The sequence below is a fragment of the Pleurodeles waltl genome, chromosome 4_2 (assembly GCF_031143425.1).
Source record: "Pleurodeles waltl isolate 20211129_DDA chromosome 4_2, aPleWal1.hap1.20221129, whole genome shotgun sequence".
Lineage (NCBI taxonomy): Eukaryota > Metazoa > Chordata > Amphibia > Caudata > Salamandridae > Pleurodeles > Pleurodeles waltl.
The window spans coordinates 31,612,816-31,756,994 of record NC_090443.1 but is presented as its reverse complement, the minus strand read 5'-3'; the positions used below and the strand labels follow the sequence as shown (position 1 = coordinate 31,756,994).

The window sequence follows — 144,179 nt, the reverse complement described above, 5'->3', positions numbered from 1 at the left end:
TTCGTAGTGTCTCCCTTGTAGCCTCTGTAGTGCATATTCAGCCTGGGTAGTATATAGCTCATTAAGGGCCATTTGGGCGCGCTCTAAGTTTCGACGCCATGAAAGGGAGGGATGCGCCATGTATTGCCTAGTAAATTGGCGAATGTCGAGTTCCAGTGCCGCCTGTTGTTCTTTCCTATCTTTATTCGTCAGCGCTGCATCTCGCATGAGCTGTCCCAGTATCGAGGCCTTGGCTGCGGCCCACATAATTCGACTTGAATCAACAGTGCCTACGTTATCTTGGGCGAAAGTGGTTGCATGGTCCTGCAATTGTAGCTTACCTTGGGGGGACCGATAGCGATGGACTGCTAGTCTCCAGGGTTTGCGGCCCGGAGATACTAGGCCCAACTGGGTGGCTACAATGATTGGAGAATGGTCTGGAAGGCCTCCTTCCAGTATGCTGTCCTCAAGGGTATGGGCTACAAGATTGTGGGATAGGAGAAAATAATTGAGCCGGGATTGAGTACCGTGTACCGGCGAAAAAAAAGTAAATTCTCCTTCTGCCGGATGGGTCAGCCTCCAGTGGTCTACTAAGCCATTGTCCAAAAGTATGTCGGTCTGTAGGGCTCTGTCTGCATTGTTACTTATGTCCAGGGGTCCCGTTCTGTCCAGTAACGCATCTCTGGCTATGTTCCAATCACCTCCTATTGCATAGCGAGATGCCCCTATCTCGGTCAGGAGTCGGTTGAGCTGTAGGAAGAAGAGGCGTTTGGGACCTGTTGGCGCGTAGACGGAGCCCACACACAGTGTAAAGTCTCCAATCTTCAGTTTGGCATATACGTAGCGGCCCTCAGGGTCAGCCCATGATTTGATGACGTGAAAGGGAGGGTTTTGCGCAGTAAGATCACCACCCCACATTTTCTTGGGGTGTTCTCCGTACTGGATAGAGGTGGACTATAGCTAAACAGGACGGTACCAACCCAGTCGCATCGTAGTTTATCAGATTCAAGTCTGTCCAGGTGTGTCTCTTGTAATAGGGCAATGTCAGTCTGTTTGGAGTTAAGATAGGATAGGACTTTTTTTCGCTTAATGAAATGGGTGAGGCCATTTACATTCCATGATATGATCCGTAGGGGTACTGCCGGTGCCTTATTCGTGTTGGACATCCCCACTTCTTATGCAAACCCACCCGGAGGTATGGGCACGGAGGGTAGGGTAGAAGGGTGAAGGAAGGGATTAGGAAGGGGGAGAGGGTAAGCAGGGACTGGAGTCGGACTCTTAAGACGGGAAAGAAGGGTGGGGGGAAAAGACAACAGGCGTGTAGGACAGTGTGAAGAAGAAAAAAAGAAGAAACGTCTCAACAGAGAGGGGGAACCAATAAGCAAGACTGAAGGAGAGAAGAAAGATTAGGAGATAGAGAAGGAGATCGGGACTGAGGTCCCGATGTTCGCGAACTTTAACCGGCGGGTCTAAAACCTATGCCGATCGAGCATCTATGCCCAGCCACCGGGCCCCGCAACGAGGGAGGCGGCACACGTGTGGCACCCAGGCCCCCCCTGTGCAGACACCTCCGTCCGTGCGCAGATCTGGGCCGCGCGTGAGGGAGGTGAGAGGACCGAGGTGGGGGGCCACGCAGAGGGCACATACTGCTCTTACAACAACCTAATTCTAGAGATGGGATAATGCTGTGCCTTTGGAAGGGGAGGGAGGGAAGGTGGGGTTAGAAGAGTGAGCGGGGGCAGGAGAGGTGCGTAGCGTGGATCTGCAAGGCTTTTTGGGGAAGCAGGGTCAGTACCCTGATCACATCTAGAGGGGTTTGGCCGTAAGGACCACGCACCATGGGTTTATCTGAAGTGTTACAGTGTTCCTTTGTGCTGGGTAGTTGTATCTGTGATCTACTTTACTCTACTCCACCACCCACAGTGGGCACTCCCCTGCACTTGCTGGAAAACCAGGCCCCAAACCCAGGTTAGGAGAGGGAAAGGAAGGATACCCAGGAGCAGATGGTAATAGGCAAGGACAGTCAAAAACGATCAAGAACAACCAAAACAATCAAAACAATTAGAGACAGCTGAAGCCTATTGGAGGCAATGACTCTCGGCGTTGTAATGTCTTAGGGGTGCACAGAAATGGGTACTCATCTCTCCATCTGGTCTTCTCCGCCGTGGGGTCCCTTTGGCGCCTCCGCGACAGTCCATGGTTCACGATAGCGAAGGCCAGTAGGGGCGCTGTGCCTGTTTGGCCTCAGGTGGAGAGCACTGTGTGTTTCAAAGGGGATCGGGATTTATCTCTATCCGACAGCTGTGTGTACATCGCCATCGTCTATTGTACTTGGCCCCTGTCATCATAGCTTTTTGTTAGTCTCTCTAGGTCTCTTCCCTTGGTTTGGGAATCCATGGTTGTTCTTCCGTCAGGATCAAGTACAGTTTCTGGATGGCCGGCTCCCAGGGTTAGGCCCTGTGTGTCCTGGGTGTTCTGGACTGTTGTTTCCATGGATTGTGTCTGGTCATGTAGTCCCTCTAGGAATGTTCTCAGATCCTCCGGGTCGTAGAAGGTCTGTGACTCCCCGTTCTTGGTGATCCACATCCTGGCTCGAATAGGCAGAATTTCACATCTAAGGGGATTATTACAACATTGGAGGAGGTGTTAAACCGTCCCAAAAGTGACGGTAAAGTGACGGATATACCACCAGCCATATTACGAGTTCCATAGGATATAATGGACTCGTAATACGGCTGGTGGTATATCCGTCACTTTACCGTCACTTTTGGGACGGATTAACACCTCCTCCAAAGTTGTAATAACCCCCTAAGTGGCAAAGGCGGGGCAAAGGGAGAGAAAGGCTCTCCTTCGTTCAGCAGTCTCTTTGGAAAACTCAGCCGAAAGTCGGATTTCGAGGGTGCCCACCCGGAGTGGACCTTGCATTCGGGCTGTCTGTAGAAGTTGACAAGCCTGCCCACGGCGCAGCATGCAGGCTATGATTGGGCGAGGGTGGTCTTTTCCATCTTGTCTCTTGGGACCAAGTCTGTGCGCCTTTTGAAATTCCAAAGGAGGATCAAATGTTATGTCGGTTAGCTTGGGAAGCGTGTCCCGTAGGTAGGAGAGGATGTCCGCACCCTCAATGCCTTCCGGAAATCTGAGAAGGCGAATGTTGTTTCTGCGGTTTCTGTCCTCTAGGTCGGTTAGCTTACTATGGAGGTGCAGGAGTTCCTGTTCTCTATCGGTCCAGGAGGTAGCTTGGGTTTCCACTGTCGTCACTCAATGGTCCAGCCCGGAGATTTGCGAAACCCGCTATCTCTAGGCGCATAGATCTTGTCTCCACCATTAGCGCCACCATGGCGTTGTCCATACCTTCCAGACCCACCGCCGATATCTCCTTTAGTATTCGGTCCATTGACGCGCCTTCCGCGTCCTCTGCCATGTTGTTATGCAGAGGGTAGGGGGTCCCCTGCGGGGGAGTGTTTCTGTTGACGCAGGGCTTCGGAGAAGAGTAGTTGGCAGGCTGGCTTACCTGATGTTTTGCCCGTCGTCTTGCAGATTTTCCCGTGCTGGTGGAGGTCCGGAGGATACCTGTCCTTATCTCAGCAAAAGCGGAGGGTGTAGGAAGTGGTGGAAGGGGGGGTAGGGAGGGAGAGGGCACTAGTTGATCAGCAATTTCGGATGGATACTTGCTGATCTCGCAAGACGACCTCAGAGAGCAGATGTCCAGATGCTTGGACAGAGTGTAAGTCCGGGTACAGGCGCTATCTCAGACAACCTCTCGATGTTGCAGGGGCGGGGAGAGATCAGTATGGAGGTGAGGCCCCCTGCTGCTCTCCAACCCCTATGTTGGCCTGGGAGGCCGCGAAGAAGGAGAAGGAGTAGGAGTGAGGATGAGGTGCGTCTCCTAGAGTGGGCCTCCTGGCTGCTTGAAGGCACATCTGTTGTAAGTGTGTCCCGGGTCTTCTTTCCTTCTTTCTTTCTTCCCCCCTTTCTTTCTTTCTCTCCTTCCTCCTTTGCTTTATTTGTGTTAGTTCTGTATTGTTGTTATTGTCTTTTGTTTCCACCATCCTCTTCTTTGCTGCTATTTAGTTCTGGTTTATTCCTTAGTCTTCTTTGTGCGCTGTACGTTGTTGTTTTTTTTTTTTGTCTTTTTCTACCCCCGCCGTTTCGTTTTTTGTTGTTTGTTTGTTGCTTCTTTTTTTTAAGCTGTTATTTTTGATTCTTATTTTTTTTTTTTCCTTGTTTTCATTGCTTTCGCTGTTTTCCTTGTTTCCCCCCACACAGGCCTCCTTTATGGAGTAGAGTGGAGGCGAGGTGGGGATAGACGTTGCGAGGGCCACGAATGTAGGGCTCCCAGTCTCCAGCTGGGTTAGGGGAGGGTTGCTGGGGCAGGCGAGGGAGCTCTTTGATGTTCGCCGCCCCCGGGGTTCAGAAAGGAGGGAGGCACGTCTTCATTGCCGGGCCTCCTATCCGCTCTAGGCAGCGGCTTTCCCCGCTGCAGGCCTCTGTCTTGTTCTCCGCTCCCCCCAGGCCCGGGGGAGAGCAGTTACCTTTCACTCAAGTCAGCGAGGGCAGGCGAGTAGGTCCCCGGTCATTCGACATCACCGGCGGCCACGGCAATAGCAACAAAGGGAGGCATGCCTCTTACCCCAAGCCGCTTCTTGGGAGGCACGACTCTCTGCGTCGGGACACTCCTCCACTCGAGGCCGCGGCTTGTAGTCCCGCCACAGGCCTCGGACTCGTCTCTGCTCTTCTCTCGGCGCCTCATGGGAGAGCTCGCCTCTCCCACCCCAGTCGCCGGCCCCTCATTGCCTCCGATCCTCCACACGTGCACCAGCAGTGGTTGGGGGGCCTTCGGTGCTCCCCCGGCGCCGCTGCCCTCGTCCCGCGGGCCGCGGCCTCGCAGAGCTCGGCTCCTAGGCAGCCATCATGGATCGTGGCCAGACTACGCCCATGGAGAATGATTTAATAGAATGAGATGTCATGCGTACATCTGATATACAAATACATTTATGCTTAATCCAAAGGCGCCAGTAGATTTCATAGCCCTTTAGTTTGATTTCAGCATTGTCCCATATAGGAGCCTCATAATGGAGACTTGGATGAGTATTTGTAAGTTTATGTGCTTTCTGTTAGGCTAATTGTGTAAAGTAATTAATAGGATTAGTAGAGTTTGTAACTTTCACTTTTTTGGTACGGTAAATTGCTAAATCCAAATCAGATTTCAGAATAAAATGTTCTATCACAACCCATAAAAGTGTGTTCCTGTGGGTTGGCAACATAAAAATGGTATGAGCTAATCGCTGAGCTTTCCAATAAAATTCCAAATGTGGTAGGCAAAGGCCTCACTTCTCAGATTAGGAGTATAATTTAGAACTACTTAAACGAGGTCTGTCACCACCCAATACAAAACAGGAGATCATAGATGTCAATGCGCACTCAGTAAATTGCCATTCTTATCCAGGTGCTGAAATACATATACCCGGTATTGTTCTTCATGTGTATTGTTATTCTAGTCTGCTAGCTAAATGGATCTTTTGAGGTCCTTTGTTTGTCGATAGTTTGTGGAAGAAGTTTCTTTTTACAGGTTTGCATTATTAAGAAAATGAAAAGCCTATTCATTAAATTGAAAATTAACATAATGAGGAAAGCAGGTGCACATACATTTGTCTGTCATCAACTAAATGCAGTGGCCTTATTTCTACACCAACACTTAAGTAGTCCATAGTGTACGCCTTGGTGTAGAGATTTGTATGGCACCTTCAGTGCTACAGGTTGAAATCCTTTGGGAGTGGACTGTCTTTCACCCTTATGAAAGTAATAATTTATAATCATTTATTTGGGGTTATTACACTATTTTTAAAGAGCCAAGTGAAAACTCAGTATGTTTTATGCACCATTGAAACTATTGGTTGTTCTATTTTTTTAGAGAAAAGCTATTGTGTTGCATGGTGGTGGCACTGCTCTTCAACAGTGCCTATTTGAACTCTCGAACAGCATGGTTGTTAGACAGCCAGCAACTCTGATGGTGGGGTGGTGAAAGTAGTATTCTATTGGAATTAGCTTGGCAGATTTAAATTAGGATGCCAAATGGCAACATTTTAACTTTTTGTTGCAGATAGAGGAAGAGGGTAAATGGAAATGCTTTAGTTACATGCAGGACCAACTAGAATTATGTGGCAGGAAAAGCTGAAATTATGAGGCAGGGTTGACCAAATTATGTGGCAAGTGTCCAGTTATGAATTTACAATGCCAATATCTCTAACTCAAGAAAAACAAGACCTATTGCATTGCAAATGCTTGTCTTTACCTTTTAGTCATTATGCACAGCAGCCACACTGCTGCACAATATGGGTAAAAAAAAAACGTTGGCAAGGCCCATACCTTGTGTAGGCGAGCCCTATTGGCCTTGCCAATGCTTGTATCTGTTTGTTTCCCTAATATTCCCACAAACCTTGCATGGAGCAAGCACAAATGCATGCAGTCTTGCATACTTTGCAAAACACCTTATATAGCATGTCTTTACAACTTCAGACTGCCATGGTTTACAAATGTGGGCCACTTTTATGCGGATTCGCTAAAGAGGGCTATTTTTATGACTGTGCCCGGGTCTATTTTCTGTCCCAGTCTGACCCTACATACAGTGCTTTACATTGAAATATAGAAGTTTAGTTACTCCCTCTTTAGAGTATCTGTTTGCTCCTGAGAAGTGCTGGTACTCTGCCATTAAATGTATTGCAGGACTGCTGAGAAGTGCAGGTACTGTCCCTTTCAAATTAAAGAAGTGAAGGTACTCAGTATTGGACAGTACCTGCTCATTTAAAGCACTACCTACATACATACACACAAATAGCTAAACACACTTACAAAGAGAAATACACATATCTAAATACCTATTGCTATACAAGCATACACACAAAGAGATACAGAGACCACTACACACACAAACATACATACAATTGTAGACAGAGACAGACACACAGACAACACACAGTTGCCCAAATGCATGCATACACAAACACACAAATGCCTTGACACACCCACATCCACCGTGACACAATGAAAACAAACATACAAACACCTACACACTGAAGTAAGCATACACTAACACATGGCCACTCCCAACACATAGAAACTGCTGAGCATGGGACATAATGACAACTGGCTAATCCTGCTTCCCCTCTGTCTGTGGTAAGGAAAGTCCCTTTCAGCAGCCACTATCCTAGTTAGTGACAATAAACTCTACACTGATGAGTGCTCCCCAAACAGACTCACTAAGATGTAGAAAAAGGTCAGTGGCTTAAAAAAATTCTGAGATGTTAAAATAAATTAGAACAGACAGCCAGGCAGTGCCGCATTTGAGTCGTTGATTGCTGGTGGGGTCCACCAGCACTCATTTTTTGGGACTTGCACTTATTTGTCCTCATTGGACATTTCCAGAAAGCAAGAGAGTGAAAAGCATAGAAAGGGAAAAGACGGACAAAGACAGGAAAACTGTCACAAAGGGACAAAGTAGGAACCTGCTAAAGTGAGATAAAGGGGCCAGGAGTGGATTACAGAGGCATGAGTGGATTCTACACTATATAGTCTTGGTATCCGCAATGCTGATAATTAACAGCGCCAGCCACAGGCTTCTGAGGAGATCTTTGGACACCAGCACCTATTATTTTACAAATCAAGCATTGGAACCAGGTACTTAGTAGGGAGAACCAATCACAGAGCACAGTAAAACTACCAATAGTAACAGGCAGACCAAAGATGAAGAATTATGATGCAGGAATACAGGAGCAAGAACCAAGGAAGAAAAATAACAGGGACAAAAACCTCTAGGCAAGGAGGTGACGATCTTTCTGGCAAAAAGGAACCAGAAGTGTTGCCACGCTTTGACCTTCAAAAGCAACGTCTAATTTTACTGTACAAGAAACAACAAGTAGAAAGAAACAGATTGGAAGAAATCCAGCCATTTTAGATTTGGATACTCACATTCAGCAGTAAAGGAGCCCAACCATCCTAGGTTAGGCCTATGCTAAAGATACTTGTATGTGTGTGTTTCTGTACGTGTGAGAAGGTGTGTGTGTGCGAGTGAAACTGAGTGGCAAATAGTGAGTGAGAATTAGTGAAATTGAGTGTTAGTAAGTGAGCATGAATGAGTGAGAGTTGAGTGAGAGTAAATGAGAAAGAATTGGTGTGAGTGTTAGGGTGTAAGTGAGAGTAATTGTGAGTGAGAATGAGTGAGTGTGACAGTGAGTGAGTGTAACTACAAGTGGAAATGTAGAGAGTTAAAGTGAACAATAACAGATTCAGAGTAAGTGAGAATAGGTAAGACTAAGTGAGAATGATTGCCTGAGAGTAAGAGTGAGTAGAAGTGAGTGTGAGTGGGTCAAAGTGAGTGTGAATGAGCGAGTCAGAGTAAAAGGGAGTGAGTGAGAATGAATGAATAAGTGTGAGTGAGTTCGAATGAGTGTGAGCAATTGAATGTAAATGAGCAGCATGAGTGAAAATGTGCTATGCTAGCAAGTCTACTGTTGGTCCTGGCATACTGAAGGTAATTTTTGAATTATTGAGGCACCCATGGCAAAATGCTGGCACTGGCATATTGGAGGCAATTCTTAGCATGACAGGCATTTATGACAAAATACTAGTACTGGAATACTAGAGGTAATACTTAACATACAGGAAACTGCTAACTAAAGAAAATTCTTGGCATGGGTTACCAGTGACAAAATTCTGGCGCTGGCACATTATTGTGTACAATTCTTCAATTAATTGAGAATAACTGTGGCATATGGTGAGCAACTATAACAACATGTTCTTCCTCAGATACTAGAGGTAGTTTTTCACATAAGGGACACCCATGGCATGTGGGTGGAACTAATGGCATGATTCTGGCACTTGTCAGGAATCCCCAAGGTGCCTTCTGCGTTATCTGTCAGCATCCCAAGGGAATAGGGTTGAATCATATCGCTGTTCTTGGTTAAACCTTCATGTTTCTAAGTAAACATAATGTGCTGTGTTACACAATTGGTTTTATCAATGCTTGTTTTACCAATGCTTGTTTGCTAATGTGAGCAGGTGTAGACATGTGCTTCTAATTGGGTGTGGTGACTCATCCACATGTGGAAACTCAACTGCTTTCCTGATTGGCTTTAAATAGCAGAGTGAAGCATGCCTCGCTGCTTGGCTTTGTTTTGCTTCCTGATATCAGCATCTGATTTGGCAGTCCATCCCTGATGTCATCCTCATATTCAGGACTTTTGAGGCAATTCTTTCCTTCGTTCCTGTACCAGTTGACACCAGGCATTCTTCCAGCACTCCGGAAAAGACTGCAGCTAAGTGACTAGTATTCTCCAGGGAGTTTGTTCTTTGAGCGCTGCGCTTTCCTAGAACAGCTGGTGTATTTCAGACCTCGTATTTTGGCAGAGTGTTTATCTTGAAGAGACAAATGCATTTCTGAACATTCTACATCATTATTGTAGTTATTTGCCTAAATGTGCTTCGGGAAATCTGCTTGAGCTCAAGTACTACAAAAACTGACAGTGCAATTTTAAAAGAGAATGTATGTGACTTTTCTTTCTCTAATAGCATAACTCTTGGATTTTAAATTGTGTCATTCATGCCTGTGTTTCAGGTTTGAGGAATTTGCTTTTTGAAGGGTTTTTCACACACACAGTGAAACCAAACCAAAGTGTGCCACCCTAACTGTTTGAACCCAGAGTGGAGATTTGTATTTCTTGGATTGTTTTTGTTCCTTTTAGTTTAACCCTATGCATGTAGGAAAGTTATATGTGATATAATTAATGCCCTTGTTTGTCTTTCTTGTGCATGATAAGTGCAACCACAGTTCTAATTGTAGTGTGCAACAGTGAATTTCTGTGAAGCCAGCCCTAGTGTCACAGTACTTATTGTTATGGTACTCAGTTTGGGTTTTTGGTAATGCACTGTTAGTAATTGTGCCAACAGTTATTATTATCCAAGAAAAGTGCTGGAGCATCCCAGTGTTCTTCTACCGCTCCCGTGCCCGTATCAGAAAGAGAGATTCAGTTTCAAGGAAGTTGAGTGCACTAACTCTACTACCACTCTGTCAACAACTACCTGCCCCCCGAAGATACAGGGTGCCTGGTTGACCGGCAAAACGTGGCAGTGTTTTGTCTCTTTCTCTTCCACTCCCCCTTTCCTTTTGGGACACCTGCAGGGGTTTCTCTGTCCACCAGGAAGTGCCAAGAGGTGTTTTCCAGGAGGTCGGGGGCCTACCATCGCCCCTGCAGACATCCTGCTTTTCAGGTGAGTGGCCCTGTCACGACAGCACTGGCATACTGTAGGTAATTGTTGGCCTAATGGAGTACCCACAGCATACCTGGGTAACCTTGACAAAATGCTGATACTGTTTGACTTATGGGGGCACCCATACCTCATTTCGACAAAAATGGGGTCAATTCCTGTCAGGTTTGACTGGCTAGGCACACCATGGAAGGACTTGAATATTGAATCGGTACCCTTTGCAAGTCAATAGCATTTGAGCAATGTTATGTGAAAACTGTGCACTAAAATGCAGTATTTGACCCAATGTTTTTTCAAAAATATTTCTAGGAAGAATGCCTCCTGCCCCTCAGCTATCCCTGCTAGAGGTTGGGCTATTCACTTTGCTCGCTCAGTACAATACAGTGCAAGTGATTATGCCCCCCCACTTTCAACGATTACCAGTCACTACAGGGGCAGTAGCTAAACAGTGTCTTGGTGTGCACTAGTTGCTTTCTGCAGCTTCCATTGGGGAGCAAACATTCCAATTTAGGTTTTGTAATATAAATAAATACAACAGTGAAATTCACACTCATGATAAAATAAAAACATGAACTGAAAAATACATTTTAAACAAGTTATTGCCATGTTTCTTGATTGGGAAAGCATTAAAAAGTATGTGCTTGAATAAAAACATCACCTCTGTGCTGTGCACGAGTAATAGTGCCTGCAAATTATCATAAATCAAAATGGAATAAGAAAAACGACCATTTTAAGCCAGTAACATAGTTCATATTCAAGTTCAATTAAAAAATTAAAGCTCAAATAAAAAATAGTGGTTATGGTCACATTAATTCATGTGGACATAAACACTATTTTTTTATTTTTGTTCTTCTCCATGTGGTTTACTAATACATTTATTGTAGTGGAATATGCCTTGGGAAATATTACGTTATGGCAGTTTGTGATGTAAATACTGTAGGTTCTCAATACAATTGTGTATTTTGTGTCACTATATCCTCTTCATACAGGCACATAATTGTCCGTTTAATACAAAGAATAGAAGTAATGCTCCAATGGCATATCATGTCAATACCATAAAAAAGGTCAAATAGAAAATACACATTTGTCTCTATGTTTATATTAATCATGCACTTATTATGGAACTTAAGCCATGCTAATAATTGTGGTGTTATCAGTGTTAAGGTCATGTGACATTTAGATGAAGGGATGTGTGATGTCACTTCAACTAGGCCTAGCATGCTGGTGAATCGACTTCCATGATAAACAGAGAGGCACATCTCAAGCTCCAGCTTGCGTCACTGCCTAAAGAGAGCTGAGGTATGAAATAAAGTAGGGAACGACAAATATCCTTGGGTGTGGCTGTGTGTATGGCTCGGTGAACATTGTTCTGGGCCCTCACATACGAAATGCGGGAACGTGCACATATGCAGGGCCGGCTTTTGGGTGGTGCGAACGGTGCGACTGCACCGGGCGCTGACCTCAGACGGACGTTGTTTAGCAGTTACTTATGAAACTTGCGATTTAAAAGCACCTGCTGAAAAGTTCCTTGTGCGTTTAGCCTTCAAGAAACCATTAAAACATCAAGATTCCTCTTGTGATTAATGTTTCTGCTAAAGAGAGAGATCAGAGTTTTGCCTAGTGGCAGCTTTGACTCAACATAATGTAGCATAGAGGGTTAATATGCCAGCTGCAAAAAACAGAGCTATGGGGCATATTTAAGAAAAGTGGCGCTCATACAGTGCAGCATCACTTTTCTTGCACCCCTTAGCACCCCCTGACGCCACCATGTGTGCGTCGTATTTAAAATATGGTGCACCATGGTGCTAGTTAGGGGACTAGAGTCAGAATCTTTTACGCTAGTCCAGCGCTTTGCAGGATTAGCGCAAAAATGCTGACACTAATCTTGCAAAGCACTGAGGCCCATTGTAACCAATGGAAGCCTCCTTTTAATGCCTGCTCTAAGCATGCATTAAAAGTGCTAGAAAAAAATGACGCAAAGAAATCTAACAGCTTTCTTTGCGTCATTTGTTTGCCCCCCCCCTAACGGGGGATGCCCCCTTTGCATACATTATGCCTGGTACAGGCATAATATAGCGTAACGGGTTACAAAGTGGCACAATGCATGCATTGCGCCTCTTTGTAAATATGGCACAGCGTTTTTGGACTTCTAATGCCATATTAGTGTAAAACAATGACAATAATGTGGTGTTAGAATGGCACTAGGGGCTCTTAAACATGCCCCTTTGGCAGTGCTTAATTTATGCTTGTTGTTTCCGGTGCGGAGCACCAGCACTTATTTTTGGGGGCCTGCGCTTATTTTTCAGCCTCAAGCATTTACTGCAAGAAAAAGACACATATAGGAAAGATGGAAGAAGAGAAAAACGAAAAAGCGTCACAATGGGGAAAAAGCAGGAATCCGCAGAAGTGAGCTGAAGGGGCAGGGAGTGCCTGCAAGTGGAATGGAGAGGCCTGAGATGGCTTCAGGATTACGCTGCCTCTGTATTACGTGTTCACACATTTAATTGCAGCATCCGCGTCTTTAATAGGAGGGCTTTGGGCACCGGCACCTTTTTATTTCCAAATTAAGCACTGCCCTATGGGGCATATTTGAAAAAAACGGTGCTGCACACAGTGCTCCGTCACTTTTCTTGCACCCCTTAGCGCCCCCCTAATACCACCATGTGTGCGTCATATTTAAATACGGCACACCATGGCGGTAGTTAGAGGACTAGCTTCAGAATTTTATATGCTAGTCCGGCGCTTTGCAGGATTAGCATCAAAAATGTTGATGCTAATTCTGCAAAGCACCGAGAGGCCCATTGTAACCAATGGAAGCTTCCTTTAAATGCCTGCTCTGAGCAGGCATTAAAAATGCCGGAACAAAATGATGCAAAGAAATCTGTCAGATTTCTTTGCACCATTTTTTTGGCCCCCTAACAGGGGGATGCCCCCTTTGCATATATTATGCCTGGCGCAGGCATAATGTAGCACAAATGGTTACAAAGTGACACAATGCATGCATTGCGCTACTTTGTAAATATGGTGCAGCGTTTTTGGCCTCCTTGCGCCACATTACTTAAAAAAAATTACACTAATGTGGCATTAGAATGGCACTAAGGGCTCTTAAATATGCCCTTATGGGGCATATTTGAAAAAGGTGGAACTGCACACAGTGCTGCACCACTTTTCTTGCACCCCTTAGCGCTCCCCTAATGCAACCATGTGTGCGCTCTATTTAAAATACAGCGCAACATGGAAGTAGTTGGGGGACTAGTGTCAGAATTTTTGCAGCGCTTTGCAGGATTAGCGTAAAAGAAATTGATGCAAATCCTGCAAAGCACCCAGAGGCCCTTTATAACCGCCAGATGCCTCCTTTTAACACCTGCTCTGAGCAGGTGTTAAAAGTGCCAGAAAAGAATGACGCAAAGAAATCTGTCAGATTTCTTTGCAACATTTTTTTGGCACCCCTAATAGGGGAACACCACCTTTGCATACATTATGCCTGGTACAGGCACAATGTAGCGCAAAGGGATACAAAGTGGCACAATGCATGCATTGCACCACTTTGTAAATATGGCACAACGCTTTTGGCCTTATAACGTCACAGCGTAAAAAAAATGAGGCGTTAGAATGGCGCTAGGGTCTCTTATAATTTTCCTCTATATTTTATGTGGCTAGCTGAGTGGATTAGTAAAGCCAGCCTTTACAAGTGCTTTAAAACACATGAACGTATGTAAAAGGGGAGCGATGGAGAGATGAGGGGCACATTTGCTGTGGTAGTGAGTGAAACCGAGGAGGAGGTCATGGGGTTGGGAGCGCCACAATAAACTGTCGCACAGGGCGCCATCAGTCCTAAAGCCGGCCCTGCACATATGCCATGTATCTGAGTCAATAACTGTTTGTGAAAGGGTCTGTCTTTGTTTCTGCAGGTACGTGTTCATCTGTGTGTGTGTTTGATCTGTGTTTTTCAGACTGAATGCCGATGTATTTGCCATGTTCCTACGCCGTTTTGGTCGAAGCTTTATGTGTACGCGCATTGCTGTGTTATCTCTGTATGCTGGGCTGGGCGCCGTGCTTCTCTGAGTTTGTACCCTTCTATCTGTGCTTGAGCGACTGCGCCTCGGGGATGTGTTTTTATGCCCCTCGATGTATGCACCTTTGGATAAGTGCACTCCTGAATGGGGACAGTGTGTGGACCATCGACGTCATTTAGGCGCCTCCAGGGGTCGCAACTGCGACCCCTGGTGTACCCATTGCGACCCTTGGCACTGCTTTTGTGACCCCTGGCCTCACAAGAACACAGGGGCAGCTCGGCTGGTGCTCCACTCCTCCTTTTCCGGCAATTTATTTTATTACACCAATAGTGAGTAATATTACTTCATTCACTATTAGTGTAATAATAAATGAAGTATAATAAGCTGAAATATAGTCTTCCCTAGTAGCTGAGGTAAATAAAAATTGCTTTTAAAAGTATGTTGTGTGCATGCTTGCCGGTGAGAGTGTTTATGTGAGAGAAGTTGTGAGTATGTGTGTATGTATGTGTAAGCATGTGTGTGGGTGAGTGAAAGAGAAGGACACAAGGCTTGTGATGTCACTTTCTGCTACCCCTGGCATTTTGGTGAATTGACGTCCATGGTGTAATGATGCGAGCCGGTCTAGTGGCTCGGCGGGAGGCTGACCACTATGACGGCGCGGAAGGGGGAGAATGTATTTCCAGGGAATGGGCAGGATATATAATAAAGGCAGAAGGCGGGAAGGCAGTTGACCCCTGCCTTCTGATACTACCCCTGTGTCTGGTCTCTGTTTCCTAGGCATACCGGTCATAGTGATTTCCCCACATTACACTGGCGACAGGATCTCACTCCCGCGCTCACTCACCTGCTGTGCTGCGAGTGGGTGACCCCGACTGAGCCGAGATCGCGCTGAGGATAGCGCAGCTCACAAGACACGACAGAAGGGGAAGGACACACCAGGCGATGAGAAACGCGCCTGAGGGACGACGGAGCCTGCCATCTGCAGCGTGAGGTGCAGGCCTACCTCGGAGCAAAGAAGAAGAAGGAAACCAGTGCTGACATGTGAGGTCACAGCCACATAGCTCCAGGCCCCCGCAGCCCTTCCTGACACAGTTTGACGTGTTGAGGCCTACGAGAGTGAACCATTAGTCAATTTCTAGTCTTCCTGACTAATGCGGCTTGACCTTTTGTGTCTATATGAGTTATGAACTTTGGCTACTCTTGGGATGCCTTCACTTTTCGAGCAGGTTTGCAGCAATAACATCTTTAAAAGGCACTGTTCCTGTTGTCCTGAGGAGGCCAGATTTATAAAGGCCGAAACGCGTTGACTACAATTGTGGAGGAATGTCAGTTGGAATTTCTGAACAATTGGATTTAATAACTTTGGACTGTATCGGATATTTTCACCAGTGATAGACATTTGGCTGATGAACCATACCTCTTTGCACTACTCTTATTACCTCCTTCTAATACTGCTCCCCATTGTATAGCTAAGCAGATTATGGCTAATATATGACAGTGCTTAAAGGAACTATTAGCTCATTTTTAATATTGTGATGTTATGTATAGTACCTTTATATGAGTTTTTGTGATTTTTGTCTTTTGGTTTCTCAATACTTTTGATGTCTATATTGTTTGTTAGTGTTATATAGATGTAAGAGCGTGACTTGTAGACACTAAGCACCAACTAATCCTATTTAATTTGAATAAAGAAATATTCTTTCAGTGAAGAATTCAGGTTTTCACCTTGATATTTGGTTGTGCATTTATCCCTACTGGATATTTCTATTTTTACGAGAGTGAACCAAGCAACAAGAAGGTCATGGTTAAGACCCAGCCTCCCAAGTTTCAGTTGCGGTAGGTGTGAGTGCTCACCCACCCATTGACCCAACAGTTAGGGCCATGCACATGCCAGCCTGACTGCTTCTCACGTGCACTACCAACCGATGGCGCCAATTCACAGTGAGCGGTGACCAGCGCGCTGAGAGAGAAAAAAGAATTCTACACAATCTACTGGCAGTGACGAGTCATAGATGACTGGGGCAGTGCACAAGCAACACAGTGACCATGGCAGACGATGCGATTCCTGGTGCCCACCCATCACAACAGCATACCATGGTAGGTGCACTCCCGCCATTCAGTGAGCTGTCGGATCCTACCACAGCATCACCCAGATGGAAGGTATGGGTTGGGTGATTGGAGAACTATTTTGTAGCTACCCATGAGCAGGACGGGGCTGTTCAGAGCTCTCTACCTCTCCACTTTGCAGGGGATGAAATACACAAACTTTTCAGGCATTTACCAAACACAGGTGGTCACGATGACTACACAGCAGCAGTAAGGGCATTGAATGCCCACTTTGACCCTCAGCTAAACCCTGACTTTGAACGATTTAAACTGCAACAAGCAAGCCAACGTGAGGGAGAGTCAATTGACCACTTCTACGCTCAGCTCCGCGAGCTAGCAAGCACCTGCACGGAAAACGACCAACAGAAGGGGATACGTGCACAAGTGATACAAGGGTGCAGGAACAAAACACTCAGAATTAATACTGAGGCAACCCAACATTAGCCTCGACGACATCCTAATCATGGCATGCTCTCATGGCCTATCAGCAGCCAGAGCAGCTGAGATGGACCTAGCCATGTCAAGCATCCGAGAGACAACCCCAACAGTCAAGATAAAAGGGGCAGATGCAGTACAGATGCAACAAAAAAAGAGAAAGATGAGGCAACCGGTTCCCGCCAGGCAGAGGGAACGGTATGCAGTCTGTGGGAGAGAAGAACATAACCCCAGGGACTGTCCGGCTCAAGGGAGGACATGCTCAAACTGTGGAAAAATAACTTTGCAGTGGTCTGCAAAGGCAGTGCAAGAGGGAGAGGAGCGAGAGGAAGATGTGGACCCACTAGAGCAGGCACGCAGCTATCGCTGGATGGTCCGGCAGCACATGGCACCGGTCACTCAATATCCCAGTGCCGGCTGCAGGACTCTTCACCGGGAGAAGATGAGGAAGAAGAAGAGATATTTCTAATATCATTCACAAGCGACCTGAAGAAAAGCCAGTGGCCTCAGCCAACGTGCGTGATTGAGATTGCAGGATCCCGGGTCAAGGCACTCATAGACACGGGAGCGTCTGTGAATGTAATGGGCGCGCAACAATACCAACACCTTTAACATCGCCCACCACTGGCCAAGTCAGCCACCAAGATATTCACATATAGAGCTGAACACCTCTGCCCCTGAAGAAGCGCATGATGGTAACTGTTCATACGGGAAACAGGACAATCAACACCACGTTCCATGTGGTCGACAGGGAAGCAGACACCCTCCTCATCAGCTGGTCAGCCGAAGAACTAGGTTTGGTGTCCTTTGTGAGGAGTGAAAGAACGTGTCAGGTAGATGATCTAGTAGGACAATTTCCGTAGCTGTTTAAAGGGCTTGGCTGCCTCAAAGCACCACCAATCAGACTGCACATCGACAAAGCAGTGAAGCCGGTTGCACTACGACACTGACGCATCCCATTTCATCTCAGGCCACTAGTGGAGCAGGAGCTGAACAAACTAGAAGACATGGGGGTAATAGAGAAATTATTGGGCCCCACCCCCTGGGTACCACCCATGGTAATAGCTGAGAAACTGAAACAGCCTGGCAAGATTATGCTCTGTATCAACATGAGACTGACCAACAAAGCCATCAAGAGGGAGGACATATCACCCCCACGACAGATGATGACATTATTGTAGACCTCAATGGCTCCAAGTGGTTCTCTAAGCTAGACCTAAATGTAGGGTACCATCAATTAAGCCTAGCGGAGGAGAGCCGCTATATCATCACATTCTCTACACACATGGGGCTGAGGAGGTACAGACGCCTGAGTTTTGGGGTGTCATCAGTGGCCGAAGTATTCCAAGACACAATCCGCCAGGTGTTGTCAGGACTACCAGGGGTCACAAATGTCAGTGATGACATTTTAATTCATTCTACCATGGCCGCGGACCATCACGACACCTGAAGGCCACCCTCACACTGCTGTCAGAACACGGACTCACCCTCCATAAGAACAAGTGTTCCTTTTTTCAGACATCAATGGAGTTCTTTGGGTAAGTATTCAACCAGAACGGAATTCAAGTAAACCCGCGGAAGTCCACTGCCATCAGACAGGCCGCAGCGCCTCGGGCTGTGCCGGAAGTGAGGCGTTTTCTAGGAACGGTGACCTATTGTGGGAGGTTCATCCCAACGCTAGCCACATTATCCGAGCCACTACAAGCGCTCACGAAGACTGATGCACCCTGGGTATGGGAGGGACGAGAAGAATAAGCGTTCCAAGCACTAAGAGAGGCACTTCTGTGCAAGACCACAATGGCATAATTCAACCCCGAAATGAAGACAGAATTAAGGTGGACGTGAGCTTGGTGGGCCTTGGTGCTGTCCTAACCCAGGAGACTGAGCCAGGCTAGTGGGCCCCCACAGTGTATGCCAGCAAGGCATTGACCCCAACTGTACAAAGCTATTCCCAAATTGAGAGGGAGGCACTAGCCATCAAATGGTGTACAACCATTTCCACCTGTACCTACAAGGGAGACCATTCCGAGTGATCACTGATCACCAGTCTCTCGTCTCCATATTCAAGGGGACTGCGCCACACCCACCTATACAAATCAAAAGGTGGGCCATACAACTTCAACACTATGGCATGGAGGTGGTGTACCGACCTGGGGCCAAGAATCCTGCCGACTTTTTGTCGAGGCACCCATTGGAGTCAGTCCAAGTTAACCGCCAGGAAGCACAGCTGTCTGAATGCCCTAATCACCTATACAATCTCAGAAGCTATCCTTGCTGATGACGTTCTGCTGAGAGTGAAACGAGCAGTGGAAAGCGGGTCCTGGCACGAGTTTCTTTGAAACACCGACAGCTGGACTGCAGCTGCCAAAGATAGACTGACAAAATTGTGGAGGTTGCGCAACAAACTCAGTGCAACTTCTGATGGACTACTCCTAAAGGGTCACCAGCTGGTGATTCCTCTGCAACTACAACAACGGATGATCAGCTTGGCGCATGGTGGCCATCAAGGAATGATGAAAATGAAAGCGCACCTGAGGGAGAAAGTATGGTTCCCTGGCCTGGAGGAAAGAGAGGACAACTGTGTGTGACAGTGCCCACCCTGCCAACTGACTGCTACTCCAGAAGTACCTGCCCTAGTCATCACTGAGAAGCCATGCACCTCCCCATGGTCGAAGGTCAGCCTGGACTTTGGGAGTTTTCCGGATGGACGAATCACCATGGTACTTGTGGACGGATAGTCAAAGTGTCCGACTGTGGAAGTCCTCAAAACCACGGCTTTCCCCTACGTTTGCTCCAACCCTCTAGAAGATCCTCACAATGTTTCGGCCTCCTGGAGGAAATCAAAACTGACAATGGACCCCCGTTTCAAGGGGGTGAGTTTCAGGAACTAATGAAACGGTTAGGCATATGCCATGGCAGTATCACACTGGAATGGCCTCAAGCTAATGGAGAGGCAGCTCGGTTTATGCTCACGCTCAATAAAGCTCTCCGTATTTCCACTTTGCAGTCCCTCAACCCGAATATCAGTCTTCAACAGTTCTTGTGGGAGTATCGGGGAACCCTCCATTGCACAACTGGACAAACTCTTTGGTCCCTCTTGCTCGTGGGGCACAGGCGAGACACCATCCCACTCCTCCTGGGTAGCATCCAGCTCCCTACCATCTGGAGCAGGCCCGCCGGAAAGCCATGAATGACAGGGTGACCAAGAAGCAGTGCGCTGCCATGCGGGATGTGCGGGTTGGTGATTGAGTTATCCTCAAAGATCGGAAGCCAGGTTGGAAGTTCCGCACACCATACGAGCCAGAAATATGGAACGTGACTGGAGTGGCTGGCACCATGGTGACGGCGGAAAAGGGGAGAGAGAGAGTGACGCAGAACATTTCCTGGTTTCGAAAAGCTACCTTTGTGGAGAATTCAACCGAACTGCCTGACAATGATTATTCCATGGAGTGGTCAGCCAGTGGTAGTCCAGAGGGAGGAGATGAAGGTGACTTGCCTGCAACAACTGAGCTGTCTGCACGGGTGCGACCAACGCCTGGTGTCCCCATTCGGACAGAAGGTGAGACCAGATCCCAGTCCCGAAGTTATCACTTAAAACCTAACCCCCCTCCCAGTCAAAGACTGAAAGACTTTGCGTGTGTACTGACGTTATAGAAGTCTGATCCAGTTGAGGAGGGATATAATGATGCGAGCCGGTCTAGTGGCTTGGCAGGAGGCTGACCACTATGACGGCCGGGCAGGGGGAGAATGTATTTCTGGGGAACGGGCAGGATATATAATAAAGGCAGTTGACCCCCGCCTCCTGATACTGATTCTACACCTGTGTCTGGTCTCTGTTTCCTAGGCATACCGGTCGTCGTGATTTCCCGACTTTACACATGGTATGCACGCGTCGGGTGGGCCATCGGCAGAGAGCGCGCTACTGTTGGTGCTTCACCGCCCCCAGCCACACCTAACAATTATGCAGGGCTTGCAGTTCCGGGTCGGCAGGAGGGAGGTACAAGAGACCGAGGGGTGTCAAAAGGGCAACCTCTTTTGACCTGCTGTCGCGCTCGGAACAAGACTGCTTGCAACTTTGTGCCACCTTAGATGTCCCTTTACTGTTTGGTTTTATTTCACTACAGGGTAGTTAGGGTTGGTTACCTTTGAATATGTTACTGGGAGTATTATAAATTTGTGTATAATGTTATCTAGACTATGTGTTTCACTTTCTGCGCGATTTTAGCTAAATGTCACACTTTACTGGATTCCCGGGTGGTGGCCATTGTCATGGATAAGGTCCCACATTTTACCAGTGGAGTCTTTTAATACTCGTGCCAGGAATTCTAGACCATGCGTCATCCCACTTTGTGGGCTGAAAGTCGGGGGTCAGCGACACCAGCACATGTTGGTGACTTTGGCACCAACCATCAGTCTGTGAGACATGGGTTGGGGGCGCGTTTGGACTGCGGGACGTTTGAGAACCCAGGTGACGTTTCTCAATAGGTGCGGACGGTTCTTTCGTTTTGAAGAGGGTAAGTATTCAGTATTCTGTTACAATTTTGTGGAGCAAGCAATTCAGATTTTTTAGCACCAAATGGTTGTACTTTGGTGCATCCAGGTGCTAAGTGTTTACAATAATATTAAATATGTAATAGAGGCGTCTGTATGTTCCCGAACTATTGACGTTCTGCTTTTGTTGTAGGAGTTGGAGGGCGAGGGGACCGACAGGGGAACCACTGCTGGGGCTCTGGTAGTTTTCAATATGTAAGCGTGATTACTTTTAGAATCTGTCATACGCGTTTTCAGTAGTTCTCAGGGTGAAACCGTCACTGGCTATGCTTGACGGCCACGTCATGTTCTTACACGCCATTTGTCTTACTGATTAGTTCCCGCACACTTTTGCCTCGAAGAAGTAGTGTGAGACCTGAGTTAAACTTACAACAACATTTTCTTTACCAAGTTGTGCATTTCAGTTGATATTTGCTTACTTTTCCCTCTCCAGCTTTCTTTGGAAAGGTACATGTCACGTAAGTTCTATTTTGCACGCGTTTTAAGCAAGATCATGCCTGTTACACTCTTTAGTTATATTTTACACGTGATAGACTGGACACTAGACATAAGCCTGGAAAAGATACGCAAATCTACTTTATTACGCAAAATAATATTTTAAAACAAGGAGCATCACGGTTAAAAAAAATCGCAAAATACCCATTTCTACCCAAAAACATACATTTTGTCTATTACGTTCATTTTTCGTAGTTTTGGCATGAATTACTGGGTTTGCGTATAAAATAGTGCACCCACCACTCGTCTTGATGTGGCCCACTCCTGCATTGCACACTGCCTGTTCGACATTCTGCTGTTTTTTATCTCACAATTTTTTTTTTTTTTTTTTACTTTACATTTCTGTTTCTATACTTCACGTTCCTCTATATACCCACGTTTCGGTTTATATACAGTACCCCGTTTTTCTTCCACAAAACTGTTTCTCTAACTTACACCACTGTTACTTAACTATCCATATTGCCGCACCCTAAAATCTTTAAATATCTCAAATACCGCTTCTGTGCTTTTCACTTCACTCCTGTTTCCGAATCCTATAGGGGTTCGTATCTCGGTTCCGTACACCCGTCCCTGCCTCCTAGCATATGATTGTTTTGTTTTACCCACCAAATTGCTATTCCTATCTCTCCATTTACAGTTTCCACAGGAGCCTTCCCCGTGTCCCTACCACGCCTCCCCCTTTTCCTGCTTTTCCGCACCCTCCTTTCTCATCTGCCTCTCTTATTTTCTCATTTACTTCTCCTCCCTTTCCTCGCTCCTCTCCAGTCTTCACCATCGCCTCCGTGTCCCCATCCATTTTGCGCTTAGGCCCCGTTCGCCGCCACTGCTCCTGGGAGCGAGGGACCTGTTTCATGTGTAATTGATACACTGCTAGACACTGCCAATGGCTGCTCAGAGGACAAGTAATTGAAAGCTGGTTTGCGTTGAAAGGAGCCAGTTAAGGGGATTGGGGGATAATCCCCTTCGGCCTGCGTGACTGACCAGGGTAAAAACTCTGAAGAGCTGTAGAGCCGCGGATTAGAGGGGGCATAAAACAGCCTGAAAAGAGTCTCTAAAGTAGAAAAGAAACACCGCTGGTTCGCCTTCCTAATCCCGCACATTTCCTGCTGATGAGACTGCTCATTTCACACAGGATCCGAGGTTTCAGTCTCAACCCATTTATTAGAATTCGGCGGACTCTGTCACAACGTCTTGTAAAGCCAACCTCGACCCCCTGGATTTAACGCAAAATGATGCCCTTCCCTGTAAAATATGACGAGGGCCGGCCACTCAGTCTCATACATAACACAGATATTCATTTGCCAGGGGCTGCAAGCCCCTGGGCAGGTTCGAATGCACCCAGCCATTCATCCACAGACCACAGCAGCTCTCGGGCCACGTCAAGGTCTACGCTCGCACGTCCATTAGATGCATGGATCTCCAAAGCCAGCCGTTTATGTACCTTCGCACCACTGTTCAACTGCATATTTCTACCCATCCGAGACAGATCCCCTAAAGCCTGAGGGGAGTCCAGCCGATCCCGGATCCCGCAGCTATTCCTGGATCCGGGCGGGTTCCAGTGAGATATGCTGCTCGGTCCGGTGCAATAGGCTGACGCAGAGCACCCGCCTACCGGAGTGCTGGCAGTTCCTTCGTTTCACTCCAGGACAGGACTGGCCGTTGCGGGCATCGGGCGTTTTCCCGTGGACTGGAAGGTTGGGGGGCAGTTTTGAAGCAGTGGGGGCCAGGTTTGTTTGGGGGGGGGGGGGGGAACGCTTTTGCAGCAGTGCTGTAACTCGGTCCCCAGTAACAAAAAGTTCTTCCCACTTTTCTCCCGCACAGCCCCTCGCCCCCCACCCCCGGGTCGGGGGCTGGGTTGTTGACAACATTGCCAGAACTGCTTAGGGTTCTCAGTCGGGCCCTGTTTCATTCTCATCTGGGCCAAACACAAACGTCTCACTTAAAGGATCATCAGTACTTTTTTGGTTGAGCAGGATGGGGGCTGCCTTGAACCTAACATTTCGCAGCCCCTGACCACTGGCTGGGGTGGGAGAGGTATCATTGGAATGGAGAGAATCTACCCTTTCCAGTGATGTCTCTGCTCAGTGGATCCCTGCTTGGAGATTGCCACAGGAGAGCGATTCCCAAGCAGGGATCCACCCACTAGATGCCAGGGAAAGGGGGAGCGGCCCTTTGAACAACCCTTGTGCGCATGCAACAGCACATTTGACGATTACAGCTGTTCTTGCCCCACGGGAGGCAGAAAGCACACTATACAAAAGGGGACATGTAAAAAAAATATAGGGGTAGGGGCTGCCTGCCAGGGGTATGGCCATTCCCACACCCCACCAAAAACTGTGGTGGAGGTCCTTCCTCCCCCAGGGGAAGATGGGCATGATTACCTTCAATCTACCCCCCTGGGGGTAGAAAGCCCCATAGATACAGGGGATTAAAAAAATAATATCGGGTGGGGGCTGCCCATCATGACCAGGGCCATGCCCCTACACCTCCACCCCCCCAAAAAAATATGCTGGCTATCTTTCTGCCACCCCCCCCCCCTTCCAAGGAGGCAGAAGGGGGGATTACTTCAAATATACACCCTCAGGGGGCCGGGGGAGCAGAAGGCCCACTAGACACCAGGGACTTCCAAGGAGTGGGGTGCCAGGCTGACAGTTTGTGTTCTGTCTGGTAAGAAGAAGCAGATTCAGCAGAGAACGCTTCTTTGGATTCTAGTCTTGTGCAGGCACTTGATGAGGATGTGGTATGATATCATGCCAAATGATGCAGAGAGGTCCTGGAGAATAAGGGCTACTGTTTCTCCTTTGTCAAGGATCATGTGGATGATGTCTATGGTAGCAATGAGTGATGTTTCTGTACTGTGGTTGGGCCTGAATCCAGATGCGTGGTTAGTGTGTGTTATTTAAAAAAGTTGATGGATCTGTTTTGGTCATATGTTCTGGATGCTCTTGTGTTTCTTTAATGATTTTCCTTGTTTTAATTATTAGTCTTTTTAGGTTGTTTATCGCAGTAAGGTGGCCAGTTACTCCTTCAAGAAGTTGTAGAATTATATTTTTTAGTATAGTTGCCCTGGGCTGTTGTGAATTTGTGCTCACGTATCTTAGGTCTTGCAGGATGCTTCTAGCTTAAATTTCAATGACTTCTGGAGGGTGAATGTGTTCCCTTACACTTGCAGCAATATCTTTTATGGTGGTGGCTCTACCATAGCAAGCAACAGAATAATATTTACTGCATTTCCAATGTTTCCTTTGGCTAGAAGTACTTTCTTTGCAATAGGTACACCAACGATAACTTAATTATAGTTCCACCTTTTATGATGTGATGTATGTTGCAAGTTATTGACCTTATATCTGTGGACTATACAATTATCTAAACATATATTATATATATTATATAATATATAATATATATATATATTATGTGTTATTTAAAAACGATTTTTACAACCTTTTCTAATGTGTACGTACGTTTTTTTGGTGTTTCCTCTACTTATCAGCAGGTCTGTTCTGTTATTTGGAGGGCTGTTCTTTTTCTTCTTTTTGTTGTTATCCTTTTTTAATTTAAATTACTGTTAAGAAAAATAAGTGTTTTACTTATGGTTGTTTATATAAATGTGGTATTTCTAACTTTTTTACCTATAACTAAATGAAAAAAAGGTTTGTTATTTTATATTCTTAGTGGTTCATTTATAATGTTGTTTTGGTTATATTTACATTTATTTTTCCCTTTCTTATATTTTCATTTTGCAATATTTCTGCGTCTTGGATTTCTTTGTGCTTTGTAATTTTTCAATGTCCTTGCTACATCTATTTTGTAGATACAAGTTATAAATATTTGTTATACACCTGTGTGTTTATTAAAATATTTAATTCATTTTTGTATTTAAGTTTTGTTCTAATTTGCCACTTATTTTGAAGGGGTTTTATTTTTGAAGAGTATGGAAGCTTTACAGCTTGTAGTTTCAGTCAGGCAGAGTGATGTTATCCAGCAGTGGTGGCTTCTTCTTCTGCAGGTAGTTGGATGTTTTTGTTTCCTTTTCATGCTGTTTTTTAATCGGGAAAGTGTTTCTATTTGTTAACTGTTTTTAAGTTTAATTTCATTGGTTGGTTAGTTGTTTGAACTTTTTTTTAACTTGCGTGGTAAACGCTAATTATGTTTTTCCGTTATTTCTGAGAGTTGCATTTATATATAAACCCTAACTTTGGCATTGTCACACCAACCAACAGGCTAAAGAAACTAAAATGGAAAAGGATCCATGGGATGGCTTTTGAGGAGCATTGCCAACAGTTCACAGATAACTTGATCCTGAGCGACTTGAGCCTATGTACTGCCTGGGAACTGGTAGCAAAAATCTTGATCAAAGCTTTTTCCCCTAGATCGTAGCAAATGTGGGTCCTCACATGGAGCAAAAAATATTGCCATAGGCCTCAGACCCATGTAAGGGCCATTACAAAAGAAGTATGTAAATTGCTTAAATCCCTTAGAAGTAATCCAACCAAGACAGGCCTAACTGAAAAACTTGCACCCTCTAGGAAGACATATAAGAAGGAAATATGGGCACTGAGACACGCTGCTCTCAACAGTTTGTGGGCAACCCTCCTCACTGTAAGTAAATCAAGAAACTCGAAAAAAAATCTGGGAGATTGTGAACAAATACAAGCAATATTTTCCAGCAGTAAACTCTGCAAACCCCGCCTCGCACCAATGGGAAGATTTCATCACCATGGCACAAAAAGCACATGCAATAGCTTACCAAAGCCCTCAAGCAGTAGTCCAAGGTAATGAGCATAAAGCAGCAGGAACTGCCGGGTCTCATATGGTGCAGAAAACAGCCCATTACATCAGCAGGGCACAGAACCAATAGACTTTCTTGCAAACAGGCTACAGATGTCATCGCCAGGGGCAGACGAGAAGGTTCCCCAGGACCAAATGGCCTACCACAACAACTATTTGAAGACAACTTGGAATTCTGGGCCTCTCTACCAACTCTGGACTGGAATAACCAAAACAGCTATCCCCTCCGCTGCCCGGTATTTCTGAATCAGTCAATTAAGAACCGAGAGGCCACTTGCGCAATGGAAACCCCCCACTTCGTTTGCTAACTTCAAAACGAATCTTTACAAAATGGCGCATCAGATTTCATGGCTAGCCTACAAACAAAAAACGGCCTCACGCTTGCATGCCTGGGCGACTCTATGTAGCTATATCGAGCAGGGACCGTATCCGGCCACAAATAAATGCATGTCAACACATGTCAAACAACATCTCATTCAATACAGACTTGGGGCTGCCAGCCTTGGACTGCCAATCTGCATATAAAAGAAAAAGCATCAAATAAACTATGCAGGCTCTGCCTCTCCTGTAGGAAAACGCTTGTGCACATCACCTGCATTTGCTCTGCCCTGCCGAAAGAAAGACATGTTTAAAACCACAGTTTTTGGCCTTTGGCATCCGTTACTGCAGAGCTACTGTTATAGCCTGCCTTTCTTCTGACAGGAAGATTCTTGAAATACATGCAGATTTTTGAGAGAACTCAGAACAATCTAGCCCACTTGAACTAATACATCCGTCCGGTATCCCGCGGGTGCATCATTCTAAATGTAAGGTGAACAGTGTCAGTCATTTATGATCTTGTTTCTAACCCATGTGGCCCACCAAAGTGCTCGTAATCTGTAGTATGAGAGGTCAACACCGTACATTGCACCCTACAGATATGCCTCTCACATGTAAACCATCCCGGTAGGTCACTAATGCTCCTGTTTGCGTGTTCTGTAATTAATATTCTTAAACTCATATTATTTTTTTCCGCTTCATCAGGAATGCATGTTGAGAAATGTTAATGTCTTACGAGGAAGTTTTTAACTTCTGTGCCTCATAAAATATGTTTGTAAATCGTATCGTGAAAAGTAAAGGCACTATTCTACATGCATGTGCTTTTTTCATGCAAGCCCCCCTTGCAGGTCACTCACGCTCTATTTTGCACATCTGATTAATCTTTTTTCATTTGTATTTTCTAACCAGTAAGTTATTTTTATGTAAGTTAGGGACGGATGTACAAACCATTTTACCGGTCGCAAATGGCCCATCGGGCGCTATCACGAGTGGTGACACCCATGGGGTCGGGCCCGACACCTTCTCTATCACACCGCCTATTCAATGTACTCAAGCTCCTTTTCGACCTGAGGGTGGAGATGAAATGGAACTCTTCTGTGACGGAGCGCCCCCAGTTTGATAGTCTTATCAATATGGAGCTTCACTTCAACGTCTTTTAGGCAGCACAACCCCAAAAGAGTTCTGGGAAATCTTTCAAGATGTCTTCCGCGTGGTGCTGGTGAATGTGGTGTGCAAAGAACACTAGTCCCAGATCCTCAACTGTGTGGCATCCCAGTAGGGTTCCAGTGCGTCCCTCCATGACGTGAAACTTTGTTCGTGTTCTCAAGCTTCTGTGAGTTATCTCTACCTGGATGGCTCTTCTTAGGGGAATTGGCTGCGTGCCTCCGTAGGTGTACATCCTTGCTTTGGTGGTGGTTTCAGCTTCTGGAACTGTTCCACGTCAATGGCGTTCACTGAAGTACCCGTGTCAATGAGTGCTGTTATTTCGACTCTGTCCACATTTATTTGGCACACTGGAGGTGGTCTTTTCTTTTGATTGTCTCTTCCAGCGACAGATATGGTGAAGATCTCATTATATTTCTCCTCCCTCCAGTATCCTTCACCACTGTCAGCTGTCGGGTTTACCTGGTCCGTCCAACCTTCCAAGGGACAACTGCTTGACATTCCCGCTCAATTTTCCTTTGGACTTGGGGGAAAATTTGCTGGCTGTTGATCAACAGACCTTTTAAAAATGATTGTTCCTTTTACACTTCAAACACTATTTACCTTGGGCAGGGCTCCCTCGAGGGGGGTGACGTGGGAGGCCGCAGTTGCCGCACACGCCATTATTCCTTCGACTTCCTCTCCCTTCCTTATTCTGGTGGGGTTGTGCCTGCAAGACCTCAACTCGCTCCTCTTTCACCTTGACTGCCCCGGTTACTGCTGGGACGGGTGCCTGCCGGGCTAGCTCAGACTCTATTTCTTCTGCCATGCTGTCAGCTAGCTCATGTGGTGAGCTTTATTGCATGGGCAGTGTTCTACACAGCAGCTCCTCAGCCGGTCCCAGCTGCACCATCTCGTGCACCTCCTCACTACGCATGCTGTACCCGCTGGCTGGAGCACGGTCATGTACTTTCAGGACGCCTCCAGAGACCACACTTGTAGCACGCAACGGCTTCTCCTTCAAACCAGGGCCTCCTGCCCACAGTGCTGAGGCGTCGTTTGAGCGTGTTCAAAGTCGGAGAGGGAACACACAGGGTTGGTTCCACCGCCCTCGGCGCCAATGTAAACCCCGGGGCCGCTCCTTGTTTAGCAATGGCCCCGGGAAATTATAGTGATTCGAGGCCCTGCAGGCGGGCCGGGAAACGCTGCAACACAGATGACACAATCTGCTGTAGGGGGAAGGCAGGAAATAACTTCGAGGGGCTAATCCCCCTTTATTTTAACCCGTAGGCTGGGTCCAGCTCTCGGGGTGTGTGCAGCACATCATGTGAGGTAGTGACAGGTGGCTTACTACACTTGCAACCAATATAGGAATCTTAAACCATGTGAAACACACTGTATTACATCGCAGTTTGCGATTTTCTAATTGCAAATCGCAAAGGATCTCAACTAGGAAATCGCAAACTGGATTTTTTGTACATCTGGCCCCTATTCTCCTAACGTTTTTTTAGCAGGCAGAATTAGATAATTGTCTTGAAATGGTTGAAAAGTTAAGGCAAGGCAGTACTCCACATGCATGTGATTTTCTCATGAAAGCCAACCGTGCAGGTCACTCACGCTTTATTTTGCACGTCTGATATTAATCTTTTTAATTTGCATTTTCTAACCTGTAAATTATTTTTATGTAAGTTATTGTCCTAATGTTTTTAGCACGAACAAGATAGTTTTCTTGTAAAGGTTTTTATTAATAATAAATATGTGTGTGTGTCCGTATTTAATCCCAAGAATAAATATGTATTTTTAAATGATTTTTAGCAATATTCTGGTTAATATTTTTGTTTTCATGGTATTTGTCATTTTTCTGATGTTTTATTTTAATCTTGATATTTCATATTTCTATATTTTTATTTTCATTATTTAGATATTTTTGGTGTTTTTAACTGCAATATTTTTGTGATTTATTTGTTGTGTTTTTTATGTATACGATGGTCATATTTGTATTCTAATTTTTTTGACAATGTATTTGTATATCAATATTATTTATGTCAATATTATATCATGAAAGCACTCTAATAGTTGATAATAAATAACTGTATATATCTATATTTTTGTTAATTTGAGTATCTATTTACGATTCATTTAAATGTAAAAGACGTAACCATAATTAATTTAATTTAAACTGAATATAGGCATGCAGGGGTTTCAAGTAGTGGCAACAGGTGGATGTAGGACGATATGCAGCACAATAGCACTTTTAACCTTTTGATAGTAACAACTTGCTGGCAGTGATTGTGCAGGCCGAAGCCATGAGCTACTGACCTCTTTCTTTGGAAGAACAATCATTTCCTATGCTTGTAACTGTCTTGGATCCTAGGAAGATGATGCCCATAGTCACTGTACTAAACTTTTTTTCTTGTTGATGACTGGCCCCAGTGCTGATAGGAGCTGCAATTCTTTTGAACTGCTTGCTGTGCCCAAATGAAAACAGATGTATTGATTAAGACCTTGTTGTTCAAAGCCAATAGGTAACTGTGAATTTCCTTCCTTGGGGGTGTTGGAGGGGGATTCTCCTGAAACTTCAGGGTATGTTTTTTCCAAAATGCTCAGCACCTACCTCTCCGACGTTAACTTCTGCTGTATCACTACAAAAGATTTACTCTGCTTCCCACTAGCAGGGTTAAGAGGGCAATGGAGGGCAATCTGAAGGCAGCCATGTGTGGAATGAATTTGTGTCTGAGATGGCTCAATACCACTCTTCCTTTGAGCAGACCTACCTGGGACCTGCTGCTGGTGTCTCTGTGGCAGGTCATACGGTGGTAGTAATTTTATCCTTGTTTTCAAGGTTAGATCTTTATATTGGGCAGTTAGAATAGTAAATATGCATTTGAACTCCCTCTATAAATTAAAACCTGCTAATAACGTATGTTCTACACCAGAATCTAATCACTCATTTGCACAAAATAAAACATCCCCTTCTGAGTAAGTTTTAAACAGCGTTCCTAACAGTATAAACAAGGGGTCGGGCGGGAGGATGGGGTACAAAAAAAATGACGAAGAGCATGTCACTCATCACAAAATTACTCCAACATGTCCCCACCCCAGGGTATCTAGCAGTCATGTCTCGGGGCGTGCAGAAGGGGTGGGGTGGTGCGCGTGGTTGGGGGTCCAACGGGAATAAAAATTAAATTTAAAAAAATAAACAAACACCTTGCTCGCTGCTGCCTCACCGCTCCATCTGCTTCTTCTCTGCTGCAGGCCCAGGCTCCCAGCCTGCCCTGCTGCCAATCCTGATGCTGCTAAAGCAGCATCAGGATTGGCTGGGAGCGTACAGCCGGGGCGCTCCCAAGCAGACTGGGAGCCTGTGCAGGCTCTCTGCAGCCCGGCAATTGTGTTGCTGGGCTGGAGAGAGCCTATTGCACATGTGTGTTTGGCCGTCCCAATACAGCCGGCCAAACACATATGCGCTCCGAGGGGGAGTCCTGTCCACTCCTCCTCACTGCTCGTCACCCCTGTGCCCCGTCCCTTTATAAGGAAACAATAATATACACATTGTTTATTATCATTTCCTTGTAAAGGTTTTGCTGCTGGCAGGGTGGCCACGCTCCTCCGCTCTAATGGAGGAGCCGCCCTGGTATCAAGACTTTCCAGACAATTCTCAGCTGCCTTCTTCAGGTGGTCCCTGAATTCCCCTCAATTCCATCAGCTTGGGGATTTGATCTTCAGTTCTTGCTATGTGGAACAGTAGAAGAGTACATGTTCCATTTAGAGTTTGGCAGGTGAGACACTTCTGTCAAATTGTGACAGATATCCTGTCTGCAATATTACAAGTGCAATAGGATGTAATGTACTTGCAATATTGTCGGTGAGATATCCGCTATGTGTGTGATGAAGCATCTTGTCTACCAAACTTTATAAAGCGTCCTATATATTTTCCTTGCACTGCGCACATAGTTTTGATGGTTACCACAGAGATGCCTCAAAGCCTACTCCCAGAAGTTCCTTTTTCACTTAAGGGAACACCAAAATGTCATTACCTCTGTACCTTAACCCTCAGTATTTGTGGGCTGCATATGGAGCAACCTTACCCTACTGTAGTGTTCCCAACTCAAGAAGGGTCATTCCAGCATGTGAGTAATTTGCAGCAGCACCCCAAGTTAGTGGACAGTGCACCCTGTGCACTCTTTCATTAACTTATTCAACATTTAAAATAAATATATTAAATTGTTTACTATTAACATTTAACCTAATAATATTGTTTCATAAACTTATAAACATTTCCCTAAACTTTACCGTGCAGAGATCTCCGTCCCAATAGCGGAAGTTTCCACCAAGTACAGTTATAAAGTCACTATTAGTTATTTATTAATAGTTGTGATTGGCATTTGTATTGCCTCTACCTTGTTTCAGGATTAGAGACGTATGCCTACACCTTTGAGTAACTTTACAATGTTGCATAGCCCAAAGTAGTAAAGTTACTCAAATGTATAAGAGTAAACCTGGTCAGTGAACTGCTCTGCCACCTCGTAGCACCACCGGTAAGTGAAGCCCTTTTGTCCCTGAACTCTGACCTCTGTCAGGAGTTTGAAGCCCTCCTCCACTCGCATGCTTCTGCCTGCGCCTCATCGCTGGTGTCTAGTGGGAGAGCTCTGCTCTTCTGCGCGGCTGCCCTCTGCCTTTCTTCTCCTTTCCCCTCGCTGTTATTCTTTTGTGTGCTGTGTCTTTCTGTGCCTTTCGCTTCTACACTTTTTTCTATTTTCCCATGTTCTCTCCTCACTCCGCTCACTCTTTCATCTCGCTCGCTCTCCCCTCTCTCTCTCTCTCTGCCGCTGCTGCCCCCACAGCCCGCCCCCTTTTTTCATGCCATTTCCCACTCCTGCCTCCCAGCTGTCCTCTCCTCCCCCTCCCTACTTAATATCGGCCGCACCTCTGGCGCACCAAAGGCGTGTTTAAGGCAAGCCCGTCTGCGCCCATCCGCAACCCAAACGCAATAAGCGCCAGGACCCCTGGTCCTGCCACCCACTGCCTCTACACAGCAGCAACACTCATGGCACTCAACACAGGATGCAACAACTGCAAGCAAGCATCTCCAGATTCGGGACCCAGCACAACCCACCAGCAACAACTCTCCGACCCCGAAACCCCTGAAGTGCATCCTCCTCAACATCCGCTCCCTCCATAAACACCCACCGAAATCTGGGTGGGCGCTGTGGTGTTGGATACTGATGGGGGAGGCTCTGTGGTGGACGGTGAGTGGGCTGGGGTGTCCGACTGACCAGTGGTCCCTGATGAGCCAGGTAGTTCATCCAGATCCTGAAGTCCAGAGTTACTGTCATCACTGGGGGCATCTGCTGTTGGGGGACTGGTTAGACGTGGCACCTCCTCTCCGCTGAGATTGGCTGGTGCACCTGTGGGTGTGTAAGTGATGTATTATGCCTCATGTCTGTGACAAATTGTACATCCCTGGCTTTCCTTCTATCGTCGCTGTTGCCCTGCCGCCTTTGTTTGTGTATGGTGATGTATTGTGGGCTTCTTAGTTTGTGATCGGTGTCCATGCAGGGCTGGGAGGGTTGTCCATGCATTGGTATAGCACGCAGGGCTAGGCATGGGGGCTAGTCATATGTGTAGGTGCAGTGTGTGGGATGTAGTGGAATGATGGGAGTGAGGGTGGGGGTGTGTGATGGCATGCAGGTATGGGGGGTGATAAGTAGTAAATCTTGACTCACCAGTGTCCAGTCCTCCAGCAACTCCAGTGAGTCCCTCAGGATGCAGTATTGCCAAGACTTGCTCCTCCCATGCTGTGAGCTTTGGGGAAGGAGGTGGGGGTCCACCACCAGTCCTCTGTATGGTGAGCTGGTGCCTTGCTGCCACGGAATGTACCTTCCCCCGTAGGTCAGTCCTCCTCTTCCTGATGTCATCCCTTGTTCTTGGATGCTGTCCCACAGCATTCACCCTGTCCACGATTCTCCACCATTGCTCCATCTTCCTGGCAATGGATATTTGCTGTACCTGTGCTCCAAACTGCTGTGGCTCTACCCTGACTATTTCCTCCACCATGACCTGCAACTCCTCATCAGTGAAACGGGGGTGCCTTAGTAGGGATATGGGTGTTGTGTGGTGTGTGTTGGCGGTAGGGTGTTGAGTAATGTGGTGGGGTGTGGGATGTGGGGTGTGTGATGGATTTATGGGTGTTTGTGATGTGTGTGTGTGTGTGTAGGTGTCTCAGTGGTCTTGGTTTCAGTCTGGTGGCAATAATTGGTGTCCGTAAAGGGTTGCGGGTTGTAGCCATTTTAGTTATAGCTCCATGCACGTTATTTTAACACACCAGGCTGCTGTGCACTTAAGCTAGATATATTTTACTCAGCTTTACTTTATTATTATTACAATAACCATTCTTACAGTCTTGTTTATTTTCACCTATCTAACTGTTTTTGCCTAGGCCAGCACTCTGTTCTTAAACAAGACATTCTTGATCACTCTGTGCTTCATTCAAGGCTGCAGTTCGGTACATTACTGGTGAACGTGGTAGAAGTTTAGTCTCCAACATTCGTAGAAAATACACATCCTTATGTAGGGACATTTTCTCAGAACATCAGCTGTGTTATTATATAAACACTTCCTTGTCCCGTATACGTTAGAGGGCGATTCCAGCCAGGGAACCACGACTGTATGCTGATTGCTGAATGCTTCGCTACAGATGCTAACGCAGACCACAGGCCTTTGCTCAGGTGTGGGGGTTGATGTCTTCCCAGGGGAACCTTAAAGGCAGAATTAGAGCTTAACATGCTGTGCTCAAATTATACCTTAGATAGGAAATAGTCATTCGATTATAGTGACAATATGATAGCGCTGTTTTTATGCTTCACTCTTCTTGTCACAATTTTAATACTGTCATGTTGTGTTGTCCTGGTTATTGCAGCTCACGCTTTGCTATCTAAGATGCAGTCATTTTATTAAACTAATCATTGAAACATATACTGCTTCTGTTTGTCATTTACATAAGAGACTACGTTGTAAATGAGAGAGAACCGGATGTAACCTGAGTGACCACGACTTTCCTGAGAAGCCTAGTATGTCATGCGCTCGGCTGCCCAATCATCACTATCCTGAGTTAGGGATGAGGCACTGCTAGTTGGCCAGAGCAAAACCCGGATTAGAGCGACAGGTGTCACCCGCAGTGGGTTAGACTCAGTCTCTCACACCGTGGAGGATTCTGCTGCTCAAAATCCAGTAGTCTCATTAGGATAATGAGAGCCTTCGCAACATGGTGCCGCCAACGTTTGGTCAGGCTCTAATTTTCGGGTCCTCCGGAGTATCTCTGTCTCATTATGTATAATGACACCTCAATACCGTATACGGAGACGTCCGTGGTACTGAGGATTTCCACCCCAGCTGCGTAGGCTATCCTATTTGCAGCTGGAGGTTGTTCAAGCTTGAACCTTAAAAGGAAAGCCCTATTTGGTGTGCCTTCTCTGAACTTATAGTGTCACTACAATGGCGAATCCACAGCAGGTACAAATAGCGGTTAATATGAGACAACCTCTAACTACACATTTATGAGCGAATGGCCTAACCGCCCAGGGGGGTCCAGTCACATTTGTGGTGGATGCCCATGCAGCTTATAGAACAGACCTTTTTTATTCTTGGGTCACATTTTCAGCAGTTGATGGGAACACAAATACATTTCACCAGTATACACCTGCAAATGCACCTGGACAATACAGAGCATATGCATACTTAGAAATATCTATATCTTATCTAGAACATAATAATTGGCTTGATGGTGCCCTACCCCACACAATATTACCAGTAAGGTTAGTAATGACGGTCCTACCTGGCCTTTATTGGCCACTTATACACCACATCCTGCTGCTGCAAATATAGCAGTAGCTGAGGTTCGTCGTTTATATACTGAACTAACAGCAAAAAAATAGACGATTAGTACAATTTGTAATGCAAACCTTAAATACAAACCCAGCATGTGCTGCTCCAGCACATCCATATGCAGCAACGGCAGGTATAAATCCTGCAACTGTACATTCGATTATGGGTAAAGTACCCACCAAACGAGAGGAAACTTCGTTTTGGGTAGCACAAAAGATTAATGCGCTGGAGGCAGTATTTCCCCATACGGGACCTCAGGATAAACATAGAATATTAACAATGTGCTTGCCCTTTGGGATGATCCCTACCGTAGATAACTGTAATACCTGGGGCACGGTGTTTTCCATGCTCTATACAACCGCACATTGAACACCAACACTTGCCAATTTACCGGAGGTGTTGAAGCAAATTCAAGATGAATACGGGGCGGCCCCGGCCCTAGATTTAGGGATGCAATTGATGGGCAATTTTGCCACAGTATCCTCAATCATTTTAAGTAATCTTAAAGGGGAAGCTGTGGCGCTTGCAGTGCGCATGCAGCTCCGTGACGTTCCGCAACAGGATCAGGAACGAGAGCTGCCTAAAATAATCGCAGAGACCTATTCAAGTGTTCGTCAAGATAGTCTAGAGGCCAGACCATAAAAACCACAATTTCAGGGTAAATCGAGTAAAGATTCCCCTAAGCAAGCACCTGAGAGTAATAAGAAACGCTGGGATAAAAAGCAACAAACTCCTAAAAAAGAGAGGGGAGAATTCCTAAAACACACCAACAATATTTTAATCCTGTCCAGGCTGCACCAGAATAAATTAGTGAAGTGTTCAGCCTGAGTCAGTTTTAGATATTTCTTCTGTTGTTCGTCTGTGGTCCCTGTATGATAATTGTTGGTTTTGTCTTGTGTGCTTATATGTTCCCCTACCCTTACTGCTCCACTCTAAAGGGGATTTATTTTTTGGAGTGTGTTAGCAGGGCCCTATGACGAAGCATGCCACAATTTGTGGGTGAGGGCCGTTTTATCAAAATATTAGTGACTTTTGAACGAGTCGGGTCTGGAATTTGACCATATTCCTTGTCCTTTTTGTGTGATGATTCAATGAAGGTGAGACAGTCCCGATTGCATACAAATCACACTTTTATTCGGCAGCGGAACAACGCTTGGCTCCAACTGAGAAAATTCTCACTGCTGTGCAGATGGCTGTCATTAAGGAAAGACCTCTTGCCCAAGGAAAACGCATTATTGTTGTTTCTCCGATCCCAGCCCTAGAGGCTGTTACAAAAGCCAGCGTTCCAAACGCAAAAGCATTACATCCACGTTGGATACCAATGGGCAACATCTCTGACAGCCACTGATGTAGACTACATTTTTGACCCAAAGTTACAAACTCAAGATTTTTTTACAATACAAAATAGAATACCCAATTCCAGCAAATACATTGCCTATTGAACAATATCATAGAGTCATGTATACCGATGGCTCAGCACAACATGCAATTGGAACTAAACACCAATATTCTGCTGCTTGCGCAGTCGTAAGTGGCTACATGGAGGGCGATACATTTTGTCCTCTACATACTTTTACGCAAACCCTAGGGGATTGCACAGCACAATTGGCAGAACTAAAAGCTCTGCTGATGGCACTGGAACACACAGATCCTGCACAGCTTACGCTGATTGTTTGTGATTTGTATTATTGTGTCCAGTCCTTTAATAAATAACTGCATTATTAGCGCCAGAATGGGTTCAGAGATTCCAAAGGCAACACCATTAAACACAGACTTCTGTGGGGGGAAAGTAGCAGATCTGAAAGAGACGCTAACAAATGTCCACGTTGTACACACACTTGGACACCAGCGCTTTGGGATACACGTTGCTGGAAATGCATTGGCTGATGAAGCCGCAAAGTCAGCAGTGGCAGCGGCCGCTGTAGCTGCAGTGACTCGTTTGAGTTCCAAATCGGACGCAGACATTTGGGCTGCCGTGACAGCTACGGCTGATGGTAAGCCCTATCCTAAAGGATTTCCTAATAAATATTCTTACTGAATGGGAGATCGCCTGAACGCTGAAGTTAGAATACCAGGTGTAGGCGTAAGGGACATTCCCAACAAAGACATAAGACCAGGGTTATTTAAAGCAGCACATGAGGGAGTGGCATCTGCCCACGCTGACGTGGCGACTACAATTTCGATCCTGCAGGCCCGTTATTGGTGGCTAGGTCTCTACAAAGACACCAAGCAGTATGTCTTTTGTTGTGACATTTGTCAACAAATTAAAGTTTCCACTGCCAAGCACCCGACGCAGATACCCCTCCTAATCTCTAACAAACCATTACAATGTGTGTACTTGGTCCCCTAACACCTGATAGTGCATACAAATATATTTTAGTAGCTGTTGATTCATGCTCCAGATATTTCTGGGTGTGGCCACAACGCTCGGCTGATGCTCGGACTATTATTAAAGATTTGCGAGTCTTTATCAGTACATATGCGGTTGCAGCCTTCCATTCGGACCAGGGCCCTGCTTTCGCCTCAAGGGCATTCAGGGATGCCATGGCTTAGTTGGGGATCCAACTCTAGTACTCGTCTACATTTCATCCTGAGGGAAATAATGTCATGGAGCGATTAAACCGCGATTTAAAGCAATCCTTAACAGACAGAGGGGGTCATTCTGACCTCGGCGGTAAAAGGCGCTTACCGCCGGTCAGAAGACCGCCATAACACCGCCGCGGCCGCGGAAAGCCGCCACGGTCATTCTGACCCACAACGGCCAAACCTCCAAAAATCCGACCTCCACTGCAGGCCGCCACATCAGCGGGCAGCGATAAACTGGAGATGACCAAACCTCCACCGTCACGCCAACAGAAAAACGCCCATGCCATTACGACCCACGAATCAATGCGGCGGGCTTTCCAACGCGGTATTCCATTGGCGGGACACACCGCCGTGGTCAAAATACACACACAGCACCAAAACACAGGCACATTGGACAATTACAAATACACACACCTGATACACATACACAACCCACTCCCACACAATCAATCAACTATAAAACACACCCCCACATCACCCACAAACCCCTACGACCACAATTACTGAGAGAAGGAGAGAGAGACACAGCAGACAATCCATAGCAATACACACTGAGGCACACTACACCATCACACACACCACATAGTAGCACAAAGCACCACACACCAACATACTCATCATCACATACACCACCCCACACCTCACCCACACCACCCCATGGCACCCCAAAGGCACCCACGCTTTTCGGACCAAGAACTCCGGGTCATGGTGGAGGAAATCCTAAGAGTGGAACCCCAGCTCTTCGGCTCACAGGTGCAGCACACCAGTATAGCTAGGAAGGCGGAGCTATGGCAGCGGATCGTGGACAGGGTCAACGCGGTGGGACAGCATCCCAGGAATAGGGAGGACATCCGCAAACGATGGAACGACCTACGGGGGAAGGTCCGATCGATGGTCTCCAGGCACAACATCGCGGTCCAGAAGACTGGCGGCGGACCCCCACCCACCCCTCCCGAATTTACATCATGGGAGCAAGAGGTCTTCAACATCCTGCATCCTCAGGGCCTCGCAGGAGTAGCCGGAGGAATGGACTCTGGTAAGTCCAATCTCAACTACTAGATCCCCCCCACCCCACCAGCATGCCAACCCACACCCCCACCCTCACCCCCAACCCCCCAGCACACATCCTCCCTGACAATGTCTCACCAGCACAACCCACCCATCCCAACACCAACTCCTGCATGCCAACACAATCCATGGACACCCATCACCCAAGCATGACCACCGCACTTACCCCCCCCCCACTAACTACCCTCACAACACCTCCCTCAAGGGAATGCCTGCACTGGGGGACGAGGGCACCCATAACACGCACGCTATTGCACACACAGAAACAATAACCAAACTCTCTTACCCCATGCAGGACCCGAACGCCAAAACACCAGCCAGGAGGGTCCAGAAATGTCCATCCCACCCCCGGAACAGGCCCACAGTGAGGACAGCAGCTCTGTCGACACTGAACCTGATGACCAGCCCGGACCATTGGGGACCTCTGGGCAGTCGGTTCCCCTCACCCAGACACAGGCCACACCAGACCCGACCCCCTCTGCCAACACCAGCACAGCTCCCACCCAGCGGGCCCATGCCTCTGTCTCTAGGACACGTCAATCAGCGGTGTGTCTGCCACTACAGGGCACCCAGGCTAACCCAACACCCCAACAACAGGGACCTGGAGGCAGTGGGAGCGGGCACACCGTCCAGGAGACAGAGGCCGGGGGAAACCGGGCAGCTCGGAGGGCTGCTGTGCGACAGGGGGGGGGAGGAGAGGCCCAGGGAACCCACTCTCCAAGAGGCCCTCACCACCATCATGGGGGCCTACCACCACTCCCAAGAGACGATGGCGACGGTACTGGCCAGGTTCACGGAGATCCAGGCACAGCAGGAGGAACGCTACATGGGGTTCAGGGAGGAGCTGAGAATCATCGGGACCGCAATGGGGACCATCGTCCTGGCCCTCAACAGGATAGAAGACGCGTTGCGGGACCATGTGGCACCACACAGGGCCCCTGTCACTAGCCCGGACAAGGAACAGCCTACCACCTCCGCCGGCGCTAGTGGACAGGAGGTCCCAACACCACGGCAGGCCACCAGAACCCCACCTCCTGCTGAAGAACAACCACCCCGTAAGAGGAGCCTGAGATCCAAAAAAAAGACAGAGTAGAATGTCAAGACCCCCGCCAGCAGGACATACCCCCTGAACTCTTCCCACTGTCCCACATTGCCACCCTGTCCAACCATGAACTGCCTCTGCTCCATCCTTCCACAGGCAAAAGGACAATGCACCTGTGAGACTGAGAACTGGACTCTGCCATGGACATTACTCCACCCCCACCCATCACCCTTAGAATCACATGTACCAATATCTAGCCCTGTAAATAAATCACATATTGCACACAAATCAGTTTGGAGTCATGCTGTATTATTAGCAAATGTATTACATATTACTGTTCAATATCTGTTCTGTCAATTAGTGATGACAACATACCAATGTCAATACGCTGTAGTTCATGGGCAAACCAAGCAGAAGTCAGGCACTGCGTCATACAGCACTGAGAAGGGAAGGGAAAATCAAAAATTACCCAAAAATATCTGGTGGGAACTACAGAAAGTACAGATGCAGGAGGCTAGAAGCAATTGTGAAATGGCGTGGGTGATTCTTACCTGGGTGTTACTGGAAATACTGTTGTATCACTCTGTCCCTATTGTCTGTGTCGTCCTCTGAGTCTTCCTCCTCTTCACTCTCCACAGGCTCCACGGCTTCTACAACACCACCATCTGGACCATCCTCCTGCAGGAAAGGCACCTGGCGTCGCAAAGCCAGGTTGTGCAGCATACAGCACGCCACGATGATATGGCACACCTTCTTTGGTGAGTACATTAGGGATCCACCTGTCATATGCAGGCACCTAAACCTGGCCTTCAGGAGGCCAAAGGTTCGCTCAATCACCCTCCTAGTACGCCCATGGGCCTCATTGTAGCGTTCCTCTGCCCTTGTCCGGGGATTCCTCACTGGGGTCAGTAGCCACGGCAGGTTGGGGTAACCAGAGTCACCTATTAGCCACACACGTTGTCTCTGTAGCTGCTCCATCACATAGGGGATGCTGCTATTTCGCATCACATACGCGTCATGCACTGACCCTGGGAACTTGGCATTTACATGGGAGATGTACTGGTCAGCCAAACAGACCACCTGGACATTCATCGAATGATAATTTTTTCTGTTTCGGTACACCTGCTCATCGTCTTTTGGGGGTACCAAAGCCACATGGGTCCCATCAATGGCACCAATGATGTTGGGGATATGTCCAAGGGCATAGAAATCACCCTTCACTGTAGGCAAGTCACCCTCCTCTGGGAAAATGATGTAGCTCCGCATGAGTTTCATCAGGGCAGACAACACTCTGCTCAAAATCTTAGAAAACATAGGCTGAGACATTCCAGATGACATGGCCACTGTGGTCTGGAATGACCCACTGGCCAAAAAATGGAGGACTGACAAAACCTGCACCAGAGGGGGAATCCCTGTGGGTTGGCGGATGGGGGACATCAGGGCTGGCTCCAGCTGGGCACACAGTTCATGGATAGTGGCACGGTCAAGTCTGTATCGAAGTATTATATGGCGTTCTTCCATTGTCGACAGGTCCACCAGCGGTCGGTACACGCGAGGATTCCTCCTTCTCATCGCAAGTCCCAGCGGACGGTGCCTAGGAAGGACAACATGGAGCACAGAGTCAGGCAAACCACAGGTACGTACAGACAGCTTGCACAGTTAAAGAATGGCAATGGGTTGAAAGGCGTGTATGTGTGGCAATGCAAGGCCTAGACCTGTGTGTCGCAGTCAAAATTAAGCCATGTAGGCCCTTGAAATGGCGGCTGCCTGACCTGTGAAGTGGGACAATGGGATGTGAAGTCAATGCGCTGGCGGGGCACACCGTGGCGGTAGGCGGTCGAAGACCGCGGCGCAAAGCCGCATTGGTTAACATTGAAGCCTATGGGTTTCAGGAGCCAATGATGAAGTGCGCCGGCGGTCGCGGTACGCACCGCCGCGGTACGCACCGCCGCGGGCGTGACCGCCATTTTCTATCTGCTTAATCACTCGAGACCTGATCATCCACAGGAGAGGACCTATACTGCAAGTGCTGCTGTGACCTCGGTCTGGAAGATACAATGGCTGCTGCGACTGGGGAAAGGGCCCCTGCCTTCACGTCTGAAGAGTTGGAGAAGCTCGTGGATGGGGTCCTCCCCCAGTATGCGCTACTCTACGGTCCTCCAGACCAACAAGTGAGTACACCGGGTGCACATGGAATGGGCTATGCCTGTGTGGATTGGGGTGGATGTAAGTTGGTGGGGTGGGGGGCGAATGAGGAGTGCAACGCCCGACAGATGAGAGCATGTGCCATATGGCAAAGTTGGTGGGGGGGCCAATCACATCTAACATGCAGATCATTCATGATTTCCTCCTTTCCACCCTGTACATGTCAAATAGGTCAGCGCCCATCAGAAGATCGAGATTTGGCGTGCCATCGCCAAGGAAGTACGGAACTTGGGGGTCCACAACAGACGGGGCACCCACTGCCGCAAGAGGTGGGAGGACATCCGCCGCGGAACAAGGAAGACCGCAGAAACACTGCTGGGGATGGCCTCCCAACCTAGGAGGGGTGCCAGTCGCACCATGACCCCCCTGATGTCCCGGATCCTGGCGGTGGCCTACCCTGAATTGGATGGGCGCTTTAAGACATCACAGCAGACACAAGGGGGTGAGTATCGGCACATTCTCCTATCTTTCTGCGCAGTGGAGGCGTCTGGGTGGGGGAGGAGGGCTGTGGGTGACATTAGGCCAGGGCGCTTTCTGTAGTGTAGTCCTCTCCCTTAGGCATGGCCCTGTGCCCCCGGCCCCCACCTCGGTAGGGTGACAAGTACAGCCATTGATGGTCCAGCATCTCCCATGTGCGCGTTTGACGTCTCTTGGCCTGTTGTCTTAGTCAGTAGTACTGAGTAGTGTACCCCGAATGCGCGGCTTAGTGCATTAGGCACCTGTGTCTGTCCTCTCCGCCAACGGTGTTGACATTGCATGCACTCAACCTGGTCTTCTTTTTTCTCCCCCCACCCTTTCTCTTCATCTTCTTGTGCATGTGTGCATTAGCATCATCAGGCGGAGGAGATTTGGCATCGGAGCACGAGGGAGCTGCAGGACACAAGGCCCCGGTGGGCCCAGGAACAGACACCGAGGGCACCAGTGATCCGGAGGGCGAGGGGAGCACCACGACGGGGACCGCTTGTGAGAGCAGCGAAATCGACACGTCCTCGGATGGGAGCTCCCTAGGGGTGGCGGCAACATCCGTGCCCCCCGCCTCTACAGGTACAGCCGCCACCCAGCGCACCAGCCCCGCCCTCCCAGCAGCCCCTCAGTCTTCGCTCCGTGCCGGTTCGCCCAGGAAGGCGCGCGTCTCCTTCGCCCCAGGCACCTCAGCCCCTGCCCCTGTTGCCCCTGCTGCCCTCAGTGCGGAGCTCATTGACCTGGTAAGGACGCTCATTGTTGGGCAGACGACCCTTTTGAATGCCATCCAGGGTGTGCAAAGGGAGGTGCAACAGAGCAATGCGTACCTGGAGGGCATTCATTCGGGTCAGGCTGCCCATCAACGAGCGTTCACTGCTCTGGCCTCAGCACTGACGGCAGCCATTGTCCCTGTTTCCAGCCTCCCTCTTCTTACTGCCTCCAGCCTTTCTCTGTCTCCTGTTCCTCAGCCTATCCCATCCACACCATCAGACCAGCCTGCACACACCTCAACACCCAAGAGCAGCTCATCCAAACACAAGCACCACAGATCCCACAAACACTCACCCAAGCAACACCCAGATGCAGACATGCCAACAGCCACTGCCACCCCTGTGTCCCCCTCCTCCTCGTCTCCCTCCTCCCTCCCTGTGACGTCTACACTCACACCTGCATGCACCCCAACATCAGCCAGTGCTTCCATCACCACCTCACCCTCCAGGACAGTCCACACTCGTGCAGTCACCACCCCCACTGCCATTTACACGTCCCCTGTGTCCTCTCCCACTGTGTCTGTCACCCCCTCTTCCAAGACACACAAACGCAGGCAGACACCCACCCAACAGCCATCCACCTCACGACAGCCTACAGCACCAGCACCTTCACCCAATGACAGCACACCTGACTCTCCTACAACCACCTCCTCTACCTCCACTTCCATCGCCACTTCTCCTACCCTTTACCTTGGCCCTAAAAAACCTTTCCTGGCTAACCTTAACCTCTTTCCCCCCGATGAGCTCCCCCATCCATCTTCAAAGAGTCCCAAGAGCACCGCAGCCACCACCAGCCCAGCTTCGGGTGTCACTGTTGTGCCTGGGTTCTGGAGCCCACCCTTTGCCAGCAGTGACACATCGATCAGCAGCAAGGACACGTCCAGCCCCCCCCCGGCAAGAGGACCCGCAAAAACAAGGGCCGCCGTGCGAGGACCGACAGGGCTGCCCCCAAGGAGCAATGTGCGGCCACTTCACCACCCACACCATCTAGGGGAGGCAAGGGCCCGAGAGCCCCATCAAAGGAGCGGAAGGGCAGCAGGAGCGCGGAGAAGGTGGAGCCCACATGCCACATCCCAGTTGGGAAGGAGGACACTAAGGAGGCCAGGAGTCCGTCCCCGAAGGGTCCAGAAACGTCACGGTCCGAGGGCGACTGAGCAGGGAGTCCAGGCCAGGTCTGGCTCCCTTGACCTGCTGGATGAGCACCGCTGAACAGGGCCCGCAGTGCAGAAGAGCACCACTGAACAGGGCCCGCCGTGGAGTAGAGCACCGCTGAACAGGGCCCGCCGTGGAGTAGAGCACCGCTGAACAGGGCCCGCGGTGCAGAAGAGCACCGCGGAACAGGGCCCGCCGTGGAGTAGAGCACCGCTGAACAGGGCCCGCCGTGGAGTAGAGCACCGCTGAACAGGGCCCGCGGTGCAGAAGAGCACCGCTGAACAGGGCCCGCCGTGGAGTAGAGCACCGCTGAACAGGGCCCGCCGTGGAGTAGAGCACCGCTGAACAGGGCCCGCGGTGCAGAAGAGCACCGCTGAACAGGGCCCGCCGTGGAGTAGAGCACCGCTGAACAGGGCCCGCCGTGGAGTAGAGCACCGCTGAACAGGGCCCGCGGTGCAGAAGAGCACCGCTGAACAGGGCCCGCCGTGGAGATAGACACCGCTGAACAGGGCCCCGCTGTGGAGAAGAGCACCGCTGAACAGGGCCCGCGGTGCAGAAGAGCACCGCTGAACAGGGCCCGCCGTGGAGATAGGCACCGCTGAACAGGGCCCGCCGTGGAGTAAAGCACCGCTGAACAGGGCCCGCGGTGCAGAAGAGCACCGCTGAACAGGGCCCGCCGTGGAGTAGAGCACCGCTGAACAGGGCCCGCGGTGCAGAAGAGCACCGCTGAACAGGGCCCGCCGTGGAGATAGGCACCGCTGAACAGGGTCCGCGGTGCAGAAGAGCACCGCTGAACAGGGCCCGCCGTGGAGAAGAGCACCGCTGAACAGGGCCCCGCCGTGGAGAAGAGCACCGCTGAACAGGGCCCCGCCATCTCAAGCACCGCTCCGCTGGGCCCTTCCTCTCAAGCACCGCTCCGCTGGGCACCGCCGTCTCAAGCACCGCTCCGCTGGGCCCTTCCTCTCAAGCACCGCTCCGCTGGGCCCTTCCTCTCAAGCACCGCTACGCTGGGCACCGCCGTCTCAAGCACCGCTCCGCTGGGCACCGCCGTCTCAAGCACCGCTCCGCTGGGCCCTTCCTGTCAAGCACGCTCCGCTGGGCCCTTCCTCTCAAGCACCGCTCCGCTGGGCACCGCCGTCTCAAGCACCGCTACGCTGGGCACCGCCGTCTCAAGCACCGCTCTGCTGGGCCCTTCCTCTCAAGCACCGCTCCGCTGGGCCCTTCCTCTCAAGCACCGCTCCGCTGGGCACCGCCGTCTCAAGCACCGCTCCGCTGGGCACCGCCGTCTCAAGCACCGCTCCGCTGGGCCCTTCCTCTCAAGCACCGCTCCGCTGGGCCCTTCCTCTCAAGCAGCGCTCCGCTGGGCCCTTCCTCTCAAGCACCGCTCCGCTGGGCACCGCCGTCTCAAGCACCGCTCCGCTGGGCCCTTCCTCTCAAGCACCGCTCCGCTGGGCCCTTCCTCTCAAGCACCGCTCCGCTGGGCCCTTCCTCTCAAGCACCGCTACGCTGGGCACCGCCGTCTCAAGCACCGCTGGGCACCGCCGTCTCAAGCACCGCTCCGCTGGGCCCTTCCTCTCAAGCACCGCTATGCTGGGCACCGCCGTCTCAAGCACCGTTACGCTGGGCCCTTCCTCTCAAGCACCGCTCCGCTGGGCCCTTCCTCTCAAGCACCGCTCCGCTGGGCCCTTTCTCTCAAGCACCGCTCCGCTGGGCCCTTCCTCTCAAGCACCGCTCCGCTGGGCACCGCCGTCTCAAGCACCGCTCCGCTGGGCCCTTCCTCTCAAGCACCGCTCCGCTGGGCCCTTCCTCTCAAGCACCGCTCCGCTGGGCCCTTCCTCTCAAGCACCGCTACGCTGGGCACCGCCGTCTCAAGCACCGCTGGGCACCGCCGTCTCAAGCACCGCTCCGCTGGGCCCTTCCTCTCAAGCACCGCTACGCTGGGCACCGCCGTCTCAAGCACCGCTCCGCTGGGCCCTTCCTCTCAAGCACCGCTCCGCTGGGCCCTTCCTCTCAAGCACCGCTCCGCTGGGCCCTTTCTCTCAAGCACCGCTCCGCTGGGCCCTTCCTCTCAAGCACCGCTCCGCTGGGCACCGCCGTCTCAAGCACCGCTCCGCTGGGCCCTTCCTCTCAAGCACCGCTCCGCTGGGCCCTTCCTCTCAAGCACCGCTCCGCTGGGCCCTTCCTCTCAAGCACCGCTACGCTGGGCACCGCCGTCTCAAGCACCGCTGGGCACCGCCGTCTCAAGCACCGCTCCGCTGGGCCCTTCCTCTCAAGCACCGCTACGCTGGGCACCGCCGTCTCAAGCACCGCTCCGCTGGGCCCTTCCTCTCAAGCACCGCTCCGCTGGGCCCTTCCTCTCAAGCACCGCTCCGCTGGGCCCTTCCTCTCAAGCACCGCTACGCTGGGCACCGCCGTCTCAAGCACCGCTGGGCACCGCCGTCTCAAGCACCGCTCCGCTGGGCCCTTCCTCTCAAGCACCGCTACACTGGGCACCGCCGTCTCAAGCACCGCTCCGCTGGGCCCTTCCTCTCAAGCACCGCTCCGCTGGGCCCTTCCTCTCAAGCACCGCTCCGCTGGGCACCGCCGTCTCAAGCACCGCTCCGCTGGGCCCTTCCTCTCAAGCACCGCTCCGCTGGGCCCTTCCTCTCAAGCACCGCTCCGCTGGGCCCTTCCTCTCAAGCACCGCTACGCTGGGCACCGCCGTCTCAAGCACCGCTGGGCACCGCCGTCTCAAGCACCGCTCCGCTGGGCCCTTCCTCTCAAGCACCGCTACGCTGGGCACCGCCGTCTCAAGCACCGCTCCGCTGGGCCCTTCCTCTCAAGCACCGCTCCGCTGGGCCCTTCCTCTCAAGCACCGCTCCGCTGGGCCCTTTCTCTCAAGCACCGCTCCGCTGGGCCCTTCCTCTCAAGCACCGCTCCGCTGGGCACCGCCGTCTCAAGCACCGCTCCGCTGGGCACCGCCGTCTCAAGCACCGCTCCGCTGGGCCCTTCCTCTCAAGCACCGCTCCGCTGGGCCCTTCCTCTCAAGCACCGCTCCGCTGGGCCCTTCCTCTCAAGCACCGCTCCGCTGGGCACCGCCGTCTCAAGCACCGCTCCGCTGGGCACCGCCGTCTCAAGCACCGCTCCGCTGGGCCCTTCCTCTCAAGCACCGCTCCGCTGGGCCCTTCCTCTCAAGCACCGCTCCGCTGGGCCCTTCCTCTCAAGCACCGCTACGCTGGGCACCGCCGTCTCAAGCACCGCTCCGCTGGGCACCGCCGTCTCAAGCACCGCTCCGCTGGGCCCTTCCTCTCAAGCACCGCTCCGCTGGGCCCTTCCTCTCAAGCACCGCTCCGCTGGGCCCTTCCTCTCAAGCACCGCTCCGCTGGGCCCTTCCTTTCAAGCACCGCTACGCTGGGCACCGCCGTCTCAAGCACCGCTCCGCTGGGCACCGCCGTCTCAAGCACCGCTTCGCTGGGCCCTTCCTCTCAAGCACCGCTACGCTGGGCACCGCCGTCTCAAGCACCGCTACGCTGGGCCCTTCCTCTCAAGCACCGCTCCGCTGGGCCCTTCCTCTCAAGCACCGCTCCGCTGGGCCCTTCCTCTCAAGCACCGCTCCGCTGGGCCCTTCCTCTCAAGCACCGCTCCGCTGGGCACCGCCGTCTCAAGCACCGCTCCGCTGGGCCCTTCCTCTCAAGCACCGCTCCGCTGGGCCCTTCCTCTCAAGCACCGCTCCGCTGGGCACCGCCATCTCAAGCACCGCTCCGCTGGGCACCGCCGTCTCAAGCACCGTTTATGGTTCACTGTGCCCACCATGCCTCCTCCTTGACCAGTGGAGACTGTCATCCACCTGATGGACTGTGGCTTTGCACTCCCCAGGATGGTCCAGTGGGCAGCCCACCCACTGTAGAGACATTGAGAGACTGTGGCTTTGCACTCCCCAGGATGGTCCAGTGGGCAGCCCACCCACTGTAGAGACATTGAGAGACTGTGGCTTTGCACTCCCCAGGATGGTCCAGTGGGCATGGTGGCTCCTCGTGGATCTGGCGTCGTGGACTCATGTGGCTGTGGTGCCCCCCCCTTCCCTTCCCCCTGAGGTGCCTGTAGTTTTTACATCTGATGCCCCTGCAGTGTTCTCTCCAAAGGACTCAGGTCTCCTGTGTGGGCTTTGCCCTTATTTCTCAAGACTTTGGCCCACGGACATGCTGAATTCGTAGGATGTGCAGGACTTGGTACTTCAGTTATACACTGATGTGTATGTCATTAGTTTTGTTGTGAATATCTTTCATGGTTGTACGATAATTTTCTGGAGCTTTTTGGTACATAAATATTTATTCCAAATATGATTATGTCCTAGCATTTTTCAGGGGTGTTTGGGTGGTGTCACTGTGACTTGGTGCTCTGCATTGGTGAGTACATAGTTGGGGGGGGGTCGCATATGTGTGTGCCCGTAACCTTTCGTCCTCCCCCTCCCGTGTGTCGTAGGTGCAGTACTCACCGCTGTCGTCTGCGCCGGACTTCGTACTCGTGGTAGATGAGAAGGTAGACGAGAGCAGGTAGGATGTTTAATTTGGGTTCCATGCTGTCCTCCTTCCTCCTGGAGTGCGTAGTGGTGAGCGTTTTCCCGTCCGTAGTCTGTTTCCGCCGTGTTTTTATCGGCGGTGCTCCCGCCCCGGAAAAGGTGGCGTATTGGTGAGTTGGAATAGTGTGGGCGGTACATTGTCGGCCGCCTGTCTGTTGGCGGTGACCGCCGCGCTGTTTGTTTGTACCGCCGTGGCGGTCGGAGTGTTAAGGTGGCTGTCTGTGTTGGCGGTTCCCGCCAGGCTCAGAATCCCATTTTTTTTACCGCCAGCCTGTTGGCGGGTTGGCCGCCGCTTTAACACCGACCGCCAGGGTTAGAATCACCCCCAGAGTCTTAGGTACGGGTCGTAGTTGGCTTAACCACCTGTATGGAGTCCAGAGAGTACTAAATAATCTGCCTCGAAGGTCCCTGGGGGGTTGTACTTCATATGAGTGCCTGTTCAGAACTCAAATGTATGTTCCGCATCTTGATGGTCCTGGCGTGGAGGCAGCAGAAACACCTTTTGACATAAATAAACGTGTCACTGTCTTACAAGAACTGCAACAGTTCCGTGATGATAATTCTTCTAACAGTGCCACCTCCACAGGAATCAAGGATGTGCCTGTAACATCTACCGGCTGGATTCCCAAAGTTGGGGATCTTGTACATGAGGAGGTTGCTGTGAAAAAGGAATTTGGCCCTTCTTATTGAGCACCAGTCCCAGTACTAGGGATACACAATACCAGAACTGTAATTCTACCACAGTTGGCAGGTGCCAAAGAAAATTGTTTTGTCTCCATCGATAATGTAAAACTACACCATGTGGCCGATCCTGCACAGCCGACCAAGAGGAACATCCAGTAGTTCCCGAATCCCTCTCACTACTGGCGAAGAAGTTCCTCTACAAGTTGTATATACCAACACCGACACCTCTCCGAGCTTGGGGAGGGTGGAAGATGATCTTGCATTAGTTCTACTAACGTCAAATAATTTAGAAATATTTGACCAAGTTGACTGAACTCCAACACAGATGGACGGTGCTATCCATAGTGTGCCACCACAGGAAACACCAACTCCACCACTGAAAACGGCTCCGCCATTTGCATGAACTGCCTCTGGATATTTTGCCGACTTCAACGATGACTTCTCAGACTCATTCGCCTCTTCGACAGCTGACTTGTCAAGTGCATGTAAGCTAAAAAACTGGCTTAAAGAAACTTATTTTATCTTTCCATGGAACTATCTATGGTTCTCTTTGACTGTCTTAGCCTTTCTACTTTGGATTGGTTTTGTCATCACCTTTTTCTTATTAATACATGGTCACTTTCTTCCTGAAAGATCAATAGTTGAACTGGTGGAGGAGGTTTTAAAGCCACATTTTTCATCACATAAAGTCAGAAGAAACGTATCCTTTGTGAACATTTCCACAGTACCAATTCCCGATGGGATTATTTGGGACGAAGTAATGTTTGAGATATATGGTCCCATAGAAGTTATTCAAATACAGCATGTGTTCAAGCTATCAATGAATGATATAGTAATACCAGGCATTGTTTCTGATGATTGGGATGTGAAAACAGTTGATTCTATGATGACTGAATTGCAATATTATACTGTCTTTGAAAACGAAGATGTTTACCAATTTAAAGAAAATTATGGTGATATGTTTTGCTATAATTATTATGGGCACCATTTCATACATAGAGCAAGTAGCCCCAGAACTGTTTTTAATTATACGCAATGGGAACATTGCCCGACTCCGCCACAGGGGAGTTCCAAAACATACTCTGAAAAGTTTGCATATTTTTCTGGGCACAATGTGAAAAATGTTGAGTCATATTATTTTAAAGTACCACCTACTAAGGATATACATGTATTAATGACCAATACGAAATTTATATTTTCGGAATCCTTTGTTTCCCGGTTGTCGATAGAAGGTTATGGATATTGGCTGAAAACTATTGATCTGAGAATTGTGTGGGGAACAAGAAATTGGCAAATTAAGGGAAAGGAAGCTTTGTTTAGAGCATACCTTATTCCTGTACAAATGATCGTTTTAAATGAAACAGTACAACAGACAAGTTGTTTGGGCTTAGCTAAAATTAAGGAATTAAACATGCCCAGTATACCTGCCCCCGCAAAGTTTTATAAATGGCAAAAATGTACAAATGCAACTGAAAATCAGCTCGACGAATGGGTCCAGAATGGTACGTTTAATGCATCACTGACACGTCCTGGCGGGTGGTTATTGTGGCCAATAGATACCAACGGGTGTCAACCATGTTTTATTAGCTCCTCGGGGGGTTTTAGGATGAGTAGGCCAGACCCTTGCTATACATATCATCTGAACATGCGGGCATAGTTACAACATATAGGCCCTCATTCCGACATTGGCGGGCGGCGGGCGCCGCCCGCCAAGCGGAAACCGCCATTTGGCCGCTCCGTGGTCAAAAGACCACGGAGGCCATTCTGGCTTTCCCGCTGGGCCGGCGGGCGCCCGCCAAAGGAGCACCCGCCGGCCCAGCGGGAAAGGCCCTGCAACAATGAAGCCGGCTCCGAATGGAGCCGGCGGAGTTGCAGGGGTGCAACGGGTGCAGTTGCACCCGTCGCGATTTTCACTGTCTGCAATGCAGACAGTGAAAATCTTTATGGGGCCCTGTTAGGGGGCCCCTGCACTGCCCATGCCAGTGGCATGGGCAGTGCAGGGGCCTCCAGGGGCCCCACGACACCCATTCCCGCCATCCTGTTCCTGGCGGTAAAAACCGCCAGGAACAGGATGGCGGGAAGGGGGTTGGAATCTCCATGCGCCGCCATGGAGATTCAGCCCAAGCAGGGGAAATCCGGCGGGAAAACGCCGGATTCCCTTTTCTGACCGCGGCTGAATGGGCATTGAAGCACCACCAGCCTGTTGGCGGTGCTTCCGTGGGCCCAAGACCGCCAGGGTCGGAATGACCCCCATAGTGTGGGAAAATTGTGCAAACAATGGTTAAAATCATCCTCACTAAATGCGGTTAGAGAACACCTCAGTCTCCTGTCTAACACCACTGATTTACAAGACTTCCTGTTAGGCCCCAGAACACCTAGTAGTAAGCGTTTCTTATATGCTGTATATAATGAAATTATGAAGCTTTCCCAACAAGATGATGCTGCCCGGTTAAGGCAAATAGATCAGGAAAATTTAAAAAAGGCATTAGCTGTTGTGGATAATGGGATTAACACCTTGTCCGACCGGATATATACCATAAATAATATCGTCTCTTCTGCTATAGACATTTTTCAATCAGATATGTCTTCTTTACACCATGGACAGAGTCAGATCAGGTCCATTATGCAGTTGGGCTGGACGCTTCAAACATTGAAGGCGGGTCGCATTCCCTGGCAGTATGTCAGTGCAAGGGAAATATTTTTTCCCTTTAATCTAACACGACAACAACAACTAATGGCTAAGAAGGAAGAGACTTATGTCATGCTTAACATCGAGAAATTAGAAATGTTGCCTTTTACAGTGGCTGAAATACCATCTGCTGAATGGTTAATGCATGGGGTTATTAATCTGCCTATTTCCGGTAGGCAGATATGAAAAGCTGGGAGATAGTTACATCCATGAGGTGTGGGAGCTTCCCTTCTCGTACAAATGCTTCAATGGCATGAAAGAAGTCTTTCTTAGCGGTAGTTAATGCAAGACTTCTGTCAGCCATTTGATAGTTTGTAAACAGCTGTCCTTGCATGGGTCGTGTAACGCCTATGCTGCAAACTTGCCTTGTTATCTGAAGGTAGTTCCAGTCCCCTTGATTAGACCTACGTTCCAGGTGCTTTCAAACGGCAGCTACCTCCTCCTCAATGGTGAAGACTGTTGTGGCATGCGGGCCGGAATAGTTTACGTTGTTTCGGTCTCTAAGGTCGTTACATGCGTCAGGAACGTACTGTTTCCCCCCACTAAAATTAAGGAGGTAGCGGATATTTGGCCTCAAACATGAATTTTGACAAGTTGAGCAGACTCAAGGCTTTACTGTTTCAGAAGCATGTGGCCCTTACATCTGCGCATGAGACCTACGCACTTCAAGTGGCAAGGTCATCGGCAGAAATATAGTCCCTGTTAAATACAAACTTTCCGAGACACTTTGGTGAACTCGTGGGACGAATATTTAATGCATCCAGTACAACTGGAATCGCACATTTTTTCAAAGCTGTTGGTTCTGGTTTCATTCACACCTTCTCTTCCGTATTCGGTTTGATACCTTCAGCTATCCACTCAATTTTTTCTAGTATTTTCAGGGGATTTCCGATAACTTTGGCTTTATTAGCTGGCATCCTGCTGTTGCTGTTTCTTATGCGCAATGGCTGTCCCGCCACAACGAGGAGAAATGACAGCACTCCCTTCAGCGCAGCTGTGTCGTGAACGTATGATGCAGTATTTTAGAGCAACACTCTTGGAGCAATTGGAGTGTGGCTGGTCTTTGTCATTCAGACCGGTTTTGCATTGTGTGCAGCCCGTGTTTCAGTGCCTCTGGTGCTCTTTCGTACATGCACGGGAAATCTGTCTTTCGCAGCAGCGCTTGCCTGCAGTGGATCTGTTGATGTTCTCACTGAGGGTTCATTACCGGACATGCGCATTGAGGTTTCGTTTGCTGCGTGAAGCTACTTATGAGTTACCCCTCCTAGAAGAAGTTGTTCATGACTCATCACTGGGCACACCACGGGATGCCGCCTTGGTTGAGATTGGGGCTACGGAACACATCTGCTCCTTGATCCTTCATGGCGAGGACTTTCTGATTTTAACATCGGCCAAAGTGGAAGATCTCCTATTCTCCATTTCTCAGAATTAGATTGGAACTTTCTAAATTGACATGCCCTTCAAATTCGGTTTTATGCCACATGCTCATGTTTTAAATTGTCATGTAGGATGCTTATGTGTCCCTTCAACTTGTCTGAATTGGCTTTGCTTTTATACATATATCTTAGGTTGGCCTCTTTTAGCGATAGGATTTTAGCTTTGGCTTTGAACCACTTTCAACGACAAGGGGAGGGTGTTGTGTAGCCATTTTAGTTATGGCTCCATGCACGTTATTTTAACACACTAGGCCGCTATGCACTTTAACCTAGATATATTTTACTCAGCTTTGCTTTATTATTATTACAATAACCATTTTTACGGTCTTGTTGATTTTCACCTATCTAACTGTTTTTGCCTAGGTCAGCACTCTGTTTTAAACAAGACATTCTTGATCATTCTTTGCTTCATCCAAGGCTGCAGTTAGGTACTTTGCCGATGAACGTGGTAGAAGTTTAGTCTCCAACATTCGTAGAAAATACACATCCTTACGTAGGGCCATTTTCTCAGAACATCAGCTGTGCTATTATATAAACACTTCCTTGTCCCCTACACGTTAGAGGGAGATTCCAGCCAGGGAACCATGACTGCATGCTGATTGCTGAATGCTTCGCTACAGATGCTAACACAGACCACAGGCCTTTGCTCAGGTATGGGGGTTGATGTCTTACCAGGGGAACCTGAAAGGCAGAATTAGAGCTTAACATGCTGTGCTCAAATTGTACCTTAGATAGGAAATAGTCATTCGATTATAGTGACAATATGATAGCGCTGTTTTTATGCTTCACTCTTCTCGTCACAATTTTAATACTGTCATGTTGTGTCGTCCTGGTTATTGCAGCTCACGCTTTGCTATCTAAGATGCAGTCGTTTTATAAAATTAATCATTGAAACATATACAGCTTCTGTTTGTCATTTATATATGAGACTAAGTTGTAAATGAGAGAGAACCGGATCTGACCTGAGTGACCACAACTTCCCTGAGAAGCCTAGTATGTCATGTGCTTGGCTGCCCAATCATCACTAGCCTGAGTTAGGGATGAGGCACTGCTAGTTGGCCTGAGCAAAACCCGGATTAGAGCGACAGGTGTCACCGGCAGTGGGTTAGACTCAGTCTCCCACACCGCGGACGATTCTGCTGCTCAAAATCCAGTAGTCTCATTAGGATAATGAGAGCCTACGCAACAGGGTAATGTGGGTGTGTGTTTTATGGTGCTGTGCGCAGGTGTAGTTTGTGTATGAGTGTCAGGTGTGTGATTTCAGTTTTGGTCAATGTAGTGTTGTTTTGTATTTGGGTGTCCATTCTGAGTGCGCCGGTGTGTACCGCCAATGGTTTACCAGCGTTCAATGTCCGCTGTGGTGATTCGTAGGTCATAATGTGGTGGGCGTTGTTTTGTTGGTGTAACGGTATTGGTGTTGGTACCGACACTTTACCACTGACCTTTGGGCTGGTGGATTTGTGAATGTGGCAGTATTCTGTCGGATTGGTGTGTGTGTGTCATAATATGGCGAACCGATATCCACCACCACGGCGGCATGTTTGCGACGGTCACGGCGGCAGTAAGCGGCATTTACCAACAATGTCATAATGAGGGTCTATGTCTCCTGTACTGTCTAAACTTGATTATGCCAATGGCCTCTATCACAGATCACTATTCCCAACTATGAAAAGACGACAACAAATTCAGTACTCTGCTGCCAGACTAATCCTACAGGTAGAGCCACAAGTCCACACCTCCCCTGCCTTGAGGGCTCTACATTGGTTACCAGCTGCCAGAAATCTACCTTTAAGCTGCTTTGTATCACCCACGAAGCAATGCATGAAACAGGTTCACTTTTCATCAGTAATAAAATCACCAAATACATGCAACAAAGAAACCTCTGCTCCAGATTGGCACTTCGCCTCAAAACCCCAGCATACAAGAAAAAAAACATGAGTGGTACATCTCTCTCTGTTCAAGCAGCCAAACTATGGGATTCATTACCCCAAAACATAAGATCCCTGGATAACCAACTCATCTTCAGAAAACTACTCAAGAATTGGCTCTCTTCTACATGACCACAATATTCAAAACACAAATGTACAGCATGTGCTTGTGTATGTAAACATGTTTAATTTGATTATATGTATGTATTTAGATATATGCATTTCTTTTATATACTACACACAATAAAAAAAATATAGATATTCTTATAGTTCTATTTAACAAATTATTTAACAAATTATATAATACTTATTGTAATATATATATATATATATATGCAAAAAGAAAGAGAGAGCTCTGAGTAGTTCCCAAGTTTAGGTGGAGAGCAGCTCCCGTAAGGAGCACCCTGCAACACCACAACACTCTAGATTTGCTCATCTCAAGTGTCTATTTATCTAGCATAGTTTTTAAGCGTAGGATAAGCACAGTGCTATCCATGCCGAGCTAGATAGTGACAAAGTATTTTGCCGTTTGTACAGCAAAGTCTTTAAGCATAGATTTGACACAATATCAACCTTGCCGAGCTTTAAAATGACAAAAGCCATTTGCCACTCCAGGCACAGTATTACAGCTTTGGACTGGTAAAATACCATCCAAGCCAACCTGGAATTAATAAAAGCAAACCCTGACACGTGTTTCGCTTTCATTAGAGCTCATCAGAGAGGTTTAGCTTTGTCCGGAAACAAGAGAGCACCCAGTATAAGTCAAAACAAATCTCCTTCGGGGTTAGAGTGATGCATAAATTATGCAAAAAGAAAGAGAGAACGCTGGGTAGTTCCATGTTTAGGTGGAGAGCAGCTCCAGTAAGGAGCACCCTGCAACACTAGCGACACTCTAGATTTGTTCACCTCAAATGTCTGTTTATCTAGCAAAGTTTTTAAGCATAGGATAAGCACAGTGCTATCCACACCGAGCTGGATAGTGACAAAGTCTTTTGCCATTTGTACAGCAAAGTCTTTAAGCATAGATTTGACACAATATCAACCTTGCCGAGCTGTAAAATGACAAAAGCCATTTACCACTCCAGGCACAGTATTACAGCTTTGGACTGATAAAATACCATCCAAGCCAACCTGGAACGAATAAAAGCAACCCCTGACGTGTTTCGCTCTCATTAGAACTCATCAGTGAGGTTTAGCTTTGTCCAGACACAAGGGAGCACCCAGTATAAGTCAAAACAAATCTCCTTCAGGGTTAGAGTGACGCACAAATTATGCAAAAAGAAAGAGAGAACTCTGGGTAGTTCCCAAGTTTAGGTGGAGAGCAGCTCCAGTAAGGAACACCCTGCAACACCACCGACACTCTAGGTTTGCTCACCTCAAATGTCTGTTTCAGTGAAAAGTTTCTGAGGACTGTCTTTCCCACTGCTGCATTGGATTCTGTTTCCAAGTCAAGGCAGAAGTGCTTCGTGAAATATTTGCCTGCTTTTCCAGGTGGCTGCATAGCAGATGTATCGCAAGGGCATAGCTGCATAGAGTGCTGGAGCTGACATCATGCTTCTGGTGGAATGTGACACCAGATGGATGCCTGGCCTTGGGGTGACAAAATACAATACACGCTGACAGCCAACGTGCTATCCTCTGCTTGGAGAGAGGGTGACCTCTTTCTGCCTGTCCAAAAGAAACAAACAGCTGATCTGAGGAGTGTATGTCTTTTTTTCTATCAATGTAGAATGAGCACTGTCTTCCATAAGATACATTCTACTTCCACTTTTTGTACTGGTTCTAAGGAAGGTTGCATTAACTGGCTGAGGGCAATATTGAGCTTCCAAGGAACCTTAGGGCGTCGTACAAGTGGAAATGGCCTGAAAAGACCTTTCATAAAATGCATTATGGTACGTTAAAAAAAAAAGAGTAGATAAAGATCTGTTCTTATAAATCTTGATATTGCAGCCATGTGGATTCTAACAGAAGAATATCTGGGTCCACTCTCTGCCAGGCCCAACAAGTATGGTAGTGTTGATGAGGTTGCACTTCACGTGGATGAAATTGTTTGCTCTTGCACAAGACACAGAAATAGTTCCCCTTTGTTTTGTAAGTTTTTGTAGTTACTGGAGCACATGCCTCTGCTCGGATGTTTCTGCAGTCAAGTGGCCGAATTCTAAGTGGTCATGGACCATGCTGGTCAGGTTCAGCAATCTGGGGTTGTATCGGAGTATATCTCCATAGTGCCTAGAGAGGAGTCTGGAAAGCAATTTCAGAAAAATGGCTTGACGTCTCAACAGCCGCAGACGTTTCGTATACTAGTACTGATGTGAGCAAGCTGGAGCAATGAGGATCACAGTGAAATGATTCATCTACATCTTCTTTAAAATCCCGTGGATAAAAGAAAAACTGAGTAAAGACAAAATCAAACATTCTGGACCAAATGATCTAAATGGCATTGCTCATCGTTTCTGGATTCCAAAATCTGCTTCCAAATTACTGCCATTTCTTTTATCTCTGGGTGGAAAAGAGATTGATCAATGATTCATCTAACTATAAAAATATAAAATCTATTTGGTCCTGGAGCAGTTTCCATTCATGGCAGTCTAGTCTGAAAGTTGTTGACTGAGTGAATTTGCTTGATCATTTTGATTACCGGGCAGGTGTTCCACAGCAATGTCAATCTCATTAAGAAATGGCCCAGTGCCATAGTAGCTGAGCTTCTTCTAATAGAGGTTGGGATCGCGTTAATCCTTGTTTGGCTGTAGATCATAGCTGTTTTATTGTTCGTTCTGATCAGAACTGCTTGTTTTGCTAGCTTAGGAGAAATACTTGTAGGCCTAAAAGTATGACCTGGAGTTCAAGCACACTGATGTATAGCATTATTTCTGCATCTGCCCAGAGGCCTCTGGCTGATAATTCTTGCAGATGAACTCCCCATGCATACATGAATGCATTTGAAACGTTTGTTTCTGCAAGCACTTGTTCAACTGTCTGAGGTCCAGAATTGGACTCCACTGTCCCGTTTTCGTTCTTATTAAAAAGAACCTAGAGTAAAATCCCTGGTTTCTTTGGGATTTGGAGATCTTTTCTATCACTCCCTTGATGAGGAGAAGGAGAATGTAGTTTTGTAGCTCCCTCTGGTAGAGATGATGTTCCTTCTTGGGTCGTCAGACAGGTGGTGTTTGAATGAATTACAGTGTATGACCCCTGCAAACAATTTGCCTCACCCAAGTGGCTGATGTTATGGACTTCCAAGCTGGGGCAAAAAAGAAAATTCTTCCTCCGATATTTTGCATTAAAGACGGAAAGTTGGGGCAAAGACTGTGAGTCAAGTTCTTTTTTGGTTTTCACTGTAACACGATTGAGAGGTGCTCCTCTTTTGTCTTGATGACCTTCCATATTCTTGCCTTTGATTGTTATTGGAGGCATATCCCTGGTCATAGCCACAATATGTTTGGTGATTGTATGACCTGCAAGCTGGTTGAATCTTCCCCTGTAATTATGGACTTTTTGAGAGCCACAAGAATTGGACGAACTAGATATATGGTACTGTAAAAGATCTAATATCTTTGTTGTGTCTGTGTCTGTTTAGACCATGGAGGGCCTTAACTACATGTTTTCCAAACAAGGTGAGACCATCAAAAGGGATATCCATGATTATTGATTGGATCTCAGGACAGAAGGCTGTGGATCTTAACCAGGCTTGTCCTCTCAAGGCGGCTCCTCCTGCAAGCTGGTAAAAGCCTGCATTTGAGTTGTACATTTCTACATTAACTATGGCTGCTGAAGCAATTTTTCCATCATTCAGATTGATTAAGCGGTCTCCATTTTATCCTCCGAGATGTGATCAAGCAATAGTGCAATGTCATGCCACATTTGGTGATCATAACATCCTGAAATCACCAGAGAATTGGGCCTCTTAATAGACGTCACTGCCAATGTACTCATGCTTGGGCCCAGGTTGTCTATTTACATACTATCCTTGTCTGGAGAGCCAGAGGATGGTGTAATGGGGTTTTGAGATCATCTCTAAACAGCTGATGTTATCACTGAGTCTGGCTTTGGATGCCCATCAAACAAACTGGGGCTGAATCTGAGGCTTTGTACTTGTTTCTCCAGATGTGGTGTGACCACTGGAACAGTTGCAGGTGTCTGCATTAGCTTTACACTCTCAGACTAAACAGAATTCAGGATTTGTATGGATTTTATACACCTTCATGGCTGTTCTTTAAAATCATAAAGAAAACATTGCTGCCCCACTGATGTCATTGGCAAGTTGAATTTCTTAGCCTCTCTTTCCATTAAGAAATAAAAAAAACAGGATACATTGTCTATGAATCATGCAAATTGGGCAGGTTATTACCTTTGTTTGGAATAATGACATAATCTCCATCATTGTAACCTCTGTCATCTCATTGTGGAAGTTTCCCTTCCCCTTGTCTACATCAGAATATATAGAATTAGCCATATCATCATCATCATCCTCCATGTCCTCAGCACTTTGTGGGACAAGAGGTTTATAGACTGGTGCGGGTAATAATTCCCTTGGACGTGGGAGAGGAGGTAGCGGTTGGCAAGGAGGTGTAGATGGAAGGGGCGCAGATGGAGAAGGTGAAAGTATGGGAACAGTAGGTATTGCGTCTTGAGTAGGCTGACCCGCAGGTTATTGTGGTAGCTGTCTTTGGAAAGTGTCCATCATTTGTTTCAAAGTAGATAAAAAGGCCACAGGTACTTAAAATACCTCTGGCTCCCTACTGTATTGTGGAGGTCCACATTAGCATGAATTCTGAGGCACATAATTTTGCTGATACCTATTTTCATGCTAATGGTCATCTTCATTCATTGCATCCTTAAAATCTGAGACCTAGTTCACATCCACTTGTGTTGTACTGAATGCTGTCTGTGATTCAAGATCACTGTCATCCTCTTCCTGTTCTGACTCAAAAATTTGTGGAGACAGAGATGTTGTCATCTTAAATGCTGTCATTGATGGTGTCATCATCTACAGTATTGTCCTCAAGGGTGTTTACGTCAATGGTATTGTCAATGGTGTTGTTGATATCAACATAGACGGTATCATGGTAAATCCTGTTGTCAACGGTGTTGTTGTCGAGGTCATCATCAACAGTTTTGACGTCAAATGCTTTGCTGTCAAAGCCATTCATGGTGGCGGTAACGGAGACACGTATGGTGATATTGACAACAGTCTTGTCATCTTTAACGTTGATGATAGCGTCGTCAATGGCTTGCTTTTTAGAGATCTTTTACTTTTAGTAGATCATTGGGCATCATTTGAATGACATTTTAGTAGGGCTTTTTGCACAGACAGAGGATCTTCTTTTCTGGAGTGTTCTCCAGCTACAGGTCTAGTTTGCGAGGTGGTGGCTGCAAGCACTGTACCAAATAAATCCAATTCTGGAAGTTGAATAGTTCTTCTTTTCTGTGCTACCTTCCTGGAAGTGCTTGGTGGGGCACTTTTACCATAATCTTCCTCTCAAAAGGGGCATTCTCATTTGCAGGCAGGAAAATCACTATATCCACCAAATGTCATGTAAACCTTATAACCCTGTTCCTTTGAGTCTTTGAAGTAAAGATTTTAACAAATGTCACAGTGTGAAACCTTGTGAACAGGAAATAGACAATATATACTTGAAATGAGGATCAGCAATGTACATGTTCTTCTGCCCACACAATCAATCAATCAATCAAATAATTTCTCAGGGTCTCAAGGTGCTGGGGGGAGGGGTATTGGTCGGTTACTGCTTGAAAAGCCATGTTTTTAGGTGCTTTCTGAATGTTAGTGGGTCTTGGGTCTTGCGTAGGTTGGTGGGGAGGGAGTTCTAGGTCTTGGTGGCGAGGTGGGAGAAAGATCTGCCGCCGGAGGTCGTGCGTTGGATGCCGGGGACTGTGGCGAGGGTGAGGTCAGCAGAGCGGAGCTGTCGAGTAGGTATGTGGAAGTTTACTCGTTTGTTGAGGTAGGCCGGTCCAGTGTCGTGGAGGGCCTTGTGAGCGTGGACGAGGACCTTGAAAATGATCCTTTTGTTAATGGGCAACCAGTGTAGGGATCTGAGGTGGGTGGATATGTGTTTGTGGCGAGGGAGGTTGAGGATGAGTCGTGCGGCTGCGTTCTGGATTCGCTGGAGTTTTCTTTGAAGTTTGGCTGTGGTCCTAGCATAGAGGGCATTGCTGTAGTCCAGTCTGCTGGGTGACTGTTCTTCTTGTTTCTAGGGGTATCCATTTGAAAGTCTTGAGTAGCATGCAAAGGGTGTTGAAGCAGGAGGATGATATGGCGTTGATTTGCTGGGTCATGCAGAGGGATGAGTCCAGTATGATGCCAAGGTTGTGTGCGTGGGTGGTGGGTGCTGGGGGTGGTCCGAGGGTGGTGGGCCACCAGGAGTCGTTCCATGCTGTCTTGTTGGGGCCAAAGATGATGATCTCTGTTTTGTTTGAGTTCAATTTGAGGTTGCTTGTTGTCATCCATTTGGCAGTGTCGAGGAGTCCGGCGTGCAGGTTAATCTTGGCGGTGGCTGGGTTCTTGGTGAAGGAGATGATGAGATGGGTGTCGTCAGCGTAAGAAATAATGGTGATGCCGTGGGGGCAGAGGATGTTGGTGAGAGGAGCCATGTAGATGTTGAAGAGGGTGGGGCTAAGGGAGGATCCTTGGGGTACCCCACAGATGATCTTGGTGGCTGTAGACTAGAAAGGAGGGAGGCGAACTCTTTGGGGTCTTTCAGAGAGGAAGGAGGTGAGCCAGTCCAGGGCCTGTCGGCGAATTCCGGCGTCGAACAGGCGTGTGCGAAAGGTTTGGTGGCATACAGTGTCAAAAGCTGCAGAGAGGTTTAGGAGGATGAGGGCGACGGTCTCGCCCTTGTCCACTCTGGTCCTGATGTCGTCTGTGCAGGCGATGAGGGTGGTCTCAGTACTGTGGTTCTTACGGAATCCAGATTGGGAGGTGTTGAGTATGTTGTTTTCTTCAAAGAAGTGAGATAGTTGTGCGTTGACTATCTTCTCGGCGACCTTTGCGAGGAAGGGGAGAAGAGAAATGGGTCGGTAGTTTGTGAGGTCTTCTGGGTCTACTTTGTTTTTTTTTAGAAGAGTGTTGACTTCGGCGTGCTTCCAAATGTCTGGGAAGGTTGCGGTGTCGAAGGAACTGTTGATGACGGCACCGAGCTGGGGAGCGATGATTTGTCTGGCCTTGTTGAAAATGTGGTGGGGGCACGGGTCTGTTGGGGAGCCTGAGTGGATGGAGTTAATCGTTTTGCCTATTTCTTCGTCGTTGGTGGGGGTCCAGGTGATTAGTCGGTTGGTGCGGTAGGGTGTTGTAGTGTTGGTTGTATCGGCAGTGGTGGGTGTTGATGATGAGGGTGTTGTGAAGCTGTCGTGTATGTCTGCGATTTTGTGGTGAAAGTAGAAGGAGAGGGAGTTGCAGAGGTCTTGGGATTGTGGGGGGTTGATGGTGCAGGATTTGGGTTTGGTGAGTTCTTTGATGATGGCAAAGAGTTCCTTGCTGTTGTGTGTGTTGTTGTTAATGCGTTCTTTGTAGAATGATCGTTTGGTGGTCCGAATGAGTTGGTGGTGTTTGCGCATGGCTGTTTTAAGGGCGGAGAAGTTGCTCATTGAGGGTTCTTGGCGTGAGAATTTCCCAGTTTTCCGGCATTCTCGTTTGGAAGATTGAAGTTCTGTGGTGAACCAGGGGGCGGTCTTGGTGGTGCAGGTGTTGTTGTTTGCTTTCAATGGGGCGAGGGAGTCTGCGCAGGTTTCTAGCCATTGTGTGAGGTTGTGGGTGGCGGTGTTGGGGTGGTTGGTGATGGGCGGTGGAGTTTATGAGAGGTTGGAGATCAGGTGTTCCTTGGAGATCTTGTTCCACTTGCGGTAGGGTGTGGTGAGTTGTTGGTGGTGGGTGGTGGGTTTCATGAAGGAGAAGTGGACGCAGTGGTGGTCAGTCCAGTGGAGTTCGGTGGTGTGAGTGAAGGTTATGTGGTTGCTGGAGGTGAAGATGGCGTCTAGCGTGTGTCCTACTGAGTGGATGGGTAAGTTGACCAGTTGCTTGAGGCTGAGGTTTGTGAGGTTGTCCAGCAGGGCTGTGGTGTTGCAGTTGTGGGTGCTTTCCAGGTGAAAGTTGAGGTCACCAAGGAGTATGTAGTCTGTGGAGGTGAGGGCGTGGGAGCTGATGGTATCGGCGATGGTGTCACAGAATGGGGGGTGGGTCCTGGTGGTCTGTAGATGAGGGTTCCTCTAAGGGTGGTGTTAGCGTTTATGTGTATTTGAAAGTGTAGGTGTTCTGCGTTGTCTAGGGAGTCGTTGGTGTTGGTGGAGATTTTGATGGAGTTTTTGTGTATTATGGTGATACCTCCTCCTGGTTTGTTGGTGCGGTCTCTACGGTGATTTTGTAACTCTCTGGGATGGCTATGGCGATGTCGGGTTTTGATGAGGGGTTCATCCATGTTTCAGTGAGGAAGGCGATGTCAGGGGAGTTTGTGGTGAGTAGGTCCCAAAGTTTGATGGCGTGCTTGTGGACAGAGGGGGTGTTAAGGAGGATGCAGTTGAGGTGGTTGCGTGGTTTGGTGTTGTTGCGGTGCTTGTTGGTGCTGCTGGTGTTGGTGTGAGTGCAGGAGAAGTGGCAAGAGTGGCATGAGAAAGGTCTGTGTGTGTGTATGGGGTTGGCCTAGGCACAGGTGGGATGCGGGCCTGGGTTGAGAGCAAGGAGTTCAGTGGAGGAGTAGTGGTACTTCAGGGGGTCGGAGGAGCGAGGACCAGGGGGACGGGCGCGGTCCAAGCACGGTCGGGCGCAGACGGGCTTGCCTCTGGTGCACGCAGCGGCCGCCATTAGGAAGGGGAGGTGGGAGGGAGGAGCAGCTGGGAGTTGGGAGGGTGTGTCCAATGGGGGCGCGATGGAGGCGGGGCCACAGGGGACGCATCGGCTGGGCTCGTCTGGGAAAAAAAGTGAAACAGGCACAAAATGGAGCGCAAAACAAAGCGGGGCACAAAAGGGCACAGTTAGGTACAAATACAATTTCTGAAAAACGAAAACTAAGCGCAGAAAATGAAAAGCAATCTGTAAAAGGAAATAACAGACACGCCTACCACTAGGCACCAGGGATGAGGCGCAGGCGGGTGCCTGCTGGTGGTGGAGGGCCTCAAACCTCGTCAGTGGCAGTCACGGCAGGGACAGGGGCACGGAGGCAGGCAGGTGGAGCCGAAGTGTACTCCTGGCCCGAAGCAGGTCAGGGGGTCACAGTAGGCTGCGCGACGCGGCCGCCATTAAGAAGGGGAGGTGGGAGGGAGGAGCAACTGGGAGGTAGAGGGTGTGTCCAATGTGGGCGCAAGGGGGGCGGGGCTGCAGGGGACGCAGCGGCTGGGATCGGATGGGAAAAAAACGTGAAACTGGCACAAAATGGAGCGCAAAACAAAGCGGGGCACAAAAGGGCACAGTAAGGTACAAATAAAATTTCTAAAAAAACAAAAACTAAACACAGAAAATGAAAAGCAACCTGTAGAAGGAAATAACAGACACGCCTACCATTAGGCACCAGGGATGAGGCACAGGCGGGTGCCTGCGGGTGGTGAAAGGCCTCAAACTTCGTCAGTGGCAGTAACGGCAGGGACAGGGGCAAGGAGGCAGGCAGGTGGAACCGAAGTGTACTCCTGGCCGAAGCAGGTGAACAGGATTTGCATAGAGATTTCGTCTCTCTGTCACCCATAGTGACAGTTGGTGACAGAGTCAAAGGCTCTCCTACCTCATAAAATAGTACATTTCCCTAAAACAACATGCAGTACTGTGGAAGCTGAGGATAGGGCTGGTTCAGTTTCACAGTAGACCAAGAAAGTAATACTCTAGAAGTCACTGAAAGGTTAGAGCAGAGCTCTACCTGGAGACTCCCTCACACATGACATGTGGTAGAAATATGAGCTACAGTGGCCTCCAGAGGAAGTAGGGAAGCTAGCACTTCCACCTCACTGGCTAAATTTCAGGTTGCTTAAAATAGGGTGGATATGCTATTAAACAAATATTGTTGTTTATGCCTATGGCCATTTTAACACTGTTTACTGCTATTTAAATGTACACAGAATTCCCAGTCTGGTCAGTGGGTAGGATTCAAGCATGTGAATATATGAAAGATCCAATGTTGGAGAGTTTGAAAAAAACAGTTGATGAGATCCTAAAGAAGGCATTAGAGGAAAGAGTTATCAATGGCAGAATGAGATAGTTTTCTACACAAAAAATACCAGAAGACTACACGTGTACATGATACCTAAAGTCCAGAAAAAGTGAGAGAAAACACATTTTAGACCAATATTTTCTGGCAGAGGTTGAATTCATGAACTAGTCGGTAAATATATATAATCCTTCCTGCAGTTGATAGTGCAACAAAACTGATTGTACAAAAAAGACACAACAGATTCCTTGAATAATCTGAATGCAATGGATTAAACCACTTGCAATGAGGTTTTGTCTGGCTTAGTTGATGTTAAAGCATTGCACAGATCAATCCCAGTTCAGGAAGAAAGAAAGGCCTGAAAGTGAGCACTACTGAGACACAATGCAAATGGAACTGATAAAATGTTCTTAAGTGAATTGTTACAATGCACATTCTTTCACGTGTTTTTTTCCAGAGAAGGTGAATTTTACCTACAGCTGAACGAGACATCTGTTGGCCGATGTGCAGCACAAAGCTATGCTAATTTGTTCATGATCAAGTTTGAGGAGGAACACATACTCTAGGAGAATGAATGGAAATCAAGTCTACTAACAAGCCACACATTTACAGAAGATATATTAATGATCTGAAGTGAAAAGCAAAAAGTTTCTCATTAATTGAAGAGGTTGCCCTAACAGAATTGCAGAGGCTAACCCAATTTGGGGGAGCCTCCTGTATCACTGGGAGCCGGAGCCCACACCAGGGGGCGTGGTCCAGAAGCACCTCGGTCTTGGAGGCCGTGCGGGACGAGATTGGCCTACACCGGCTGGGTGTGACCTCTGGAAACACTAAAGTGCTCCCAGGGTCACAACCAGTGAGGAAGTTAGCCCTGCCCCTTAAAAGGCGGCACGCGCGGTGAGCGGGCCTGGTTCCTGCTCACTGCCCGAGCTACTGGACAAGAGTCCTCCTCATTCCCTACCCCAAGCACAGCTGCAGTTCAGCATGCTTCACGCTGTAGCAGCTCTGCACCGCAACCCTTGCTGAGGGTGTCCTGGGAGCTGTGGTGTTGTGACAGTGGATGCCACAACACCAGTCATAACGCGAGACGCGTTATGAAATAAACTCACGCAACACAGTTGAATTCTTTGCATGTGTCGGCGTGGTCGGAGCGCGTCCGATGTAGCAGCACGGGTCTCCGTCTGCTTACAGCGCGTGTGTCCCTGCCATCCGGCCACACCTTGCTTTATTTATAGATCCGGGCCGGAGGCCACAGAGCAAACCAATAGTCATTAGAACAGGAGGTGGAATCCATCCATAAACATCTGGGGATTCCACCACGTCACCACACCAGGGAAACTTCCCCCACACTCCAGGGAAGTGTCGGCTGGTAGGTTACATCACCGACCAGCGACACCACATTCCTCCCCAAAAATGAAAAACAAAAACCCCACACAGTTCACTAGTCACACAGGTGGTCACGTAGCCGAACAGAAGGGCAGGGATTACTACGCAAGTTGTATCGTGTAGACTCTGAGCGATGAGACATCACATCAGGAATCACGTCACCAGACATCTGCTCAGCCGGGACAGGAGCTGGGCCATCTTCAGGCTGACCAGCAGAACGGGACGTTGAACTATCCACACCAGGTCCTGGAAACAACGGACCTACATCATCGGCATCACAGACATCGTTTTCAACAGCATCTCCGGCAGAATAAAACCTTTTAAACAAAGAGATGTTGCGGGTCACAGTCTCATTCCCACGCCGGGCTATAACAGCCGATCCGTTTCGTTGCACAATTGTCCAAGGGACAGCACTGAAAGGCGTGCGAAACTTGCTTCCCGGCAATACTTGTTTTAGTAACACTTGATCACCCACTCGCAGGTCGGAAGGGACTGCTCGGCGAGCACGGCTTGCCCGCTGGTTCGACACCCGCCTCTTCTCCTGAACTAAGTCACTTGACACAGCGGGAGGAATCCAAGAAGAATGATGAGGAATGGCATCCATCGACGCCCTCCCAAACGCGAGGTGAGTCGGAGCTCTGTTCGTGGTGGAATGGGGTGTTTGCCGGTAATTCCTCAGGAATGAAAATATAGCATACTCAACGGCCTGACCACCAGCTAAAGCGATTCGAATAACCTTATTCAAAGTCCTCATAAATCTCTCTACCTCACCGTTAGCTTGAGGCCAACATGGGGTAATACGACGGTGACGTGTGCCAGTGATGTTAAGATACTCAGCTAGTTCTTTACTTTGGAAGGGAGGCCCATTGTCTGTCTTTATCTCAGATATGAGACCATGGGTGGCCATTGCCTTCTCTAGACCAGAAATCACGACATCAGCTGTAAGGGTAGGGATGTTTTGAAAAATCATCGATGAGGACCATGGTGTGACGACCATCAGGTAAGCTTCCAAAATCCAAACTAGCCGACACCCAAGGGCCAATCGGGGATGGTTCAGTTTGGATCGGATTGGGCCTGCTCAGCTCACCTGTGACTTGACACCATCTGCAAGACCTCACCAGACTCTCCACTTGTTCGTCCATAAGAGGAAATCACACTTTCGACCGGAGACAGCTCTTTGTCTTTACCATCCCTTGGTGGCCGTTGTGAGCCAACTCCACCGCTCTGGGAGTGAGGGAAGAAGGAATGACCAAACGATTTCCCCTCAACAGGCACCCCTCGACATCAGTGGTGAGCTCATCCCTCACATTGTACAGACTCCCGATAATGCGTTGGGACTCTGAAGTCAGCAGAGGTAGCTGTCCTTTAAGGCGGTGCCACTGATTATTTTGCATTGCCACCATAATCTTCTGTAAACACTCATCCCTTTTGGTGGCCTGCACAATTTCACTCATCGTCATCGGTATTGGCCGGGACCGGTCCGTGATATATCTTACATATTCCTCAGTCTCTTGCGCCTCTTCCCTCTCCACAGCGGACGCAGCTCGGGGATGTCTCAACAAATAGTCGGTTGGATTTTCGGACCCCGGTCGGTATTCTAACTGGCACCGATAGTCTTGCAACTGTAACATCCACTTCTCAATCCTGGGTGGTGGTTTGGAAGCAGTGCCATTGAAAAGGGGGAGTAAGTGCTTGTGGTCAGTAGTCACGACAAATGGGCGGCCATAAACATAAATATTGAAGTGCTTGCAACCCCAATGCACCGCAGTCGCTTCCTTTTCTATCTGCGAATAACGCTGTTCAGTTTCAGTAAGCGATCGGCTGGCATAGGCCACAGGGGACCACATTCCTTCGGTATGTTCCTGCAGTAAAACTGCCCCTAATCCTTTTGGCCCAGCATCAACGGCAATTTTGGTGCTTCACTTTGGGTCGAAATATTTCAAGATGGTCTCACTGGAGAGTGCATCTTTGATCGTATCAAACGCAGACTGCTCAGGGACTCCCCACCTCCATGGCTCAGAAGCTTTGGTGAGGTTCCGCAGAGGCTGCGTGAGGTTAGACAAATCTTTAATGAAACAGCCACAGTAATTCACCATTCCTAGGAAACTCCGGACTCAGTGATATTAGCGGGAGGGGGCGCCTTTTTAATGTCATTAACTTTGACCAGATCTGGGGCTACCCCACTCGAGTAAAACGTGTAACCAAAAAACTGTATCTTATCCTTTAAGAATTCACATTTTTCTCGATGAAGTGTGAGTCCCGTCTCCTGAATACGTTATAGAACTTTCTGGAGTCCGGAATGGTGCTCCGCGATGGTGGGCGCATGTACAAGAATGTCGTCACTGACGGTTCCAGGCAATCCAATCAACAGCTCCTGAATGACATTTTGGAATACCTCTGTGGCACTGGATACCCCAAAACTCAATCTTTTATACCTTCGGAGCCCGACATGTGTAGAGAAAGTCGTAATGTAACGTGAGTCTTTGGCCAATACCAACTGGTGGTATCCGGATCTGAGATCCAGTTTCGAGAACCATCGCAATTCGCTAAGTTCCCCCAGGATGTCGTCAATCGTCGGCGTTACATGTCTTTCCCTCCTTATGGCAACATTAGGGAGGCGCATGTCCACACAGATTCTCACTTCGCTAGGCTGTTTGGGTTTCCTTGCCACCACGATGGGGGAGACCCATGGAGTGGGTCCAGACACCTTCTCAATGATTCCAGCTCTTTCCAAGTTCTCCAGTTCTCTCTCCACTTTGGGTCGAAGGTGGAACGCCACTCGCCGATGATGAAGAGCTACCGGTTGCACTGTGGGATCAATGTGGAGCTTGATTTCTCGGCCTCGGAGACATCCAATCCCGTTGAAAACCCCTTCATATCGGGCCACCAGTTCCGCTACGGATTCTTGATGAATGCTGCATGCGAGTGTCACAATCGCCAACTCTTCTGCCGCTTTACAGCCCAACAGCATTCCTGTTCCTCCTTCAGTCACATAGATCTTCGCTGAGGTGGACTGGGACCCATGGGTGAGATTGGGTTGGAACATGCCTCTCAAAGCCAAAGGGGTGCTTTGCCCATACGCATACATTTTGATGTTTGTCTTGGTTAGTGCTGGAGGCGGCACCATCCGACCGTATTCTTCTACGGCCAAAAGATTTATGGACGCTTCTGTGTCCACTACAGCAACAATCTCGTGCTCGCCCATCACGATTTGGCACTTTGGAAGTGGTGCTTGTCGAGGGTTAGAAAGTTTGACAGCAAATAGGGAATGGACCACATGAATCATCGCCTCGTCATCATCCATGTCACTCCCTCTATCCGATTTTTCTGGAGGAGCTTCTTCCAGTGCGTCATTGACAGATGCACTTGCAGCTCCCTTAGATCGGCAAACCTTTGCGAAATGATTCATCTTTCCGCAGCTGGAGCATACTTTTCCTTTTGCTGGGCACTCAGATGATCTGTGCAGTATCCCCCCACAATACCCGCATTGCCTCGTTCGGGCTTTATTCAGTCTTTGTCTTGGCCTGTTCATGGGTGTCGTGACTACATTGACCACCTCTTCCTTTATGGGTCGTTGTAAGGCAGCCTCCATGTGCGAAGCTCTGGCTCTCGACAGCTCTTTCGTGCGCCCCAACTGCAAAATATCTGGCAGGGACTTTCCAGATTCCTCCAGGATGCGCTCCCGAAGCTTTAGAGATGCACACCCTTGAATTAAATGCCCTCTTACCTCTTCCGTTTCGTCATTGAATCTGCACGTGCTCGCCAACTCTCTCAACCTTAGGTGGAATGCATCTAACAACTCTTCCATTTGTTGCCCCGCTTGTCTGAATATGAACCTTTCATAGTCCGTGTTGACCATAGGTTCAAAGTGCCTGTTGAGCGCCGCTATCAGCGTTGCATGTGTTTTGGGTGCATCCTCCACCAGGTTTTTTGATATTTTATATATGTCTTTCGCTCCTATGTGGATGAGTAAAGCACGCTTCTGGTCATTTTCTACCTTGGTGGCCTCAAAGAAAAGGAGTACTCTTTCCACCCATTCTTTCCACTTTGGAGCCTTGGCAGATGGTGACAATGAATGGTTCTACCGGAGGTATTGCGGACATTGTGGCTAGTTGGGCTGAGGAGCTGCGTTGGGCTAATCTGATCGTGCAGGTAATGGAACACCCTGTCAGGTAGCCGAAGGATTTATGCACAGTTTATGGTGATCACTGTTGTGTTCTGATGTGCCTCCAGCACTGCTTTTTGGGGTCCTTATCAGGGCTCAGAGGGGGCCCTCTGCGTTGTTGTGATCTAGTTCCCAACCTAGATCTCAACAAAATGGCAAGCAGAGCCGGCACGAGCACCGTGTAGTACACAGCCGCCGCTCTGTTAATTGATGAGAGGAGAAAAAAAAAACACATATAATTGGCACGAGCACCGTGTGGTACACGGCCGCCGCTCTATTTGTTTTTGTTTTTTTTGTTTTTTTCCGGGCCGTGCGCCCGCCGCACGAGCCCCGTGTTATGCACGCGGCCGCTGCAGGGCACACCCAGGGGCGAGGGGCTGCCCACCCTCGTTGCCAATTTGTGGTGTTTTGACAGTGGATGCCACAACACCGGTCATAACGCGAGGCGCGTTATGAAATAAACTCACGCGACACAATTGAATTCTTTGTATGTGTCGCCGTGGTCGGAGGGGGCCTGGTACGCGGCCGATGTAGCAGCACGGGTCTCTGTCTGCTTACAGCATTCGTGTCCCTGCCCTCCGGCCACACCTTGCTTTATTTATAGCTCCGGGCCGGAGGCCACGGAGCAAACCAATAGTCATTAGAGCAGGAGGTGGAATCCATCCGGAAACATCCGGGGATTCCACCACGTCACCACACCAGGGAAACTTCCCCCACACTCCAGGGAAGTGTCGACTGGTCGGTTACATCAGCGACCAGCGACACCACAGGAGCCACACAGGCTCGAGATGTGTTCTCGCATGACCCAAGTGTGTTAATTGCTTGGTGGCGGCTCTGGTTGGCGCGTGGGGGCCATAGAAAGGCTGCTTAGGAAAGGGGGTGCAGGGGGTGCACCTTTATCTGGCTGTGGTCAATTTATTAAGGAGTTTTGGGCATTTTGGGGGCAGCCCGTTAGGCAGCATTAGAAGAGCAGTGCTGGGGGGCTGAGTAGGGTCCTTCTTTAGTGTGTTTTTTGGTGGGCATTCCTTTTGAAGGAGTTTTGGGGAATTAGGAGGCAGTCTGTTGGGTCGGAGAATGATCAGCAGCAGTAAGAGAGTGGTGCTGGGGAGCTGAGTGGGGCCTTTTTTGTGGTTTTTTGTGTTGCCTTAGTGGGGCTTTTTGTGTTGTTTGCTCATTGTGGCCTGCCACCATAGTATCCGGACTGGCTTTACCTTATTTGCTTAGGTTGTTTTTGGTGCTACAGTGAGGTTTGTTAATTAGCAGGGAAGCGGCCCCTGGCATTATTTCAGTGACTTTAGTTGGTTATCCCTGCTGGCTTCCCAGTCCAAGGAATTGAGTTAGTGACTTGTTTACTTGCTGTTTAGTGGTGCCACGGGGCATGGTACATTCGGACTGCGATTTCATTTGGTGCTACTCTCACATGCATAGTCAGGATGTGTGAAGAGGGGCTTCAAGCGCACATGCACTGGGGTAGATATAGAGGCTCTGATGCGCAGGATGGATGTGATGGATGAAATATTGGCCTTGATGAGCCCGCAGGCCCCTCAGGAGGGGCAGCCTATGGAAACTGGGTGGTGCCTGCAGAGAGGTCAAGGAGACTAGGAGTAGCACCCTGGGTGGCATTTTCCCTGGTGAAGAAGGGTGCTAGGGGACAGGGATCCAGGAAGAAGGGGGTCCAATCGCAGTGGTGGCCTCAGAGGCCTCGCCAGCGAGTGACATGAGAAGGGATGGCACAGGGTAGCATTTCTTCTGTGATAGTGCCAGCAGCAAGTTATAGCATTGTGTTGAATGGCAACAGTTGCATAACAATTGGAGTCATGCATGCGGGAGGCACTGGACAGCACGATCTGGTCATGAATTTAGGAAGAGTTTTGCCTTTGCTTTCCAAGGTAGGGATGTTGTCTGCATCTCTAATGGGGGACACTTTAGACAGTGTAGCTGAAAGCGACAATGTGGACAGGGAGATGAGGCTGGCGGCCCACCTTGAAAGTGTAGGGGGACAGGGTGTTCAAGCACAGACTGCTGGTGCACCTGTGGGGGAAGCCAGTGGGACAGTACCGGCTGGTCAAGGGATGCAGGGGTCAACAGTGGGCAGTACCCCGCACACAAACAGTGTACAGCAAACAGTCCGATGGCAGCAGGGGCTACACCCCTCCCTCAGGAAACAGCACCAACAGGTACTGTGGAGCCGTTGCTGAGCACTGAGTTGGGGGATGTGCGTTCTGAGCACGATCAGTTGAGCAGACAAGTACCAATATAGGTGAAAGAAAAGATTTGGAAGGATAGTTCTATTGATATGTGAGAGCTAATTGCAGATAGAGATCCAAATGGGAAGAGAGCAAGCAGTGCAAGGAGTGCTCCCATTCTAGGGATTATGGCCATTGGCCATACAAAAAGAGGGTTGGATGAAAGGCTTCACGATTTTCCAAGCAATTGTGGCAGAGCGTTTCCCTACCTTGGGGGTACAGTCAGCATGGTACCAGAATAGGATAGTGTGTGCTCATGATGGGTTTGGGGGCACAGCCTGGAGAGGTTATGAAAAGGACTTTAGGAGGATTAAGGCCAGAAGGCCCATTCTGACATGGGGTCAGGTTGATGTTAACACCTGGCGGCACTTTATGAAGCCGAAGAGGCTGGATGCTGCTCCTAGTCAGCCCTTTTGGGCATGCGCATTGGCGAGTAGTAGTCCAGGAGGGGGGCAAAGAAGGGGTCCTATTGGGACTTCAATAAAAGATCCTCTTCCAGACTCCTGGGAATGTGCAAGTTCAAACCTTGTTGTTCCTTCTGTGGCCTGTCTTCCCACCCAGAGTCAAAGTGTTTTAAAAAGTCAAGGGATAGAGGCCCCAAAAAGCAGGAATGATCATTCCCTCCTGGTGAAGGCCCCTTCCCCGGTTAACTTGCAGGCAGTGGTGTCATGGTTCAATGTCTATAGCAACTCAGCGGTGGTGCAGTCCTCATATGAGGGTTTTAGAGGTGGCATCAGGATTCCTGCGACAGGATGTGTGGGTGTCCCATTCTGCAAAGACTCACAGTCCCTTAAGGTTAACCATAGTGTCACCAGAGCTAAGATACTGAAGGAGAAGGACCTGGGAAGGGTGGCAGGGCATTTTGAGTCAATCCCACTTGAGAGTTTTGTCTGTTCCCCATTGGGGATGGTAACAAAGAAGGACCTAGGAGAGTACCACTTGATTTACAACCTACTTGCACCTACGGGTCAATCTGTGAATGAGGCTATTGATGGAGCACTAAGCTCAATCAACTATGCCTCTCTGGATCAGGAAATCAGGATGCTACAGGAACTGGGACCAGGGATGTTGCTAGCGAAAGCAAACAGAGAATTCACCTTTTGGTTGCTACCTGTCCACACAGATGATTTCCAGCTACTGGATTTCCAATTTCAGGGATCATTCTACTTTGACAAGTATATGCCCATGGGTTGCTCTGTCTCCTTTGCTTATTTTGAGAACTTCAGCACCTTCCTAGAGTGGGTATTCAGACAGAGGTAGGGGCACCGGTGGGTGCTGCCTTATTTGGATGACTTCCTTTTTCAGGGAGCCCCCGGTACGGCAGAGTATGGTGTGGCCTTACAGACTTTCAAGGAATTGATGGGGATTTTTGGAGTACCCCTGACGTGTAACAATATGTGTGGCCCAGCTACGACCACTGAGTTCCAAGGGGTTGAATTGGATTCCCTTGCTGGTGTCTCTGGGCTCCCACAAGAGAAAGTCAAGGCTTTTTCACAGGTGTTGGAAGGATGTCTTGCATCCAGGCAGGTAACATCGCATCAGTTACATGTGGATGGTGGGGCAGTTGAATTTTGCTTTTTACATCATTCACAAGGGTCGCCCATTTTCCCAGTCAATTGTCAAGGCCATGTCTCAGCTGAAAACAGAGACACATCATGGTAGGTTATTGAGTGAGGTCCACCAGGATATGAGAATCTGGGAGGAGTTTTTGAAGGATTTCAATGGTACAGTGGTGTGGCCAAGCCCTGAATGGGGAGATAGACTTGTTTAAAGACTCTGCAGACAGCGTGGGTTTCGGTGCTGTTCTGGGTACTTCCTGGTGTGCTTAACACTGGCCAGAGGAGTGGGTGGAGTCTGGGTTGGTGGCAAACATCGGTTTCCTTGAACTCTTTCCCATTCTGGTGGCCATCACGATTTGATCTGGACAGTTCCGCAATCAGTCCGTAATATTCTGGTTGGATAACATGACTGTGGTTGAATGTATTAATCAAAAGGCAGCCAAGTGCAAGATGATCCTGAGGCTACTGAAAGAGATCATACTTCTGCGTTTAAAAGGAATGTCATTTTTAAGGCCAAGCATGTGCCAGGTGTATTGAACAATGCAGTGGATATTTTGTATTGTTTAAAGTTGCAGGTCTTCAGATTCCACCTCCCAGAAGGGGCAGATTTCCCTACACTGTTCCCGGAGCATCTGTGGCAGCTTGGTGCTCCAGTTTACCGGACCTCATGGCTACCAGCTTAGTGCTCAGAACAAGGCGTCCTATGAGGAAGCATATTGCACATATCTCAAGTTTTATGAGTACGCTGGGGTCAGGGTGGTTTTTGCCCCAGTAGATGATAGCGTTTTTGGGGTCCTTGAATGAGATGGGGCGAGTGGTGTCCTTCGACAAGTGCCACATGGCAGCATTTGCAAGGATGCTGAAGTACACAGATGGCACAAAAACATTCTGATGCAGAGGGCGCTGGAGGGTAGGCAGCATATAAGAGGGAAGCAGGTCGGATTACACGCGTCCCATAGATGCAGTAAAGTTAGCTGCCATCATTCCAAGCTTGTATGGCATCTGTTGGTCACAGGACGAGGTCCGACTTTTCAATGCAGCTTTTTCTTTGACATTTTAAGGGGCATTATGGGTTTGGGACCTAGTGGCCAAGAATAGTGGGGACAGAAGTGGTGATCTCCAATGGGCAGATATTCAGTTGCTGGACGGCTCCACAGCGGTCACAATTGCTCATTTACGACCGACCCGATGGGTAGGGGTGACCATGTATTACTCTACAAAGTCCTGGAGAATGTCTGTTGTCCTCTAATGAACTTGGAGGTTTTTCTGGCTCAATGGCCACAAGGGACTATTAGACCACTTTTGGTTCATGAGGATGGGACACCACTCACTAGGTTTTAGTTTTTGAGAGTCCTTAGCAGTGCCCTGAGAGCTGCAGGTTGGGACCCCACAAAGTACAGTTCCCATTCATTCAGGACTGGGGAGACCACTGTTGTGGCGGGAATGGAATTGGCAGGTCCAGCACTAAAATACATTTGCAGGTGGAAGTCTGCAAGTTATAAGCGCTACGTGAGATTGAACCTCTTGTAGGTGTGATGCCTCTATTTACTCTTTCATTTTTTTCCGTATTCTCCTGTTGATGTAGGTGGAAGAAGTGAGGAGCTGATGCAGCCGCTGGACACTTCATTGACCCCTGTCAACGCAGGAGCAGGGAGTGTTACAGAAGTGTTGGTGTTGGGCCACTCATAAATGAGGCATGCTAAGACTTTCTATTTCACAGGTGACTAAGCAGCAGGGGCAAAGGAGGCAGGATATCTATAGTCTGACTTTCTGTGGTCACGGAGGGCTACACTTGACCAACTTGAGGATGGCATGGGACAGACTCTTGGCCTGGGAGTTTACGGTCCTAGGTATTATAATTGTGCACATTGGAGCCAATTATCTGGCAGAACTTGGGAGGAAGGATTTGTTTGAACCAGTTATTTCTGAGATTGGTTGGCTTGCCAAAACGTTTCCTGAGACCATGATCGCATGGTCCTACACGGTTCCCAGGTTGAATTGGAGGGGTGGTGAGTCTGTCAGAGCCCTCAACAACTCTGTTAAGTGGTTGAACAGGACAATTGGTAAGTTGTTCAAGTTGGCTTGGTAAATCATCTATACCTCATGGGAGCATCAATCGAGAATGTTTTTCTTGCAAGATGGAGTCCACTTGTTTAAGGAAGGTAATTCAATGCTGCTTGAGAATGTGTTGGCATAGTTAGTACAACGTACACGGTATGGAAGGGGGGCCAGTTAGTAGGTGAACTATGCTGGCCTGTGGGGGGTGAGGTCATGATTGATGGGGACATTTAGGGTCCATCGATGGCATCCCTTTAGACCAAAGTTAACAGCAGCATCATGGGACCCTTCAAGGGGTGCTGGCAGGAAGTCAAAAGGAAGTAACAGTGGCATGGGGTTGGGAGCAGTCACTGACTTGCGGTCTTTACCTGGCAGGTGCAGTTGACACTAGCTGGCACAGTCCCTTGGGGGACAAGGATTGCGGGTGTAGGGGGTGCCCGAAGTAGGTATCCTAAGTGCAGCATGGCCCCGGTACAGGAACTCCCGGTATAGGAGGGCAGTTGGTGGGGTCCTCCCTTAAGGAGACACCCATCCATTGCTCTTTATGGACAGTGGGGTTCTAAGAGGAGGTGTCCATAAACCAGTCATGATCTCACTCGGAATGCTTATGTTTTTTCTTGATTTCACAGGAACAAACTTAGTTATGGTTAGGTGACTTCCACGTACTAACGTCTCTGTTAAGGCTAGGTCTCAATTCTGTAAACAAGATGTAATTAATGTGGGTTAATGTACAATAATGTTTGAAATTGTGTTGTGTATATGTTTTAATAAATATGACCCGGGTCTTATGACCCCTATTCCAAAACAGAACGGGACTTGACCTTTCCCATTGAAGTGGGTATGTTGGGGCAGGGTCTTTGGGGCTCTCAGGGGACATCGGCGACTACCTGCCATATGAGCACAGTGTCTTCACATATGATATACAATCTAAGAGCATCACATTTTTTGATATATGGTTAGCATCACATCGGTTTTCACCAGCAAGCTCTTAAAAGTAGTCTCCAGTATTCACAACTACTCAGGGTTAGAAGAATTATTTCTGGCTCAGCACAGTACAAAAGGAAAGAAGAAACAATCTGTAAAAAATTCAGAAAAGAATGTTATCCTGATGATATTTTGGAAACAGTTAAACAAAGAGCAGCAAAGCGGACAAGAGAAGAGCTGTTAACCAAGAAAAAATGAACCAAGCTCTGGGAAGAATTGTGTTTGCGTCAAAATTCCCGATGAAGAGCAGGCAAATTAAATTAATAATTTTGACACGTTGGAAAATGTCACAAGAAGAACTGAATTTTAAACACATATTTAAGCCGCTGTTCACTTACAAAAGATCCCATAAAATAAAATACATATTGACCAAGGCCAAGGAAGGAGAACAAGAACTTAAAACTGAAAAAAAGGAACATTTCCATGTAACAATTGTAAGCAGTGTAATAGCATTACAAAAGGATATGAGGTTTCACAAAACTGTGCATAGATATTGAAATTTCAACGTAGTCAAGAATGTTGGAAAAAAGACTGCAAAATAAAAAGCCAATTCAACGAATATTTGAACAATATACGTACCAAGGATTTGAAATTGACTGTAGCTGCCCATTTTGAATGCACTCAAGCATAATGTCAGTCAACTCAAGTAGCAAATATTGGAAACAGAGAAACTCATACCATATTTGAATGTCAGAAACACACTTTTACAATTAAAAGCTCACTGGATAAAGAAATTGCACAGTTAACAACCTAATGGCTTGAACGAAAGAATGGAATTACTTTGTTTCTTATGAACATCCATATTGAAATGGAGACAATGGGGATCTCTCTTTTAGACAGATAATCTTGAGTGGTCCATGGAGAAAGTATGTCACACTTTAGATGTATTGATTTTATTAGTTCACCTATGGAGTTACTGTGACACAAGTTAGGTTTGATGGTCATAAAAAGTAATTTGAGTGGATGGATCTTTGTAGAAGATTGTCAGAGGCAAAGGTGAACGTGGATGAATGGATGACAATTCTTTCACTTCACTGTTTACAAAATGGGATGTGATGTGATCCTAAATACGAACACACTGGGTAGATTTTACAGCATTTCCTCAATGTATGCACCCTTTTTCTTGTAAATAAACACACACTTTTTTTAGAGGCAGCTATGGAAGGAAAACTGGTGCATTCCACTCCCAAGGAATCTCTGTACCATTGAGAGAGGGCACAGAGTCCAAATTTCAATTTCAGCAGTGTGTTCTCCATACGAGGCAGTGCTTATTGAACCACTTCAAGATGGCCAAGTCATATATCCTGGGGTGGATTCAGAGATAATGGGCATGTAAGATCAGAAGGGTGTATCTGTACTAGGTTGACGGACATATAGGGGGCCACCAGGCGTATTATGACCGTCATACCGCCAGTCTACTGCCAGGCGGTCGTAATTCATCAGGGCAGCACTGCAAGCAGCGCTGCCCTGGGAATTATGAGTCCAGATCCGCCAGCCTATCCATGGAGGTAAACACCACCATGGAAAGGCTGGCGGTAAGGGGGACTCGGGGTCCCCTGGGGGCCCCTGCACTGCCCATGCACTTGGCATAGGCAGTGCAGGGGCCCCCAGGCACAGAACCATCGCGCATTTCACTGCCCGAATTACGAGCAGTGAAATGCGCGACAGGTGCTGCTGGCCCCGCTGCACATCCACATTGCTGCCGGCTCTATTACGAGCCAACTTCAATGTTGATGTGACTTTTCCGCTGGGCCAGCGGGCGGAAATGCTGTTTACGTCCGCTGGCCCAGTGGAAAAGTCATAATAGGGCTCCACGCATACCGCCAGCGCTGGCGGTATTGTGGCGCCTACGGCTTCGGCAGTCTTTAGAAAAGACCGCCAAAGTCGTAATGACCCCAATAGTGTAGACATGGGGATCCCCAGCAGAAAGAAACAGTGCTATTTTTGATTGACTACACTGGGAATGCACTAATGCGGAGAGATGTGTGATTCTCTACGCATCAGCATAATAAAAAGGCTTATATGGATGGCTCTTCCAGGATGAGAAACCAAGTGTGGCAGTGAGCAGACCACTAAAGGAAGGAAGGAATCAGGAGCCCTCTTTAAGTTCAATAGCGAGGATATAATGTATGATATGCGTAGTCAACACCCTCATACATATAAGCCTTTGATACATACGGATACACTTGAAACAGGTACACAGGCACACCAGTCTTTCACACATGGTGAGAGGATCAGTTGTGTACCCCAGTCGTAAGCGCTATACCAATTTAAGCCACTAGTCAAACATGCAGACACGTCATTACGCCTCCAGAGTGTTCCAAAGAGAAACACAACGGATTTCACTAAAGATAGTGCTCTGTGGCAACATGTGGGACCAACTTGGTGTTGTCCCATCCAACACATCGTAAAATTGAGGTACTCTTTGTACATTGTTAGAGAGAATGGATCACATATTTTTGTTAAAGCTATTATCTTGGATTGATGCACAATTATACCTAGTCTTACCCGACTTTGGGTTCAAAAGTGGGTGATACTATCTGTGTACCTATATGCGCATGAGGAAGGATCACTGAAAAATTAAACTGCTGCTAATATTCTTTCAGTTCAGTCAGATGTACAATTATGGGAACTGTTTTTAGAGTAACAAAGATTTGTAAATTAGTTATTTACTAATGACTTGACATTATGGGACTCCTTTTGACTCACCATAATGTGGTATCAGTAGGTGATAGTTTAATATTGTTCTCAATGGTTTCATTTTACAGAAAAGTGTGACTGGTCATGCCCTGATGAAGGAGAGTAACTGAGCATGAAACGCATTGGGGATTGTATTATTAAGGGGGCGACTAAATCATGGATAACTATCAAGCATGTGTAACTTTATTGCTTGAATTTGACTGACATGACAATCATGATGAGAAGATGTTTTTAACGTATATATGCATCAAGAAATTAAAGGAATTTGAATATAGAAGAGAACTTCATGATTCTTTCATAAAAATGATACGTATTTGAATATGGAAGCTGACTTGATGATTCTATAATGAAAACATGACAGGTATCAAATTATGCCATCGAGATGCTGAACCAGGGAGATTGGAACCAGGATTTGGGCAGTGCATGACCAGACCCTTCAGAATAATGGGCATATACCCCCTGTTGGTCACTTGGACCTGATGGACTCCTGTGCCCATCTGGGTCCTTCCATCTGAATGATTGAATGAAACCAGATGCATAGGGTGCGTGGCTGCTCCGAGGAGTGTCCGGGCGCTAAATACAGTATAGGTGGTGGTAGATTACTACGCTTAATTCTGAAAAAGGAGACAAGTTTTTAGCTTACTTTTGAACTGCTGTTCAGACGAAAATCCAAAAGGAGTTTATTCCATGCAAAGTGGCCCAAACAGGAGAAAGGGTGACCGCCTGTTTTGAGAGGCGGATCCTGGGTTCTAGCGCCAATAGTCTGTTAGAAGACTGCAGTTTCTTAATAGGGCAATGTGAGTGTATTCTGGCTGATGGGTTTTGTTGCACCCTCTTGGTGGCCTCTTGTACCTCCTCAGCCTGATGCCTTCTCTGATCCCACGACCTGATGGTTTTGTGGGCATCGTCGCCGTTTTTTTGTTTGATGGTCGCCTGCAGCCTTCTTGTCCATTTACCTTAAACCCTCCTATACAGCATTCCACTTGTATGTTTAGACCTGTGGGATTCAATGTTGTCTTAAGTGCGTATTCCCTCCCTTATCACTAAAAGTGAACTTCATCTTAAGCACTGATCATTGGGTCGCCCGCACGTTTGTGTCAGCATACGATTGTCACTGACCTCTGAGCATGAATAAAATACATATTGTGCCTTCTTTAAATAGAATGTGTCGGTGTCATGATTTCACTCAGCGGTTGAGGACGGCCACTGAAACATGGTAATAATTGAACATTCATGAATTACTGATTTCCCAATTACCAGCTGGGACCATTGGTCTTTGAAAAGTGCCACCCAGCAGCTCCCTGTGCCCCTTCCATCCCTACTCACTTACTGACTTCCGTACCCAAACGTTCCGCCGTAACTTGGTGCCCTCTTATAGGTCCTGAGACCCCTTGGCACGAGTTCACCCGATGGCTTTGTATCCCCACTTTCCATCCTCGACGGATGCTCTGTAGTGCCCGCTGTGCCCTTCGTGAAATGGCCGCAAGTGTACCCTTCCTTACCTGATTACCTCTGTGCCCCTTAGCTCTGCCCTGCTTGTTTTTTACCAAGTAGGTACGCGACACACGACCGGAATTCGCTCCATAATTCCGTTTGTTTCCAGCCCTGTGAAGTCCCCCGAAAGCGAGGTCCCAGTCTGGAGGGTGATGCCATCTGCCAAACATGCCCGCGATCCCACAGGAAGCTTTTCTCTCTCATCTACAAAGCTACTGCTGTAGGCCCCTTACCCCCTCCATTGTCTCAGGCACATCAAAGCTTCGAGAGGTGCCACGAGGGGAGCCCTGGCAGCGCCCCCATGCCATGGCCAGCCCCTGCCCAGCTGCATCTGTTTTTAGTGCCTGCTGAAGATCCCACTTGATCTCCCCCAAACCCAGCCCAGGCGGAAGGGGGGCACGCACCCACAGCAAGAAAAATATTGGCAGGCAAATCACTATTTCAACATGACGTCTTCAGTCACTGCAGCCAGAAAAGAAAAAGAATTCTATAGATATAAATATATGCACGTTAGAAGGGGGCGAAAGCCGCAGCATGGGCCTCGGAGACGGTTCCAATCATCTGCGGTGAGAGGAGAAGCCCTGGGAGGAGATTCCAAGGCAGGCAGTGCCCGAGAGATGCGGAGGAACTCCGAGGCAGCGCCTGCGGGAGCTGTCCAGGCGGGGAGAGGGGGTCCCTGCCTTTGCCTGCGGGCCCCGAACTTCTGCGTCCAGTCTGTGACCCTCCGCAGCTCTGCCACCCGCCACAAGGCCACTGGCTGCTCTCGAAGCACTTGCCGCTCAGTCTGTGGGCGCTAGCTCTGCCACGCCGCCACAGGGCCACTGGATGCTCTCGAAGCACTTGCCGCTCAGTCTGTGAGCGCTAGCTCTGCCACCCGCCACAGGGCCACTGGCTGCTGTCAGCACTTGCCGCTCAGTCTGTGAGCGCTAGCTCTGCCACCCCGCAATAGGGCCACTGGCTGCTGTCAGCACTTGCCGCTCAGTCTGTGAGCGCTAGCTCTGCCACCCCGTCACAGGGCCGCTAACTGCTCTGGAAGCACTTGCCGCTCAGTCTGTGAGATGGCGTGCCCATTCTCCTCAGCCAGCGCTGTTCGGTTTACCCTCTAAACTACTTCTCACGTTCCGTGGGTGGGTACCCCCACTTCACTCTAAAAACAACCTGTTCTGGTGGCGGGTGGTGGTTTATTCCTGCCTCCCAAATCATGTTATCATCCCCTAGATGACGACCTGCTTTATTTGAGGTGTGAAGTGAGTGCGGTCCTATCTGTGCTGGCGGAATATTAGTTGAATCTCAGGGTAAAAAGGAGGCTGAGGCTCGGAGAAGGTAGGCCGGGCCGCCTCCCTGCCGTGCAGACACAGAAGCATGAGTGATGCGCGACTGTGCGGGGACGGAGTGGTCCTCTGTGGGCGCTGCTGGAGAGGGCCGCTGCCCGCACGCTGAAGGCATTAATCTTCCTGTCCAGATCCACCTCCGGCTTGTCTCGTTGTCCCAGCCTCTCTACCTCCCTGTCTCTTGTCTATCCACCTCCCCCTTAGTGCCCCACCCGCCTTCTCTCTCTGATGGACAGACAGCTCCTCACGCACATTCGCTAAATGGGATCAGCACCCCCCCCCCCCCAAAAAAAAACCTCCAACCCCCCTTCGCCTGACTGTCTTGGGATGAGGGGTTGGTGGCGGCGTCCTGGATGGGGATGCTGCAGGCTGAGTCTATAAGAGGCAGGAGGAGTCAGGGATGCAGGGAAGATCCTGGCGTGATGTTGCGGTACTTTAGACCATTAAGATGCTCTAGCGAGAGAGGTGCTCTGCATTCAAGCCCTGGTCCACGCGTGCACCAAGAATATAACTGCTAAATTCTCTCAAGGCACAGACTTCGGAGCACTGGAAACTCAACCCTCTGTTGCTTGAAGGAGACACCGAGGTTGACGCCTGCACAGGGTCACATATTGAACTGCACACATTTTTGGGTTGCGAGTTTTCCTGCACCATCTCTTTGTCTACTTGCATCATGCAGTGACTCTATGCGCTGGTTGTGAGAAGTGTTCGGGTTAAAGGCGCACTGAGAGCCGGGCATCTTGGCGCAGAGAAACCACGCCGAAGACATGAGGCCGCTGACCTTCATGCTGGGACTGAAAACTCTCTGGATTCTGGTCTTTTCATCCTTGTCGAACACGCTGGCAGTGAACAACAGCGGGAGGTGGTGGTAAGTGACAGGCCGCGCTGTGCAATGTTACTAGCATTTCTACAGCTATGGATGATCTGTGCTAGAAGGGGAGGGTCCAGAAGACTCCCCCACACATCGGGAAGATTACAGGCATATGCTTGGGGTTGCGGTGAGGGAGAATGCAGTGACTCGGCGAACGGGGACGCCCCAGTGCCCTCGCACAGGGAGGAGAGAGGGAGTTAAGTAGGGCATGAAATCTGCCAAAAAGTCTCCAGCACCTCTGACAGGTGAGATGAAGGAAAGGGGTCACTCAGGGGCTTCACGCCGCCCAATACAAGCGCTATCCCCAGAAGGCGAGATGAAGATAGGGCCATTGATATGTCATTCAAAGAGAGGCTCCAACACCTAACATGAGAGAAACAGGACATCAAAGATCATAAAGCTTAAGGGTTGGTTCAGTACGAGCTTTCCAGGTTTGGGAGGAGTAATGTGTATACCAAGCAGTCCCGGAAGCAATGAAGTCCTGTGCAGTCACTCTGCTTGATCTTGGTCCTTTGCCATGGCCCTCCATCTCGGCTCCCACCTGTATTCTGATAGGTCTTCCCATTTATTGGCAGCCGGTAGTGCCTCAAAGATGCACTCTTAAGCACTTCACGGGCAGACCACTGGGAACATTTAAAGCACCATTAAAATAAGTCATCGCTGGTAGGAACTTAGTATCAAAGGGGGCATTGCACTGAAGAAACAGGAAGGGATGGAGCCTTGATGGGCAAGGAGAAACAGCCCCCAGAGGCCCAAGATCGCCCCGAGGCTCATGAAGGGGTGAGCCAATGAAAGACTTATGATCAGAGACCAAACGTGGATTGAGAGAACAAATGCAATGCTACAGAGGGACAATTTTTTTTCCCAAAAGATTTACCACGTCAGTGGTACTAAATGGTAGTATATCAATGGATGCATAATATGCCCAAAATGCAATGTCAACTTATAGATTGAAACGTCATCATACTCAAGGGGCTAGCCTGTCTACTGTGCTTACATAATCGCAGGTTGATATTGAAGTTGGACTCACTGCGGATACTTCCCGTTATTTGGATGTATATATGTATTTATGTAAACGCACTGATATTAGGTAGAAATTCCACTGTGGGCTTATTCTACAGTTACTGATAGACTACCACACCCATAGTGGACTTAGCACCACTGGGGTGGGAGATCTTCTGCAAAGAACACTTGGCCCTCTAGACCACTGTATTTGTTCTACAAGTTGATGGGCTGGAGTATGGGTGGGTCCTTGTGCGTTTTGTGTGGAGGTGGGCTGAGGACTGGAAATAGAACCAGGAGGGGATACCGCTGCAGATGGTGTAGGAATAGAGGTCACACTGGGGCACGGAGAAGGTTTAGGACTCTATTTCACTGGCCCAAAATGGGCTGGGCTGATAGCACTAGGAAAAGTCAGATGTCTGTGGCCTTAATCTGCGGAGATCGGTGAAGCGGCCCTGGGGCAGACACCACGGTCACCAGGCAGCAGCCCCACATCTTTACCCCAGTACAGGCATGTCCCTCCTGGCTCTGCTCCTCTTTCTCAAAGCTTAGGCGCTTTCCAGTATTGAGACTATAAGTGCCCCTTTTATTCTGTCATCTTTCCCCTGCACGCCCACCTGTGTGAGGCCTGCGAAGTTCACAACATAGCAACATTAAAAGTAAACGCCGTGGCCATATATAAACAACCAGGAATCTGCACACGGCTTGGCGAGAAGAAGACGTTCATCCTTCTGATCGCGATAAAAGAAGAGTAGGGGAACAGTGACTGCTCGTCGAGCAGATCCACAAGACCGTGGCGGTGCAAGCACGAACCGCATGAAACACCTTGTTTCAGCTTGTCATATAGCGCATGGCTGCCCGACCAGGACTTCCCAGCGCTAGTGAACGACCGCAAGCAGGTCCATGCGCTTCTCAGGAGCAGAGGCGTCGCTCTTGTAGCAGGCCGGCAGCGCTCTGGCAAGTTATTCCGTCCAACTGCAAGGTATGTGGGCCGATGTCTATGAAGGGATCATGTTTGGGGGCGCGGGTCTTAGCGCTGCACCTGCTCTTAGTGACCCCCTTGTCTCCCGCTGGTCTCTCAGAGCGGCTGTGGTACTCTCAGGGGTGCACGTGAACTCTCAGGGGTGCTCTTTACCCCTCTGGGGGAATGTTTGCGTACCTCAGGGACATTCCGTGTTTGTTTTCTCAGAAAGTATTCCTTCCACACCCTGGAACGGGATTGTATCATCGTTCTGGGTTCCGCTGCACCTTCAAATCTAAGCTCTCGCTGCTGACTAAGGAGAGGCCACGTGGGCTCAGAGGTCGCTCTGAAACGTGGTAAAGCCCTGAGCATATTTACTGCAACGTGCCTGCCTCAGATATGTATGTATTTGTTTGTATTGCCGAGCACTGCCATGTTGCCTAGCGGCCACTTCAAAGCACTACGAAAGCTTACTCACAGTTGCAGCAGCGGAGAAGTCTAAATTACTAATTCTCCGGATTTCCAAACATTGGGAGCGCTACGTCACTTTCTACCAATGCTTAGACTGCCGTGTCGGTACCACAAACATTTTCATAGGCAGAGTTCCAAGGGATTTCTAAAGATCTGCAAAGCCGAGGTATGTGAGGTTTAGGATGCCCCTTAGCCTGCTGCCTCTCCCACGCACCTGCCCCTTGTGGCCTGGCGAGTCCCAAAGAGTAGAAAGCCACCTTAAAGCAACTAGACCCACGCACGTGGGGCATATTTTACGAGAAATTGAAAAGTCATTTCACACTTTTCTAGATTCTTACAGAGCGTTTTCAAAATACAAGTATGTACCATGTCAGTTTGAATGACAGATTAGCAATAATATATGTTAACAATCGAAAATACACTATTCGCCGTAGTCTGCTATTTTAAACACTCTGAAAGTACTCGGCACAATTTTGAAAACAACCTAGTTTTTTTAATTTATTTTTTTAAATCAAGGACATCTGCAGTCATACTGAAGGAAATTTACATTATTTCATCCATACTTCGGTTCCACGAAAGTTGCAATCGTTTACGTATTGTTACTTGTGCAAATGTTCAGGGTTACAATGTAACTTTTCCATGACAACAGGAAGACTTCGGACCAAATCTAAACATTTAGTCAACAAACTCACAGTCAACAAAACTGTACGGCCTAAAAGCCCAAGTCTGTTCTTGTATTTCATTGCCGACTGTATTCTGCAGACTTCGACAAAGGTGCCACGCTGGGGGGACATTAGCTCGGATACACTGCCGCTGGAATAATTAAAAGGGAGAGGCTGAGCGACACGGATAGATCATTTACCCCACCTCCTCCGAGGTCTGTTTGCTGGGGTAATTGGATTTCATGCTGGGCATTTGTACTCTCACAAAGCAGGTCACACTTCACTTAAAGAGCACTTCTTCCAAACAAGCGCAGCTTCTCAATGACCAAGGGGACAGTTTAGGCCTTTCAATAAAATGGTAAACGCGACAGAATTTTCAAAACATCATCAAATTACTCAAAACGTGTTTTTTTAACGGGGCTTCCCTTTTCCCCCCATCATTTATTGACCTTCCGACCTTTGGTGCACGATCCACACATCGCTGCGGTCCCCTCTCTTCACCGATGCCTGGGGCTTCGCAGGGGTTCTCAGCCCATTTTATGTAGTCCAGGATATATGTCGCACCTTGAATACCTGTCGACCCTGGTACATCGCATCATCAGTCATCTTAGATTGGCCCTTTTAACCCGGAACCAAAGGCCGCGTGAAGCCACTGCTAGCGAAATTAGCCTACTCAGTTCACCTATCTCATAAGCATGAAAGGCAGATTAAGCCCCACTTAGATTGTCACTGACTGTGACCTGAACCCGTCGAGCCCAGACTTTTCAGTGTGTGCATTAATTTACTAAGCTATCTCAATGGTTCAAAACCCTTTTACATAAATGTTTTGTTCAAGGAAGATCTATCACCTTTTCCCTTCAAGCGGAATTTTCTCCTCGTCCACGTAATCTGAAGGACTTCAGTGGTTTGTTAGAAATAAATTTGGGAATTGAAGATTAGGAAATTCTTTCTTTTCTAGGCTAGTAGCAGAAGTCAAAGCTCCTTGCCCTGGGTCAAAGGCCACCTGCGAGGGTCCTGTGGTAGAATTCCCAGCCCTGGATCCTCCCTCGGAAACCTCTGTTGTGGGTCCCGTGGTGGGAGCCCCAGTCCTGGACCCTGGCCCAGGCAGAGGCTTTGGCACGGCTCCCCTGGTAGGAGTCCCAGCCCTTGATCCATGCCTGGAGGCCTCTGCCGTGGGTCCTGTGGTCACTGGCACAGATCGAGCGAGACGCCCGAACCCTGCCTAAGTGCCTCTCCTTATCAGACAAAACGTTGAAAGTAGACAGCACCTGAAGGTATTGCAGTTTTGGTTGACTTGAATAAGGCTAACACTTTTAAATGCAACTCAAGATCTGAAATTAGAGGCTTCCCTTCTAACACTGTGGGCTTGGGATATAAATTATATCTCTTCCTCTGCAGAGAAATAACCTGTCTAAAACTAGGATCCGTAAGTTGCTGCAAGAGGAACAAATGAGGTCATTTGAGAAACGTCTGGGGTTGTGTAATTAAGGGTGTAGAGATGGCATATAGTATCTATTTCAGGAGATACCATCTGGTGTGACTCACAAAGGGTCAGCACAGGACCTGCTCCTCTCAGACACTTGGGCACTAGTGGAATAAAGCCTGTGTCTGAGAGAAAAAAAGGGGGCGCTCTGCCGCGTTCCGGAAAATGCACCCCACCGCCTTCACGTTGGAAAGCATCTTTTTATACAGCTGCACTCTCCTGGGAGTAAGGGAGTTTTAATGAACGCCACACATGACTGATGAACTTTTTGTGGAAATGAACTTGTGTGTTTAAAAGCGGCTTTCAGCACAGCACACTGCGTGCCCTTATAGCTAGCAGTCGAAACCACTGGCCCTACACTGTCGGCAGAAAGGCTGCAAGCCATCAAGCTGCTGGACATTCCGAGCTTAGCATCCTCACTGAAGATAACGGGAACAGCCAGGTCAGAAGCCCTGCAGAGTTGCTCATCCTGCCTGCTTGCTGACTTTACAACAAGCAGCACTTCCGCACCGCGCGCGCATAGATTTCGGTACACACCCTGCAGCTGTGAACGGTGGCCTTGTATGTGATGGAGCTTGGACATGATGAGGGGAGCCAGTTTCTATCTGGCAGGGATGAGGTTCTTTGGTTGGACTTCTTCGGGCCTTTTGCAACGTGCCCTTCAAGGGGGCCACTGTGGTGTCAGGGAGACTAAGGAAGGAGGTGCTGCCCCTCCCCAGGTGCAGAGGACCAGTCCTTGGACTGTCGTCCTGACAGAAGTCTGAGGAGAAAACGTTTCCCTTCTTTCCTTTCTTCAGGAAGGAATGCTGCCTTGTTTTTCTTGGAAATGTATAATTTGACAGATCGGTCACTTGCCAGCTCGCTGATCACCCCAGGACTTTGTACTCTCCAGACCTCAAACTGTTTCGAACCATTGAGCAGGTTGGTGGAACAAGAAAAAAGATTTCTGTTAGACTGACTAGGCACTGAGGGGCATATTTATACTTTTTGGTGCAAAACTGCGCTTATGCAGTCTTGAGTCAAACAGTTTACCACTGGCTTGCATCATTGCAAAGTGCCAGCCGGGCACCAAATTTATGGATTGCTGTGAGGCCGGCGCTAAGCTTGGGCTAACATTGAAAAAAAAAGACGCTAACCAGGTGGGGGTGCAGTAGAGGAGATGGAGGTTGAGCATCAAAAAATGATGGTAGGCTGGTTGGAGGCAAAAAGAATGCCGCTAACTAGCCTAGCATCATTTCCTGATGCACAACCATCCATAACATATAACTCCTGTCTTATAAAAGACTGGAGTCATGTCCACCACCCCAATGGCCAGCACAGGGGACCAGTGTCCCCTGGGCATGGCTATTGCACCCAGTGCCATGAAGGGGGCCAATGTCAGAGCCCCCAATCGCACTTAATTATTTTACAAATACTTACCCATTCTTACCCTACTTACCTGGGCTGGGGTCCCCAGTCCTCTGGTGTGGGTGTTCCTGGGTCTTGGGGTAGGCACCTGTGGGCCCATTCCATGGCGTATAGCCATAAAAATGGGTCCACAGGTCCCCTAACGCCTGGTCTGACCCAGGCGTTAAATAATCACGATAAGCAAGCTTAGCGCCATTATTTGGGTCCGCCTCCCACCCGTGCATCATTTTAGCACAGGGGGATAAGTATGGCGCTATGGGGACAGCATCATTTTTTGGATGGGAATGCCTACCTTGCATTGCATTGACACAAGGTGGGTTCACGCACCCAATAAATGGAGCTAACTCCAATATTTTGACGCTAGGTGGGTCTAGCGTCAAACTTTAAAGATAGAGTAAAGTTTGCGCCATTTTAGTGTACAAAAAATGATGCTACAATGGCGCAAACAGAGTATAAATATGCCCCTGAGTCTATACATTTTTTGTTTTTTATCTGGAGAAAAAGATGCTGAAACGTGCTTCGCATAATCAATGGCCACAGCCATCGTGTGTTAATTGGGCAAGATTCTTCACATACATTTTCCCCATCACATTCGCCTTTCGCATCTACGGTTCTGGCTCAGAGTGCAAAGTTTTTGGTCCACTCGGGGATCTCATTGAATGTTGTGATTTGGGCACTTTCCAACATTTAGATTTTTGTTCGATGACATCTCTGGCAATGATATTCTTAAAAACCTTTTTGCCTGAAATTTACCACTGAAACTTTTATCTGTGAGCTTGTCAGCGGAATATGTGAAGAAAAAGAACAGCAGACATTTCACCTGTTTTGCTGAAAAATAACTCCCCAAATAGTGTGCTGAGTTTTTCCTGCTGTAAACGCTGTTTTTTTTTCACCTAAAACACTTTTAACATAAGCGTTGACATGGTTTTTCGCAACTGTGGTATGTCATTCATACATTCTTGCCCTTGATTTCTGTTGATATATCTCACATGTTTATTATCACAATAAGTAACTGGGAATGCTTATTTTCTGTGCTTCTTTAAGTCACTATATACTTTTAGAGCCAAATCTATGACCAGGTTTGTGCCGCTTTTGCACCACCCAATGAGGTGCAAGAGCAACGCAAAACTTAAGTCAGATTTTCGAAGTAAAACAAAGCCACTTTGGTGGCTCTGAGTGGCTTCAACAATCTGGAGTAATGCAATGCAGCGCAGCGCAAACCTTGCCTTACACTGCGCTAGGGAGGCATTACATTGGTGTCTCACGCAACTCCCATGGATTTTTAACGCATCCCCAGATTTACAAGAACTTGTAAACCTGGGAATGCGTCAAAATCCTACGCCTCCCCACGGGAGGCATAATGAGGAGAAATTTTGTGTATTTCTCCTAGTTTCTTTCTCTTTCACACTTTATTGTTTCTTCTTTATTTAAATAGATTCATAGTTTTGCATCTATTTTTGGGTGTGTTCTTTCTTCCTTTTTGAAGTATTATGCTGTTTGTCACACAACTTCATGAAGTTTACAGAAGAAAAGACAAACAACTATGTGCTGTTTGACAACCACTGGGCAGACGATTGGTTGTTCGGTACCTGCACTGCCATTTTTAAGGCAATAACCGGTACTCAACGCCTTTTTTTTTATGTCTAGCTTCACAGCGCAGCTGTGCTAGACCGCATAAGCTGGACCTAATAAACAGAAAAAGTTCCCATAAGTACTACAGTGAAAGGGGCTTAACATCTGCCCACATGTTGGTTTTTTTGAGTATTGCATTTGACCGGACAGATGTGTGCCTCCACTGAAAAATAGTGCTTGTGTGACACTCTTTGCCCTGTGGGAAAACTTATGCTCAAAACCATTGGTTAAGGTAGCAAGCAAATGACTAAGGTTATAGGCATTCTCTCCTTATTATGAAGGTTACAATAACAATAGAAGGCATTGTATGTTTATTGTGGGAAGCATTTGTTAAAATCAATGGGCATTAAAGGGTGGATTGTTAAAACCTGTGTTAAAACCTGCAGTATGGTATTTTCGTACATGGAATCTCATAGATTATGATATTAGGCAAAGGTTTGGTGTTCGTTACTCCCTCTGACAAACTGTGGGGGTAGATATTTTTCACTTTCATTATCTTTGTTAGGACCTCTTAAGGAAATAGTATTTCACGTTACAAAACATAACACTGTATATATTTGGAATTTTATGACTGCATGCCTGATGGTTTCCTTGTGGAGAACCTTACACTCAATACACTAGTTCTGAGTTGATTATGGTGACAAGCCAATGATTAGGGCTACAGGTCTGATTGGGTCACTGGAGAAAGATATGCCTGATTCCACAGGTCTGATCTGTTTATTGTGAAAAGTTATGAAAAGGACAGCATACTCAACTTATTTAATGTGAAACGCAATTGTTAACGCCCTGAGACCATAAATGGTGGAATGCTGTTACACTTTGTTTTAGGCTGCTGACAGGCATTTTGTAAATCTCATAGATTACCATGGCAGGCAAGATGTTTGCTGTTGATGCCCTCTTGATAAGTCCTGGGGATAGACGATTTCATTGTGATAATTCTTGTATTAGACCTATATCAGAGGGGTTGTATATTGTTTATTTTCAGCTGTAGGTTTGTACATATTTTTATTTGTCTAACTGCATGCATGATGGTTGCTTGCCTATGCTCACTTCACTAAGCCTGTGTTGGTTATGGTGTTAAGCCAATGGTAAAGGCTGTATACCTTACTGATGACTTCAGAAAAGGTATGTGAGATTTCTTAGGCTTTACCTGTGTATTAAGTAATGTTATGACACAGATCAGAAGGAAATGTTGGGGTTCATTCTCACTGTTCACACTGCAGCTTTCATTATGCTCAGTGTCCTGCCTTTCCCCTTGGCCACTGGTTCTGCTGCAGTCATTCTGATGTCAGAACTCAACTGTGATAGCGTGTCACACTTGAGCAGCTATGTCATTTTTTTTTTTTACAGAAATTGCCTGCTATGGGAAATTAGAGACACACTTTTATACAGGGATTGAGGCCTCCCATGTTTTATAAAAATAATTTCATATACATATATAAATGTAAATATATATACATACTTATAGGTACTGTGGGTCAGCCTTCTTCCACCATGAGTGTCATTTACACTCCCCTTTCGCCCATCACTTCATAGAGCAAAGGGCAATGAGTCAGTCTTTGCCACTGGCTCTTTAGCTCTATTAGTGACAGTATTTCTCTGATCACATGTGCACATCCTCATGAAATGTTTGTGCTTCAGTACCAGTACTGGTCGGACAGTCCTCTAATTTTCGATTATCTCATTTCATGTGTCCCCTTTCATTTCTTTCCACCTTCTCTTTCTGTTTTCATTTTAGAGCATACTCCAGCTCCCCAAACTGTGCTAATGTGCCACTTGCCTGCCACTCATTTGATCTGTAACACATCACATTCCAAGTGGCTACTGCCTTTTAACCAGACAACCATCAGAGAATGGTATTGTGTATAGTGTATCATTGTTTTCCTATGCCAAGATGATCAAAACATTGGTTCTAAATGTGGCGGTGATGCTAGAACTTTGAACAATTATACACTATGCACAATACCACAGCAAGACAGCTATTTGCTGCTATGTTTAATTTTATTTGCTAATGCAAGCACATGCCCGTCACGTTTAGGCAGCAGCATGTTTTTCTTTTCTCTACTTTCATTCTTTGCATTTATCTTTCAGAAGCTTCTGAGTTCATGTGTGTTTTGTTTTGGTTGAGTAAGTGGATAAGTGTATGAATGAGTCAGGAGGCAGATGAATGGATGCATGAGTTCAAGGATGAGCGACAGACTGCATGTATGATGACTTATTGGGTGCCGACCTATCTATGATTGAAGAGGCTCTTTCAGTTACAAGTCAGACCTTTTTGCATTGTCAATGCCTGTTATTAGATAGTTCAGGGTTCTTCATTGGCCTCCCCCTCACCAAAAGCTTTCTGAGTACAGTAGGAGAAAAACACTTTGTGAGCCTATTCACAAAGGTAACTTTACACATGAGTAAATCTACATGTGTAATTTTACCCTTACACTTTGTAGTAAATTTGCTGCTTCTTACTATTTACTATTTATAAATTTAGTACAAACTATAGACCTGCATCTCTCCACTCACTGAAACAGGGCGGAGCCAAATTTACTAGTGTGAAGTTACTTCAGCAGAAAATTTGGAGGGAGCTTATAACCACACATGAGCAACCACTGGTACTGCAACGTGTTCCCATAGAAAATAACGGAGGCAGGGACTTAAAATAAAACCCCATAGAAAATAATGTTCAAATAAATTAATTTATTTAAACTTTTTAAAAATACATATAAATGACATTTATATTGAAACAAATTATATCTAACAAGAAAATAAGTATTTCCTGATAAAATATTTTAATAACTTTTTAAAATTCAATAACAAATGTAACTTTTTTGAAATAATAAATAATAATATAAATTAATTATATAGATCACATGTAATTTGTAACATATGGTAAGTATATACAAACTTTAGGTGGGATTTAAAAAAAATAAATCTTAAAAAAATAATTTTAGTTGTATTTAATATTTTTAAGTTAATTAAATTGTTCATTAAGTTAGCAAATATGTACTTTCAGAACCAGTGGCTGGCCATGTGTGGGACAGGACTTAATGCAGGTCAGAGATGGATTACATTTACTACCGTTTTAAGTCCTTTTTGGCTGTAGTAACTTCAGAAGTGTAGTTTGCGAATAACAAAGTGTTTCGTTTTCTGCAACCGGGTGTCAATCCCTCCAGAAAAACCTCACCCCCTCTAAATCCCTCTTTTCGTCTTTCATTTAGTAGTAAGTATTTTAATTTTTCAATCCATGTCCCTGTTGCCTCCCACATTTACTACTAAGTAGTAAACTTACATGTGTGTGGATTTCCTCATAGTAAAAGATAGGAGCAGCAGAGGTGGAGAACTGCGCTTATAAGTTTGTAGTAAATAGGTGGTATTACTGTACTACGTAACGTACAACAAATGCAGTTTGTGACTCGGGCCTTTCATAGAGTATAGCAATATCATGCTCAGTCAGAGATAAGTCAGGAGACTAGTAAATGACTGAATGGTCAAGAAAGACTGTGTAGTGAGGAGGCTATAACACTTCCTCTTGACAAAATGCAGTCTTTAATTGCTTAGCATTCCCACCTCAATTATGTTTAAACAGGGATAAGAGGCTTATTCACAAAGTTTAATTTACATTCAAAGAAATCTACATGTGTAAATTTACTCTTACTCTTTTGAATAACTTTAACAGTTTAGGCCATTCACCATTTATGAGTATAAAGTTATTCAATAATTTATACTTAAATGTCCCCACACCCTGAATTTAGGCAGTGGAGCCTAATGAACAAGTTACTTACCTTTGGTAACATATTATCTGGTAGAGACAATATCCAGCTGCAGATTCCTTACCTTTGAATTTCCCAAGCGTCAGACTAGATCCAGAAACCTTTGGGTGAGCAGTACCCCTGCATGCCATCAGGTGGCTTTGTTTGGTTCTGTGCATCGTGGTCAGCGTCATTAGTGCCGGAGGTGCTGTCGTGGTCACCTATATAGGTGCCACCCAGGTGTGCGGATGTCAGTTACTTTTCACAACTTTCCTCACCAGGAGCACAGAGCCATGAAGTGCACTGATGGATGTGTGTCAAAACTAAGGCCCTGAAAGGGGAACAAGCCTAGAAATCTGTCCACAGAGCGAGGAGGTATGAGTGGGTCTGTAAGGAATCTGCAGCTAGATATTGTCTCTTTTAGATAATGCGTTACCCAAGATAAGTAACTTGTTCATCTGATAGAGGAGAGGACGAGAAACATAGAAACCTGCCCACATGCACTGATTTGATAACTCTACCATCAGGGCTTCTTGCAGCAGTTAAGAAGAAGAGTGTGTGTAGTGAAGAGATTCTAGGTTCTTGTGTTGTGCCCGACATAAGTCATGAGTTCCCAGGGAGAACAACCAGATACGTGTGGGACGGCTAGGAATATAGCTTCAGAGGGGGTGCTTTGGGGGTGACACCCCTTTGATGCATGCTCCGTTTTGGTAGTTGAGCCTGTGGGCCATGAGTCAGGTCTGCTATGTCTTGTTGGTTTTTCTTGCTGTTCGCATTTCACTAAGAGGCTTTGACTTGTTCATTTTTTGGATAGGGATCTTAAATATATATACTGACAAGCTTACCAAAAATTAGTGAATCTGCTCCGGCAGAACTACACCTTTAATGGGTGGAATTTTACTAATTTTTTATATTCACAATCAATGGCACTAGTAGGCTTAAAAGGCTGTACCAGTCTCAAGTTTCCAGGCATACCACCAAACACCTAAAAGGTGATCTGATGAATGCTGCGAATAGTCTAATCACTGGCAATCGCTTAGAGTAGCATTCTAACCCAGTGTTTTTCACCTACTGTGCAACTCTAGACAGAAGTCCACCTAATGCAACTCAGTACTGACCTTGTTCCGCATGGAAACAGTCCATCCTGAAACTTGGTAATCTCACCTAACCACACTTAAATCCATTGCTTTTTTGTTAGGAAGTTTGAGATTCAGACTTCCCAAATCTCACTAACTAAGCTATGCGCCTGACTGAAAGGGTAGGATGCCTACGGCACTAGTGCAGTAATACCAACAGAGCTTTTGGTGAGAATGGATTAACATTTGTATGGCATTTAATAGCATATCATGGATTCTGTCGGTTTTGCAGTCGTGGGTGTTTGGCCATTCTGCAAATACAGAAGGTGTTTGGTAATTTTCAGCTCTTGCTCTGAGAATTAGTAGTCTGCAAACACAGATAAACACTGGCTGCTAGATCAGGGTGGACAACAGATAATACTGCTATTCAAGAAAGCAGCTGAAGAAACAATCATTGGTTGTGATGAGAAATTAGTTGTAGATGGGGCATGTTTCCAGTCGTCAATACTGATATGTTGGAGCTAGATGATGAAGTGTGAACTCACAGTTGACAAGATGCCTGCAGAGGTATTGGATTTTCCATTTCGGGGTTATAACAGTCCTTAGACTCACCCCTTTCACAAGAAACAAGAACATCGACTTTCATTTGATACAATCAGTGCTTTAAACGCAAACATAGAAGTGGTGGCACTCAATATCTACAGTACGTCTTTTGCTGGTTCTCTCCCATCAAATGTTGTGCAAAAGAGTTGAGAAGTGCAGGTACTCGCACTTTTAAATTAAAGTAATGCAGGTACTCAGTACTATTTAAAGCACTGACTATAATGGGCCTGAAAACAGAAAATAAATGTAGACAACTTGAAAAAGAGTAACAAATCTCCATGATGTTGAAGACATGTAAAGAGGTATGCGTTCATTTTCGGACTGTTGGGAGATTTTAACCTCATGCGCCATCTTCTTGCATCTAGCTGCTGTGTGATGCAATGCTAATAGGCGGGTAAGTGCCTGCGTAGAGCTGTGGGAGCATCGCACTGACCTGCTTCCAATTTCTGTGCCTCCAGGGGGATCGTGAATGTGGTCTCCTCCACTAACCTGCTCACCGACACCAAGAACGTACAGTTAGTGCTGGACCCCAGCCTCCAGCTACTGAGCCGCAAGCAGCGGAAGCTGATCCGGCAGAACCCGGGCATCCTGCACAGCGTCAGCAGCGGCCTGCAGTCCGCCATGAAGGAGTGCAAGTGGCAGTTCCGCAGCCGGCGATGGAACTGCCCGACCACCGGGGGGCACAACATCTTTGGCAAAATCGTCAACAAAGGTGGGTCGGCTGTGCATACTAATTCATTAAAAGCTGGTTCTGTGCTTATGGTTACGTTCAATTTCACCATATGCTTTAACAAAAAGTAAACCGCCAGTAACGTTGGATCTTGAGTATAATGCGTTTTGCAGGTTGTCAAAGACAAACGGGGAAACTAAACCAGGACTTTGAAGGTTACGCAGGGGCGGCTCTGCCATTAGAGAGGAGTAGCGTTACCTCCCGCCAGCAGCGGCAGCTGCAAATGCTGTAAAAGAAAAGGATAATAAACTTTATTTATTATCCTTTTCTTTTAAAGGGGCAGAGACACAGGCTGTGACGTGCACTGCTCAGCAATCCCCCTCGGAGCGCATGTATCTTTGGCCAGCTGACTCGGGCCGACCAAGCATACATGCGCAGTGTGCTCTCTGTAGCCCAGCAACACAGTTACCGAGCTGCAGAGAGCCCGCACAGGCTCCCCGTCTGCCTGGGAGCGCCCCCAGCCAATCCTGATGCTGCTCAAATGTCAGGTTTTGCCGCAGGGCAGGCTGGGAGCCTGTGCTTGCATGCAGCCAGCCAGCAGGGAAGAGGAGCACGGCGCGGGACGGCGTAGACAAGGTGAGTGGTGTTTTTTTAATGTGATTTATTTTAAAGTTTATTACCCATCCACCACCACCCCCAGCCCTCCCCCACGCGTCGCCCCGCCCCTTCCACAACCTGTGAGCTGCTCCTAAAGGTAAGGTCAAAATATAATGTACAGGCTAACACCACAGCTAATGCACTCTCAGAAGCAGTAATAAATGTACACGTGTGTTGGAAAGCTATGCAGGACCGAGACTGCAAAAATAGTCTTTTAGAAAATAGACTGTGACATGAGTGAAAAAAAGGTGTGGCCACAGCAAGGCCAGATTAGCACAGGACTAGTCATGGGCAGGCAATGAGAAGAAGGAAATACATCATTCCGCCAAAAAGACAAATCAAATCCCTGAAGTGTGCAATGCAAGAAAATACTTATGCCTCTCGCAAGTAGAATGGACAGCGCACCATTGCAAAGAAAACCACATGGAGTTCTTGCACTCTGCTCTGATATATTATAGCTACAACTGCACACAGATAACAGTGCTCTCTACAACTCTTCAACATTACATTATATCGCTTGCACTCGTGTCCATTCATTCACTCACAGACTCATTCTTGCATTGATGTGCAGACATTTCACTGCGGCTGTGTTGAACACGTCGTGATTGACGCTCTTTTATTTTTACGCGGTGTGGCCCCATGCCACCGCTCTCCTTACCACCTGCCGACAGACATTTTGCCACCTACAACTGCATGACTTATTCATTAGGCGCTGCAGTGTAGGCAGCGAAATGCCATTGCCACGGATGATACAGCAGAAAGCCTGCATGCGTCTTGTGCTCACTCTCTCGCTGATCCCCAAAGACCACACCCACAAACTTAATATGAACATGCAAGATACATTAAAATAATACAATTAGTAAAGGATGCTGCTACATAAATATCGAGGGCATGTGCTTGCCATAGCTAAGTAATTGTTTTCCCATGATCCAGGATTATCAAGGAATTGTTTTCCCATGATTATACTCCTCCTGTTTTTGTGAACGTTTGTTTCCGCTGCAATAGCATTACATTATTCCCCTTGTTGTGATTAATGGAGGGGAATGTGTGCCATTCTGGGTGTTACCGGGTGCTGGAATGTGGAATCTGGAGTGGAATGAGATTCTGCAGGTGCCAGATAGGCCAGGCTTTCCCTCCAGAGAAGAAGCTGTCCTAGTATATGCTGAATGAACCCACTGACCTCTACAAGGCAGAGTGCGGGGTTCTGTGGGGTGAGGGACACAACACAATGCTTGTGTGAGAAAAACAAGTGCATGCGTGATGACTGAATGTATTTTTTTCGGATGTAAAATAGCCCTTTATGCATTAGAGTGCTGGAAGTAGTAGGCGGAATGATACAACAAGCAGCCAAGAGAGTGAGGTGAGAGAATTGTATTTGTCTGGATGGAGCGAGAACCTACTCTACATATGCTTTAAACAATTAGTAGCAATACCTCTTGCAGACAGCTGCGCTGTCTAGGCAGCGTTAACAAGGTTTGCTTCCTGCTTACAATGCACGGAATGAGGTGAGACCACAACACTCTTGTGGTCCTTTTCAAGTTGTAGATGGCAATGTCTCAAGCCAATAAATGAACGTTCTTGGGCCACAAAAGCCAATGTCCGAATTATACATTGAAAACAACGTGTCTGCAACGAATGCAGCAAATGCAATAACGCATCAAAGCTAAAGAGGGTGCTGCAAGCAGGGCACAATTGTGCAACAAGAGGTATACGAAAAAAACAGTTCTCAGAAAGCACAGAAAACAGATAAGCACAGGAAAGAGGGAGGAGCCGCAGTGCCGGGTTGGCACAGATCTTAGAAATTGTTGGCACGCGGGACAGCTTAAGATGTTCTAGGAATTCATAGGGAAAAGGTGGCTTACGAGCAGAAAAAGACTAGCTGTGAACAAAGCTGCCCTTTAATCCCGTCGACCATGGCAGCATTTGTTTGTAGAATGTTCGTATTTTAGAATTAGGAATGTGAGTGAATACATTTCTGGATTTCACACCTACTGTTAGACTCAGGAAAGGATCGGAAGCCCAGTGGATGTCTTGTCCGGGCACCATCACGCACTTCTACCTAAAAGCGCATAGTGTGCCACACAGGCACTTTTTCAAACATTACAGAGGATACTAGGGGTGAAATCCGATCATTACCACTGTACCCACAACCATCTGAATCATCGCGCTACTTTACAAACATCTAAACAACGAAAACTCTATACATAAACAATACCACAATTGACAAGGCCACAAGACACAGACACGTTCACAGCAAGACATCATAAGACATAAGGGCACAAACCTACCACACAACACCTATATACGAGAAATAAACTGCCAGCTATTCAGAAAGAGAACTTCATCTAGCTGTGAACCAGCTGAAAGGAGGCAACCTTACACTTCTCGAAATAAGGAAAGTAAAAATAGGTCTATGTATGTATTCCAGGTGACTCATCTGCAAAGCCCAGTGTGGCTGCCTTTAGTACTAATGTTCTATAAGGGAGATGCACCATGGTAAAACTGCAAATGAAATGAAATATTATATGAATTTCAAATGTTCTGCCCATTCGAGTGGATGTGCGTTTCAAGCCAACCCAGAAATAAGAAAAGCAACCCCTTTGATGGGAACAACCCTTCCAGCATGAGTTCTTGGGGTAGAAAGCCATGAACGTGGACTGGCCCTCCCACCTCTCAGGTTGCTGGCTTGTAATCTCAGCTCTTCAGCATTGGTATCTTTCAAAGATTCACATGTTTTAATTATGCCTCTTGTCAGGTTGGGAGGGTGTGGTATAATTTAACAATAGCACTTTTTAAGAAATGAATTTACAGAACTAAATACTGAATTCACTGGCACAGGAAGAGGCTTAGCTTTACTGAAACAGATGTTGAAACACAGCACATCTCTGAGCATACATCTTCGTTCCTCCTTTAACGCCATGGCGCTGAAGATTTACTTAGTACTCAAGACTGCAGCTTTGCATGTGATTCCAAAAAGCACTGCTACACACATGGCAGGAGTTGCCACAACTGCTCTAGTTAAATGTGCATTCAATGTTTGGGGTAATGACTTGCCTGCTTTAGGGTGACGTAGGGCAATAAAGTCTCCTACCCACTTATGAATACTTTGTTTTAAGCCAGCTCGACCTCGATTGTCTTGGTGGAAGGAAATAAATATCTTATCTGTAACCCCAAAAGACTTTATAAGCGTTAGGTAAACTTCATCTCTCTATTAATATCCCAAAAATATGTTTTTTAGCATAAGAGGCGATGCCAGAAGAAAGGTGGCTTATGTATACAAAAGGACAGCCCAATATACCCTTGTAGGCTTGGGTAGCTAACGTATAAATGCTAACAAGGGCAGATGTATTAGCAAGCTTGTATTTCAAAAGGAAACAATATCGAAGATAACATTATTGAGGGTTCACAATACAAATCTCAAGATACATTGACATTGCATAACTATGAATCAAATCAAATCACCTCCAACATATGTTGATGTATAAACCCACTTTCGAATATCTGACATGAGACTGTCTCTCCCAGAGGTACAAGCCTCACAATCAGTATTGACAAAATGTCAACAGAAAGTTGAGATATGCGTAGACGTTTCGAGAAATCGGCAAAAACTCAATTGGCAAATGTGACATTTGTCAGACATTTTCAGCTAAGACGCTGAAGAACCGAGAAATATGTCTGCCTCTGCCCCCCTGGAAATAAGTAAGATCTTTATATACCTGGTGCCTAAAAGCAAGCATTGGTCTCTCATGAAGGCTTTCTCAGGAACCAGTTCATGATTGGTGAGTAGAGTAGCTTGCTCGCGTTCCAACTGCTTTACAAACAGTTAAGCAGCTCACTAGTTTACAGGGTTGCCTTGGACGTCTTCTTCCTGCAGGATGTGATAAGCAACGGGGTGATGTTAAAAGGCATTCCCTTCCTTTTGGAAGTTAACACGGTAAGAGAACACGTAGCTTTAAGTAAACTGTGTGACATGAGTTTGGTTACAATACTCTTTCTTTATCGGTGCTCACGTTCTGTATGTTGTTTAGTGACGGTGATATAGAACTATTATATTCGATTGGTAAGGGCCATAGCGCAACACGGACTTTATCCTCTTTTGAGGTCCGTTCGTGTTCCTCAACGATTTATTCGGTCTTTTTGGTAAAAGGGCACCATTTACGGCCATCATCACCTCGGTGTGCGCTCTTGATGGCGGCGTTTCATGGCCTGATCACTGCACTGTATTAGTTATATTGTCGGCACTAATATATATATATATATATATATCAGTTATAGTGTGGGCTTTGATTTATAGGTATGAGATTTTTCGTCTTTCTTTGGTCCTGTAGAGGTCAATCCTTTACAATGGAGAAGAATTTTTGACACAGATTATTTTGTGAATTAACACTGGACAAGGCCTGAATCATTAAACAGATTTACCCACTGGTCAGGCCTGTCCTTACTACTACCTCCAGGTGGATCAACAACTTGCATAATTCCGGAACGGTAATTAAATACAAAGATTTACGGTGGGACAAGGGCTAGATAAATTGTTTTTCATAATTTGTATATGTTTATATGTTTCTGCATTTTTATTGTACACCCAAACAGCAGTTTCCTTCATATGTCGATCTGTGTATAAGATAATATATGTTTGTCACATATATAATTAATTAATGTATATATACACATTTGGTTTGAACATTTTGCCTCTATGTCTCATTAGAAAATGTTAAGAGTAACCAAACTGACATAGGCGAGGTTAGTATTATTAAATTAGCCTGAAAAGCCACATGCGATTCAGTAGTAATGCCAATTCGAATTACGATCAAGACTGGGTTAAATCAATACTGTTGTTTAATCTACCCCAAATATTTAACCGCATTTTCTGTTGCACATGTTTATAGCCCAGGTTTGGTGGGGTAATATGAGCAAAACCCTTAGCTTGAGTATTCCCCTTGTATTAGAGCGGTATCATTTGTACCACTGGTTCCCATTTCCTTGGTAATGCAATATTTGTCGCATTGTTTGTTGTTGCTAGTGGAGGTGGTACCTAAATCGGAAGGTGGTTCAAAATTGACCTACAGGACCTCGAAAGAAGACTTTTCCATATCATACATACGTTTTCTAAAGTGTGTGTGTGTGTCCATCATACAGAAAACATCTTTAACTCTGACTCAGACATCTGGTCGAAAAGATATGGTCTTGAAACATTCTTGTCAGTGCACATTGAACGTTTTCGCCAGATGGCAAAAACCTGTAGGAGAAACACTTGCTGCACCATCAATTAATGCTACTGAAATGAAAAAGCCTTCCTTCGATATATTCTTTGCTTCAACTGTTTTCTCTGGAACTGGATCCCGAAAGAGACCAATGTTTGCTCACATTTACCTGTCACAGCAGTCAACAACAGCCATTGAACTGCAAGACATAACATTGAAAGCAGCTGAGGTATTACTGTTTATACCAAAAGAGTCTCGCCGAAGGAGATCCCATTTTGATGGGACTGAGCATAGAGCATCCAAATTCATGGATGTTTTCTGAGTTGCTGAGGCAATTACTGAATGTGTTTTAGGATGAATAATTAAGCAATCCTGAGATTAATCTGATAACTTGTATTGCTTCTCCAATTTGAGAACTAAAGCAGTTGGATCCTTTGTCCCAGATGAGTTCCAACAAACATATAGTTTCAACACATTTTCTGGATTTCTCATGAAATCGTTAGGAAAACATTGCTAATCATTAATAAGAATATGGCTTTTAACCGAAGAGTGAACCTCGACAATTTTACCTTAATCCTCAAAAAAGACCTTTAGAAGTAAACAAAGACGTCCACTAGCTACCATAAAGCTGAGGAACCTCAAAGGTGAGCACAGGCTTGCCTTTCATTGTGATCTATCTGCTTTTCACTATGTAGTGATTTCTTCATTGCATACATCTCTATATCATTGGTCAGCAAAAACCGTCTCTGTCCAGTTTCTTTCATTGTCACTCTCTACACTGAGGAATTAGTGTCCATACTAGTCCCAGGCATTGTGCATCACTCTAATTTCTATCAATGGAGAAGAAATACTAGTCCCAGATAAATGTTTTCACAATGTTCTTAGAGCCTCAATTGACGCAGAGAAGTTTGTGACAAAATCACTGTGAACAAATACTTCAAGATTCCCGTCATATGGTCTTGATTGTCTTTCAAAGAGCCTTCCTAGAAAGGACAATCACATCCACCATCTGTCTTCCTTTGGGGCGATGGACTCTCAGTGGCTGATTAACATGAATGCTTTGAGCGGAAGCTCCCCAAGGGATATCTTAGATGAGGCATTTTTGCATCTTTCTCAATGTGTTAGATCTTGAAGGTGAAGACAATAAAAGCACATTTCACGATGACCCTCTACAGCCCTTTCCCTCGAGCAGTCAAAATTTCTAAATGGCCCGCCCCTTCACCATGATGGCAGCTGAAAGGAGCATTTGTTAAGGGAATGAAGACATAATTAATAAGCAGTTCCTGACAGAACCAACGTAAAATGTCTTTCAATCACCCGCATACTCTCCCACCTAGACTCAAAAGAGATTATTCTAGGTAAGGATGGTTTACCTTTCCCTCTTTTAATAAAGTAAGAACACATTTCATTTAATAATTATTTCAAAAATGAGGGCAGGAATCTGCGTGTATTGAGGGGTATAGTACCTGAAGGTGAGCGTGCCATCTGCAGGTCATGGGGAATCGTATTACAGATATGTTAATGGATGTGAAATCTAGTTCTCAATGTCCACCTCCTCCAGAATTGATAACAGGAATTGAGAGGCTTATTTTGAGTTTGGCAAGCTGAAGTCCGTTCCAGAAGGGCCAACAGAAGGATGAACTCTACTGCCCTAATGAACTACATCCTGACAGATTTCCTGTTCTCTGCCCGGTAGGCAGAGATCTTTGTGCCTACTGAGGAGCTGCCACCACAACGTTAGCATGACAAAATGCTGAGGACAACAATATTGTCTACAAAAATATTGAGTTTACATACGCTTGGCCTCATTACGAGGCCCGCCAGCACCAAGATGGCGGTTAGACAGCCACGGCTGTGGCCATCTGACTGCCAAATTACAAGACTGGCAGCCCGACCTACCTAAAAAACACCGTCCCTGCCAGGATCAAAGATCCCGAAGGGGTGACAGCGGTTGGGCTTGTAACCAGCCATGGCCCCGCTGAACTCAGCACCGCCTGGCTGATTACAACCCCTCTTTCCACCAGCCTTTTCATGGTGGGGACCCTGCAATGAAAAGCATGTCGGAAAGCCAGTGCCGGGGGCCACAGGGGGGCCTCATGGGCAGTGAAAAAGCCCCCCTCCCCAGCACCACTGGAATGCACACTGCTTGAAGACAGTGTGCATTCCGAGGGTGCTGGAGTGTTAGGAAATTAGTCTTGGCCCCCTTAAGGCAGCCAAGGTTAATATCCCAACACTGTTCCCGCCGGGTAGCCCGACGGAAACGCGTATTGCAATATTCCCACCGGTCACCCCAGCGGGAACATTGTAATATGCTTGGGGGAAACATCACCGCCATGGCAGTGGCGTCCTCCCTGTGAGTTTGGCGGTCCCGTAAATTATCAAAGTATTATGTTGAAAATATTGTGGAACATTATATCAAAATAATAATATCCAAAGCATTATAAGTAATTTATTTAAAAGATTAAACTACACATACAATAGCTTAAAAGTAAAAATTAACATATATCACCAGAACAAATATGTAATCTAATTTAAATATTAAAATGATTACAAAAGTAGTTTAAATTAATACAGTACACTAAATATAATGAGAATATATATATATATATATATAATTAAAAAAAATATAAAAACAATATTTACACAATTTGAAAACAATTACATTATTGACATTAACAATAATTTAGAAATAAAAATGGACATATTAACAAAAACATATATCCAAAGTAAATAAAAAATGAAATTATATAAAAGAATAAATACAAAGTTTTTTTTTATATATAATATAAATAACAACAATCCAAAATAAACAACATTAGCAAAAGTGTTACAAACCCCACTCAAATCTAAGCAACAGAGGGAAAAGTTTTGGACTTTGGTGGGGTTAGATTTATTATTTCCATTCCAATCCAAGCAACTGTAGAGAAAGTGTTGGACTTTGGAGTGGTTCAATTGACTATTTCCACTGCAACTTAATAAACAGCAGGGAAAGTGTTGGACTTTGCAGAGGTTTCATTTACAAATCCCACTGATAGGGGATAGAACTATTATTCAAACTCAAATCAGAGCAACATCAGGAAACGTGTTAGACTTTAGAGCAGTGGTTCCCAACCTTTTGACTTCTGTGGACCTCCATTTTATCAATACTGGAGCCCGGGGACCCCCACTGACTCATTATTGGAATCCGGGGACCCCCACTGAGTCATTATTGATAGTTGGAACCCAATATTATTAAATTTTCTAAGCAGTCGCGGACCCCCTGAGGAGGCTTCGCGGACCCCCAGGGGTCCCCGGCCCACAGGTTGGGAACCACTGCTTTAGAGGGTTCAGATTTACTCTTCCCACTCCAGCACAACCAAAAGAAGGGAAAGTGTTGGAACTTAGGAACGGTTAAATATATACCGTCCCATTTCCTACTAATTGTTAAAATAACATTTAAATATACAAAATACAAGTATTACAATACATTCAAAATAGGAAGTATACAACTTATAAATAAAACATAATTTAATAATTTAATAATAAAACAAATAAAAACAGGATACAAAATAAAATAAATTCACTTCTTTCCCTATTTACCAAAAAAGGGACTAACTCCCCTACAAAAAATATAAATGATAAATAAAACAGTAGTGGCATTAAAATAGTAGTTGAATAAAACAAATAAAATTAAAACCAATAATAAACATAAAACACATTTTCCAAAGTTTATTAATAAACACACCTAGCAATACATTACCAATTAACTAAAAGACAACAAATAATTTATACAACAAATAATCAGTTACATAATTTGCATAATTAATTACCAATTAAATATGTATTCAACAATAAAAAATTGTAAACAAATATATAATTTCAATACCTCCCCACCCAAATCCCATACAACACACTACTAAATTATATATTAGTAATTAAACTATAGAAAAATAAAATACACATTAAAAAACTACACTTACATATTTATAATAACAATCAATTCAACACGTTTACATTATTAATTACCGAAAAAATATTAAATTCACACAAATAAAAAATGTATGATCTAAATAACTTCTCACCCGATTCCCCAAAAAACCCAATCACCCACTGCTAAATTATAAGTTACTAAATAAATGTATAAAATTTTAGTTAGACACTAAAAATTACGAACTATATCAAACAAATGTAAAATTTTTATTAATGCCACTAAAACCTAAAATAAACACAATAAGTAACATATATTAAATAATTAAAAACAATATTTATTACAACTTTATTAAAGTAAACAATATTACATACATTATTTCTAAAAACAATATTATATACATAAGAGAACAATATTCTTATCTTCTATATTCTAATCATCTATAGCTTTGACAGGATATTCATGCAACTCAATATATTTGAAACAATAATCATTCGCTGCAGCAGTTTTTGTTTATTAAAAATAAATACCTAGGAGTTGTTTCTGACAGCCTGAGGTCATTATTTCAGTTTCTTGTTAGGAACTTACAGGCTTCCCTGTTGGTCCCAAACAATAAAAAATGCTGTACATCCTCAATAAAGCAATAGTCTGAGGTCCACTGGCCAACAACCCAACATCAGTTGGGATGTCGGTCTAATGTTTTCGTCAGTGAAGTCAGCAGCGGCTCCACCAGCAGAAACATCGAGGTTCCTCCAACTCTAAATAGAGTACAACTGTAAGTCGGGCAATCATGGTACTCTATTATCTTTGTGACAGAGCACACTGAACGCTAAACTCTAAATAAGCTCCTAAGTAAATTAGCAGACTTGTGTATGAGTCTCAGTACTGGAACAGCAAAACTGAGTGGATCAGGACTGAGAAGCATTTGATGAGATGGTCATGGGTCTTGATGTTTAGTGCAGGATGCTAAATGTAAATACTGAAGTCCATTGGCTGGGATGTGAGTGTAGGCCTGGATTCTTACTAGAGGATGCTGCTGTGCAGGACAGGACAGTGGCGGATTGGCAGAGATGAGAGCAGGTTGTAATACTTAGCATATTATGCAGCTGACCGGTTCAGAGGTGCATTGGCAGAGATATATGTGATGGCCTTGATACTTAGAGGATGCTGCAGGTCAGGTCTCATGAGCATTGGCATAAAAGTGTATTAGTCTCAATACTTTGTGGATGCTACAGGTTAGCACTTATATACTTTGGAAACAACATGTGTGGGTGCTTATACCTACCAGAGGATACTGCATGTTAGACAAAGCGTATTGCCAGAGATGACTGTGGGTCTCCATACATAACAGAAGATGCTACTGCTCATGGTTGAGGGCACAGAGGATGCTGAAGATCAGAAGAGCGGTGCACTGGCAGAGAAGAGGTTGGGTTTCCATAGCAGAACATACTGCAGGACATGGCAGAGATGCACTGGAAGAGATGAAGCTAGGTCTTAATACTGGCAGCGTATGGTACTGGTCAGTGTTGAGGTGCAATAGCAGATATATTCATCAGTCTAAATGTGTAGTGAAGGAGGCAGCTGAACACGCCTGAGCTGCATTGGCAGAGATGTGAAAGAGCCTTCACACTTAGTAGAGGATGCAGCAGATCAGGAATGAAGGGTACTGCAAGACTATATGGGTTTCCATATACAGCAGAGGTGCATTGCAGAGATGGGTAGGCGCCTCGATAATTAGCGGATGCTGCAGGTGCACTGTCAAATGCATGTGAGTATCAGTACTTTAGAGATGCTGCAGATCCGGACTGAGGTTAGTGTCCGATTTGAGAGTGTGTCTCAACACTTAGCAGGGGATGCAGGTCAGGACTGAGGTGACTTGGAGGATAAAGTTTGGGCTTACGTCCTCGGCAGAGTTTTCTGCAGGACGGAGCTGAGATGCACTGGTAGTTATACTATGGATCTCAGTACTTAAAGAATGCTGAAGCAGACATTAGAGAGACGTGTGCGCCTTGGTACTTAGAGGATGCACAGGTGTGTGCCGAGGAGCAAATGAAGGCATATCCTTGTGGCGCGCTGACATTCTGAACGGGTCCAACGGACGGAGGCAGTTAGCGGAACGACTACAGCTGGGGCATTTTTTCAAATTTTGAAGGGCTATATGACAGGAGCTCGTGCAGGCGGGGTCTTCTCTCCCCGAGATCTGGGGTTAAGGAGGGCCATGACTGTCCTGATGCGGTTTGAGGGTGTGACCACCAGGTAAGATTTCAATGGGGCCAAAGGGATGGTGCTCACTCATAAGCCCAATTTGACTGCGAGAGGGTTTGTGTTAGGAATTTGTTTGCATAGCTTTTCAGTTTCCCATCAAGATGTTAGTTAACAGGTGTTACATATAATGTATATATGGTGTTGTTTATTCAGAGTGTGTGCTCTGTACAACCCCAATGGTGTTTTGAATAAATACAGCCTGAGACGTATTTCGCGAGAAAAAAAACTATTATTGTCTCGGATCGGTTACTGAGTCACACCTTGTCTTTAGGGCCCCAAACGTGCTCTGAAGGACCTTACCTGCTTACAACATCTGACCTCTCAATGTATTTGTTTTTCAACTCTTTCAGGCTGCCGGGAAACCGCCTTCATCTTCGCAATCACTAGCGCCGGCGTAACACACTCGGTGGCCAGATCGTGCTCCGAGGGCTCCATAGAATCCTGCACCTGTGACTACAGAAGGCGGGGGCCAGGGGGGGCCGATTGGCACTGGGGGGGCTGCAGTGACAACATTGAATTCGGAAGGGTTTTCGGCCGCGAATTTGTGGATTCCAGCGAGAGGGGACGGGATCTGCGATACCTGATGAACCGGCACAACAACGAGGCCGGCAGAATGGTAAGCCACGCAGCAGTGCCTGAGCCCAGCAGAAAGCAGGCAAGCAGAACGCCACAGACAGAAGAGGACTGAAGGGGAAAGCAAAGCAGTCATGTTTGTCAGGGCGTGGGAGATGAAGGCACGGGGACAGATGGAGAGCTATAAATGGGCGATAGGAAGTAAGTGGAGGACCCTTATGAGACATAGCGAAAAGAGAAGAAAAGGACAGGAGAGGGTATGCCGAGATAGCCTTCCCCCAATAACAACTGAACCCACGGGGAAAATATAATATATGAGAGCCTGCAATCGCTGTATAAAAGTCACATCCCTGTGTTCAAGTCAATCTCAAGATTCTTTACTACAGTAGAGCTGTGACAACTCTAATCAGCTGTAATACCGATCTGATGTAGCTGCTCAACTGTAATACATGATTACAGTTGATTTATGAAGTCATAATGTATGGGTGAGGGGTGAAAGGCAGGTCAGGAAGTATCATTTCAGCTGCCGTTTAAACAAGGAAACGAAACGTTTTTTCTTCTGATCGGTTTTTCTAAAATGAACAGTGATCAGTAGAAAGAAGCTATTCATGGCAACATTATTATTTATTGCATGCTACGATTCATTACAGGAAAGACAGACTCCATCTGCATATTTCAAAACTTTCACACCCCCAGCATTTTTTAAAAGTCTGACTGGCATTAAACTGATCCTAATATTTTTGCAAGACACGAGTAACTGCTTTTTGGTGGTTTAATTTTGTACTCCCGATTCCAATTTTATTCTTCATTCATACAGCCATACTATATCTTTCATACAAAACAGCAAGACACTGAGAATAGGACTATTTTACATTGGTGAGAGTGGACTTTCGAAACACAGAAACAACCCCGTTCCCCCATCGCTATGAGTAATTCGAGCCAGATAATTCAGCATGCATGATAAAAAAATGTGTGTCAATCAGTTTCAACCTTCAGAAAAACAAGCCTCCTTTGCTTTGACTGGCTACGGCTTGACTGCTTCAAGTTAGCGTTGGTGGTCTTTTATAGATTTCTTTTTTCTGGTAGGTCTTCGTGAAAAAGTGTACCAATACGTTGAAAAGAACCCTGGGATACTGTTAGTGACTCGAGGGAACTCCTCTTCAATTGAATTTTAAAACTGCATGCGTACTACATGGCGAGGCAAGGAAGACTGGGGTTTGGAATCTACCTCCTCCTTGTCAGACTCCTTCCCACAAACCCACACAGCAAGGCCGGCGTATACAGCAAAAGCATACAGAGTGGCTGATAGCTTTTTTACTTGCTGCTTTTGGATATAGCTTTGACAATATCCCAAAGGATATTATTAGAACGGTTTCTTTGGCTCTTGGGAAGATTTCAGTTCGTCTCAAGGTACTAACAAGTAAATACTTTTTTAGGTGGGTTTTGAAAGAGGCTAGGTACGGGCCTTATCTTATCTTCAAGGGCAGATTTTCCAAATGTTTGGAGCAAAACTCAAGAAGCAATATAATAGTTTTGAATTCTTTTTTGTAGCTTTGCGTTTGTAGGTGGATCATGTTTGTGCTGAGAAGAGGTCTACTTGTTCCTGTTAGCAGACGTTTTATATGTAGGTAATTAGGTGCGTTTAGCTTTGGTGTTTTGAAGATTACACTGGTTGATCTGAAGATGCATTGCGCCTGCAATGGGAGCCATTTAAGTTGGGTCAGTACACATGTAATGTGACATATTTCCTATTCACAGTAATCGTTCCTGCAGCCGCATTAAAAACTACAATAAGGGGCTTTCATTTCTGTCAGGGATTCTAGTGAGTAGAGATATTCCAGATTTAATTCAGGCGGTAACCAGGGCTTGGAAGATTTGTTGAGGTCCTTGGTAGGAATCATTTGAGATCAATCTCCTAACTGATCATAGGAATTGTAGATGATGATACACAAATCACTTACTGTTTGTAATACTTTTTCTGGTATAGACTATCTAACTGCAGATCATCACCTTAGAATATTCCCCAGGCATCAGACTGTACCATAAAAATCTTTAGCATTATCTCTACTCGTGGATAGGTGGTACTGAGCAGCTCCATGTCAACCTTGTTTGCGTCGGAAGTAATGTGAGCGGTGCCTATATAGGCGCCAACCAAGTGCATTGACATCAGTTTCTTTTGTGGCTATTTCCACACCAAAACATGGGGATACAACTAAATTATGTGTTACTAGTGTGCAGAATATAACAGGAGCTTTTGGATGAAGAGCCATTTTTCAGATCGGGGAGGGTCGGTGAGGAATCTATGATCAGAAAGAGTGTCTACCAGAAAAAGAGTTACTGAAGGTAAGTAATTTGATCTTCTGATAGAGACTTTTAATCATAGAGTCCTCACCTTGCATAGATACCCAAGTAATACCTCTCCTGAGGTGGGTCTGCAAACTGGTTCAAACCAGGAAATCCTGGAGGATACAACAGGCAAAATGCCTGTCTCGACAGACCTGACTGTCCAAGCAGAAGTGCTTCGTGAATGTCTGGTGTGCCACCCAGGTAGCAGCTTGGCAGATGTGCTTGACACCAGGTACTCTGCATACTAAAGCAGTAGTAATGGCCTTGGTCCTGGTGGAATGGGCCCACAAGCCCTCAGAAGGGTGCTTCTTAGGTAGCGCATAGCATATCTTGATGCAAAGTACAATCAATCCAGAAATACTTCTCTTCTGCACAGCCCTGCTTTTTTCTGCTCCTGTAAAACCGATAAAGAGCTGATCATTCACTCAGTGGCTTTTGGTATGATCAATTTAAAAAGACAATGCTCTTTTCAGACCCAGACAGTGGAGCCTCTTCTCTTTTTTTTGGGAAGATGAGGTGAAGTGAAAAACGTCAGCACCAGGATGTTTTGGATGAAGTGGAATGGAGTCACCACCATTGGTACAAAGGAGGAGCGAGTCTGAAGAACCAGTTTGTTCAGGTAGAAGCTTAAAACTCACTGACCCCGTTAGCTGATGTAATGGCAACTAAGAAGACCATCGTAAGAGTCAGATGGCAGCTGTGTAGGGGCTTAAATGGGCAGCCCATAAGAAACGTAAAAGTATGCTTAGTAAAGGAATATGTGGAAACGGCATGCGTGGTTGTTATACAACCCCGTCCTAACCGAAAAAACTACCCCAACCCCCGCCCACCCTGAGGCCCAAAACTCCCCTCTCCCCTAATCACACCACAAAAACCCTGGCTCCTGTTTACATAAAAAAACTACCCCAACCCCCCATCTGCCCTGCCCCCTAAACCTCCTCCACTCCTAAACACTAAAGTACCCTGACATCCCCCACCAGCCCTGCGCTCTATAACCTACCCCCACCCCTAATAACTAAACTATTCTGAAAGCCCCCTCCCATCCTAAGCCCTAAAAAATAAACTACCCTGACCCCCAACACCCTTCCCTAAAAAACAAACTACCCTGACACCTCCCACCCGCCCTGAGCCCTAAAACCTTCCCCTACCCATAATAACTAAACTAACCCGACTGCCTCACCCACCCTAAGCACTTAAAAATAAACTACCCTGATACCCCCGACCCGCCCTTAAAAAATAAACTACCCTGACCCCCCTCCCACCCTAAGCCCTAAATCCCACTCCACTAAAAAATTACCCCCAAAGCCAGCCCCAGCCCCACTTACCTCATCACGTCCTCTCCCAATCCTTCCTCCTCTCCGCCCTTCCTTAAACCTTCCTCCCCCTACAAAATAAACTACCCCTAACCCCACCCACCCTACTCCTAGAAATAAACTACCCCGACCCCCACCCTCCCTAAGCCCTAAAAAAATAAACTACCCGATCCCCTCACCACACCCCTAAAAAATGAACTACTCCGACTCCCCACCCACCCTAAGCCCTAAATCCACCCCACCCCTAAAAACTACCCCACCAATCCTGCCCCAGCCCCACTTACCTCTTTGCGTCCTCTCCCGATCCTTCCTGCTCTTATCTCCGCACCACTAGACCACTCTCTGCCCTATCTCTGCCTTAACCATGCATATGCGTGGTTTAGGCACATGCGTGGTTAAGGCAGAGAAAAAGGCAGTCGTGGTTTAGACAGCCGTTTTTCCGCTTGCATGGTAAATGTCCACGTGGCTTAGGCTGCGCTGTTTAGGACGTTTCCCTTCAGATTACACTGTAAAGCCCACATATGCCATTGAACGTGCTTCACCAGCAGGATGCAGAAAGCCATTAGACCCAGCAGCCTCAGAGTCAGTCTCACTAAAATCTAGGACTGAGGGTGAAACAACGGGATCATAACCCAAATGTTCAGGACACTCAGCTCCGAAGAATAAGCATGGAATTGCAGTGTCAAAAATGGCTCTGATAAAAGGGAGTATTTAAAAAGAAGTCATGTGTGACTTCAGCATGTTCATAGTAAACCCCAGTGAGTGCAGAAGGTTTGCTATAGTCTGGAGGTGGATGTCGACTACCTGGGGTGTGCCCATCTTCAGCAAATAGCTGTTGATTTAGGGGGAGACTGGGACCCCTAACCTCTGTAGTTGTGCTGCAAACACCACAATCACCCTTGTGAACATCTGAAGGGAACTGGTGAGGTTAAAGGGGAGCACAGGGAACTGGAAGTGCGCTTGGCCGATAGTGTACCGCAGTTAACGCCTATGGAGCTATAGGACAGGAATGTGGAAATACATGACCTGAAGGTCCAACACTACCATCCAGTCTCCGGGGACCAGGGCAGACAAAACCTGAGCCAAGGTGAGCATTCTGAATTTCTCTTTCTGTGGAAAGACATTGAAAGGCCAAAGATATACTATAGAGTGGTGGCCTCTGTCTTTTCCAGCACCAGAACAGGACAGGAATACCAACCACGTCCTACTTCTGATGCTGGCACCCTCTTGATGGCTCCTTAGACCAGCAAAGCTCACACTTCCTTGCAGAGCAAAAAGAGATGGCTCTCTGCCAGCCGTTCTGCAGATGGTGGCAAGTAAGTTGGTGTTTCCAGGAACTACCCCGCTGGATATTTTGGAGTACCCACTTGACAGAGGTTATCCTTTGCCATTGGGGCAGGTGGTGTGTGATCCTGCCAACGGGATGCATGTGCTGTGTTGGGGACCAACTAAAGAGGTTTAGAGGCTACAGAAGCCAGAGGGTCGAAGATTGAACAGTAAGCTGGGTGTGGGTTAGAGGTCATGTATGGGAACAGTTTCCCAGGCCGCAAAAGGAATGGGAAATCTGCTGGGCTGGGGGTTAAAGATGGAAATATTGACGCACATGGGAGTCTTGGCCGTGGCCATTAAAGGGGTGTAAAGAAGACCTTTGCTGTCAAGAACCCATTGCGAGGCCTTGCAATCTGGCGACGACTCAACTCTCCTTAAAGCGCTTGAGCGCAGTGTGCGTGAAGCCATCAAAGAGAATGTTTATTAAGAAAGATTGGAAATCTCGTGAAAATCCTGTCGATCTCAGCCAGGCGTGGTGGAGAAGTGCCAACTTTGAGGCCATTGGCGCTGCCTGGTGAGTCAGTGGTGTCCAGTCCACACTGAATGGTGAACTTTGCTGTGTCCCAGCCCTCTATCAGGTTCAAGGTGGCCTGACCCTTTTTGGGATGCATGTGCAGTAGCTCTGCAACCAAGTTCCAATGCATGGAAATATCGACCCAAGAGGCATGTGGTGTTCACCACAATACCAGGCTGGTGGAAGAGAAATACTCTTTCCAAAGGTATCCAGCCTCTTTGATTCCATATCTGGGTGGAGAGGTAGGGAATGCGCTCAGACTAAGCTTGGTTGTCAAGACCTGTACCACCAGGCTCCCAGGAGAGGGATGTTGGGAGAGGAAGGCCAATTCTCTGAGGGCAGGACATTGGTAACAGGCAATCATCTTATGCACAGGAGCCCCTGTGCAGGGTTTAACCCAGCCCCCCATGAAAACCTTGGTGAGAGCCTCATTAACTGGGAAAAGGGGTTCCACAAAGCTTACCCCCCGCTGAAGCATCTCAATGGAGGTAGCTGTAGGTCAAGGACCGCCGCTGCCTGCATTACCATGGTGAATGATGCTTCTCCCTCAGAGGCAGTTCCTGGAGGAGAAACCAGGCCAGAATCTGCTACTCCCAGTTTCTCATACCAATTTTCTTCCTGGTAGGGACCATCCTGCAAGGGACCCTAGCCCTCTTCATCATCACCCCCTGCAGGAAGGTGGGGGGCTGCCCAAAGGTGGCAAGTCCAGGGCGGGTTGACATGGTCCGGACAGCGTCGGTATCGATGTGGAACAGCGCCAAGGCAGCCCCGTCTTGGAGTCGAAGAGGACAATAGGGTCCTCTTCAAATGGTGGTGTTGGTGACAAACATGACGTAGAGGGAATTGGGACCGGTGTTAGTGTTGGTGTTGGTGTTGGTGCTGGAGTCGGTATTTGTCCACATCTGGGATTGGTTCCACAGAGTTACACTGGCATCAGAGGTGAACATGCTAGAGATACCCTGGCAGGGGAACATCTTGACTCTGTGGGGCCAAATGCACACCAAAGGCCTACAGATGAGGGGCATGGAGTCGTAGATCTCCTCAAGTTGGTCAGGGGTAGCTTCTGCTCCAGTTAACTCAGGGAAACGAGGATCAGACCCAGCCACCTGCTCTGCTCCGAGGGGGCAGTGCTAGCGCAGGAACTGGTCGTACAGCGCCGACTATAAGGCCAAAGCGCACTTCGACTTCTTGTGCTTCTTTGACTTAACCAACTTTGGCAATGACGACATGAAGTGAGATGAAGTCTGTCCACGGAATTGGTTCAGCAAACAGGTTTGAGATTTCCCTCGGGATTGGGACCAAGATCAGAGTGAAGTCTACTTCTGACGTGCTGCAAATGTCATTGGGGTGCATCGACCTGTAGTGAGCGCAGGCATACAGTCGTGGCTCAAACCTAGGCCCAGGCAAACCAAGTGTGGTTCAGTGGCAGATGTCTGTCTGTGACATAGCTCTCACAGTTTAAATCCCGTGGGATTCATTGTGGGACATACCCCTGGCACACTAGGAGAATAAAGCTAAAAAAAAAAAAAAAAGCAGAAGGATCTGAAAAATAAATGGTAAAAATGACTGAGGCAGCTCTCCGAATTCGTACTGTTGATGCGGAAATAAAGGAACTAATGTCAGCGCGCCAGGGTGACGCCTTAAGGCGCTGGGCATGTCACTTCCAATGTGGACAACGTCCATCTGGAGCTGCTTGATGCCACTTACATGTGCGCAGAGGTACTGCTCATGATTAACCGAATCCCGTCTGACACTTGGGGAATATTCTAAGGTGAGGTATCTGCAGTTAGCAGTCTCATGGAGTGATGAATAAGCCTAGATTGAGACAATGTTACAGCAGGATGAGAGATTCACACAGCCCACTGTAGGATGCTCATATATCTGAGGTCGCAGAACACTGACAGTACTCCTGGAAAAATTCACCATGGTGTGTCTAATAGGCCAAAAAATGAATTGCTGGGAATGTTAAATTTACCTTACCATGTTGCTAATTACTAATGATTTTCCTGCTCTTTATTGCAGACAGTGTTTTCTGAGATGAAGCAAGAATGTAAATGCCATGGTATGTCCGGGTCCTGTGCACTCAGGACCTGCTGGATGCGACTCCCTACCTTCAGGGCAGTGGGCGACTTCCTGAAAGACCGTTTTGATGGGGCATCCCGTGTCATCTATGGAAACAAGGGCAGCAACAGAGTATTCAGAGCCCAAGGACATCACCTCGAGCCAGAGAACCCCACGCACAAGCCACCTTCATCCCAAGACTTGGTGTACTTTGAGAAGTCTCCCAATTTCTGCACCTACAATGGGAAGACAGGCTCAAGCGGCACCTCAGGACGTGTGTGCAACAGCTCCTCGCCTGGCCTCGATGGCTGTGAGCTGCTGTGTTGTGGCCGTGGCTATCGGACCAAATCTCAGCAGGTCACCGAGAGATGCAATTGCACCTTTCACTGGTGCTGCCATGTGAGCTGCTTGAACTGCACCAATACACAAGTGGTGCACGAGTGCTTGTGAGGTGCTTTGCAAGAGAGTCAACCATATGTACACTAGACATCTGGGGTGAAAGGCTGCACTACAGAGCATGTTGGAGTCAAACTTCCCTACCAACGGCAAAGCCTGCAAAGTGCCCTCAACCCACTACAGTATGGGCCCAGAGCCAATCACACCAAGTGGGGGCAAAGCAGCTGGCACTTTTGAACTTTCAGATAATCTGGCAAGGGATCCAACTATGAGCACGGGCCAGAGGGCTTTCACTCTCAAAATAAAGCAATCATGGCAGTGACAGCCACCACGGGCACAACCACTTTTAGAACGCCCACATCCTCAAAACGTTGGTAAGAGCTCTCAGCATAGGCACAGGTTGACAATCCATCTAGTAACCTGGGCTAGACCTTTCTGTAAGCCGAAATCACTGAAGAACTCTGCATTTGCATTTACCATTGGAGAGCTGAAATTGCCAACTGTGGATAACGATCAATTTGTTACATTTTTTCTAAATGCAATTTTAGCTCCGTTTCACATACATTTACCAAAGCAAATGGATTAGAAATCACTCCTGTGGACACCACAGGTGCCTGGAATTGGAGAAGACTCTACCTGTGTCAGGACAGCAGCCAACGTCACATTATTAGAACACATGATTGTTTGGAGCGTTAAGAATTAGTGCTGCCCAGAACTAGTTCAACAATTGACCAAAACTGAGACCAAATAAGAGCTTTAATCCTTTGAAAGCTTATTGCTTTGAAATACATCATCATCTTTCCATAACAAGCATCTTCAACTCATCTCACTGTATGCCTCTACCCTTCCTCACAATAGTGCTCCATCCTTCCTGAAGATACACCATCTACCTTTTTAAGATGCACCACTATTCCTCCTCAAAGTACACCTCTATCTATCCTAAAGGTACACCTCCTACTCTTCTAAATCCCTTCTGCTATACAGCCTCAAATACAACCTCAGTTCATCCCAAGGTACACCACATACCCTCCTAAAGCTACCCACCCTACCAGCCTGAAAGTACAACTACAACCATTCGCTTCAAGGTGCACATCCAAACCTCCTGAAGTGAAATCTCCAGCGATCCTCAAGGGACGCTTTCAGTGTTCATCCTTACAAAGCCCCCATCATATTTATAGATAGTTCTAATTCTCTTCAAAAATACTCACCATTTGCTCCCAATCATTCTCAAAGAACCCCCCCAACCTTCCTCATTGAACACTTATAATCATCCTCAATGTAATTCTTTGAAGTTAATTGAATACACCCCAGATACCCAGGACAGTGTGTCCAGAATCCCATAACTAACATGGAGAATGTCTCTAGACCTTCTTTCATAGTATCTAGCATCAAGTGTGAAGCTGTATTGGATCTCCTCACTGAATGTCCTTCTAGATTTCCCCTAGCAACCACAGCAATTTTTAAAAAAACAAATAAAGGCTTTATTATTGGGAATATGTTTTTAAGTTAAAAATATCAATATTCAGCACTCTTCTTTGTAGATAATATGCACTGATGGATGGATATAATTTTCAGGGCGTTTTGAAAATAAAATGTATTTATTATGTACTTTTTTTTGCAAATATGCATAGACCTATCTCAGAGGGTGAATGAAGACAGACACCTTTAGGCTGAATCCAAAATGTATTTTCCCTACTTTTTATTTTATTTTACAATATTCTATGTATATGTATGACTGTTACAGTGCTGTATAGGAGAATAAAAAATATATTTTTATCCGTGATCAATGAGTAAAGACATGTATAGAATAAGTGGGTGCTGAAAGGACATTACCAAAAAATTACTTCATCGGATGTAAACACCTAAAAAAAACAGAGGTCTTAAACTGAGCTCACCAAAAACTGAAGTTGACCATGTGTTCACATAACAAATGTGGCAAGGAATCAACAGAGAAAGCTGTCAAAACAAACATATGCACACACTTGAACACTCTCTCGCTCTCGATCGGACACAGAAAGCAGCAGTTCAACTTTCCCTGGTACAGAACAAGGCACAGTAAACCATGCAGACCACATTTTTCAAGAGAACAAACACAGCAGGGACAACAGCAGAGTCATTTGCTATTGCACACACAGAATACCTAGAGCACATAAAGCAGCCGACCTTCCCAAGATTTTAAAACTTAGAAGCATTACCCGTTGTCAGGCTAGACTTGAGAAACACATACCCAGGGAGTGAGTGGGCTTTGGGTCAGGTCCTTTCAAACCACAGGCTTGCGTCAGTGATTTCCTTTCAGTCATTGGTATAGGATACTGTCAAACATATCTTGAATCCATGAGCTTAGATGTTTGTGCCTATCCTTCAAGCTCCTAGGAACTGCTTCCATTAGAATGTACTACGGACTATTTTACATATGAAAAGTAAACTCATCATAGTTTTTCTCACATTCAATTCTTTACTCCATTCGTCATTGTATATAAAAAGTAATCCATTTTTATTATGTTTTCCCTGAAAGACCCATTGGATCTCTTTGAGCTGCTAGGGACACCATAGGGATGTTCCTCTAATGATTTTCTCCAGAGGAACCCCCAGCAAACAAATTAAACTGCCAGGCCACTGCTAAGATTCACAACATCTGGCTGCTCCCCTTCACCTTCATCCTAGCATCTGCTGAAATACAATGTCAGAGCCTCCATCAGCTTTGGCAAAGCCAGTAGGTCTAGTCACAACTGAAGTACAAGCTAGAGCAATTGGCTTTGCCACTGCTTGTGTGATCTCTGTGACAACACGTTCTATCTCTTGCGAGACCTTTTGATTACAATGATGTCAGTTGCTTACCACTGCTTGGCTTCACTGTCACTCTTATTTGCTTGCTTTCTATTGGTCAGTTGCCATATGCTCTAATCGTCTTTGTATGTTTTATCCCACACCTGGCACATAGCCAAATTATTTGTTTCTTTCTTCCTCCAATTTTTGGTGTTTTTTTTTCTTTGTGTTTGAGCACTTTACAAAAGTGCAGGTTTTTTAGCTGTCACCCTCGTGTACTTCCCCCTCCCTACGTGTTCCTCCCTCTTACTCAAGGTGTCTGCCTGCTTGCCCTAAGCACCTCCCTCCTACCTTTCGTTGTCTTTGTTGTCCCTCACCTGCCTTCCTTCTATTATTTGTGCTGCCGCCCACCCACACTCCCTCCATTGTCCGTGTTAATACTCCACTCTCCCTCCCTCATCTGTGTTGTTCGTGTTGGACCCCCACCCACCCTCCGTTGTCCACTTTGCCCTCTGTTGTCTTTGTTGTCCCCCAACCTGCACTCCCTGTTGTCTGTGTTACCTGCTATCCCTCTGTTGTCTGTATTGCACCCCACTGCCCATCCTCCATTGTCTGTGTTGCCCCCACCTTTCCCCCCTTTATGTATGCTGTCAAAGCTGCAAGGTGAACTTGGACTGAACAGAACTGCAGCTTAAATTCAACAAATGCAATAAGAATGACAGAACCACTTCTTGGCATGAGATGGGATTAGGACTGTGCTGCAGACACCATAAACAAAATCGTTTCTATCTGAAGATATAAGAAGACTTACCTCAGGGTTTCTTCAATTTCTTTAGAATGTCCATGCAAGCTTATGGGAAGTTCAAGTATTCATATTGTGTGATTTCAGGGACCATGCTGCCAAACACTATGATAAAACAAAAAACAGATGATGCACAGAATGCAAAACAAATCAAACATTTACCCCCAGACACAGATCTGGGTTTAATCCATCTGTTTTTTTGCTTGTCATGCCATTCCAGTTTGGACCCACCTATATGCAAATCAGCCTTGACCCTGTTTCCCATGGGAACAGTCCATCCTGAACTGCCAGGCCAAGTCCTTCCTGGACTAGAAACAAGCATCTTGGGACCGGTTTCAGGGTATCACCCTTCATCAGCCAGGCTAGCTTGAATATGGTGGAATAGCAAGCACAGGACCCACATCTGGGCATATGCTTCCCACTTAGGGCGACAAATGCAAAAACAACAGATGATGGACGGAATGCAGAACAAATCAAACATTCACCCCCAGTCACAGATCTGGGTTTAATCCATCAGTTGATGGCAGGTTTGGATGGAATAGTTGGCCTTGTAGACTGGTAAACAGATCTGAAATGCAGGCAGTCTGGTATGAGGATTTGGAGACATTTGAAACATGCATGGGAAACACCACTGCCTATTCCATTTAGGGCCAATGAGAAGAAAAGAAGTTACTTACCTGTAAATGTAGTTTTTACACTGGTAACCGTTACCGTAAATTTCCATAGGCCACAAATAACTGATCTATTTTGCTGAACTGTTTCGTTCTATGTAAGTAGAATTTGATACATTTTTGATGTCTAACATATGTAGAGCTGTAGGTATGTAGAGATGCTGAGGATTGGGAAAGAATGTCCTTAATACTATGGGTTCATTAAGGTAGAAATCCGAGGGGATCTTTGGTATGAATTTGGGGCTGGCTCCTAATATGACACTGTTCTGCTTAAATTGAATGAATGGTTCTTTTATGGTAAAAGCATGTATGACACTAACTCTTTTTGCTGATGTTAGTGCCAGAAGTAGTACAGTCTTCTATGTGAGATATTTTAAGTCTGTTTTGTGGATTGGTTTGAAGTGAGATTTCATTAATTGGCTCAGTACTACATTCAGATGCCAAGTAGGGGAGGTTCCTTTAGTGGAGGGAAGAACCTGAAAAGAACCCTTAAGGAACTGCTTGATTACTCTCGCCGACCAAAGGGAAGATAGTTTAAGTGATCTCCAAAAATGAGATATTGTCGCACCTAATGGATGAGTGAGTGAGACTGGATTTTGCTAATTGTAGAAGATACAGCAGGATCTGCTCTGGGGTTGATGAGATCAGATGCACACCCAGTTCTTGACATAACATAAAGAAACATTTACACTTGAATTTTATATGTCTTATTGGTAGTGGCTGCCCTGGCCTTTGCCAGAATTTTCCTGCAGTTTGTTGGGATATTCAGTTTCGCAAATTCTTTGAATTCAGGTGCCAGGCCGACAAATGCAGTGAAGTCGGAGTGGAATAAAGTACCTGGCATAGTGTCAGTAATATTGGAATGGGCTTCAGTTGAACGTCAGCCTGTCCCGAAAGAAGCATGAACTCTGTGAACCAGAACTGTCTGGGCCATGTGGGAACAATTAGGATCACTCAAATGATTCTTTCTTCATCTTTCTGAGAATCTCCAGGATTAACTAGATCGGGGGAAAAGTGTATGCAAAGATCTTTGACCATCTGATTGTAAACACATTCTCCCACAACCCCTCCTGGTGATGCCAGCTTGCTTATTACTGATGTTTTTGGTTGTTCTTGGTCTCAAACAGATCTAGATTGGGTTTGACCCAGTGAGTGAAGATGGTTTCCAGAATCTGTTGACGATGTTCCTACTTGTGACAGCTGGTAGTTGTCTTGATTAACGTGTCCACTAATACGTTGGTTGCTCCCAGCTAATGTTCGCCCTCAGTGTTATCTGGTTCTGCAAGGAGAAAATGGTGGGACCACAGACAATGCTTTTATTCTTGGGCATTGAGCTGGAGGCTGGGGTCATGGAGGCTCGTTTGCCACCGAACAAAAAATTGGGGATGCAGATGCTATTAGACACAATGCTGGGAAAACCTAAAGTCACGGTCAGGGAGGTGCAGGTACTGTTGGATCATCTCAATTTTGCATGTGGGGTGGTAAGGAAAGGTAGGACTTTCTGCAGGAGACTTGGCTGGGCACTCTATGTGCTCTCCTTGCCGCACCCCCACATGCGCCTGTCTGCGGGGGTGAGAGAGTATTTGCGATTGTGGTGTTTCTGGATTTCTTCAACGGCATCCCCATGTGTACACTTGTAGGAGTTTGAGTGGGATGTTCAGATCTATTCAGGTGCAGGAAGGGGGTCTAGGTTTTGGTTTGTACTGGCAAGGACAGTGGTGCGTGTGGGACTGACCGGATAGTTGGAAGCACAGGGGACGCAGCATTGCCTTTCCTTTGGTGATAGCTGTCACTTTGTGGGGAGATTTGTTGGCACACAGGAAAGTCCTGTTTCGCGTGGGCAATATGGCTGTGGTGCAGGTGGTCAACAATGGGCTAAAGATACACAGGTGTTAAAGTTGCTGCTGGTTTTTGTGCTAGCGTGATTGTGGCATGGTATTCTGTTTAAGGTGAAACGTGTACCAGGTGTGGACAATGACACTGCAGATGCTTTCTCTTGTTCACAGTGAAAGAGGTTCCATGGACTGACCACAGAGGTGGACAGGGATGGTACATGTATGCTGCTGGAATTTTGGACAATAGGAGACCGGGGATTTTCCAGCTGGTGGTAGTGTCCCTTGCTGTGCCCATGCAGAAGGCATATGCTCAGGCCTGGGTGAAGTTCTGAGCAGTGGGGCTTGTAGATCAGGGGAATGAGAAAAAGTTGAGGACGGGGTTCAATTTATCATGTGGTTGATGGAAAAGGGGCTTTCTCGGGTCATGATAGTGGGGAGACTGATAGGCATCGACTTAATTAAAAAGATGTTCTGGTGCTATGTGTCATTTGTGGGCGTATTGGGTAAGAGGACTTTGGAAGGCTGGACTCGGGACAGGTTCATTCGGGATGGAAGAGAATGTCTTTTACGTTGAAGGTTTTCTACAAGGTACAGAGTCTGTACCCCACCATTTGTTGTTCCTCCACTCACAAAGCTACTTTGTTTGCTGCATTGATGATGTGGATGTTTTTTGAAGCAATCAGGGTGTCAGAGTTGTTGGGGGTAGGGATAATAGGAGCTGCTATGGGAGGATTTAAGTTTCCAACCTACAGGGATAAGAATTTGCTTGCATAGTTTGCAGACAGACGAGACGTCGGGGGAATAACCGTCTTTTTGCCATAGATTCCACTGCAATGTTTTTGCCGGGTAACATGGAGCAAGAAACTTTGGGGCAATGACCAGCACTTACAGGGGTAGCTTTCATGAATTCACAAGGTGATTCAGTTACTGCATTACAGTTGTTTGCAATTCTGAGGCAAGTGCTTGCTGTGTTGGATTTATTGGTCACAGACTATGGCACACACTCTTTTCACATCTTGGGAGCTATGGAGGCAGGGAGGAGAGGTTGGTTCAGTGAGCAAATCATGGAACTGGGTAGATGGTCTTCCAGTTGTTTCCAGCGGTGTCAGGAGCAGCAAAAGGAAACTGTGAACATGTAGTTTTCCTTTTGTCCTCTCACTGCTTTTTCTCTTTTCAGGTGTATTTCCAGGCCAATGACTATCGACTTGCAGGTTTGGATCACTGGATATTCCTTTGTAAAGTGGGCCAACCAGGAAGAAGGGGAAGTAATCTGGGGTTTGATTCAAATACTCTTTCATTAGCCCGGCACAGTAAAAGAGGTATGAGGTGGAAAGAGCTCTTGCCAATGTTGAATAAGATGTTGCGAGGAAAGATTTGTCCTGACATTTTGTTAATATACCTAGGTGGAAATGATATGGTCATGGAGAAAGGTTTATTGTTATTGCGATCCGTGAAGAAGGACCTAAAGTAGATAATAAAAGCACAGTGGTCAGGGTGTTTTGTGGCGTGGACTGAGTTCATTCTCAGGATGCAGTGGAGAAGTCTTGTTGAATTGCTGGACCAATTGGAACTGCCTAAAATAGATTTGGAGACTGGCTATACAAATCAAAGGGACACTATATACCAATTTTGGACAGCATAAAACGATAGACTAGGGAATTTGTCTTGTGTTTTGTCTCCCATTTTATGTTGTGTTTATTGGCTGGTTTTAGCATTATTTTTAGTATTTGTTTCTTTATGAGGTATTTTCTTAATGTGTTTTACATGGGATTAATTATTTAAAAACATTTTTTTAGATATTTCCTTTATCAAGACTGATTATTGGTGGATGTGTTTGACCTTGCAGTGTGTTGAGTGGTGGATAGGTTTTGTGTTTCCTCCAGGGGTTGTTTACTTCCTTTTCACTGTGGCAGTGGAGAGGTGCCAGCCAACCCACTGCAATAGATAAGGCGAGGAGGAAAGTTAATAGGGAAATGAGACATTTTTGCAGTGACAAAGGAGTAGCTTGAGTTGAGCATTCGGATCTATATTAAGACATGGTGGAGTTTTTTAGAGGTGATGGAGTACATCTGTCCCGCTAAGTGTTGGAATTGTATCTGTTGGAAATGAAGGAGTTCTTATCCTGAACTTTGAGAGTACAGGTGTAAGTTGGTCCAGCGGCGGGGAGGGACAGAAAAGTCAAGCTAGTGCCTTTGTCTGGTGGCGGTTGGCCCACAAGTTTGCAGGTCTTTTGATAAGGTTATTGTTGTTGCCATAGGAAAACCAGGCTGAAAGGGAGGGTGTGAACAGTACAGCAGGAAGCTGGAGGTTACATCATAGGAAGTCCAGTTTAATAGACTGTAGGAAATTCACTGTTTTGGCATGGTTACCCCCACTTTTTGCCTGTTTATCAGTGTGTTTAGACTGTTTTCACTAGGTTCCTGCTAACCAAGACCTCAGTGATGGAGCTCGCTTCTCTAGATTTGGTTGCTTTGGTACCCTTTACACCCCACAATTGGCATACTGGTGTACCCCTGAAAGTCCCTAGTATATGGTACTTAGGTACCCAGGGCATTAGCACATTATGGGCCCCCCATGGGCTGCAGTATGCATTATGCCACCCATGGAAGCCCATGCAAACTGTGTCTGAAGGCCTGACATTGCAGCCTGCATGAAAAGGTGCCACCACCATTTCACTGCTGGACACTGCACTAGGTCACTGTCAATGGACAGGGTGCAGGTTCCTGTGTGTGCGGGCACCCCTGTATGAGCAGAGGTACCCCTTTGAACTCCATTTCCAGTGCACTGGACTTCGTAAGTTTGGGGAAGCCATTTTACCCATGTACTGGCACAGATCACTAACTGTGGTCAAGCTACATAAAGGTAACTCCAAACCAAGGCATGTCTGGTATCAATCATGTCAGAATCATACCCAATATTAATGCAAGTATTGGTGGCATGATTCCATGCACTCTGGGAACTCCTTACAGGATCACCCAATATTGCTTGTATCAGTCTTCCCGGGTTTGTGTGCAGCCCACGTTGCTGCAGCCCCTCAGACAGGGTTCTACCCTCCTACTGCTTGACCAGCTCAAGGAGGGGAAGGCAAAACAAAGGATTTCCTGTGGGAGAGGGGATGCAGCACCCTCTCCCTTGGAAATAGTTGTTACATGGCTGGGGAGGGGTAGCCTCCCCACGCCACCGGCTTTCGTTGAAGGGTACATTTGGGGCTCTCCCTGCATAATCTGGTTTGCACCAGTCTAGGGACTCCCAGTCACTCCTCTGGTGCGAAACACACAAAGAAAAGGGAGTGACCACCCCCCTGTCGATCACCACTCAAGGGGTGGTGCCCAGAGCTCTTCCAGGTGGCCACTTTATTCTGGCATCTTGGAAACAAGATGTACAGAGGCCCCTGGGGGCATCTGGTTGGTCAGGACAGGTGACTGACATCAGTGACCCCCTCTGATAGGTGGTCACTCTGCAGAGTGACCAAGCCCCCTGTGAGGGCTATTTAGGGACTCTCTTGCAGGGGGGTCCCCAGATTCGGCATGCAAGATTCCACCAGGACTCCTCTGCATTGATCTCTTCTGCTCCTGGCCGCCGGAACCGCTGCTGGACTTCACAGGAACCAAACAAGCCTGCAACTCCTGAGAGGGCTTCACCTTGCAACATTGTTTCTTCAGCTCCTTACAGTAATTGCAACATTTAAAAGGCTGTGCATCCTCTGGGGTTGGCAAAACGTCAGTTGCACCAAAGACGCAAGAAGGAATCTCCCTTGGCGTGAAGGAGTCTCTCCTACATCCACTGGCACCTAAGGCAACAACATCTGGCTCCTGGGATCTGCTCTCATACAGTCCTCCAACACAGGTGGTGGTCCTCAGTGGTCCTCTTTGTCCTCTCTGCCCTCTGTCCAACTTGGGAGATGGTGAGCCCTTGCCTCTCCTTGCAGGACAGTTTCCCTTTGAACCACGACTCCTGCAACAACCAAGGCTTGTTGACTCCTCCTCCAAGGAATTTCAGGCTCCAAGTAGCCCCAGCCTACAGCACTTCATCCTTGCAAGGACAGTCTCTCCTCTGCTGCTTCAGCGATATGGGACTCCTCTCCAGGTATGCTGACTGGGCTTCATTGCAACTTACTGTGCCTGCTGCCAGTGGGTTGCCTGTGGGGCTTACGACTGCTTCTGCTAGCTCCTCTGACTGCTGCGGGTCAGCCCGGACTCCCCTCGAAGGGTCAAGTACCTTAGACCTTGCTGGTCCTCTTCTTCTCTGCAAATCCTCTTCTGCCCAGATTTCCATTTCCCAAGACTTGTTGATGGTCCTCCTGACTAATGACCATCTGCAACCTGGCGACCGGCGTGGGACATTATCTGCATGACTCCAAGGACCTCCCTGCAGCTCCTGGGATCCACAGCTGATTTTCATCTTCCCTTGCCGACCAGAATCTTTATCCACAGAAGAGTGGGTAGTGGCTCCTGCCCCACCTAGACATTCCTGCACAGACTGGTCTCTGTTCCCTTCTTTTGCAGGTCCTCTACTTCTGGAATCAACCATTGGGTTCCACTGGACTGGTCCTGGTCTTGCATTCCTTTTCCAAGTCCAATTGTTAGTCTTTGGGAAGACAAGGTAACTTACCTCTGCTGTTCTGGTCGCTCGGGGTCATCTAGGTACTCACCTCTTGGGTCCCTGATTTCTCCCTGCTCCCTTCTAACTATTCCACGTCCTTGGGTTGGGACCTAACTTCACATTCCACTATTTTATTATATTGTTTGGCCCCTCATAGGGCCCTAGCTATTTTCTGCTATTTCTTGCCAATGCTTGTTGTTTTTCTATGCTAATTCCTAATACTTACTGTGAATATATAGGGTGTACTTACCTCCAGTTGGGGGACTGCCTATAAGTAATCTAGTTCAGTGTTACTGTAATAAAGTACCTTTGTTTTTGCAACACTGTGTGGTTCCTTTCATGTGAGATAAGTTACTGTGTGACTGCTGTGGTATTGCAAGTGCTTTACACTCCTCCTAGATAAGTCTTGGCTGCTCCCCACTAGAGAGCCCTGGTTTCCTAGACACTGTCTCACTAATAGGGGTTTCTTGGACCTGGTAGAACGTGCAAACATCATAGGCATCCACCACACACTGGGCCAGCTTCCTACAGTGGTGGTCCAGCGGTGGGATAAGACACTTGCAATTGCTTTACCACTCGGTCACTGGTAACTTTCCACAGGAAAGTCTACCACAGGTCTATAGGGTACACTACACTTGGTAGTTAGGATCACTAGACTTCTTGTTTAGGTAAGTTGGGGGTCTGGCATAGCCCTTTCTCTAAACTCTTTGGTAAGTCTAGGTGCTTAGAGTAGGTAGGTGCACCCACAATCCTATAGGGAAATGTCTTCAGTAGAAAACACAGCTCAGGTCCCAGACTCTCAGTATGAGAGGCTTGCTTTTCAAGAGTTGAGGGAGATGTGTGAGTCTAGGAAACTGAAGACAGGGAGAAATCTCAACAAATCTCTCCTCCTAGGCTTGCTCCTCCAGGCTGATAGGCAGATCACTGCTGGCCAGGAAGAGCAAGAGGGAGAGACTGATCCCCCAGTCTTAGAAAGGGTAGACCTAGACTTCACTGGGGAAGGTCAGGAAGAAACTGGGGAACACACTAGTCCTGCAGGGAGCACTCATGGCAGTGAAAAGGAGGGGACACACCAGTAGGCCCACGTTTATTCCCGGGGGTTAGTGCAAAGAGTATCCAGGAGGAGGGGTAGGCCCTCCTCACCTGCCCCTACCCATGTCTCAGCAGTATCTCAAGAGACTAACCACTCTAGCTCAGAGGGGGAGTCCCTAGATAGGGAGTCAAGCAAACTGAGGCTAGAGGAGGCCAGACTGAGGCTGCAGCAGCAACCGTTCGCCCTAGATAAGGAGGCCTTGGCAGTGGAAAGGGAAAGGCAAAATTTGGGGCTAACACCCAATAGTGTCAGCAACAACTTTAGGGACACCAGGGTAAGGAGGGACTCTTATGACTCCAGGAACCTAAGTAAAATGTCCCCACATTTGGGGATCATACCCACAAGTGGTTCACTGCCTTAGAGGGGGCCTGTAAAGTTCAGAGGATCCCTCAAAGACGGTAGGCAGCCATCTTGTGGCTTTTTTTCTGATAAAGGCAGGGACAAACTCCTCACTGTCAGAGAAAAGGATGCAGATTACTTTCAAGCACTTACGAATGCACTCCTTGATGGATTTGGCTTAACCACAGAGGAATATAGAATCAAATTCAGGGAGACTAGGAAGGAGTCCTCCCCGGATTGGGTTGATTTTGTGGACTGCTCTGTCATGTACCTGGAAGGCTGGTTATATGGCAGCAATGTGCATGATTTTCAGGGCCTGTACAATCTTCTTGTGAGAGAGCACATTCTTAATAATTGCACATCTGATTGACTGCTTCAGTTCCTGGTGGACTCAAATCTGACCTCTCCCCAAGAATTGGGTAAGAAGGCAGACAAATGGGTTTGCACCAGGGTGGGTAGGAAAACCTCCACAGGGGGTGACCACAAGAAGAAGGATTCTTCCAAGAATCAGGGCAAAGGTGGGGACAAATCAAACAAGAAACAGTCTTCATCAGGCCCACAAACCTCTTCTGGGGGTGGGTCTAAGTCATCTTCCTCTTCCCACAAGAAGCCTTGGTGCTACATCTGCAGACAGAAAGACCACAGGGCAGGTGACAGCACATATCCTAAGAAGAGCGCCAAGCCTGCTACTACTACTACCACTTCTACCCTTGTGCCCCTAGCAGTAGCAATAGCAATGGTAGTAGTAATGAGTCCAAGCGTGTAGCTGGGCTCATCCTGGGGGCTGTAGTGGGCTCTGGGTTAGTCAGAGAGACCACTGAGGCAGTTTTGGTCTCTGAGGGTGGCAATGACCTTGCCACCTTAGCTGCTTGCCCCCTTAATATGGGTAAGAACAGGTTGTTGAGACGTGCCACTCACCTGAAAAGCAGAATGTCTGCAGGGGTGATGGTATGCCCCCGACCTCCTTGAACACCTCTCAGCACTTCCTGGTGGACACAGAAACCCTGGCAGGTGTCCCAAAAGGAAAGGGGGAGTGGAAGAGAAAGAGACAAAACACTACCACATCTTGTCGGTACAGCCAGGCACCCTGTATCTTCGGGGGGGCAGGTCGTTGTTGACAGAGTGATAGTAGAGTTAGTGCACTCAACTTCCTTGAAACTGAATCTCTCTTTCTGATATGGGCACGGGAGCGGTAAAAGAACACCGGGATGCTGCAGCACTTTTCTTGGATAATAATAACTGTTGGCACAATTACTAACAATGCATTACCAAAACCCCAAAATGATTACCATAACAATAATTACTGTGACACTAGGGCTGGCTTCACAGAGATTCACTGTTGCACACTACAATTGGAACTGTGGTTGCACTTATTATGCACAAGAAAGACAAAGAAGGGCATTAATTATATCACATATAACTTTTCTGCATGCATAGGGTTAAACTAGAAGGAACAAAAACAATCCAAGAAATACAAATGTCCACTCTGGGGTTAAACATTTAGGGTGGGACAGTTTGGTTTGGTTTCAATGTGTGTGTGAAAAACCCTTCAAAAGCAAATTCCTCAAAGCTGAAACACAGGCAAGAGTGACACAATTTAAATCCAAGAGTTATGCTATTAGAGAAAGAAAAGTCAGGTAAATGCTCTTTTAAAATTGCACTGTCACTTTTTGTAGTACTTGAGCTCAAGCAAATTTCCTGAAGCACATTTAGGCAAGTAAATACTATAATAATGTAGAATGTTCAGCAATGCATTAGTCTCTTCAAGATAAGCACTCTGCCAAAATACGAGGTCTGAAATACACCCCCTGTTCTAGGAAAGCGCGGTGCTCAAATAACAATCTCCCTGGAGAATACTAGTCACTTAGCTGCAGTCATTTCCGGAGTGCTGGAGGAATGCCTGGTGTCAGCTGGTACAGGAACAAAGAAAAGAATTGCCTCAAAAGTCCTGAATACGAGGATGACAGCAGGGGCTTGACTGCCAAATCAGATGCTGGGATCAGGAAGCAAAACAAAGCCAAGCAGGGAGGCATGCTTCACTCTGCTATGTATAGCCAATCAGGAAAGCAGTTGAGTTTCCACATGTGGATGAGTCACCACACCCAATTAGAAGCACATGTCTACACCTGCTCACATTAGCAAACAATCATTGGTAAAATAAGCATTGATAAAACCAATTGTGTAACACAACACATTGGCCCTCATTCTGACCTTGGCGGGCGGCGGAGGCCGCCCGCCAAAGTCCCGCCGTCAGGTTACCGTTCCGCGGTCGAAAGACCGTGGCGGTAATTCTGACATTCCCGCTGGGCTGGCGGGCGGCCGCCTTCAGGCCGCCCGCCAGCCCAGCGGGAAAGAGGCTTCCACAATGAAGCCGGCTCGGAATCGAGCCGGCGGAGTGGAAGCTGTGCGACGGGTGCAGTTGCACCCGTCGCGTATTTCACTGTCTGCGCAGCAGACAGTGAAATACATTTAGGGGCCCTCTTACGGGGGCCCCGCGACCCCCCCTACCGCCATCCGGTTCCCTACGGGCGGACCGCCGGGAACTGGATGGCGGTAGGGGGGGGTCGGAATCCCCTCGGCGGCGCAGCTAGCTGCGCCGCCTTGGAGGATTCCAATGGGCGGCGGTACACTGGCGGGAGACCGCCAGTGTTGCCGGTCCGACCGCGGCTTTACCGCCGCGGTCGGAATGCCCATTGGAGCACCGCCGGCCTGTCGGCGGTGCTCCCGCGGTCCTCCAACCTGGCGGTCATGGACCGCCAGGGTTGGAATGACCACCATTATGTTTACCTAGAAACATGAAGGTTTAACCAAGAACGGAGATATGATTTAACCCTAATCTCTGGGTATGCTGACAGCTAACGCAGAAGGCACCTTGGGGATTCCTGACACAGGTAGCATCCTCTTATCCATGGTGTTGAGGCTGAGGCCTACAGGGACACAGGTGCCAGTGTCACAGTGGTGACTGAAAAACCGATGTCATCTGAACAACATCTACTTGGTCACACTTACCAAGTTACTGATGCTCATGACAACACTTAGTGCCACCCCATGGTTGTTGTTGACCTTAGTTGAGGTGGGGTGCTTACTTGCCCAAAGAAAGCTGTCGTATCCACTGATCTACCTGTAGAGTGTTTGTTAGGTAATGATTTGGAGAATTCAGCTTGGGCTGAAGTGGAGTGTGAAGCCCATGCAGCAATGCTGGGTATCCTAGGCAGATCTTTGCTTTAACAAGAGCAGAGCACAGGCCAAGCAGCAAGGAGGGCAAGGAGCACTTTAGCATGAAAAAATGTCCCAGGAAACTCCCAAAAAGAGATGCAGGCAGGGTAATAAGTTACCCCCTGTTCACACTTCCAATGAGGATCCCACTCCTGAGGGAGCTTAACGCTGATACAGCTAAGCTCTTCGGTGCAGGATGGCCCACCGGGGAAGAACTTAGTCTAGAGTAGAAGTCATGTCCTACTCTAGAAAGTCTGAGGCAGCAAGCTGCAGCTCAGGAAGCAGGGGAAATCAGTGGGGCCCACTGGGGCTACTGGGACAACATCCTCCTTTATTCAGGAGGCTGGTCATTCCTCAAACGTTTAGGGAGTTTTTGTTGACCTTGGCACATGGCATCCTCCTTGCATGCTGTTTGGGGCAAAGCAAGACTTGGGACAGACTTGTCCCTCACTTTCAATGGCCCCACATGTCTGAGGATACAAAGGAGTTTCGTCGCTCCTGTGTAATCTGTCAAGCCACTAGCAAGACAGGTGGCACCCCAAAGGACCCCCTAATTCCACTACCAGTGGTTGGGGAACCCTTTGAGAGGGTAAAGGGGGGGACATTGTTGGCCCCTGGACCCTCCAACTGCCTCTGGGAACAGGTTTATACTGGTTGTGGTGGACCATGCCACCAGGTACCCAGAAGCAATTCCCCTTAGGACCACTACAGCTTCTGCAGTGGCCATGGCCCTCCTGGGAATCTTTCCCAGATGGGTTTTCCTAAGGAGGCAGTGTCAGACAGAGATGCCAAATTCATGTCTGCATACATTAAAGCCATGTGGAAGGAGTGTGGTGTAACATACAAATTCACCACCACTTATCACCCACAAACAAATGGGTTAGTTGAGAGATTCAACAAAACCCTCAAAGGTATTATCATGGGACTTTCAGAAAAACTCAGAAGGAGATGGGATGTCCCATTGCCTTGCCTCCTCTTTGCCTACAGGGAGGTTCCACAAAAGGGAGTGGGCTACGGTCATTCTGTTAGGGGTCCACTTGCCCTTGTGAGGGAAGGTTCGGAAAAACCTATCAAGCCTCCCAAACAGGACATAGTAGATTATGTGCTAGGCCTGAGATCCAGAGTGACTGACTACATGGAGAGAGCATCTAAAAACCTGGCAGCCAGCGAAGAACTGCAAAAGCAGTGGCATGACCAAAAGGCTGTGCTGCCTGTTTACCAGCCGGGACAAACGGTATGGATCCTGGAGCCTGTGGCTCCCAGGGTACTCCAAGATAAGTGGGGTGGTCCTCACACTACTGTAGAGAAGAAAGGTGAGGTCACCTACTTAGCTGACCCAGGCACTCCCAGAAGCCCCCACAGGGGGCTTCATGTGAATCACTTGAAGCCTTACAATGACAGGGCTGACGTGACTTTGCTCATGGCCACTGGTGAAGGTTAGGAAGAAGAGAGTGACTTTCTCCCTGACCTCTGCTTTCACAACCCAGAAGATGGCTCAGTAGAGGGAGTAGTTCTTGCAGACCGCCTCTCTGACCAGCAAGAGCATGACTGTAGAAATCTCCTTTGGCAGTTCTCTGAACTGTTTTCTCTGACCCCTGGTTTAACCACATGGTGTGAACACACCATTTACGCAGGTGACAGCCTGTCTGTAAAGAGCCAAATATATAGGCAGTCTGATCATGTCAGAGAATGCATCAAAGCAAAAGATGCTTGACTTGGGAGTCATTGAGCCTTCAGACAGCCCTTGGACTAGTCCTGTAGTCTTAGTGCCCAAGTCCCACTCTCAAAATGGTATGAGAGAGATGAGGTTCTGTGTTGACTCTGGAGGCCTCAGTACAGCCAGTGGGACTGATGCTCATCCAATCCCTAGAGCAGATGAGCTCATAGATACTCTGGCTGCTGCCAAGTATCTCAGTACATTTGGGGGCATATTTATACTCTGTTTGCGCCGAATGTGCGTCAAACATTTTGACGCACATTCGGCGCAAACCTAACACCATATTTATACTCTGATGCCCGACCCCGTGAACGTCAAAATCCCTCTGTGTGCGTCATTTTCTGGATGTGGAAAACCGCCTTGTGTTAATGACTTGCAAGGTAGGCGTTCCCATCCAAAAAATTACTTTAAGGCCTGTGCACCTTATTGATACTCCTGTGTCATTTTGACGCACAGGAGGTGGTGGGCCTTAAAAAAAACGGTGCACTGCCTGATGTGTGCCGTTTTTTAACGCCTGGGTGAGTGCAGGCGTTAAGGGACCTGTGGGCTCACTTCCATGGTCTCTGACCATGGAGGCAGTCCAGAGGTGCCCTTCCCTGCCCCCAGGGACACCCCCTGCTACCCTCGCCCACCTCTGGAGGACACCCATGGATGGGAGGACCCATCCCAGGTAAGTACAGGTAAGTTGAGGTAAGTATTTTTTTTCTATTTTTTAAAGTGGCATAGGGGGGGCCTAACTTGGGCCCCCCTACATGCCACTGTGCCCAATGACCAAGCCCAAGGGACAGATGTCCCCTGGGCATGGCCACTGGGCAAGGGGGCATGACTCCTGTCTTTGCTAAGACAGGAGTAATTTCAATGGGGGTTGTGCATCAAAAAATGGCGCAAGTCCAGTTTGAGCCATGATATATATTGATACTCTAACCTGACTTGCACCATTTTTTGACGCACAACCCCCATTTTTCCCTACGCCGGCGCTGCCTGGTTTGAGTCTTTTTTTTTACTCTGACCAGCCCGCAGCACTGGCTAACGTCAATCCTTAAATAAGGCGCCCGCCTGGTGCGTAGAAATGGCGTTAGCCGGCTGTACATTTTTTGACCGCCGCTGGTTTGCGTCAAAAAGTATAAATATGGGCCTTGATTTGACTGCTGGATACTGGCAGATCAAATTACCAGAGGATGCCAAACCTAAAACAGCATCCTCAACACCTAGTGGCCATTATCACTTTACAGTGATGCCCTTTGTTTTCAAGAATGCCTATGCAACATGTCAAAGGTTGGTGAACAAAGTTCTCCAAGGCCTGGAAAGCTTTAGTGCAGCATATCTAGATGATACAGCTGTCTTTAGCTCTACCTGGGAGGATCAGCTGGTCCACCTTGGAAATGTACTTGAGGCCTTGAAAAAGGTAGGCTTCACTATCAAGGCATCAAAATGCAAGATAGGGCAAGGCAAAGTGGTTTATTTGGGCCACCTGGTAGGTGGAGGCCACATTCAGCCACTTCAGAGCAAAATCCAGACAATCTTGGATTGGGTTACACATACTACACAAATCCAAGTCAGAGCCTTTTTGCACCTGACTGGGTACTACGGGAGGTTCATTAAAGGGTATTGCTCCATTGTAGCACCCTTAAATGACCTCACATCCAAAATGATGCCAAAGAAGGTCTTGTGGACAGCTAGCTGCCAGAAGGCCTTTGATGACCTAAAACAGGACATGTGCTCTGCTCCCATTCTAAGAAGCCCTGATTACTCAACACAATTCATTGTCCAAACAGATGCTTCTGAGGTACGGCTAGGGGCAGTTCTTTCACACATAAATGAAGAGGGCCAGGATCAACCTGTTGCTTCTATAAGTAGAAGGTGGACCCCCAGAGAGAAGCGTTGGTCAGCCATTGAGAGGGACGCCTTTGCTGTGGTCTGGACCTTGAAGAAGCTGAGGACATAATTGTTTGGCACTCACTTCCTTGTTCAGACAGACCACAAGCCCCTCCTATGGTTTAAGCGAATGAAAGGCGAAAATCCCAAATTGTTGAGGTGGTCCATTTCCCCTACAAGGAATGGACTAGACACTGGAACACAAACCTGGGAGTAACCACTCCAAGGCAGATGGAATCTCCAGATATTTCCACTTAGACAATGAAGACTCAACTGGGCAAAGTTAGTCTTATTGTCATTCGTTAGGGGGGGTTGTGTAGGAAAATCACATTTTTTGGCATGGTTACCCCCACTTTTTGCCTATCAGTGTGTTTAAACTGTTTTCACTGGGATCCTCCTAACCAGGACCCCAGTGATGGTGCTCTCTCCTCTAAATGTGGTTGCTTTGGTTTCTTTTACACCCCACAATTGGCATACTGGTGTACCCCTGTAAGTCCCTAGAATATGGTACTTAGGTATCCAGGGCATTAGTACACCAGGGGTTCCCCATGGGCTGCAGCATGTATTATGCCAACCATGGGAGCCCATGCAAACTGTGTCTGCAGGCCTGCCATTGCAGCCTGCTTGAAAAGATGAATGCACCCTTTTACTGCTGGACACTGCACCAGGCCACTGTAAGTCACCCCTATGGTAGACCTTCCTAGCCAAGAGGGCAGGGTGCACCTGTGTGTGAGGGCACCCCTGCATGAGCAGAGGTGCCCCTAAGAACTCCAGTTCCAATGCACTGGACTTCTTAAGTGCAGGGAAGCCATGTTACCCGTGGATTGGCTGCAGGTCACACTACCTGTGGTCCAGCTACATAATGGTAACTCCGACCCTAGACAAGTTTGGTATCAAACATCTTGGAATCATTCCCCAATATTAATGCAAGTATTGGTGGCATGATTCCATGCACTCTGGGGGCTCCATAGAGGACACTCCAGTATTGGTCCGACCAGTCTTCCAGGGTTCGCAGGCAGCCCACCCTGCTGTAGCCCCACAGACAGGGTTCTGCCCTCCTGCTGCTTGAAGGCAGAACAAAGGATTTCATGTGGGAGAGGGGATGCAGCACCCTCTCCCTTGGACATAGGTATTACATGACTGGGGAGGGGTAGCCTTCCCATGCCACTGGCTTGCTTTGAAGGGCACATTTGGTGCCCTCCTTGCATAATCCAGTTTGCACCAGTCTAGGGACCCCGGGTCTCTGCTATGGTGGAAACCACACAAAGGAAAGGAGAGTGACCTCTCCCCTGTCCATCACCACCCGAGAGGTGGTGCCCAGAGCTCCTCCAGGTGGCCACTTGATTCTGCCATCTTGGAATCGAGATGTGCAGAGGCCCCTTGAAGCATCTTGTTGGTCAGGACAGGTGGCTGACGTCAGTGACCCCCTCTTCTAGGTGGTCACCCTACAAAGTGGCCATGCATCCTGTTAGGGCTATTTAGGGACTCCCTTATGGGTAGGTCCCATATTCGGTGTGCAAGACTCCACCAGGACTCCTCTGCATCACCCACTTCTGCTCCTGGCCACCGAAACCGCTGCTGGGCTTCACAGGAAGCAAACAAGCCTGCAACTCTCAAGGCTACCTCGCCTTGCAAAATTGTTTCTTCGGCTCCTTCGAGTAAATGCAACATTCCCATGGCTGGGCATCCTCTGGGGTCAGCAAGACTTCAGCTACACCAAAGAAGCGAGAAGGAATCTCCCTTGGAGTGAAGGAGTCACTCCCCTGCATCCTCAGGCACCTAAGGCACTAACATCCGGCTGCTGGGATCTGCTCTCCACAGGAACTGCGTGGATCCTCCAACATAGGTGGTGGTCCTAAGTGGTCCTCTCTACCCTCTGTCCAACTTGGGAGATGGTGAGACCTTGCATCTCCTTACAGGACAGTACCCCTGTGCATTGCGACTCTTGCAGCAATCAAGAATTGTTGACGCCTGCTCCGGGGGATCTTCAGGCTCCAAGTAGCCCCAGCCTCCAACACTTCATCCTTGCAAAAAAAGTGTCTCCTCTGGTGCACCAGCGATGTGGGACTCCTCTCCAGGTGTGCTGACTGGGCCTCCCTGCAACTTACTGTGCCTGTTGCCAGTGGGTTACCTGTGGGGGTTATGACTGCTTCTGCTGAAGGGGAATCTTGCTGAACCGCATCTCCCATCTGCAGTATTCCTTGTCAGTGAGTGCTGTGTAAAAGGAAAGGTGAAGGTGGTGGTTGGGTTAAAGATAGAGGACAGTATTTACCAACAAGCCAGTGGACAGCATTCACTGGCAAAGAAGAACTTTTAATCAGCACGCGGCCACCCACGCCAATGACGGCCCAGTATTTTAGCCTCACAACCCCTTCCAGGTCCCGGTGAAGTACTTTGTCCCAGCTTTTGTGAACTCCGACTCCCAGAATGCACTGTTTCCCGCTTCTCCTTCTATAATGTCCTATTCCCAGAATGTGCTTATCCTGTGATCTGTTAAATTCGGGTCACAGTCAGCTCCCGTGCCACCCCCCTCCCCAAGGGGTTCCTGCCTCTTTCCCCTTCTATCAGCATCTTCAGGTTGTCCCAAACTCCTCTTTGCTCCCGTTTATCCCACCACTCTGGACCTAGGTCACTGCCCTTCTTCCATTCGCCTGGGTTTAACGACTACCGTCGCATATCTACACAGGACCCCCTGTTTCCTATTCTTCAGGACTGGCGTATCTTGAAGGCTCAGCCAGCCTAATACATACGCCTGGCCCAGTGGCGTAACAAAGCCCCGCAAATGCTGGGGGGGAGGGGACGGGGCAAGCTCCAGGGGGGCCCTTCAGCATAGTACCAGGGCCTGAGAGCTCCTGAGTAAACCCGGGGGGGGGGGACACAAGTTTCGTTCCGTCACTGCCCCTGCCAGTATCTCGAGGTACTGTGACCGCCAGAGATTCCAGAAAAAATCTACCGGCTCACGGTTTGTTTCAGCACCTCTTGCCCATTCAAGATCTCTAGCGATTGAACGTCAATTAGATGTTTATTATGACGCGTGACGTCGTGTCTGAAAATACCCCCTCCATGCGTCGCGCTAGAAAGGTGAAGTTGGAAAGTTTTTCCCATCTCCTCATTGCTAATGGGAAACACGCACTTGTGTGGTAAAAGGAAAAACAAAATACTGGACCAAAACCTGTCATTTAGACCAGAAATATCCCAGAGGTGCATCACCTTTTCCTGAGGAGGGCGGCGATGGCCTTTGCAACTCGGTGAAATAAGTACAAGATGCAGTTTGGCTGTGGCTGGAGTATAATAAGATGCACCCCGACCTCCACACCTAGGGCACCCCTCTCAATTACTCATCCATTCCACGCCCGCCTCAATTCCAGTAAACACCCCCGGTAACAGGAAGCAGAATTAACCCCGTGATGGGAAAAGAGTTGCAAAAACAGCGCCACTGTATTCTCGCTCGGCACCCCTATCACGTCAAGGAAGGAAGTCTTGAAAAAGCGCATTAATATTTTTTTTCTAAACGTCTTTGTTCTCCTCCACGCCTGTGCGTGCCTCAGTTACTTTCTACCCCTGCGTTTGTCTGCCTGTCAAACCGTGTATCCTTTTGAATGCATATGAGTATGCAGGAATTAATGCATGTATTTCTACGTACGACGTGCTGGAAATGGAAGAAATATGTACTCCAGAAACCCACAAAATGAGGGCCAGGTGTGGCAAAAATGGGTGGAGCTTCGAAGGGTGGAGTCTGACAGCTAAGGTATCAGGGGCGTAGGAGACACTAAATTTCTGAGGGGAACAGGGACAACCTTGAGGACTTTCTAGTGACCCTATACAAATCGCCCATTGTGTGAGAACGCCCGGTAAACTAATACAATAGCATAGTTTTGAAGTGAAATATTGAGAAAGGCATGCATGTAGTGACAGTTTGCACGTATGCTTTATTGTTATTTACATTCACAAAGTAATTGGACCAAATGAAAAAAAAAAACATGTTTATGAATCTCGCATCTTCATGCACCAAGCAAGCAATGGTGGGATAAAAAAAGGATGAATAAACTAAATGTTCTTGGTGAGATTCCTAAACCTCAACATGCAATTGGTCTAATTAGAAATGATTATTTCTTGCTGTAGGTATCTATAATAAAATTATGAACTTGAATTTGAAAAGCCACATAATTTCTTGCACCGTTCACTGCGGAGGACAACTTGTTTGCTATTGTCTGTAGGTCAATCAAGTCCATCATCTCTTTATGCATATTGCACATGGCAACATGATTCAGTCTTTTCTGGGACTAAGCTGATCTTAGACAAGTTTTCAGGCAGCGGAGACCACTGAAGCTTCTCTCAGCCTCACAAGAAGATACTAGAATAATTAAAAGAATCTGCAGTAGCTTCTCAACCTATGAAAAGAAAGCTCTCTCTCTTGGAAGCATTTTTCGGAGTACGTCTGCCAGTTCTGGAACTGAAGAGTACTTGAACATACTAGATAATATAGTTAATTGAGCTTTGAGTAACAAAGGGTCAATTTCTTTCTACTGAGCAATAGAGCCCATGCCACTGCCTGTTAAAAGCACCTGTTCAAGTTTTTCAGATCTTTGGATGCCTTCCTGGTCAAAACGCTGAGTGAGATGAACAGAAACTGTATCCAAAAGTTCAAATTCTGAGGGCGATAGTAGTCCCCCACGGTTGCAGGATGAAAACTTTCTGCTGCTCCATCATCTATTCTTTTAGGGACTCGCCGCAGTCTTGGCACTTCAATGGCATTAAGATGGTACTTAGCAGTCATGTGGTTAATGGAATTGAGCAGACTGTTGAACGACTCATCATCACAAAGCTTCCGTATGGCACTTTTTGGTACATTCACAGCAGCCAGTAGCCCAGATATAGTTTGCTGGCGGCCTTGCATGGCAATATTCAAACATTCCAGAAGCTACAGTATTTGGAGAGCAATCTGAAGACCTAGGACAGTTATTCCTCTCTGAAAGTGTGCAAGCAAACCACGACAAGACACATCACCACTGGACTTGGATGTTGACAATTGTTCTAGGGTTTCCAGAATAGGTTCATAATTATCCATTACTTTTTGTAAAGCTTTTACACGGACCGTCCAGCGTGTTGGACACAGTGGCTTTATTTTAACACATTTGTAGGGCCTTCAATGCTGTGCTGGATGAGGTCTGAAAATATTGTATGACATGTCAAAGATTGCCCAAACAGATTTCCAAGTTCTTGGACATAAAGCATTGCATCTTCCATTATGGAACATTTATGTGCTGCAGCCTGCATAACCAAATTTGTACAATGTGCTCCACAATAAACATAAAGAGCAAGAGGTTGTTCTTGGCGTATTAATTCTTGTGCACCAGGGTATTTCCCTGCAATATTTGCTGCACCATCATATGTTTGTGCTCTCAACTTTGACAGAGAAAGACCATGGCGGCAAAAAACATCTCTAACAATTATAGCAATTGCAGTACCAGTGGTATTATCAGCCTGATACAGTCCAATA

At 47.1% G+C, this 144,179-nt stretch overlaps 1 protein-coding gene across 1 annotated transcript; it reads left to right on the top strand.

Moving 5' to 3' along the window:
- The first annotated feature begins 84,957 nt into the window (after nucleotides 1-84,957).
- On the top strand, nucleotides 84,958-121,546 carry WNT1 (Wnt family member 1). Its single transcript, XM_069230493.1, has 4 exons — nucleotides 84,958-85,488; nucleotides 98,990-99,243; nucleotides 111,582-111,847; nucleotides 119,329-121,546. Exons 1-4 carry the CDS (start codon nucleotides 85,388-85,390, stop codon nucleotides 119,815-119,817), a joined length of 1,110 nt encoding a protein of 369 aa, XP_069086594.1. The 5' UTR covers nucleotides 84,958-85,387; the 3' UTR covers nucleotides 119,818-121,546.
- Nucleotides 121,547-144,179: the final 22,633 nt, after the last annotated feature.

Bases quoted from the DNA above. Each gene is read 5' to 3' on its own strand.
- WNT1 (XM_069230493.1), top strand. From the start codon at position 85,388: ATGAGGCCGCTGACCTTCATGCTGGGACTGAAAACTCTCTGGATTCTG. The intron at 85,489-98,989 runs GTAAGTGACAGG...CTGTGCCTCCAG, and splicing joins AACAACAGCGGGAGGTGGTG to GGGGATCGTGAATGTGGTCT. The intron at 99,244-111,581 runs GTGGGTCGGCTG...CAACTCTTTCAG, and splicing joins TGGCAAAATCGTCAACAAAG to GCTGCCGGGAAACCGCCTTC.